Below are 144,179 nucleotides of genomic sequence, written 5' to 3'. Positions count from 1 at the left end.
TACCTACTAGATAACCAGGGAAAAAATGGACTGAGACAGAGAATGGTGGTGCTCAGACGGCAAAAGTCAGCAGGTACTGTCTCCACACTGGCACACCGGGAGACTCAGTCAGTCGTACTTATAGGTTATAGTCCACCTTATCGTCTGATACGTCCCCATACAGACAGGAGACATGCGTCAGTCAAGACTCCAATACTCCCAAGGTATTCTGAGCCATGTGTGACAGATGAGACAAGAGGCATATTATGGCTTACTAAAACACCACTAGTTTATAGCAAACTTCAGAAACTTCAATTCTGAAGTTTAACCTTTTTTTTTTTTTTTAAATCTAAAGTATCTTTTTTACCATCACGAAAACTGTCCTTGAGCAAAACAGTGAATGCCTCGGGAAAAAAGTTTTATCAGTTTTAGAAACAGGTAACACAAAATCCTCACTGGTCCATGACATTCAACTCTCTGTTACACATTAAGGTAAATTCATATTATTTTGGATTTACAATAAAATATACAAATACAACTTTTCAAAACAAGTTATCCAACAATCAGGTCTCTTTATTTCTTCAGGTCTCTTGACACTATTCTTCTACACAAAAAATGCACAAGACATTGCCTTGATTATACACTGAATGTGTCCTCACTTTTCTTTTATGAATGATTTATTGCTTCACACCATTCTTTACAGTCCCTTATGTGCATCCCTTCTTGACTGTGTCCACTGTATGAACATGTCTGATTTTAGACACAGTCTCAATTGCGATACCTTTTACACAAAGAAATAAAGATCTGAAAATTAAGACCAGCTTTACTAAACTTGAAAAACCGTGTTACTCATCCTGCTTAAGCTGAGATGAACTCCATCTTCCGTAGGTGTTTCATTGCATAAACAGTAAATTTTGTTTCTTGTCACTTTCACTGGAGTTGCATTAAAAGAGGTCATAGCTACACAACACACTACATTCAGTACACCAGTGGCGTGCGATCAGGAGAGGCACGGCCTCACCTGCCATCATGAAAGAAAAAATGGAAATGGAAGAAATAAATTAAATGGTTGTATTTATCCAGTGATGTGTATTATAAAGTTATTTTCCATTTTTAAGTCACCAATTTTAGGATATTTTTACTCAAAATCGCTGAATTTTCACATTTACCGCTGAAATACTGAGCAGAAACCTGTGGTGAGGCACCAGCCAGCCGAGCCTCACCATGGATTGCGCAATGGCCCGACTAGCTGAGCTGGTATCTAAACAGGGAGACCGTAATGCTATCTCTCTATATGTCGCTATTAAAATGTTCAAACACGTTTGCTCTATGAACTAAATATCTATAATTTAGCTAAAGTATATAATGTACAGTGTCTTTTTGTCAACAACTGCAGGTGTGTAACGTCTTTCTTGAGTTGAGCGGTCCTGAAACGGTTGGGAAAAGGCACAAAGTGAGGCACGTACTTCTCCTGTCTCATGGTAGGGAGCGCTGGTGATCCCAGGGATTCAGCTGAGGATTCTTCTACCTCGCCCGCAGAAGAACAGCAAACTACAATCTATAGTCAGCGAGTCAAGTGCAGCCATTCATTTGTTTTCCGCTCGCCTTGCCTTACTATAAAAATGGAGGATTACATATCTCAACTCAAAAATTTTCCATTGCTTTTTTTAGATTTTGGGCGCGTGGAATTCATTTACAGGTAAACGTAACATATAAACAAACATGTAGGTAACAACATAACAAAATGTTTTTGATCAAACGCGCTTATTTGTGTCTTACAGTTTGTATGTGTAAATAATTCTGCTCTGCAACTGAAAAAAAAACCCACTCATGTTGCTTACTAAATGGTGCTACACTGTAGCTTATTCACCATGTTTGTAAATCTGATTATGATGAAGTCAATGCCTCACCAGCCATGAACCACACCGCATGCCACTGCAGTACACTCTGCATATTCTACTACCATTTCGGATGGCCTCAATAAAGAGAATTGGTTTGTTTTTGTTATTTCAAGAAAAGGAGTAAAAAGAGAATCTCTTTTTTTCACAAGTTTATAATAAGTTGACCATTTCCCTTGTGTCCACAAAGGACCTCAATCTTTGATGGTTTGAAGAGCATCATCAACACCATGGAGGCTCTTTTTGTTGAAAGGAAAGCTGGAAATCACACAACATAAACTATTTTTATATTCTTTATCTGCAGTTTTGTAATTCAGTTATACATGAGCTCAACTTTAGTTTAAGATCATTATTTTTCTATTATATATTGCTTTATGTGTATTTGCTGTTATCCCATCCCTCATTATTATCAATGCCCAAACTGTGTTTGAATTTGATTACCTCTAATCCAGCAGTGGATTATGGCCTGTTTAGGGGCCTAATTGTCTCTGGCACACAGAGTTGAGGCGAGGCCCACATTACCTTTTATGTAAACAGCAGGGCAGTGTTTAGTCCCACTGTTCTAATGGCCAGTCATTCCTCTGAGGCCATTCCAGTAACAGTGAGGTAATCCTACTGAGCCATATAAACATGGATGATCCTGATTGATTCTCCCGCCCGATTGATCCCAGCTTTTAGCAGCTTTTTAGTCTAAGCAAACACCAGACAGCAGGTTCTGCTGTGGCCCTAAACCGTCTGAACCTAGAGATGGTGATCAATCTGAGGGTTGAAGGTGCTGCTTGGAAGCATATGACCAGCCAAGGCCTCAATCATCAACACAATGGCAAAACTACGGTGTCCAGTTGCACAAAAGTCATTTGAGCTGTATATTTAATACTAGGTCACGTTCTTGAATAAAAAGGGTTATGCTACACTTGATAATTATTTTCAAGGGCAAATCTTTTTTTTGTGTGACATTTGATCAGGCAATGCGCAGTATACCCAACACAAGTTTGGATTACAAAAAAAAAGGATGGAGGGCTTTGCGTAGTTCCTATTGAGTTTCAGCAGTATCCTGAAGGATTTTTTTAGTCTTGCCTTCTGTCATCTTCTTTGATAATGATGGGTTAGAGAAAGGAAGCAAAGTTTGCTGTTTTAGAAATAGATTGAGGACAGTCAAAGGAAGTCCAAGGAAATGTGCAGACCCCTCAACACAGGGAAAGGAAGGAAGAATGTGGAAGGAATCTGGTGAGCAACAGTCCCTGAGGTTCTTCTCTCGCAAGGGACACCATAATATCTGTCTTACAAGACTGAGAACACCACCATTTCTGGTGGTGAAAGTGTGTCCCCTTTGTGGGACCCACAAAGGAAGTTTACCAGGACAAAAATGTTATTTGAAGAGCAACCATCGGATATTGTGATTCTGTTTAACAGTCAATTAACTACGAACGCAATGCCTCAGGTCACAACTTTAATAACACATGAGAGAGAAGATGGCAAACGGCGATTGAGTGGTGCCATTCAGCTCAAACTAAAATGAGAAGGCATCCGGCTTGACGTTGGTAGAGCCAGGGCAATGGAAAAGAGAAGAGATTAAGAACATCTGCTGCAAGACTTGTCATGATGGTCACATCTCCAGCAGTTCTGTGTTCCATATTCCTGTAACCTACACATGACAGGAACATGCCTTGATTTCTAATTCCAGAACAAGAAAAAAACATTTTTGGTTGCTTATTTCATATGTCTTCTCAGCCTGAGACAACTTCTTGGAAAATATTTTGCTGTTTTAAGGGGAACACAGAGAAAAGACTGCCCCTACTCCATTGGTTACCTGTCCAGCAAAACACGATGATTGATACTGGTTAGCCTATACCCAAAAATACTGGCTGTGGGTTTTGTTTCTTCAGCCAGGGATAGCTAAGAATAAGTGTAACGGAAGGGTATCTATTTATTATTTATCCATATTATGTCTTAGGAATAGGAACTCTTTATTTTAATCTTGTGGTGGGAGCAGCATCATTTTCTTAACCCAAAGAAAATTCAAAGATCAGTTGAAGTCAATGCTGTATTTCAAAGTGTGAGTCAACACTGGCTTTCAAGGAGACAGATTTTTAATCTCTATTCTGAAAGCTGCTATTTTATGGTCGGACTATATTCATTCGAAGTAAATCTTTGGTCACGCTATTGCTGAGGAACCTTTCAATGCAAAGACACAGTTGATGTATATTAATATAATAACGTCAATAATTAAGCTATAATTAAGTGGTTGCAACAGACATACACGTATACCTACCATTATAACAGGGGCCACCATTTTTGTCTTCTCTGCTGATAATCTGAATACACCAGATCTCTTCTCACTGTCCTCTGCTTTTTGGGGAAAAACTGCTCATACTTGATACTTGATGTGCCGTGTACCAGGTCATTCAAGAGCTGCTAGCTCACTAGATCATTATACCTTGTATGCTATGAAAACTATGGCTTGAAACATTTTGGAAATATGGCTTGAAACTTGGAAATAAGTAATTTATGTCCAGCCTAGGGGCAGCACGGTGGAGCAGTGGGTAGCGTTGTCCCCACAAAACATGGCGGGTCCGGGTTCGAGTCCCCCTCTGTGCGGAGTTTGTATGTTCTCCCCGTGTCTGCGTGGGTTCTCTCCAGGTTCTCCAGCTTCCTCCCACCTCCAAAAAAATGCACTTCAGGTTAATTGGCCTGTCCTAAATTTCCCGTAGGGGTGACTATGTGTGTGTGTGTGGTTGTCCGTCTTTGTGTGTGGCTCCGTGGTGCACTGGCGTCATGCCCGGAGTGTCCCCCGCCTCACACCCTATGCCAGCTAGAATAGGTTTCAGCTCCCCGTGACCCGCTGCGGTGGACTAAGTGGTAGAAAATGAATGAATGACCGAATGTCCATCCTAAAATGGACAAACAGATGAATTAACAAACAGATGAATTATAAATATTTTCACACCAATTATTTACCTGTCAAAACGTTCCGTATTGCTTTAATCCCCAGTATGTTGTAAGCAGACAGAGCAGAGATGCCTTGATAAAACCTGCATTTATGGTTCCCTATAAGCCACCTTTGATTGTGGCCGTGCAGGGTTTTCCAGTTTCATACTTGCACTCTTCAACAAAAGAAACAGTTTTAGCAGCTCCTTGTCTTTACTGTTCAGAATTAATGAGCTGTTCCTCAAATTGTTGGATACTATTTTGCTCTACAACCCTTTAACAGGACTTGACTTACTCAAAACTATTTTGTGTACATATTATTTGACCACCCAATATTTTAAGATGGTTTTTCATACCTCTCTGTGTTGCCTTGGCTGAGACTTTTTGCAAAGGTTACAGAGATCAGCCAATTTTCCTTCACATACTAGATTTCAGATCAACTCAGTGTATATATGATTTACACTCTTTATAATCATGTCTTGTATAACTATGAAGACATGCCCTACATTGTCGAGGGGTCATTTTAATCTATATACATAAACAATTTACTGACAGTTGTATTGATTTTCAGGAGCATAAGTCCAATGTGTCACTGAATCGTTCTCATCAGCGTTCTCCACAACGCAATCACCTCTGGAGCATCTCTGACACAAATTTTGAAATGTTCAACATTTGCCAAAGGCTAGTTTGACCTTTTTTAAGATTCCTGATTTTCTTTTAAAGTTCAAAAAAACAAATCAGCAAAATATGAGGAATAAAGTTTGAGAAAAAAGAGTGTTATATGGGAAATGAAAAATACATTTGCCAAGCTGGGACAGAATATTTTATCCCAGAATGAAGTGATCAACTCTCACAGCAATCAGCAGGATGGCGAGGCTGCGGCTTGTTTGCTGTTTTTTGTTGTTTTTTTCTTGTAGATTGTTGTCCCTTGGCAGGGCCACAAAGCAGCACTTGTTTACTTATTACAGACAGACCAGCTGTCAGCACCTGTGTGTGTGTGTGTGTGTGTGTGTGTGTGTGTGTGTGTGTGTGTGTGTGTGTGTGTGCGCGCGTGTGCGTGTGGCTCTGACCCTATTAGACATTGCTGTGATAAGTTCTTCTGACGCTATCGCAGGAACCGTATCTCTCTGTTTTGTATTGATAAAATATTTATCTGAATTTACATGATAATGTATCATAACTCCTGATTTTATACTTATGTTGCTCTCTTCATTGTTTTTTACCCTCGTTTAAATACCGTCAGCGATTTTTAGAACATCTAATGTTCTAGACTTAACATTCAAGTCTTTTATTCTGTGTCTTGAAGGTCTGCATCTGACTGTCTGATATTACTGTAAGTGCTCTGTCTGCTGAGTCCGGCTTTTTAGTCCAAATCTAGGATGATAGATATCAGCCAAAATATTTTTTGAATATTTTTTGATTACTCTACCTGTTTTCAAAACGGTATTCTGTGTGTTCACACAGCCACATAGTCGTCATTCTGGACAAGATTTTGGTTCCTGTGAAGCTCAGGTCTGATCCCTTAGGGCAAGGTGGAAAAGTAAGCGAGCAGGATTTCAGGTGTTGAAATGTTCCCTGTGAAGGCATTGATGGAGGTCCTCAGCTCCCGGTGAAAACAGCTGAGAGCAGCTCATGGAAATCCAAAGTCTGGAGTTCATCCAGCAGAAAGACTTGGAGCTGAAGCTTGTGCCCATTAGCATGTTTGTGTAGTTCTATTTGAATTTGTGACATTTGTGCTGGAAAATATTTGAAATACCCAAAATGTCATTCTTTGTAGCAGAAAATACATGAAGCAAACAAATAATGTCAAGTGTCCTAAAATTTAAAAAAAAAATGTAACAAATGTTTTTATCATCTACCTGGGCTGGATCTCACTATTCTGGGAGACCTGCATCTCTTTTAACGGAGGAATGAAAAATATACTAAACAATGTTGCTGTGATGGCACACTAGCAGCACAAACCTTTGGAACAACATAACACCTAATAATAATAATAATAATAATAATAATAATAATAATAATAATAATAATAATAATAATAATAATAATAATAATAATAATAATAATAATAATAATAATAATAATAATAATAATAATAATAACAGCAAGGCGGTTCCAGGTTCGCATCCTGCTCTGTGCAAAGTGTGCGTGGGTTCTCTCCAGGTTCTCCGGCTTCCTCCCACCTCCGAAAAGGTGGGAGGTTAATTGGCCGGTCCCAAATTGACTGTAGTAGTCTGAGTGTCTGTGTCTCTATGTGACTCCACTGGTGCCACGCCTGGAGTTTCCACCGTCTCACACCCAATGCCAGCTGGGATAGGCTCCAGCTCCCCGCGACCTGCGACAGCTGATGAATCGGTAACAGAAAATGGATGGATGGATAATAATAATAATAATAATAATAATAATAATAATAATAATAATAATAATAATAATAATAATAATAATAATAATAATAATAATAATAATAATAGTAATAATAATAGTAATAATAATATAATATTATCAAAAAGTCATTGACATACATGACAGAAGGTTGATGTAATAATCTATTCAAGATGGAATTAAATTATCAATAATGATGTCATCATAATAGGTTGAATCCTACTGATATACCTGAGAGAGAAAAAGCCACTGTGATCACCTCATTTATATATAGATCAAATGAAAGTGTGCCCTGCAATGAGCTGGCATCTTACCTGGGGTGTACCCCACTTCTGAAGACATGATGATTGGATGGATGGATGGATGGATGGATGGATGGATGGATGGATGGATGGATGGATGGATGGATGGGTGGATGGATGGATGGATGGACGGACGGATGGATGGACGGATGGATGGATGGATGGATGGGTCTGATCAAAGCGTACACCCAGACTCAGAAGTCTGTCACTTAAATGAATGACAATCACATAGAGGTGAAGTAAAAAGCTCAAATGGATATTATAGTTTTATTAACAAGGGTATTGATGGAGGTACTTTCCCTCTAAAAAGTTCCTACTTGTTGTAGTTTAGTCTCCCTGTTGGAGACAGATAAGGTTGCCTCTTGTTTTCTCTATTGTAAAAATTCAAATAACCTTGACATGTAAAAGCTTATAAACAAATCAAGATGTGATGATTTGCATATGAATTACAGTGATAAAAGTTAAAGCTCAATGTCGCTTATTTTTTACCCATGGTTTGAGAACTATCTAAAGAGCATTTAATGAGTTACTTGCTCTCAATTCTTTTGATGAAATCTCAGCAGACATTCATCTCTTCACAATGAGTAGTACATGTTAGTACTATTATGAGAATACCTCTTCGGACCAGGCTGATGGTGAATCGTACCTCCCTGGGAAACAAAAACACTTCTTTGTAAATGCCCTTCTTCCTCTTGTCATTAGCTTTTTTTGACAGGATTTAAAAAAAACTTCTACTTTTTCTTCTTCTGTTCTGGTCAATTGATGATAATGATGCATCTATTTTTTCTGCCAGAAAATCCCCTCTGAAGATATTCACAAATCGGACTTAGTTCTTTTTCCTTAAGTGGTCCCTGGGTGGCCGTGGGATGGAGGACACTAAGATAAATCTGGTCTGTTTTTGCTCACAGGAACCAGCCGGACTGAATAACACTGGGCTTCACTAATCCATTATCCACCTCTGTGTCTGGCCCACCCCCGGGACGCCATACGTCTTCATTTAGACTTTTCACTGGACCAGATCACACGCTTGGACTCCGAAGCATGTTTGTAAAACACACACACACACACACACACACACACACACACACACACACACACACACACACACACACACACACACACACACACACACACACACACACACACACACACACACACACAGCCTTTTCTTTACCTTTTATCTTCATTAATCTCAGGAGGAAAATAATATTCCAGTGCTTATAGTAACTATTCAAGAAGATCACATGTAAAAAACATTCAAAAAATGGTACAACAGACGTCTTCAGTAAATGACACATCCTCAGTACCTAGTGTGGTGTATTTTTTTATATGCTGTTCAGAGACTGACTTGCAGAGACACATGAGAATTATCTCTCCATAAAAGAACTAAAAACACAATCAAAACACCTAGAGGCACAGCTATCATGTTAATTACTTGTATGACGTTTGGAGAAGCTAGAATGTTGACATTGCTGATGTCCCTGATTTGATGGTCTTTTCTATGAAAATAGCAATGATTACAAATCCTTATTTCGGTTACTATTTATGTAAAGTTTGGTGAAGCTGGTCTGTCTTGTTTGTGACATGTGAGATTAAAAAGTGCCATAGTTGTACATACAAAATTTAAAAAAAATAGTTATAACTTTGATCATTTTTTTAATATTCTCAAAGAAACAATCAGCCATTAATGTTTTGAAAAAAAATGCAATTCGAAAAAGTCTAAAGGAACAGACTCACAATATGTTCTTTTTAGCATTAATGTGTTTAATTAATGTGTTTTTATGACCAATCTTCTTCTTCTTTTCTTTTCGGCTTTTCCATTCAGGGTCGCAAAAGCGAATCAGTTGCCTCAATCTAACCCTGTCTTCTGCATCCTGTTCTCTCAAACCAACTACCTTCATGTCCTCTTTCACTACATCCATAAACCTCCTCTTTGGTCTTCCTCTAGGCCTCCTGCATGGAAGTTCAAAACTCAGCATCCTTCTACCAATATATTATCTATCTCTCCTCTGGACATGTCCAAACCTGACTTTATCCCCAAAACCTTTAACATGTGCTGTCCCTCTGATGTACTCATTCCTGATCTTATCCAACCTGGTCACTCCCAAAGAGAACCTCAGCATCTTCATCTCTGCTACCTCCAGCTCTGTCTCCTGTCTTTTCCTCAGTGACACTGTCTCTAGACCAAACAACATCGCTGGTCTCACCACAGCTTTGTACACCTTTCCATTCATTTTAGCTGAAACTCTTCTATCACATCTGACACTTTTCTCCACCCGTACCATCCTGACTGTACACGCTTCTTCACCTCTTTTCCACACTCTCCATTGCTCTGGGCTGTTGACCCTAAGTACTTAAAATCTCCACCTTCTTGATCTCCTCTCCCTGTAACTTCATTCTTCCACTTGGGTCCCTCTCATTCACATACATGTACTCTGTCTTACCACGGCTAACCTTCATTCCTCCCCTCTCTTGGACAAACCTCCACCTCTCTAGCTTCTCCTCCACCTGTTCCCTGCTCTCACAGCAGATCACAATGTCATCTGCAAACATCAGAGTCCATGGAGATTCCTGTCTAACCTCATCTGTCAGCCTGTCCATCACCACAGCGAACAAGAAGGGACACAGAGCTGATCCCTGATGCAGTCCCACCTCCACCTTGTACTCCTCTGTCACACCTACAGCACACCTCACCATTGTCTTACAGTCCTCATACATGTCCTGTACTGCTCTAACATACTTCTCTGCCACCCCAGACTTTCTCATATCCTGCCATAAGCTTTCTCGAGATCTACAAAAACACAACGCAGTTCCCTCTGGTCTTCTCTGTACTTCTCTATCAACATCCTCAAAGCAAATGCTGCATATTTAGTACTCTTTTTTAGCATGAAACCATACTGCTGCTCACAAATGCTCACTTCTGCTCTTAGTCTAGCTTCCACTACTCTTTCCCATAACTTCATTTATGGCTCATCAGCTTTATTCCTCTGTAGTTACCACAACTCTGCACATCTCCCTTGTTCTTAAAAATGGGCACCAGCACACTTCTCCTCCATTCCTCGGGCATCTTCTCACTGTCTAAGATCCTGTTGAACAACCCAGTCAGAAACTCTACTGCCACCTCTCCTAGACACTTCCAAACCTCTACAGGTATATCATCAGGACCGACTGCCTTTCCACTCTTCATCCTCTTCAATGCCCCCCTCACTTCATCCTGACTGATCTTTGCTACTTCCTGGTCCATAACAGTCACCTTTTCTAGTCTTTGTTCTGTCTCATTTTCCTCGTTCACCAACTCTTCAAAGCACTCTTTCCATCTTCCCATCACACAACTGGCACCTGTCAATACACTTCCATCCCTATCCTTAACCGGCTGTAAGTCCTTCCCATCTCTGTCTCTCCGTCTTGCCAGCCTGTATAGATCAGTCTCTCCCTCCTTACTGTCCAACCTAGCATACAAGTCATCATAAGCCCCTTGTTTGAGCTAACCTCTTTCTCTGTATACACTCCTGTACCTCCTCATTCCACCACCAAGTCTCCTTATCTACTTTCCTTCCAGATGACACACCAAGTACTCTCCTACCTGTCTCCCTGATCAAATTATCTGTAATTGTCCAGTCATCTGGAAGCACCTCCTGACCACCCAGAGCCTGTCTTAACTCCTTCCTAAAAGTCATGCAACACTTTTCCCTTTTCAGCTTCCACCATTTTGTCCTCCGCTCTGTCTTTGTCCTCTTCATTGTCCTCACCAACGCAGTCATTCTACACACCACCATCCTATGCTGTTTGGCTACACTATCACCTACCACTACTTTACAGTCACTGATCTCCTTCAGATTACACCGTCTACACACAATGTAGTCTACCTGTGTGCTCCTACCACCACTCTTATAGGTCACCCTATGTTCCTGCCTCTTCTGGAAGAAAGTATTCACTACAGCAATTTCCATCCTTTTTGCAAAGTCAACTACCATCTGTCCTTCTGCATTCCTCTCCTGGATACCAAACCTGCCCATCACCTCCTCATCACCTCTGTTTCCTGCACCAACATGTCCGTTGAAGTCTGCACCAATGATAACTCTCTCACTTCTAGGTATGCTCTTCATAACTTCATCAAAAGTCCATCCAGAATTTCTCCTTCTCCTCCAGCTCACATCCTACCTGTGGAGCATACCTACTAACAACATTGAACATCACACCTTCTATTTCTAGCTTCAGACTCATCACTCTATCTGACACTCTTTTTACCTCCAGGACATTCCTAACAAACTCCTCCTTCAAGATAACTCCTACTCCATTACTCTTCCTATCTACACCATGATAGAACAACTTGAACCCTGCTGCTAAACTTCTAGCCTTGCTACCTTTCCACCTGGTCTGCTGGACACACAGTATGTCTATCTTCCTCCTCTGCATCATGTTAACCAACTCTCTACCTTTTCCTGTCATATATCCAACATCCAAAGTCCCTATTCTCAGTCCTATACTCTTGGCGTCCCTCTTCTCTCTCTTCTTACGGGCACACTTTCCTCCTCTCCTTCTTCGACCAACAATTGTCCAATTTCCACCAGCGCCCTGTAGATCAACTGCGCCGACGGCGGTAGTTGCCTTGACCGATCAGGTATGGAAGTCATAAGTTTGATTCACATGTTTGATTTGGCAAAAGTTTTACACCGGATGCCGTTCCTTACGCAACCCTGTGTATTTATCCGGGTTTGGGGCCGGCACATTAAGACACTGACTTGTGTCTTCTTGCGGCTACATTTTCATGACCAATACAGTATATGTATATTTAATAGAAGATTTCTTGGGAAAATCTCTTCCATGTACGTCGTTCATTATCTCACTTGATAAGAAGTTCCTGTAAGACGTAGCTTTACTAGGAGCTCTGAAGGAGGGCTGCTTTCACGTGTCTTTGGTAAAAGTTAACCGTATTTCTGGGGTTATTTACATCACTTTATGTTAGAGTTCTTGTATTTGAATGAGTAATAGACAGCATTACACTTCATTAACAAATGTTTCAGCTCCAGATAATATTTGTGGCATTTTTCCAGGATTTTCCATCAACATTATTCACCAATGCCTGAAAAACACATATTGTTAACTAATAAATCTCACACGCATGCCTAAACATAAGTATGGTGCTTAATGCGCACAAAATATTTGCTTCAACCCTGATTATGAGAACTAGCATCAGGGTCCATAATTTTATAGCTAAACTCGACTTTACTCAAGTGTTCCTCTTTAAGTGACATCATGTGACTGTGGTATATAAAATCCACTTCATCATGAATAAATTAATGGAGTTTTCAAACTCCAACCATCCGGTCATCCATCCATCCGTGCATCCATCCATCCATAAATCCATCTATCCATCCATCCATTCATCCATCCATCCATTTTCGTGAATACAAGATGACCATAATCACCTTATCTACAGCCACTTACTGTATATAACCTGTGGTTAATAGGTGTACTGGAGTCTATCCCAGATGGCTACAGGCAAGAGATGGGGTGTACCCCAGATGCACTGCCAGTGCATCTACGGGCCACACAAAAGACAAAAAACCACTCACACACACACTCACCCACGGAAAAGTTCAGTTGATCAATTCACCTAAGCTTCATGCTTTTGGGAGGAAATTAGAGAACCCACACAGACACAGGAGAACAAAGTCCACACAGAAGAGAATTGATCGGGGACATTCCTCTTGTGAGGCGTCAGCGCTACCCACCACACCACAGTGCTGCCCAAAACGTGAAATATGATTTCTTATTTGCATTGAGTTGTTCTGCCTTATGCCAGGCTTATCTGCAAATAAATTACATACCCACAGACATACAGCTCCTCTATAAGATTTTAAATGAATCATTTTGCTGCTTTATACCTGACTCAGGCAGCAGGAGGATTTTGTATTAATATCATCATGATTACATCCCACAAAGCAGTGATGTATTGTAATTATCAGTATTTGCGTGTTCGTCCGTCCGTCCGTCCACCAAATATATTCACAACCGTTGCAGATAGAAAGATGAAAGAAAAAGCACATTACTGACCTTGAGAAAACTAGGTCAAGGTTAAGTTTCAACTTTTGTAAATTTTTTCGCATATACAGTATCTTAGTAACCGGATAAGAGAGAAAGACGAAACAAAAGGCGTTATATTCAGGGAGGCAAGGGGATGGAAATTTGATAACAAAGACTTTGAGAAAACTAGGTCATGGTCAAATTTCAACATTTTTTACACATATATCATGGACCGGATAAGCTAGAAAGACAAAACAAAAGCCTTTATATTCACGGAGGCAGTGGGATGAAAATTACATTTCACTTTTATACCTATTTAGGTACACATCTCGGAAACCCGATGAGATATAATCACAAAGCAAAAAGCAACATTTTCAGGAAGCCAGAGGCAAAAAAATGTGATGATGCCTTGTTGTCAGTGTTCGTATGTTCGTCCATCCGTCCGTCCGTCCACCAAATATCTTCGCAATCTTGCTGATAGAAAGATGAAAGAAAAAGCACATTACTCGGGTGGCAAAGGGGATGAAAATGAGATGATGACCTTGACCTTGAGAAAACTAGGTCAAGGTAAAATTTCAACTTTTGTACATTTTTTTGCACATATCTCAGGAACCAGATAAGATGGAAAGATGAAACAAAATGGCTTATATTCAGGGAGGCAAGGGGATGAAAATTAGATCACAACCTTGATCTTGAAAAACTAGGTCAAGGTCAAATTTTCACTTTTATAGTTTTTTAGGTGCACATCTCTGAAACCTGATGAGATATAATCACTTTATAAATTATATGTATTTATAAAAAAATATAAAAATACTTTATATATTTACACTTTTATATAGGATAGTACAGTATAGAATAATTGCTGCGACCATTAAGAAAATAGGCCAGGGTAAAATTTTGAATTCAGGGGTGTCGTGGGATGTTGCAGTCTCTGACTGCCTTGTCACTTTTTGAAACAAGCAACTGTAGCTCAAAGTTACAGGTGATTCTGCTGCTGAGCACAAGTGAATATTTTAATGTGGAGTAGTATGCTGCTGCTGAAAGACAGTGACTCTCACCTTAACTACCATTATTGGATAAATCTTAAGCTGGTCAAACTTTGGTTAATATGGTCAAAATGGGGGGTTTTAAAGATTGCAGTTGACTGTTAGAAGGAGGCGTAGTGGTAGGCGAAAGCCTCAGGTTCACCACCTCCAGCTAATGATGACAATGAAGAGAAAACAAAAAAGAGGGTTCATTTAACCTTAATGCTTAATCTTCTATCTTCTATCTGTCTTATTATTATTACCTCATCCAAAGTCATGATTTAAGTTATTTTTTGTAACACATCCGTTCCCATGTGATTTGTACGTTTCCCCATGTGATCAAATGAGAGACATCCCATGATTAGGTGCATCACTCTCACTGTCATCATCATCATCATCATCATCATCATCATCATCATCATCATCATCATCATCATCTCATTACTGATGTTATTGTATGAAGCAACATCGTATTTCATGTTTGCATGTTTGTGACAAAAGGGAAAAAAATATGTGTGTTCTAGCCCAAATCCTGTAGTCTGAACTTTTCTTCAGCCTCTACAGAATAAGTGTGAAAGGCTCAAGTATGATGTCTATTGATGTACTGAACTAAACACAAGCTGCTTTATGGACAAGAGTTCTATTCATTATCATTCACCTGCAATAGGTCCAAATTATTAAATACGTTCTAAATGGGTGCAAAGCTAAATTTGATTTGAAAAGACGTCCTGTGTAGTTTTAGTAGACATTTCCGCAGGGGTCCGAGGTGTGTGTTTGTGTGTGTGTGTATGTGTGTGTGTGTGTGTGTGTGTGTGTGTGTGTGTGTGTGTGTGTGTGTGTGTGTGTGTGTGTGTGTGTGTGTGTGTGTGTGTGTGTGTGTGTGTGTGTGTGTGTGTGTGTGCGTGTGCGTCAGCTGGATGGCTGTTGGTTGTAACTAAGTAAGGTGTCCTCTGAAGTTCTGGCTGTCAGCCTGGAGTGGGGCACAAGGCGGGCCGGTTCTCAGTCTGAGGTCATTATTGCCGCTGATAAAGTTGGGATGACTTTCATGACAGCAGGAAGGGAGGAGGGGGTGAGGGGGGCAGCATGGCTGTTATGGAGAAGTACTTCAAGAGCAGCGGTGGAATGTGTAACACGACCATATTCAGCAGCTCCTGCAGCACAGAGCAGATCACAACATCATGGATGCCAAATGGCAACACACACACACACACACACACACACACACACACACACACACGCATATACATGCACGAGTACATGCACACACAAAAACATACGCAGCTTGGTTTTTTTGTTTTGTTCTGTGCCATATATTATCTTGCAACTTGCTATTTTCTTTATTGTTGCCTTTGTCTGGAGCAAACATTTTACCTTATTTTATCTGTAACCCGTGAATCAACTAACTAGCTAAATAACTAGCTAAATAACTAGCTAAATAACTAGCTAACTAACAGGTAACTAACTAACTAAGAACCTACTATTTTAAAAATCTTGAATTACGCAATCAGAAAATGTAATTAAAGAAATGTGACATGATAAGTATTTACTGAAACCTTCACAGACATCCTGTTTGAACTGTGGTTATTTTTTGAGACTGCAATCTGTTGTGCTGTTGGATTGTACTGTGATGTGCTGACAGGTGTAATTTATATTTAGTCTCTGCTTGTTGACATCAGTTTGGTCAATAAAAGCTGACCATTGAACATAATAGCAAGTCTTAATAGTTGAATGGATGTGTGTGATTGCTACAGGATTCCAGGACAGTAATGTGATTTTCATCATTAGTGTATTTACTGAATGTGAACACAGTCGTCCTTTCAGTGAAGTGCATTGAATCTGTAGAACGTCCATTACTCTTCTGTACGTGGCAGTAAAATAGCTGAGGCTGGCAAACAGGTGTAACCTAAATATCTAACCTCCGGAGTTATCACCATCTCCACCATGTGAAGAATCCAGGACTTAGACATACTCCACAGACAGGTAGAGCACCAGATGGAGAGACACTCGGTCACTGGCATGTGGAGGCACAGTGATCATCTCAGAGTGGACATGATGTGTAAATTTGTCCCTGTCAGCGGACCTGTGGATGGAGTGCTTTGTGGTTCAGAAATAGCGTCAGTGCTTAGAAGACGATGCTGTTTGTATAAATTTAGAGCGATATCCTAATCAGAGCAAAGCAGGGACAGTCAGCCACATACAACCTCTAGAGTTCAAAACAACTGATGATCTGTGTGAGCAGGATTTAAGAACATTCACAGGTTGGCTGATCAACAGTCTGCAACCATCAAAACTGATTAACAGTTTGAGTCGTTTTTCAAATAAAAATGTCAAACATCTCCTGGTTCTAGCTGCTTAGAGTTATTAGTTTTTGCTTTTCTTTGTCGTGTATAATTGAAAATTAGGGGTATTTTGTTCATTGGCTTGAACAATGGAAGCATTTTGGGGACACTTTTGTACTCTTTCCACCAGGTTTCTCTTCCTGCTTGCTCACCTTCATGCTGGCTTAATTCAAATGACAATATCAGTTGTTCTATCATGGTGTAGATAGGAAAAGTAATGGAGTAGGAGTTGTCTTGAAGGAGGAGTTTGTTAGGAATGTCCTGGAGGTAAAACGAGTTTCAGATAGAGTGATGAGTCTGAAGCTAGAAATTGAAGGTGTGATGTTTACTGTTGTTAGCGGGTATGCTCCACAGGTAGGATGTGAGCTGGAGGAGAAGGAGAAATTCTGGTTGGACTTTGATGAAGTGATGCAGAGCATGCCTAGAAGGGAGAGAGTTGTCATTGGAGCAGACTTCAATGGAAATGTTGGTGCAGGAAACAGAGGTGATGAGGAGGTGATGGGCAGGTTTGGTATCCAGGAGAGGAATGCAGAAGGACAGATGGTGGTTGACTTTGCAAAAAGGATTGAAATGGCTATGGTGAACAGGAACATAGAGTGACCTATAAAAGTAGAGGTAGGAGCACATAGATAGAATACTTCATGTGGAGAATGTGTAATCTGAAGGAGATCAGTGACTGCAAAGTAGTGGTAGGCGAAAGTGTAGCTAAACAGCATAGGATGGTGGTGTGTAGGATGACTCCAGTGGTGAGGAAGGTGAGGAGACTGGACAACTACAGCTAATGTGATCAGGGAGACAGGTAGGAGAGTACTTGGTGTGTCATCTGGAAGGAAAGTAGATAAGGAGACTTGGAATGATGAGGTGCAGGAGTAGGTTAGCTACGAATAAGTGAGACTGAGAGGACTGAGGAGAGTAGACAGGAGTACAGGGAGGTGCAATGTAAGTTGAAAGTAGAGGTAGCAAAGGCCAAACAAGGGGCATATGATGACTTGTATGCTAGGTTGGACAGTAAGGAGGGAGGGACTGATCTATACAGGTTGGCAAGACAGAGAGATAGAGATGGGAGGAACGTGCAGCAAGTTAGGGTGATTAAGGATAGGGATGGAAGTCTATTGACAGGTGCGGTGGGAAGTGTGGTGGGAAGATTGAAAGTGTACTTTGAAGAGTTGATGAATGAAGAAAATGAGAGAGAACAAAGACTAGAAGAGGTGGCCGTTGTGGACCAGGAAGTAGCAAAGATTATTCAGGATGAAGTGAGGAGGGCATTGAAGAGGAAGAGTGTAAAGGCACTCGGTCCTGATGATAAACCTGTTGAGGTAAGGAAGTGTCTAGGAGAGGTGGCAGTAGAGTTTCTGCCTGGGTTGTTTAGCAGGATCTTAGATAGTGAGAAGATGCCTGAAGAATGGAGGAGAAGTGTGCTGGTGCCCATTTTTAAGAACAAAGGAGATGTGCAGAGCTGCGGCAACTTCAGAGGAATAAAGCTGATGAGCCATACAATGAAGTTATGGGAAAGAGTAATGGAAGCTAGACTAAAGGCAGAAGTGAGCATTTGTGAGAAGCAGTATGGTTTCAGCGCAAAAAAAGAGTACTACAGATTCAGTATTTGCTTTGAGGATGTTGATAGAGAAGTACAGAGAAGGCCAGAGGGAGCTGCACTGTGTTTTTGTAGATCTGGAGAAGTGTATGACAGGGTGCCCAGAGAGGAACTGTGGTATTGTATGAGAAAGTCTGGACTGGCAGAGAAGTATGTTAGAGCGGTGCAGGACATGTATGAGGACTGTAAGACGGTGGTGAGGTGTGCTGTAGGTGTGACAGAGGCGTTCAAGGTGGAGGTGGGACTGCATCAGGGATCAGCTCTGAGCCCCTTCTTGTTCGCTATGGTGATGGACAGGCTGACAGACGAGGTTAGACAGGAATCTCCATGCACCATGATATTTGCAGATGACATTATGATCTGTAGTGAGAGCAGGGAACAGGTGGAGTAGACGCTAGAGAGGTAGTGGTTTGTCCTGGAAAGGAGAAGAATGGAGGTTAGCCGCAGTAAGACAGAGTGCATGTGTGTGAATGAGAGGGACCCAAGTGGAAGAGTGAGGTTACAGGGAGAAGAGATCAAGAAGGTGGAGGATTTTAAGCACTTAGGGTCAACAGTCCAGAGCAATGGAGAGTGTGGAAAAGAGGTGAAGAAGCGTGTACAGGCAGGATGGAATGGGCGGAGAAAAGTGTCAGGTGTGATGTGTGATAGAAGAGTTTCAGCTAAAATGAAAGGAAAGGTGTACGAAACTGTGGTGAGACCAGCGATGTTGTTTGGTCTAGAGACAGTGTCACTGAAGAAAAGACAGGAGACAGAGCTGGAGGTAGCAGAGATGAAGATGCTGAGGTTCTCTCTGGGAGTGACCAGGAAGGATAGGATCAGGAATGAGTACATCAGAGGGACAGCACATGTTAGAGGTTTTGGAGATAAAGTCAGAGAGGCCAGACTGAGATGGTTTGGACATGTCCAGAGGAGAGATAGGGAACATGTTGATAGAAAGATGCTGATAGAAAGTTTTAAACTGCCAGGCAGGAGGCCTAGAGGAAGACCAAAGAGGAGGTTTATGGGTGTAGAGAAAGAGGACATGAAGGCAGTTTTCTGTGAGAGGAGGATGCAGAAGACAGGGTTAGATGGATGCCGCTGATTCGCTGCGGCTACCTCTAAAAAGCCGAAAGGGAAAGAAGAAGATATTACCTTGCCTAAATGTAAAAGTTAAAATGGAAATAGAAACATTTTGAAACTCATTTTTTAAGTGTAAAACAGAGTATAACTGAATTAGGAATTTATATATAAATGAATGCATTCAAAATAAGGAAAAATATCTTTTACAACTAATCATTTAAACTTCAGTGCAGTTGAGTTCAATTTCATTTAATGTTCATAGTCATCATATTTTTATGTAGTGAAAGAGGACATGAAGGTAGTTGGTGTGAGAGACGATGATGCAGGAGACAGGGTTAGATGGAGGAAACTGATTTGCTGTGGTGACCCCTGAAGGGAAAAGCCGAAAGGGGAAGAAGAAGTCATCATATTTTTAATGACAAAAGACTTAATTACACACGTGTTACTTTCACTTATGCAATGTTCAGCTCTTGTTCCCACCTGTCGGCACACCGGAAACAAGCGTTGATGTATTTGTAGTTTTCATGTTGACCACTAGATGACGCTGTCGAACTACTTTATGCATTTTCATCTTCGGTTTCAGGACGGAGCTGTTGAGTCATGGTATCGATTAGCTATCAGTCGTGCGATTACGTTATCAGAACAAAATGGTGATTGATTCACTGAAAATTTGCCAGTCCTGATAGTTGATCTATACAAAACTACACTTTAAAATATTTATTCATCATTTTTCATGATTTCATCCAACATTTTGCGCAAATTCTGACAGAGGACATGTCGAGCCATGCATTTTTTCTTTATCACAGACACATGAGGCACCTCACCGGACCTCTCCACAGGTTAGTGGAATCTGTAGAGCAATTTTTAAAATTGCAAACACAAAACTGTATTAAAAGAACTGATTTAGACGAACTCGATTGGCTTTCACATGAGCGCGTACTGCATGTCTTTTAAATGATCAGAACCGATAATCCGGTGTCATAAAAAAAAAAAGAATATTTAATATAATGAATCCCCAATTCAGATGTCCGGTGGGGCTGTGATTTTTTTCATCTGTAAATTAAATTCTACAGTCTCCGTGATTTCAGGTTTACACCCGAAAACATTGACAGTAAATATTAATTATAGGCCGTTGTAATGTGCTTTAAACATAAAACTACGGTTCAAATTAAATCTAATAAACTGGCAGCTTTGTATGAATTTTTTCAGAATTCCGTTTTACGCGAGCCTGTCGGTTCATTTGGAATTTAACCGAGTTGATGTCGGTCAATAACGTCGATAGGAATAAGGGTGATATTCGATGTTAGACTTTTCATTCTCAATAGGAAATTAAAATAGGTAGAAACATTAACTGTACTAACAAATGTACATCATAATATTGTGTACTCTTCAGCGTATTTACTTTAAGTATAGAGACACTGTCGTTCTCATATTTTTATTATGAATGAGAGGTTGATAGTAAGCGAAATAAAATTGGATTACATTTTTTAAAGAAAGCGAATAGAGTACACATGTGAAGTTTAGACTGAAAAAACCCATAATGTGTAATTAATAATATTATAATGCTGATCTTGTGTAAATCTGGAGGAATCATATTTCAGATCCAAAGAAGAAGAAAAAAGAAACCCAGAAAAGGCCACAGGTGAAAATAAAGCTATTTTATTGTCAATGCATTCAACATGATTAGATAAACTATGAAGTTGTAAATTTCCGCAAGAGGAAGAAACACTGAAACTATTCCCCACTGACACAAAATATTACACTTTGTATTTGGAGTAAAACAAATTATTTACATTGTAATGTATAGACTGCATCTTAAATCAATATTATTTAACATTACATGCACTCTGAAATATAGTCTGACATAATATCCCCACTTTGTGTCCATATCCATCGACATGAAAAAAATTGCTGCGTTGTAAACCATGACTTGTGACTACATTGGTATTTTCTCTCTATATTTGCATTTATATGATATAAAATACAACTTACTGTACAATTACACATATTTAAATCTTCCCTTTTTCTCAAATGTTTAAGTGCTTCATAAATAGATTTATTTTGAAGTCGAAATGCATTTGCATACACCCAAAACATGACATTTTATACAGGGGAACAAAAGTAAACAAACCAAAGGAATCAAAAGACCATTGTCCAAAGTGAAAACAAGTGCAAGGAGTGTTTATATATTTTTAATTGTCTGTCTCTGGGTGGACCACCTAAATCCAGACAGGGGCCATAGTCCCATTTTGTTAAAAAAAAGTTCCTTCCTTCTTAGTCTGTGAAAGTCAGTTGTGGGAGGTCATGTGACGTGACAGGTGATGCCGCTCACGGAAGGACTCATTGCAAATTGGGCACTTGAGTTTCTCCTCGCGCCGCCGTTTGACCAGAGGCTCCATAGCGTACTCCTTTTTGTGGTGGGATCTCATGTGGTAAACCAAGTCCGAGGTCATGCGAAAGGAGGCATTACACTTGGCGCACCAGTTCTGAGCTGGCAGGCAAAGGGAGGTGAAGGAGGGCGGCAGGAGGGTGAGCGCCGAGGGCATCTGAAGCTGAATCGGCCCGGAGTTCTTGGGCCAGAAGGCAGTGGCGTAGACAAAGGGATTCTGTTTGGACATTCCACCTGGCACAGGACAGTTGGCACCCAATTCTGCACCCTGTAATTTGGCAGCAAGGTGGTCAGCCTGGTAGAGTCTAGATGAGGAGATGGTGTCGCCCACCGCTGGGTGGCAATCCAGCAGTTTGGGTGGCATCACCAGCGGTGAGATCTGGGAGAAAGAGGAGCGAGATGGTTGGCTAAAAGCGCTCTTTCTCTCTCCACTGTTGCCATCACCTTGTTGACCAACCGAAGTGAAAGCACTACCCATGGGTGAGGTTTGGGGTGGCTGGGTCTCTGATAACACCTGCCTGATGTTGAGATGCTTCTCTGTTGAATTGCTACTGGGGCGTCCACCATCTTTGTTTTCAGAGTTGGAGCTCTGGAGGTTTTTGTTGCCGCTGTGGTGTTTGAGGTTCTGCGATGACTTCTTGACCTCAGTGAAGGCGCTTCGCTTACCCTCGCCAAGATGTGTGGAGCCCAGTGGAGAGAAGGACTTGTGGTTCTCCTCCAGGCCATATGCTCCTCTGTAGTTCTGTGCAGACGTTACAAGCTCATCTTTAGACTTGGACTGTGGATGACCTCGACCTCGACACTCCCTGTCCTCCACTTCTGAGAACTTCCTTTTTCCTGAACTCTCGCTGCAGATTTCAGCTTCTTTGTCGCTTGGTGGACTGGTGCGGTTATTCTCCAGGTCCCTGGCCAGGTTGTGAAAATCTGTAGAGGGTTTGCTGCTGTCCTGAGGACTGCTGAAGCCATCGGAGCGGCTCAGCTTTGGGCTGGTCCTCGTTGGGGTCGTGTTTGGTCTCTCGGTGCTGCTCTCTTTGCTGGGCTCCTCATCAGCTCCCGTGATGCTTTCCAGCTTTTTGGTACAACGGAACCGCAGATGTGCCAAGAATGGATACTCATACTGGAACCGCTGGCTGCAGTCTGGACATAGGTGGTGGGAAGAACCTGTGAAGGAGACACAGAAATTAGTTCTGGCAAAATGAAACAATCCTTAAACTTGAGACAGGCAGTCAACAAGGACGACAACAGCTCACTGCCTGGAACGCGTATGATTCCAGTTCGCTCACCTTTACTTTTGGAGGGAGCTCTGCTGGAACTGAGCAGCAGGAGGTCAGTGAGGTCTTTGCCGTACCAGACCAGCAACTCCTCGTCCTTCTCAATCCGGCGTAAGGAGCGGTAGAAGAGCTGACCGTTCTTCACGTAGGCCTCTAAGTTCTGTTCCTCTTTGTCCCGGGAAGACTGGACGAGTCGCAGCCACATCAAACCCTCCGAAGTGCTGTTGGCTGCTGATGTGTCCACCTGAACAACATTTATAATTAGAAAAGAAAAGTACAGCCCTAAATATGCAAAACGTAAGGTCACAATCTTATATTTTAGTAAGATACATAAAAATACAGAGAACAAGGAAGGGTAATACCATCTAACCCCTGTAGATTGGAAATTGTTCCATATAAAATTTTATATGTTGAGAGAAGGCAGTGCTCATTTTACAAGATTTTTACTCAACAACATATCATAAGCACATTCAGATTATCTAATTCAAGAAATAATTTTCAATATTCAATAAAGAATTAAATGGCTTTCTTAGCTGGAATTTAATGTCAGTCTTGAATTTCTAGATAATATGTAATTATACAGCTCTGTAGATAGGTCCACATATATAGACATTATATGTTGTAGATTTGTAAAATTAAATTATACTGAAATTATCTTCTAACAGAACACATTTTTTGTGTTGCAAATTCCAGTCTGTTAATTGTAAAATAGAGCAAAGGCTTAAATATAAAAAATATATTTGTCCAATAAAAGGCATAATAGAACTTTGCAGGCTTATAGGATCCCAAGTAATAAATGTGACTGAAAATTAAATATATGATAAATTTCCTCTTGAGCTTATTTGGAATAAAAACCTAGAACTTGAATCAACATAAAAATTGTGAAATAAAAATGAAAAAAGGACCACTTACCCTAAATATATAAGGTGCTGTGCGTTTGTCGGTGGATTTCAAAGCGATGAACGCGATGCTATCGTAGAGCGACGTGTGGCTCAACACGCAGGGCCCGAAAATGGCGTTTTCTGGGATGTCACACGTCGTGTAGACGCTCGTAAAAATGTCGGTCAGACACTGTTGGACCGCTTTGGCGTCTCCATCCCACACCAACTTCTGTGAGCTGGACTCCTCCATGTCACACTGCAGAAACAGGCAAAGATTTGACGCGTCAGAAATGTGATGGAAAACAAATAGTTCACCAGCAGCAGCCGACACAAATTAAAATATATTAAAAGCATCTATTTTATTTCCTCTGAACCGGTTGTTATGAGGGTTCAGCCTTCACTGTCTCTGCAGGGAAGAAATAAATCTCTTCCGAGACAGATTGGCTAAAGCAGCTGTCAAGAGTGTCATTTGGGGCCCATTTCCTTTCTCCTCTCCCCGTTTTATCCAGGATTTTTTTAATTCATTCAAACCGCTTATAATAAGTTCATGACGCCATGATGATGTGCGTTTTGAAAGCTGTCAATCATACAAAAATAACAAAAAATTCGAAATAACAGGCTAATAATATTAAAATAAAAAACACAATAATAATAATAATGATAACAATAATAATTATATTTTATTATTATTATTATTATTATTATCATTATTATTATTATCATCATTATCATCACCATTATTATTATTATTATTACTATTATTATTATCATCATCATCATTAACACTTTTAATTTATTTTAGTATTCACGTCGATTATTTCAGATGTAACAGATTGATTTATAATTTCTCCGTCGACGCTAATTATTATGTTAAGTATTAAAATCAATATTAAACCAAATTAGCATGAGGAGGCCTCTACGGAATACATTGCTCTCCTTTAATTAGAAGTAATTATTAGGCTATTAGTGAAATTCAGAACGGGGGGGAAAAAAACCCACTAGATTATTCCTAAAGTGGCCTAAAAAATCTTGACGGTCCTCATGAGTCGCTTACCAAAGCCCTCTTCTGCTTCAGGATATGTTTTATTTTTATATATTCTAGAAGTGTAGGATTCCTCTCTAATAATAGCTACTGCATGTCTTCATGTAGGTTTCCTCTGAATGCCTAAAAAAGATTTTGCAGCATCTCTTCAGACTATTTATCTCCATGAACAAAGAGGAACTCCGTGGTGAGGTCCCTGCGTGTCCAATGGGTTTCAAGTGGACTGTCAGAGTCAGTGATTTCACGTCAGCCAACCTCTCTCTCCTTTCTACAAGCGGCAGCGTATGCCTCCTCATTAGCATAATCCACCACGTTCCCCTCTGAGACTGTAATTAAAGCAGCAGGACCAGTTAATTATTTCTTTTCTCCCTTTTCTAACCCCTGAATGTGTGTGTTTAGACGGCTGCGCCTTTCCCTCCCTCCTCTCCTCCTCCTGCCTTTAACGGCAGCAGAAACAACGCGTGGAAAGCCGCACCTGATACACACTCCTCCAGCCATAAATTAATCACACCACCATCTAATAATGAATTTAAAGAAAAGTCTTAGGTACAGTCAGAATAAATATTTTCTATTGCATAGGTAAAAAAGAAATAAAGGCCTGCTTTTAAAAAGCTAATTCCCAGTGGAATAATCACATCCTAGACTAAATTACAGTTGCGCCATCTATTTATGCCTCTTAACATTACAAAATATAATTCACAAGTCTTTAAATGCGTTTGATTAATGGTGCGATTATTTTAGCCACTGCTTGATTTATTTAAATGTTTTATTTTTCTTGGTATTACCATGAATCCATTCGTACACTGCCTGCGTTACACCAAGTTAGCCGACGTAAAAATACAGGAAAGAAATTCCCAGTGGGGCAAACAGTTGTTTTCTGTCGTGCGTCACAGTGGGGCAACCCGCGTTTACGCATCTTTGAGAGAGACTTTTTAATAACGAAATGCAAAGTGTCGAGCTCTAATCTGGTTTTTCATTCAACAGATGATTAATGGAAGGTTAAATATTGAGTTTTCAACGTATGTATTATTTTATTGTTGTTGATTCAAAGCATTTATAACTTTTCTGTAGGATCAATGGCACAATAAAGGATCGTTGTCTAGGATTTTACGCACGGAGAAATGAGGGAGCTCTTAGTTTTTAGGGCTTTGGACCGAAACTATAAACTATTTACACAAATCCTCTTCAGGTTGAGAGAAACCGATGAGGCCCTGGACAACAAGCACGGAAGGATGAATGTAAAATTTGTGGTGTGTAATATCTAACCCTGACCACTCTCAGGTAAGAGAGTGGGTGAGAGAGAGAGAGAGAAAGAGAGAGAGAGAGAGAGAGAGAGAGAGAGAGAGAGAGAGAGAGAGAGAGAGAGAGAGAGAGAGAGAGAGAGAGAGAGAGAGAGAGAGAACTGGATATTTGCATATTTGCACATCCATAAACTGGAGGAAATCCGCCACCCTCCCATTCAAACCCAGTGCGGGTGGGGTGAGGGGAGCAGTGCTGAGGGGGTGTTGAACCCATCTGCTAAAGCCGATGCCAGGCTGAGAACTGTCCTGGTTGAATTGTGGGTTTTGTTCGCGGCACATCTGCGTTGTTGTTTTTTTTCCCTTCTCTTGCGGCTCTTTCAGCGCCTGCAGGATGTGTCGCTGCGTGCGTCGCGCAAAACAAACCCGTAGAACTATCAGAACCGCATGCGCTTCACAAACCTACCTTTCCGATGCTGAAGAGGAGGAGGAACAATAATCCACAAACGAATCAAAAAGCCGTTTGCACCCCAGAGAAGAAGAAAAAAAAAAAAAAACAAGCAGGGGGGTGAAGTGAGGGTGATGGAGGTGATGGAGATGGTGATGCGCTCCCGAACCGGTCCGTTGTGTCAGTACATTTCCTCCGGTGCGCTGAAAGTGACGGTGCTGCTGCTGCAGATAGTCGCGGATACTGGAAGTGAGCGGGCGCTGGACGGATAAAGGGATGGAGAGAGAGAGAGAGTGAGAGAGAAGGAGAGAGAAGGAGAGAGAGAGGCGTGCAGATGGGGCCCGCTGCTCTGGCTGACTGGCACACCGACACACACTTTTTGTTTGCGGCAAATAATCTACCCAATGAGGCGTGTCACTCTCCGTCTCCTCCCTTTAACTCTTCACTGGCCGACTGTCATTTGACACGATTTATGGTGGAGCGCTGAGCTGAGGAACCCCTCCCATTATGATTGTAATTCTAATCACAATAGTTGGTGCTTCTGTGAGAATAAAGTGTCACCAAAACATTTAACATAAAATTCTGGAAGGTTTTTTTCCCCCATCTGGGATAAAGTCAAAATACACTTTATTATCATTATTATCATTATTATCATCATTATTATTATTATTATTATTATTATTATTATTATTATTATTATTATTATTATTATTATTATTATTATTATTATTATTATTATTATTATTATTGTTGTTGTTGTTGACTGCATATATCCAAAACAAAAAACAAACAAACATCAAACAACCTGGTGAAGTCTCTGTCTCTCCGCCGCCTCCCCTCCATCCACCCGGACGCAGCGCCTCCACGTCCACGTTCAGTGCCACCGTGGGCCGCCGCTGCTGCTCCGTGTACTTTGTTCACACTCATTTAGGGGGCGCCAGTGTATAATTTGCATTTTAAGAGTGGTTTTCATTTTGAGGAAAATGAGAGAAAATCTTCAGGTCAGGTGATGCGTTGTTTTTGCAGTTTTTTGTTGTTAAAAAAGACCGAGGATGTCGCTCTGCACAATAAAATGCAGTTAAAATCATGCTATAGTCCATTTAATATAAATCTTCAATCCATGGTTAAATAAGCAAAAGCTGAAAGTTTATAACTTCATGTGTTTACTTTGTAGATTTATACAAAAATGCCAAAGTATTGGCAAGAAAGATGATTAATATAAAACATGAATGAGAAGATTTTTAAAACCCATTTTCTTCAATATTACAATTCTTAAAATCCTGTCTTTATTATAATGCTGATCTATTGTTTCATGGGACCTTTTCTAAGATATAAAATTTATGAATTGATAACTTAATTAACTTGTATTATCAATAACATGTACCTAATCACAAATTGATTTAGATTTATATAATTCATGTTGTATTCACCCTCTGTTATAGCAACCTGAGATCTGTATTCGCTAAAAAGTGTGAAATTATTTTTTGAAAAAAATAACTAACAAAAATGATTTCCAGTCAAGATTGTATTTATTATATGTTTAACTTGTCAACATAACTGCTTGTCTGAATGAACAGCATGCTGAGTGTGTAAGAATCTTCATCATCATTCATTCATCATTGAACTACTATTTCTGCCAAATTTAAAAGAAGATTTATTAGAGGCACAAAAACATATGTTGTATTTTCAGAAGAAATGGTAGCCAAAGGAACAAGACAAAATTGGATTTATCTTCTTGGAATCTGGTTTAAATATTTTTATTTGACATAAAGCTTAAATATGAAGGGTCAAAGGCCACAGCTAGACAGTCCAAAAGCAGCGATAGAGAAGTGTTGAGGGTTAAATTACTTCCCTTCAGATTACACTTCAGTTATTTGAGATGCTTAGTGAGACTGAAGCTGAATTAATTAGAAGTCATAAAATGATGCAGTAGCAGGAAACATGAAGTGAAAGGGGTTGTTCTCAGACCTTTGAACAAATCAGTTTCTGATTAAAGTAATTCCTCAGCTGAACAGAATGCAAAGGAATGATCACATCTCAACAGACAAAAGTTCAGAGGAGACAAAGTCTGGATACCATTTTTGGGCTCAGGTCTTAAGTTGTCCTTCAGCTGCTTCTTCTCTGTCGTGTTTTTGAAAGTCCTCAGAAAGAGGAACCCATCTAATTACAAAAAACCAGCTAAATAAATTAATTGCAGGCAAGTGTAGGTAAGAGTAAATCACACGTGAATGTGAAGTGATCGGCTGAAACATTCTCTAATGGACTGAATGATCAAAACGCACACAAAAATTGGAATAAACACAATACATTCTGAAAGACATGCTCATGATGACAATGCCAGCTCACAAATGATAGCATTCACACTTTTTGGCTTTGCACTATTGTGTTAGTGAAATGTTTCATCATTTTAATCTAGTTTGGAGAAATAACATTTTTTGTTATATAAATTTTGTGCATATGTTTATGCAAAAATCAAAAGAGAGATGTGAAGATTAAAAATACACATTGTCTCCCAGAATCTTTCTTCTTTGCTTATTATCAGAATTCTATTTTTGCCATAAAGAATTATTCATGTAATGAGAAAGATCAGACTGTGTAACATAAAATTGTACAGTGCTGTATTTTCTAATCAGAGCAAAAAGTAAAATCAGCATTTTATTTGAGCACTGCTCTATTCTGTTATTTGTAACAGTTATTGAAGCTGCTCGGTCTAAAGCTTATATATATATATATATATATATATATATATATATATATATATATATATTAGATTTTGTATTTAGACCGAGCAGCTTCAATTAACACATTATTTTTCACACAAGAAATCAGAAAGCAAATAAAATGAAATGAGACGACAGATGTGCAGCATAGCGCATTTTAGAAGAATTCCAAGACACTGCATGTGTCGTGTGTGTGTGTGTGTGCACACGTGTGTGTGTGTGTGTGTGTCCACATTTTAGGAACAGATCTTCACAGTTTAGGGAGCATGTATATGTGAGTCATCTGGATGATATAACATCTTCCTGCACCATTCTCTTCTGTCTACATTCATGTTTTTGGTCACTTCAAGGCAAAGATTATGAAGTCAGCATTTTTATTTGTCATCATTGAAGAGGTGAGAAATATGAGCATCAGCATTAGACAAGGACTGAGATCTATTCAGAGAAAATCCGAAACATGACATCTCAAATAATGATCACCGGGATCATTTGCATTAATGAATTTGGAGTATAAAAAAGAGATATCCACAGATAAATAGCATCACCAGTATGCTATTTATCAATAGCAAAAACAAACCTAATGTTAATGCATAAATTAACAGAGTTCCAGAATTATTAATTGCAATTGAAATCAGACGATCAAATGGCAACTTCAGACTCAGAGTGTTGCATTAACCACAGCTGTAGCATTAGATGCTAATGGTAGCATGCTATTACCTTTTGATTTTTAACATTACAATACAGTATTTGTTTTTGTCTGTAGTGAAAGAGGACATGAAGGTAGTTGGTGTGAGAGAAGAGGATGCAGAAGACAGGGTTAGATGGAGGCAACTGATTCGCTGTGGCGACCCCTGAAGGGGAAAGCCGAAAGGAAAAGAAGAAGAATACAGTATTTGGTTTGTGTTACACTCCTTGCTGGGTAAATGATTAGTCCCACTTACCATTTTAGCAGGATTACATTCAAAAACCTAATATGGTATGCTAATATTTTGCATACTAACATTAAAATTTCAGTTGAGGATGTGCATATTCACCCCCAACATCTACTGGTTTGCAGCCTGGTTCCAGCTCACATCTCTAGTTTTTCCTGAAGCCAACAAAGCCAGTACAACATTTAAAGGCAGAACTATGAATCAGTCCTGTGCTAATGGCAAAAAAAACATAAAAATCAGAAAACTCAGTCTTGATCTGCAGCAACATCGTTCCCACATTGGATTACAGACCCTGCAGGTGGGGGCCAATGGTTCTGCTGTGGCAGAGGAGACTGATAAAATGATCAAGTTGGTGAATTTTTAGACTATATGATAATGATGTGAGAGGGGCATAATAGATTTAAAGGGGGGGGGGTTGTCACACATAATAAAAAAGACAGCTTGCTAGGTGATCAGCAAATAATAAAGGTGTTTTGCTATTGAGCAGACATGATCAGCTGATTTCCCCATTGACAGCCTCAGCCACCATCAATATTCATCAAAGGTCATTTCAAACTAATGGGGCCTGTAGAATCAATGCTAACTGCTTCTATCTTTCCTATTTACTGTAACCATCATTGAGTGTTGTTTTTGTTCAACCTGTGGGACCAGACAAACAAGCAGACAAAAGAAAAAGTATTTCTGAGGAGATTTACAGTGAAAGATATAGAAAAAAGAGATACCAGACAATCTCAAAGAGAAGGATGAGTGAGGCAGACGAAGGTCATCACCAGTTGGGACAAATTATGTTATTGGAGAGCTGGAATATTTTTCAATCAACAGTCATTCCATGGAATCATGGGAAGACAAAACAAAATTGTGAATATTAATTAAATGAAAAGTACAGTGATCCTCGTTACTCGTGGTTAACCTTGCAATTGTACTGACCTTGCAATTTCGTTGTATAATGACAAAAATAAAGACCTTTCCCTTTCCCTTTCCCTTTGATCCATTCCACGGCCACTGCAAATAATGAAATTCCGCAATATTGCAACAAACTATATTATTATTTACAGGAATTAAAACATTTATGAACCCTCCAAAAGTGATATTAAACCACCTTCAATCTGTATTACCTTTTCCCACACTCGTATAGACTGTTTAAAGCGCTTTTAAGTGTTTCTTTAATACACTGAAGTGTTTTGCGTTCCATGAGTCTCCAAATAAAGCGCACTTCCGGATGCTAATTGCCAATTGAATGTGCGTACGGTATCACGTGACTACCTACTAAAAATCCATGATGAGGTGAAGCCGGGCATCTTGAATGCGAGAGGGATTGCTGTATTTTAAAATAATCACTTTTTAAAAAACGTTTTTCCATCAGATTTGATAAAAAGGCGTACATAGAATACATCTCCATCAGAAACGACATAAGACTGCCCCACCACCACATTTCAGTGTACAAAGAGCTATTATAAAATAGGACAAAGTTGTTATTTCTTGACACTGGTCACTTGAGAGGCTGCAGAGTTCATGCAGTAACTTGACAAACTGACCTATCTCATCATTTGACATAACATTTTCAACTGCTGAAATGGAACTGAAAGTGTGCAGAGCCAGGAGATCAGCAAGCAGATTTCTAAAATGAAGACTGGCATCTTCAACAGGTGGTGACCTTTTTCTGCTGTAACAAACCGAAGTTCCAATCAGGTCAAATTACCTGTTGAGCAAAATACTGTATGAGGGATGCAGACCAATGCTCTCACTGTGATTAAATCACTTCTGTATTTGATGCCATGAATTATGGATAGACTTTCTGACAGGATCATATTTTTATCATGGGTCAACAGACATTCTTGAATATTTCGTGAGCAACTTCTTAACTACCCGTCATTTTTAATTCTCCATCTGATGTAAAATTCTACGGCCTTGATAAGTTAATTCCCTTCCCCTTCATCCAACATATCAAGGGACGACAATAAAAGGTTTTCCAAATGGACTTCAGCAGACTCACAGAGTTGCATGTGGGATATACTGTCACCGCATTTCATCAAATACAATGCATGTTTTATTCTTTGTAATAAAAAAGAAAAGCAGCTCTGGAGACAAATGCATTGATCTTAAATGGGTAAACACTTTATAGGAAAAACATTTATTCACCCAGATGTCAAAGTCCTCAGGTGTGGGCATGTTGACAGCTACTGTTTTCAAAAAAACTCTTTAATAAATCTTCTTTCATTCGATACATGAAGTGTGGTGTGTTGTTTATAATAGTGAAACACACACCGACAAACATAAATAATATAGAAGGAGTTAGTTACTTTCTTCTAAAATAGAGTACAAAGACTTCCACATTGTCTCTCTGGGTCCCTACCTGATGCTCGATAGATTATTTATGAAATCTTTATAGTTTTGTTGAATTCTTTTTGCACTACGGTCATATGATCATTCCTATTTACATATATTTATTTAGTTTATTTAGTTATTTGTGTAGTCCATACTGGTAAAGATCACTCTTTATGATGTTTTTATAAAGAAGATGTATCAATTGTTTTGTGTATGGTCTTTAACACTTTGAAACCATGTCATAATAAATAATAAGATCATGTTAATAAAGATAATAAACCATTGAGTTTAAAAGAGTTTACACAACATGAAGAGAAGTGGCTGCATTAAGAACACCCACCTTAAAATAATGGACGAGAACCTTCAGAGGAAGCAAAATAATTTACATCGTAATGCAAAAAAAATGTAAATTTACTTCAGATTCTGTTTTAGTTTTCATCTTGTAAAATATTACGTAAACAGCAAAGAAGGAAAAATCACTGTGGGTGTCCACTCCCAGCTCTCCATCACCTATGATTGGGAACAACTGATCACAGGACTGATCCTGAACCAGGTCTCTATATATTCTATCTGTTAATGGCATAATCATTGATAGAGGAATGAAAGGAAGCAGACCCTAGGTCTGAGACCAGTTTGTGAAAATACACTTTAGTTATGGGACTGTGATTGTGGTAGTTAGTATAGACCTTCCAGTCTCTTTCCAATGGAGGGCAGAAGAGGAGAGGGAAGACATGTGCAGCGACTCGGAGGCGAAGCAAAGAGGAAGAGTGGGATGTTTGTGTGTGACTGTCAAAGAAAGAAAGAGTGACTTTGAAGAGAAGTTTCCTGCGATAGTGGAGACGAATGTGAGAGTTGTTCGTGTGTGACGGGATGAAATACCAGCAACACTAAAAAACGGTTTAGTCTCATTTAATCACAATTTCATATAGATGTAAGTCCTGCTGTTCAGTCTCAGTATTTTAGCCACTGTTCAGTTCAGAATATCTCTTACAAAAGATATTTAGATTCTCCTCTTTTGTTTGTTTTTAGGCACTTGGGAAATGTTAGAGTGTTAATAAAAATGAAAATAAAAGAATAACACAAAAATACAATCAAAAATATAGCATGTCAAAGAAATATTTCAATCTCTGAGGTTGGTGCTGCTCCGTATTGGCTCAACCTGCAAGGTAAATTGCACCGAGAATAACAAGCAGCAGCAAATTTGTGTGATTTTATCCTCCTAATATAAGATTTGGGTTTGTTGTTGCAATAAAACAATTTAGTTCTGAAGCAAAGCATTTAAATCTAATTTAGTAGCTCTGAGTACAAACAATAGTAATGCATGTACTGTAGATGGACTTCCACGTTGGATGTAATCCTCACAGCTAGCTTTGAATCAACAAAATGCTTTAATCCCCACACCGCACGTTAAATTAACATGTCACTGCTGTCCTCGCAGACATCAAGTATATCGGGAAAAAATGAAGGAAAATGAAACAAGAGAAAAAAAACAGAGGGAAAATGAAAAGAAAAAAACTGGGAAGGAATGAATTAATAATGAGCCACTTTTAGACCGGATCCAGTGATTATACAAATGGGGGAAACAGCCAAAAAATATTCTGTATGGCATATGGCACTTCAGCTGCCATATGTGCCAGTTTTCACAAAAATTGGCAATGACGTTCATGATGGTCAGTAGTAACTGCCAAAAACACAGCAAGGCCTGAACAGAGGGAGAGGGAGCGAGGGATGGAGAGAGAGGGTGATGGGAGGAGCGGAGAGGAGGGGGGAGAAATGCTTCAATTGCTTTGTTGGCTCACATGGATTCTCATCTCCACAGCTTCTGGTGCTCTAACTACAAAGACACAGAGAGAAATAGAGAAATAAAGACAGAAGTTTGCGTTGCACCAGTTCTACCTTTTGTTCTGTCCCACTTGTGGGATGATTGTTTGGTCTCCCCAATGTACAAGTCCAGTGCAGTGAGGAATGCAGTAACATACTTTGGGGAGACTGAGCAACTGCTCCACAAGTGTATGGCTGGACTCTACCAGTCAGTACTGAAGAAGTCTCTTGGATGAGAGGTGAAATGTCTCCACAAACCTTAAACATATCCAGTTGACTCTTTTTTTCCTCTTTTTTTGTACTATTGAAATAATATAGTCTATTAAGAAATTTAAGGAGGAATACCTTTGTGTCAACATAACTGGAAGTTAAAGACAGCTCGATGTGGAATAACATTATTATTATTTTTTTTTAATTTTTAATTTCGAATAACAAAAAAAACCCCAATAACAAACAATAATAAATACACCAGAATGGTGTGAACACTATCCAAAAAGGAATAGGAAGAAGTGTAAACTTGTTAAACTCCTATCCCCTTATACTCCAAAAGAAAAAAGAAAAATACTCATTACAAAATACTAGCTGATAATATTTACAGAAGTAAATCATTCATTTAAACTGCATAGTAATACAAAGATTAAAATAAAAAATAACAAAGTAAGTAAAACAGAAGGAGAAAAAACAAACAAACAAATACAACAGTATAGTGATCAATTGAGGAACATAATCATTAAGACAAAGAGTAGACCTTCAAATGAAAATGTCTTTTAACTGTTAAGTGGGCTGTAACAACAGGCCTTCCTCTTTTAAATACCTCCCAAATATAATCTTTTTGCATGACCTCTTAAACTGGTTGATGTTTGGACTGAGTTGAACCTCCACACTCAGTCTGTCCCACAGTTTCACTCCATGTACAGAGATACACATGCTTTTCAGTGTTGTTTTAACTGGTCGTACTTTTAAGTTGAGCTCTGTTCTTAAGTTGTAATGCCCTTCTCTATCACTGAACATTTTTTGGATGTTAAGTGGCAATGAATTGTTTCTTGCTCTGAACATTATTATTGCAGTTTTATATTCAACAAGGTCCATAAACTTCATGGCAAATGATTTTATAAACAGTCTGTTGGTGTGCTCCAGATAGCCTACCTTGTTAACTATTCTAATAGCTCTTTTTTGTAAAGTGCACAATGGTTTCAAGTTGCTTTTTTAGGTGTTACCCCAAATCTCTGCACAATAATTTAGATAGGGTAGTACAAGTGAACACTATAAGATGTAAAGTGATTTTTGGTTCAAAATGTGCTTTGTTTTACCCAGAACTGCAATACTACGTGCAAGCTTTGTTCTTATGTGACTTATATGGGGTTTCCAGCAGATTTTGGGGTTCAGTAGTACGCCCAGAAATTTGTTTTCATAAACTCTTTCGATTTTAACATCACCTACCATGATTTCTACTTGTTCATCTATTGTGCGGTTTCCAAATAGCATGATCTTGGTTTTACTCAGATTCAAAGACAATTTATTTACGTCAAACCAGTGTTTTAATTTACTAATTTCTGCGGTGGTGACCTCTAAAAGCTGCTGAAGTTTTTCCCCTGAACAAAATGCATTTGTGTCATCGGCATATAAAATAAATTTCAACATACTTGACACATTGCAAATATAATTGATATACAGAATGAATAGTATTGTGCCTAACACTGACCCCTGTGGGACTCCGCAGGTAATGTCGGCCCAGGTTGATTTGTAGTCACCTATTTGTACAAATTGCTGTCTGTGTTGCATGTAACTCTTCAGCCAACTTAATGCCACCCCCCTTATACCATACCTGTCAAGTTTTTTAAATATATGTCGTGATTAATGGTGTCAAAAGCCTTCTTCAGATCAATAAATATTCCCAGTGCATATTTCTGGCTATCAATACAGTCAGTGATCTCCTCTGTCAATTCCTTTAATGCCATCGTAGTTGACCTGTTTAACCTGAACCCGTACTGACTGTCTGTCAAAATGTTATTATTTTCAATGAAATTATCTAACCTCGCAATAAATAATTTTTCTAATATTTTAGAGAACTGACAGAGTAATGACATTGGCCTATAATTAGTGAAATGATGTTTCTCTCCGGCTTTATAAACTGGGATAACTTTGGCAACTTTCATTTTCTGTGGAAATGTACCAGTTGTCAGTGACAAACTGTAGATGTAGGTCAGTGGATCTATAATACAATCAATCACTTTCTTGATTATCGTCATGTCAATTCCATTCCAATCAGGTAGATGATTTTATTCATGCACTTATTGACAATATCTATGATTTCTCTTTTTCCTACAGCCTTTAAATTGAAGGAGTTGAGATTTCTTGTGATGCTCCCTTCGGCATCCCTATCACTACAAGTGACATTTATTTTTTTGGCCAAGTTTTGACCTATATTCACAAAGAAATTGTTGAAACCATTAACCACATCATTCATGTTATGTAAGGACCTATCATTATCCATAAAATATTCAGGGTATTTCCTATCATTTGAGCCATTTCTAATAATATTGTTTAGTATGTTCCATACACCTTTAATGTTGTTTTTAGTATCCTCTAATAGTTTAGTATGACATTCCTTCTTACATTTCCTCATTTTATTAGTTAATTTGTTTTATATTTCTTGTATTTAAGTTCGGCATCGACAGTTCTTTTTTCCAGAAATTGTTTATAGAGAGTGTTCTTTTTCAATCCTTTCAACCCATTATTCAATCCTTTCGTTATCCATGATCTGTTGACGGTTTGGTTTTCCCTGTCATTGATTTATTTAATTGGACAATTTTTGTTGTATAACAACTTAAAAGTTTCAAGAGACTTTTCATAAACTTTGTCAATATCCTTTTCTTCATAGAGGTTATTCCAATTTTGAATCTGTAAATCATTTCTGAATGCATTAATGTTTTGTTCTGTTCTCATTCTCCTGTACTTAAATGTATGTTTCTCTTTATCTTTGACATAGTCACAGTCATGGATAACAAAAATGGGAAGATGGTCACTGATGTCATTCATGAACAGCCCACACACTAGGATGTTCTCCATGTAATTTGTAAATATGTTATCTATAACCGTTGCACTCTTTATTGTTATTCTACTTGGTTTGGTGATCAGTGGATATAAACTCAAGCTGTACATAGTGTTAATCAATTCTTCAGTCAGTCCATGTTTATTGGGGTTTAATAGGTCGGTTTTGTAGTCCCCACAGATATATATAACCTTCTGACTGTCAGTTGAAAACAACTCCTCCATGTTATCCTTACATTTTTCAATGCTTGAATCTGGTGTTCTATACACACAACTACAAATGACATTTTTTTTGTCTTTCCAAACGTATCTCAACTGTGATACATTCCATCAGGTTGTCAATAGATGTTGTCATATTTTTCATTACTTTGTATTTTAGGCTATTTTCAATGTATAGAGCCACACCTCCTCCTCCTTTCCCCCTTCTATTCATATAATTGAGCTCACATCCACTCAGCTCAAGGTCAAATCCCTTCTCAGGACAGAGCCAGGTTTCAGACAATGCAATGATATTGAATGGCTTTTTAAATTTACTTAAGTAATCTTTGATGCTATTGTAATTGGCATACACACTTCTACAATTAAAGTAAATTATTGACATTCCATGGTCTTGTTTAACATTCAGGTCATTGTATTGTTCATCTGTGTAGTAGCTACATGTATTGTTCAGGTGGTCAAAGAAGTTACTGTCTGGATCAATGTCTTGTTCAATTGCTTTCATGTTGAGTTCGGTGATTTGTCAGTGTATAAGTTACCATTGTCTATGGGTTATAGTTACCTTAGTGAGGTCCCTTGTATTTCTCCAGCTCATCCAGGTCTCTGATGACCAAAACCTTGGCCTCCTCTGGTGATCCATTCAACTTAATATACACCTTACAGTTTCCAGTCCATATTGAGTGAATATTCCCCTGCTTTCTCAGAAAGCGAGCTTTCCTGGCAATATCTGCATTTTTCTTAGTTAAGAGCTCGTTCACATAGACATCTGACCGCTTTAGCTTCCTTCCTTGTTATCTCTCCCCTTGTGAGACTTGTTAGCAAGTCAGCTCGAAAGAAAGACATGAATCAGTTTTTCTGTTGTTGTTTTTTATTAATGGTTGTTCTCTAGTTATAATTAATTTCTCATTGTTAATAACAGGCTTAAAACGAGTTGTAACATCATATTTAATCCAGGGAATTAAATTTCACGGTAGTGATAGCTATGTCCATGTTTAAGACATTCTCACACATTTATGTATTAATGAACAAATGATTGGCGGTAATGGAATCTATAGCTTATTTTATCTGATTTGATTAAAGACGCACAGTTGTGTGCCATTTATACAACAATAGAAATACATTAAGTGCTCTCTTCTGATGTCACCATGTTTCCAAAGCCTGTTTTGAGCATTGGCTATTTACTCAGGTGAGGTTCTTGATGTCTTGATATTGCTTCCATAAACAGATCAGAGCTTCTAAGCTCTATGATCATATCTTAACATTTTTTAAGATGAGGCTGTTTGTACAGCTGTCACATGATGCAACTGTTAAGCAGACTAGGTGTGTACTGTGCACATTTTGATAGATTTTTCTTCGTAACTCTTTTTCCAAACTAAGAAAATAAGTTTTCTTGTAGAGTCATTGTACAGCATGGCTCTACAAGGAGACATGTCTTGTCTCCTTGTAGAGCAGGAATGCCATCGGTCAGGTTCTACACCAATGTCTTCACACTGATCATCTCACCTTGAGGAACAAGAGACACCTCAAGCTTCCTAATGCATCTAAAGCCTGGTTTACCTTCAGAGAATTCAAATGTATTAAGTCCACAAATGCAACAAATTTAATTCTTCCAAGAAATAAAGTGTAGGTGTGATGGCTCTCCAAGGGCGTTTTCACACCCGGTCTGACTGAACCTGAGACTACTCGCCCTGAGAATTTGGTACCATTGTTTACGTGTGAAAGCTGCTGTCCCACCTGGGCGGGTTCCAGAAGAATGTTTTTGGGTCTGTCACTACTCTCGCACTTGGTCCACATATTTCAATCCCTGCACAGGATCTTCAGTGGTTTGAGATGGGATATAATTGCTATACTTTCTGTTGGTAAAACAATCAGAATTCAGACGGTTCTCTTTGGAAATGCTCTCTGATATTTGGGCATAGTCATTTTCAGATTACCACCGCTGTATCCGCCGCAGCGGGTCACAGGGAGCCGGAGCCTATCTCGGCGGCATAGGACGTGAGGCGGGGGACACGACGCCAGTGCACCGTGGAGCCACACACCAAGACATTCAACCATGCACACACACACTCATTCCTACGGGGAATTTGGAACAGCCAAATCAACCTGAAGCACATGCTTTTGGAGGTGGGAGGAAGCCGGAGAACCCGGAGAGAACCCATGCAGACAACATGCGAACTCTGCACAGAGCGGGACTCGAACCCGGGTCCGCCGTGTTGTGAGGGGACAGCGCTAACCGTGCCGCCCTTGATATTTGGTGAAATCCCAAAATTTAATCCTTCATTTGCGCTGTAACATTTGTCAAATGGACATTAGAAGTATGACGTGGGCCCTTCCTGGCTCCATGAAGACTGTGGGAGTCCAACAGGGCTCACTCGACAAACCTCAAATAATCATTTTGGGGGAGCCACAGCATTTTTTTTTTTGGCTACGTGTAAGTTGATAAGAGCTCTTACATTTCACTCCAATTGATCCAACCATGTAACATGGAAAAATGAGGTAACAAAATCAACTTTTATACAAGAAGGGGTGGGAACTTCCAAACCAAAACTGAACAAAAAACCTATTGTACCTGTCCTGAAAATGAAGTAAACCTTTCAAATTTGTTGATAAAAGGTTGACAGAAAATAATAATTGAACAAAGCCTTCGATAAACTTTGGCCAATATAGAGATCATTCTCCTCACCTCTGCCAAATAAAAAAACAAACTAACAACAGATTTCTCATACAGTTCCAGTTTTCACTAAAACCTGGAGATTGCCAACTGTAACCTCATAGTTTTTGCTGACTTTCTGTCATATAAATCCTGTTCATCTACTGTTTTTCAGTTCAGTTTCCAGAGGCCAGAATCAATCTGGATTTAATCGATTCAAAGAGTGATTAGTTTTGAGGTGTTTTCAAAGGGATTGTGATATTTTTCCAGTCTTCATCATAAAAACTATTCAGCCACAGAACATACATTTTTATTGCATCCCTCTCTAAAAATATTTCTCGTTGCTCTCTGGGTGAACATGTTCAAACAGCGGCCACTTAAGCTAGCTTTACCTTCTGTAGCATCTTGATTCCAAAGAGTAAAGTTGCACAAACATTTCTATGATCTCGAGCACAAATCCTTTTTGTCTGAGGGACCTTTTCCAAACCTGTGCCACCCCTGCTGCCATCTCTCCCCTAGACAGGTTGCCAGAGCAGCTCAAGGCTCAAGGTTATGCTGAGCCACGATGGCTCAGGTTCCTCTGCCCTCGGGGAATCGTCCCAAAAATGATCTAACAACACCCACTTCGGGTTGAGGCTTCTGCCTCTGTCTGGATGGGGCAGTGGCCCCACAAGTCTTCAATTGCTCCGATTTGCTATATTCTACTTGTCTCACAGACCTAGCATGATGTGACCAGACTGTATTCAAAAATTAAAAAGTTTGTTAAAATTCAATCATCACATTGATTTCAGCATCTTGATTTGAATCACAAACATTTGACATGGTCCCCCTGCTCTTTTTCCTACATGTGTCCATCGATAAGAAAATATACACCAGTGGTTTTTTACCTTGTTGGAGGTGCCAAACCCTGCCGGTTTCATATGCTCACTCACTGAACCCTTCTTTAGTTTTGTTTTTGTTTTTTTCAAATTTAAGACATACAGTAAGTACACTATAAGGGGCACCTTCAATGAATGGCCTTTTTTAAAAAAAAATTCATACATAAGGCTCACTGGATTATAAAGTGCACTGGATTATAAAACACATCTGAGACTCATCTTCAATGAATGGTCTATTTTAAAACTTTTTTCATTTATAATGCACATTGGATTATAAAAAAATTGAGAAAATTAAAGGCTTTTGGGTGAGAAAAATACTGTATATGTTTTACTGGTGTATTTAATGAAGGGTGTATTGCGGTCACCTTTTTTAAAGAACAAAACCAAGACAGTGCATGAACTCACATGAAACGACCTACCTGCAAATCAGTGTGACTTCTGTTGTTATTGAGAGACCAGTTCAGATATGCGTGGCTTCACCTTGGCAAGTGCTACTCTGATGTCATTTTAACAGCAAAGTCTGTTTCTGTTGTTTTCCACGCAGTTTAAGGAAGTGTTCCTTTATTTTAGCCAGGGTGAGACTAGAGTTGCTCAACTTGACATTGCAAATCATGCAGAACGCTGACTCCCATCACGTTCCGTTATACAGTACATGTAAATTCACACTGCACATATTCGTCCGACCACTTTCTTTTGTTGCTCAACAGTTACTATGAATTAAAATATTAAGAAAGCAATCCGATGACGTACCATCATGACAGGCATAAATCGACTACTGAGTGCGCAAAATCCCCTGTAGCACAAGTAGGCTAATCAATGTAGCGTCACGTGATCACCTGCAGCCAGTGATGGCTAAGGGGGCGTGTCACCACATGTTTTGTCTTCACCTCCGTCTCCGCCGAACCCCTGAGACCGACTCACCGAACCCCTAGGGTTCGATCGAAACCAGGTTAAGAGCCACTGATATAGACTCATATGATCCAACATGGACAAAGCTCATTGTCACCAATTTTAATTACAACTTCTGAAAATTTGGGGGCAGAAAGCACATAAAAAAAACATCTGAGATGAATATGACAAATGATGTGGAATGCCTTGAGGAGGTTCTGTCAGCACCACCATCATCAACCCCCCAACACACCCTCATCACTACCCCCCCAAACCTGCGGTGGCCTGGGACAACTGCAGGACAGCGACACAAAACAGCAAATCAAAGCTAGCAGCGGCAAACACACAGCCGGGCCCCGACGGGCATCGACAGGCGGATGTTGGCACAAAGTAGAGCTGGGGCTGTGCGTGTGTGTGTCTGTGTGAGTGTATGTGTCTGTGGAGGGGAGGGCTTCCTTTAAAGCAAACAGTGGGACACAGCTGCTGAGTAGAGGGCATTTTAGGTGTGTGTAGATTTTTCTGTTTGTTGCCCCTTTCGGACTCCCTGCACAGGGAGAGCTCTTCGTTCCATAAGTGCATCAAAGTTTTGTCTCAAAGACACAAAAGCACAAAGCAAAGCGATTGAACATTCAGGAGGGTAGAGGGCTATCTGACAGACTAAAAAGTTGAATAACAAGATAAATATTCAGACCCTGAAGACAGTCGATCAGGGTGGAGGTTTTTACAGAACCTTTCCAGTGAGAAATATTTAAATGTTGGTTTGGAAATATGCAGAGAAAGTGATCAAAAACAACTTCTGCTATGTGTTTGACAGTGACACAGGAAGGTTAAACACACAAGTGAAGATATCTCATATCCTATCCACACTGAGTTAAATCTACTGCTGTTTCAGGACCCCAAAGGTCACCTGGAGAACATTTAAGAACTACTATCAATACTATATAAAAATTGTACCTTCCAATTTACTCTATAACGTGAAAATGGCTTAGTGTTCTGTGCATAATGTGTGTACTTGAATTTTACATTGGGATGACCTGATGAAAAATACAAATGATAAAAGTCAATCAATAATCCATTCATTCATGGAGTGAAATTAATTAATTTATTGTCACTTGTAAAAAAAAAAAAGTATCACATGGACATAAAGCAGCGCACCTCAGATGTAAATGTGTTTCCCCACATTGCTGCTGTCCTCACCGGAACTGACAAAGGAAGTCATATTGTTGAAAAAAAAAAACAAGGTTGAAAAAGTAAATTTGTTGAATTTTATTTCAAGGTTAGAGAAAAACATTTATAATACATTACATATTTTTTGGGACTATTATAATTTTCCTTTACATGTAAATGTAATTTCAGGACTGGACTGTTTTCAGAATCATTGGACAGTGTCCAGAGAACTATTCCTGCTCGCTCCATCCTGCATATTGTTTTAGAACCATACGACTTGCAGGATGTTGGCGGTGATGTTTATTAAAAAGAAAATAAATCCCTCTGGACTTCCAGCGATGCCTCTCATGGAGTTGATGGGGGAGACGGGGGCACCATCCTGGGACATGCCAGCAGTCACCAGGGACCTTTTAACTTCTGACCCTGCTTGACATGGATAACCATGTCTGACCATAATCACTTTGAAGCTGCCCCCTCCTTCAAGATATTTAAGCTGAGGGAAGGAGCTCGTCCTTAATGAGTGACCCATGGTTTTAACGAAGCACAACATTGCCCCCGGCTCCTTATTCTCTGGACTTACTGAGGGGTCATGCACCCATGGTACATCGACCTCATTCTTGTCACATCAGTACTAAGCAGGCGGTGTTGTCCACTTCTTATGGGGGAGATTTCACAGCAGATTTACCTCACGACTACCATCATCCCCCCCTCTGCTCTCTGGGGAATCCCCTAATTCCCATCATGATCTCCTTTGTTGTTGCACGTCTGAGCCTGACACGCATGCTGAGCCACCAGTCCACGTTCGTCTTATGTGGTTTTGGGACACGGGGCGGGGAACACCAGGCTTAATGGAGGAGCAAATGCAAAACATGCTCAGAGGATGCATGCCAGGAGAGAAGACGGACCCTGTTCTGATCCATAATTGGTCTCATATTCTTGGCCTCAAGTGTGAAGGAGTGGGTGAGAAAGAAAAAGACATTGTGGAATGGGATGTAACACAATTCCTTTCAAATCAGATTGCTTTTATGAGGCATCAGAAAGAGTTTTCAATCAGCAGATTACAAGAAAAAAACAACAACAAACAATGCTGGCAAATGTTAGAATCATAAGATAAGTCAGTCACTCACTACGAGTAAATTAAATCCCTGCAGGTGATTTATACAGGCAGCAAAGGTTTCCTACTTTCACTGGTAAATTATTCAATCCGCTGTAATAACAGCAGGGACGAGTGAATCCCTAATTTAATTCCAGTATTAAGAAAACCTTAACATAACTCAAGCATATCCACTCAAACTGCCAAAGAAAATAGAAGGAAAGGCATTCACACACACACACACACACACACACACACACACACACACACACACACACACACACACACACACACACACACACACACACACACACACACACACACACACACACACACACACACACAAGTACACACACCTCTCTATCCACTTGCACCAGAGTGGCGTTTGGTCTTAAACTAACATGACTTAGGGCTCAATGTCCGGCTAAATATTGCTGAGATTGGCCTGAATTTAGTGGTATTGTAACTGTGCCCATTCAATCCTGCAGCCTCGGACAACACATCCGCAGCACTCATTACTGTCACAGCCATTTAATATTAGATTAGTGACCCTTTGGGAATCAGACGATGACCAGAGAAGTAGGCTGAAGTGATTGCCAGGAGGGATACGCAGGCTTATTTGCCCACCATCCATTTAAACTTCTTATGTTCACTTTGGGAAAACGGACGCCGTGGAATGGACTCAGATCATCCTATGTGGCTGGTAATCGCATTAAAAGTTCACACAGTGGTCCGAGATGAGAACACAGCGCTGTGCTGTGGCTGTCCTCAAAAGGATCCCGTGTGCGGGGAGAAGATTCAGCTTCACTGGTGAACTGGTGAACATTCCAGGGACATGACTTCAGGCTGAGATGGAACTTGTTAGCTGATGGTCCTCTGGATACTGACAGAGAGATGTGAAGACATTGAGAGGACTAGAATGGAAGATTTGGTTGCCAGCTGAACAGAATATTTATGTGACAACATCAAACTTGATACAAAGGTAAATATTTTTTTACAAATGGGCTTTGAGCTCAGTTTGTACAACGCTGACAAATGAAATTAAAGGAATGTATAAACGTGGTCAACACAAGGTACCACTGTTGCTAAGCAATGAGCATGGGTCTTTTTGTTGGTTTGATCATCACAGGGAACTTTAATAAGATGTGACAGATTATAAGGAAACCTGTTTGCGTTAGTTGTAAACAGACAACAGGTAATTGTTGATTATTCAACCACTTATTTTGTATGTTTGAATTTACACTGTTTTCAGTTTTCCCAGCAGATGTCGAGACAATTAAGCTTTCCAATAAACCAGTTGAAAAAAAGCCTCTTGTGTCTGCCTCTACTTGATGGGAACTACACTGAATGGCATCCATCTATCCATCCATCCATCCGTAAGTTCGTCCATCCATCCATCCATCCATCCATCCACCCGTAAGTTCGTCCATCCATTGTGGAGAACATGAAAACTTCAGGCTGAACCCGAGAAGGTTCTGGGTTTGAACCCAAACCTACTATTTGGGTTCAAACCCAGAACCTTCCTGATGTGATACGATAGCTCTAGCTGCCACGTTACAGATCAAAGAGATGAATTCCACAGAAAAATAACAATTCTACAACTCTGTGGCTAAAATGAAACAACACCTTCCAGGAGAACAATGGTGGTCATTCTCCTCCAAACTAAAAGCTGCTTTTGAGGGAACGAACAATTTGTTATTGTGTTTTCTGTTTGTTGTGCTGCTGTCTAGGTAACACGAGTTGATATTGAAGGTTGTTTTTTTTAATCACTTCTCCAATAAAATGTTTCCTAAAAAACAGCTGAATTCACTTCACTAGCCTTCCCGAGCGCGATTATTCATGAATGCTCTACTCTACTTATGCAACACCAAACATGTGTTTTCTCTCCCTCAGGCATGTGCTAAGGTTATTGATTAAACTTCTGAGAACTGCAAAGATACTCCTGGGTCTCATCCAAAGCATATGAGCTCATATGAGGAGTGATTCACCTGATCAACGATGTCAGTTTGTCAGAGCAGGACAATTTTGTTCAATTTTTCACAATATTACAGTTAAATCTTGGCTAAGTCTTTTACTTTTAAGCCTACAAAATCAAACAAAAGGCAAAAATAATAACTCTCTTTCCAGTTAAATGTTTCAAGGACATTTATCAAGACATCTGCTGCATTGATTCGCAACCCATGGAAACACTTTAAATCATGAAAATTATACAAATTCAAAAATGTCAATATTTAAATACTACAGTGAAAAAGCAAACGTACAGATAATTATCTCCATCAGATAACTCTGGTTTTGGTCTTACTTGTTTGTTTTTTTGTTAGTTGTTGGCCTTACAAAATATGAATCAGAAAGAAATAAAACCTGTTTCAATTGTCTGAACATGTGTTTAAAGAATTCTTTGTCTTTGAATTGAATAAGAGGAGACATGCCTTCAAGTCCACCTCAGCGTAACGTCATCGTAATTGCACACATATACAGTATAACTTCATACATGTCATACTAAAACATTTCATTTTCTTCTGTGATAATATGAGATCCGGATTGTCAATTACATTTTGATTCTGTAGCTTTTTGATCTCTGTGCCAGTGGTCATATCAGTCTCTTGTCAGCACATCCTCTTCTTCATCTCAGCCTCATTTCGAGCTCTGCACCAAGTTCAGGATGTTTTTAATTTCAGTTTTCTGTCTTCTCTAGCTGTCTCTCGGGTCTGGGCAGAGGCCTGCTGGCCCTCAAGCCCATGTTGCTAATATCTGGTGACACTGTGGCAACTCCCTCCGCTGTCTTCAGTCTGCGCTCTGGAAACCTGAGCAGGAAAAGGCGGTGAGAAAAGCTAAGTTGATGGGGACTTGGCAGTCGGCGGGCTATGAGGGTGAAGCACGGTAGTGAAAATGGCAGCTGTCAAGAGATGTGACGCTAAGGGGAAGCAGGCGAGGTCTGACCCCCCCTTCTCCGACTGCCGTCCCGGTCTGTCTGAAGACTTTGTCACATGCGTTTGATACTCCTGGTCGTCAGAGTAGATGCGGACCGGCAAGCTTGTCAAGTTGAGTGAGGAGGTATGTCCATGCATGAACTCAAGTGTTACTGCTTAGGTAAATCCATTAAAATGCAGAAAGCAGGGAGTAATCTGCATTCTTTCAGCAATAGCCAGGGGAGCAGATGAGAAAAGATCTCCTCACATTTAACGTCACATCCTACCTTAGATAAAGAAGAATAGAAACAATAACGTCATGGCAAAATTAAACCTGAAACTTGAGATAATTTCTGTCTGAAAGTTTTTCTGTGTGTCATAAAAAAAAACTGTAAAATAATCTTACAACAGCAACAGAGAATGATAGAAACTATAAATTGTTGATAAATTGTACATTGTTAACAACAAACTACAGCAAAATTTTATTGGAAAAATAAATGTGATTAAGTCCATAAAGAAACAAAGGTTCTTTAGCCACTTCATCTTCTTCAAATGAAATATTCTGAGAGTAAAACATATCTGGACAACTTTAATGTCAAACTTCAAAATCCTGAAATGAAAATTCTTGAAAAAACTTTTGGGGTTTACACCAAAATCATCCCATCTTTTCTTTGTTGACAAAACTCCCATCAAAACTAATTTTATAAATATTCTGGTTATATCACAGAAATTCTACCAAACCATGAAGATGAAGTCAAGAAATTTTCAGAATTTAGTCACATATGTTAAGTTGGTTTTTTTAAAAAAGGAAAAAAGAAAAGACAAAAAAAAACAAATTTTCCACTCAAAAATATAAAAGCTAAATGGAAGAGAAAAAAAATTACCAATAATTATAGAAATGAAAAGAAATAAATGCTGGGAAATGTCTAAATAATAAATATTGTGATAGAAAGAAATGGCATAGATGTAGCACTTTGCAGGAAGTATTGTTGTTTATTAGAATAAATTTGAGTAAACTCCTGGAAGAGCACCAAAACAATGTCCCTGGCAAATAGTCTTACATTCAGTCAAATTCAACAAAAGTCTGTTATTCGCAATCTCCTGCTGCCAAACAAACAAACAGGACTGAAAATATAATCTCTTTGCAAAGACCGAAAATGGATGATAATGTTTGATTTATAATTTAGTAACAATGCAACAGGATCACGGTCATCAGATACAATATGAAATAAGTAATAGAGCCTGACTGGTAAAGAGTTCTCTTCCCATTGAGGTTAATGCACAAGAGGACAGTCACAGAAAGGTTATGAATGATCAAAAAAGACCTCCTATATTCATACTCAAGTCATGCATGTGATCTGTACTGCACATGTGTACATTTTAAAGTTTAATGACAATCGTTCAAACATGTTAGGCTATATTATACATTCATCGAGCCCACTGCGCCCTGGAGAGGTCATGTGGGGTCAAACGGCCATCTCGAGCCGTGAGAGAACAACAATGTGCAGACAAGTTTTCTTCCACTGGAAAAGTGCAAAGACTCCCGTGACAGGCTGGAAAAAACATCGGCAAGATGAACTGTGAAGACAACAATTGTGCTTCCCTGTCTTGCTTTGAGCGCCCAGGGCGGTTTGATCCAGGGCTGGTGGAACATGGGGGGGTGGGGTGGGGGTGGATTTGCATGGGAGGTGATGAGGTTGGACGGATTATTTGCTGCCAAGTTAAACGACAGCAAGGCTCATGCACTTCCCTCTTCTTTAAAAAAGTGTTTTTCCCCCCCAGGGGACAGGATGCTGTGGAACAATCATTGCGTTGTAAAGGGATGGCCCTCACCAATCAGGGCCCTTCAGTGTTCAGAGGTGCTGCAGCCTGACATGTGAAGCAACAGCTAATCGAATGCTTCGTCCACACTGGCCTCACATCAGCGCCTGTGTTCTTGCTGTTTGTACTCTTTGTCTTTCTTTGTTCCACTCACTGTTTCTCTGTACTCATTCAGTCAAAGACACGGGTACAACTAACCCTAATTCCCTATTGAATGCTTTTTAAAACTCTCACACTCACAGTTTTAACCCTAAGCAAAGTATTTCTGACATACACCTTCAGTTGGATCTTAGTTTTGACTTTGATTCCAAAACTGAAGGGGCAGCAACAAGATCTTTGCTGCCTTTAGCAATAAACTAAACCTGACAGCCGCACAGGAACTACTTTGCACTCCACAAGGGTCAATTTCAGCCTTCAAAGTATTGATTTTCCTATCGTTTCTCTACTTTGAAGGAAAACAAAACTATTCAAAATTCCTACAGTTTGAAATTGAATCTTTCAGTCGGATGCTGTTTTTACCCACCCATCATTGTTTATCACTTTAGCTCAATGTACTAACTTGTTTATTTATTTATTTTTTATATGACGATGAACGAATGAATTTCCAGAAGCAAAGCCTGAGAAACGTCAGCATCTACAAAGTGCGTGGCATTAGTTTGATCCTAGAAGTAGACAACCTTTAAAGTTCCCACGAAGTTGTGAAACTCCAATTGTGCTCATACTTTGTAGTTGCTCGAAAACCACATCCCATAGACTGACAATAAAGCCACGAAGGCAGAAGTACTACTGTTGTCGTCATTGTGTTCGTCAGTTCTTGTTTTATGGGTTTTTACAGGAGTCATATTTTGGGAGGGGATTTCTCTGGATGATCTGATTCTGTACACTGATAAATCATCGCATCTGGACATTGGGGCATTTGTGCAATATCTATATGTTAATCGATTCTATCTATTTGTCTTTCTCCCTCTATTTTCCAATATGTATTTCATGTACCTGTATCTAAAAACCTTCCTTGTCCTCATGTTTGATTGGTCAGGAATGTGAAGGACAGCAAACTGTTCATGCCCCGCATACTAATTCAGTCGCAAACACCTCACCAGCATAAGTAAGGGGTAAAATTCCTAACCTTATATTGAGATTTTTATTGAAATCACACTGAGAGGCTAACATGGAAAAATATACATTTATGTAAAAAACAAAACAAAAAAACACAAGAGTAGCTGAAAATGGAGGTATTTTGTCCTTATTAGACCCATCCGTGAGTACACTGCTTCCCTCCTTGCAGTGCCATTTAAATGTCACGACTCCACATATTACCTATGTCCTTATGGCTCCAGGTACTTGTGTTTTGCATGACCTATAAGTTGAATGGGAGATGCTTTTGGGCCATTAGTGTTAAAAGGAACTGTGTCAATCAACAGTCATACATTATGAAATGTCCTTGAGCAAAATTCTTGCACAGTCATGTAAGGAGTCATAACCAAACATCTTCCAAAAATGATGAAATGTATTGATATTGTGAAATTCTGCATCTTTCATAGAGACCGATGTTTCTCAGGACGCTACGTTGTACTGACGTGTACACACCCAGCAAGTTAGGAAGGCATTTCATCAGAGGTGGTGAAAGGAAAAACACTGCTGGCACTCGTCTGTAACGTTCTGGACAGGAAGGTGAGCCAACAATCAGCAGGAGCAGGTGTTATTTGATGGACAAAGCTGCCAGCATAAACTCTGTATGTCAGGCAGCTACATAAAATGTAGTTGGACATAAATGGATGGTTGTTATTTTAGCGAATAATAGAGGTGGGAACTCCATTTCTGAGAAAGCAGTTTTCAAACTGAAGCGTTGGGGTTAATACCGTCTTTTAAAATTAAAAAATACAACCATAAATTCAATTTGTAGCTAGAATTAAGTGCAGTATTTTTTTTTTTTCAATCTTGTGTGTGAATCTTTACATAATCTGTAAATGCAAATATATGTGGTTGGATAGTTGGGTTCTTTTTTGCCTCTTCGATTTTTTTTGTTTCATAAACAAAGGTCTCCAAAATATTGTTTCCATTGCATTTTATTATGACCCCAAAAAAAGACCAGCAGCTGAAAGGCATCTGTCTATTACTACACTTGTTCCTGATACTGTACATTTTGCTGGAGTTTTCATCTTGTCAAGTTTCACATGCAAATACTTACAGACTTTCTTAAATCGATACTTTCGTATTAATCAATCTCCCTGAATCTGTAAATTTTCCTGTAAAGTAAGCCAATCTCACTGATAACCTCGTGAACCTTTGAAACTGAAAGATTTGTGGCTTTTGTTACTTTTTACATCCTGCTTGATGTACTGCGATTGTCAGTGTTCGTGTGTTCGTCTGTCCGTCTGTCCGTCCGTCCGTTCGTCCGTTCGTTCGTTCGTTCGTTCGTTCGTTCGTTTGTTTGTCCACCAAATATCTTCGCAACCGTTGCAGATAGAAAGATGAAACAAAAAGCAGATCACTCGGGCGGCAAAGGGGATGAATATGAGATGATGACCTTGACCTTTGGTAAAAGAGGTCAAGGTCAAATTTCAACTTATGTATGCTCAAGAACCGGATAAGATAGAAATACGAGGGAGAAGGCCAGTGTGAGACCATAGATCATAGCTAATGCTTTGATCTACCTATACACTAGCTTTGATATATGGTCTATTCACACTGGCCTTCTCCATATGCACTAGTTGGATCATGGGTCTTTTATTAAATGACCCTGACCTATGAAAAGAGGTCAGGGTAAAATTTTGAACTGTTGCGGCTTGTTGCAGTCTGTGAGTATTTCCTACTTTTGTCTACAGTTCAAACCTCCAAACGACAACAGAGATAATGCCGTTTGCAGTTGGTCAACAGAAGAGTGACTATTCTATTAGTGTTAGAATAATGACGCAGCACTTTGGACTAATAGAACTTCACACTGCCCCATCTCCTTTGCAAAACATCAGGAAGCCAGTGAATGCTTCTGCTGTGACATTAATCTCTTTAGGCCAATGTTTCCATAAATTAATCCACAAGCCCTCACACTGGCTTTCATACCCCGATACACCACACCAAAGAAATCCTTGATGTCTCAACAGTGCAGCCAGAGAAGCTGAAATGGTAATTCCGAAATGACTTCATCACCTGTTTTTCCCTCATCAGGCCCTCCCGTACACCCAGTCTGAGAGTGTATTCATCCTGATTTCCTTCAAATCCAATTAAACATGGAAGCAGAGGCACTGTCACTGCCAAACACATTTCTGCTGGAGCCAAGTGAAAAGAAGCCTCGAGACAGGATAAGGCAAAGAACATCCTTAATTTGAATTCTGCTGTCACTGATAGATCACGTCTCTATACATGGAGGCTGATATGAATGGGGATTGAAGCGTGAAACACAAAGGAAGAGTAAAGAACAATTACATGGAGACAAGGAGCGGATCAAACATGGATTAATGTCATTATCTGGACGACTCCTTGCTCCTCACTCCACCTCAGAGGCGGAGTGAGGAGCTTTGATTGAGGGCCAGCATGAAGGAGTGTGATGGGTGAACCCACAAACATACTGTGCATGGATATGACATGAATCTGCACTTCTCTAAACTGTCCTAAAGTGTGCTGAAGTCCAGAGTTAGTGAGGTCACTTTAATACTTTAAAATCCTCTCATTATTCATAATAGAAGAACTATAACAAAACTGATTTGGAGCTTTTCAGAAAAAGAAGTTAAACTGACGTCATAAAAGAAACTGTCAATTCAAATATTGTGTTTTACATATAATACAAAATCACACCAAATTACTAAGGTTAAATTTTATGAGTCCATTTCCTCACAGGTCATATATAAACTGAAAATGTGTCAACACTTATAACCAACTGCAGTGCATGCCAGTTTTGGCTTACAATGTCCATCAGTCAAACGACTGCTAAAGTTATCTGATCACAATCAATAAATAATAATCTTTGTGATTGCCATGTAATTTGTATATCTATGTGTGTATTCTCCGTAAAGTGTAACTATTTGAATCCCTGTGAAAATAGGAATACTCCTCATGAAACAACAGGTTCAGTTTCATGTAGTTCGCTACTTTGAAAATAGTAGTAACTGTGTCTCTATTTACCTCTGGGTAAGCTGCTCTTCTTTCATGTTTTAATCCTAATATACCTAACAGCCCCACAGAGCCACAAAGTTGGGGACACACGCACTCCATGCAAGACTTGACACTTGAATTAGATTTGACAATAATTGAATCACAGCTGCTCCGTGAAAGCATAGACATTACTGTGAACTTATAGCCAATGATGATCATATATAGTGAACACATTCTGAAGTTTGGACAAAACTAGGTTTAGTTTGTCAGATCAAGTGTTTGTCCTGATGGAGTGGTGTAGGTAATTGACTAGAATGGCTGATTACAAGTGTCGTGTCCTCATAAAAAAATTCGACCTACACAAGAAATGCAACTACAGCAACATGCAACAGGCAGAAAGTATCCCTCCGTTACTTCCTAAATTTATTAAAATAGCTGCTACTAACTCAGACTATGCACTTAGTCATCATTTCTGGTATGAACTAATGACAAAGGGATGAGGACAGGAGGGGTACTTAGGGTACCCATGAACATGAAGCAATGCCATCATTTAGGATCTTAAAACATGGCTATGAGTCTCATCAGTAACACATTTTAAATGATAAAGAGCAGCTGATGAGTCAGCATGCTGTTATTAAATTAATAAAGAACAGGAAGAAATTGTATTGTGTGAGTAATACCACTCACACTTATCAGCCAGGTGTGGTTGTGTGAGTGCCATACACACTACTCTCATTACAGACACCTGCAAAGTTGTGGCTCTTGTGTGTTGTGACATTTAGCCTCAAATCATGATTGATAGATGCTGTTTACTTGTGGGCAAAGCACTCAATTTCTACTTAAGAGGCCATCAGTGAAAAGCAATGCTTTCTCAAAGGAGGAAAAACCAGGCAAGCGTCAGTTATTAAGGTAATTTAGAGTTATAGATGCTATTAGGGATATAGCGACTAATATTTATTTGGCACTTTCTTATTCATTTATTTTATTTGCAAGCCTCTGCAATTATTGATAGTGGTTTGTTTTTTTTTTGGTCTCTTGACTTAGCAGGCAGCAGTTCTGAATTTGAAGTTAATTTTTAAAAAAATAAAATAAAAATTATTTATTCGTTTGTTTCTTTGTTTTGATCTTGGATCAAACCCTTCATATTTACATGGGAGTGAAATACTATTATAATCACTACGTTTTGTGTCACAGGAAGCTCTCGCAAGCAGTCAGGAAGTCTACAGTCTATAGCTGGGCTGGGCAATTAATTTTACAAGGGCCCACATTAGAAACCTGAACTGTCAGAAGGCCACATCAACAATAACTTGAACTTCATCCTGCTCAACTTCCTTCAATTGCAAAATGCACTAAATTAAATATTTTGACTAGCTGGTACTGGTAATCAGAAGAATAAGAGAAGAATAACACCCTGTTAAAACTTGTATTAGGCTATTTGAAATTGTGGTGTTTAATTTATGTACTTTGTGTAATTTGTGTGTATGTAATTTATGATTGGCCTCACGCGGGCCGGACAGGGCTGTATTAAGGGCCGGATGTGGCTCGCGTGCAACAGTTTGCCCAGGTCTGGTCTATAGTGTTGAATTAATACTATCCTACCATTCACACCAGTCTTTACATCTTGTGGTTCTCAGAAGCTGGTCATGGAGACATCAGCTGCTCTCATAGCTGCTCACAGCTGTCTATTTAAAAACACAGGAACACACATTCATGATGAAACAATCCCATCGCTGCTGTTTATTGAAATCACGACTCTCTCTGTACCTTAGTGTCATTCATATTGCTGTTAAAGGCTCTCCACCTCCACATCACCTGCATGTGTTTTTTTTCCTATTGGCCTTGTGATAAACTGGTGACCTGTCCAGGGTCTACCCCACCTCTCATGCACCACCAGTCTGGGTAGACTCAAGCCTTTTTAGACCCTGCAATAATAAGCAGTCGAAGACGATAGATTATGAATATCATCATTGAGCACATATTGTATTTTCCATGGTGACAGGAGTTACTTTGTAATAAGCAGTAGTTGATGGTGGTGCAGAGAGGTGGGCTCCTTTTGACCTTGACAATGTGATTTAGGGCATTGGTTAAGTCTGCTTTTCATTATTGGAATTTTTAGATCCAGGAAGTTTATGAGCCATTTGCTTTTATCTCCTATGTAGAATTTAAATGAGTCATTCCTTCTGTCTTTGATTACAAGGCTGGACAAAGTCAATTTAACATTATGTAAATGAGAAAATAATCATTTTAAAGTTACAGGTCAAACATTTATAAATTGATTCATAGTGTTCTGTGTGAGTCATTAGTTTGGAGGATCAATTGATAGAAATGTTACGGTACTTTTTCTTACCGATTTGAAATATTTATTTTTTCTTACACTTTTGCATTTTGTCATGGGTTTCTCTCTTGATTAGCTTCAACACTTCACTGCTTCCATAAATTAGTGTCATTATTTTAACTGTCAATTTATTTTTTCGCCTACAGTTTAGAAGTCCTGTGACAAATTTGTGCACAAAACTATTTCCTCGAGCCAATGGATTCTCATAAACATGTACATTTGCCAAATAATATGATTTAGATATTTGTTTTTGTTTTTCTCCTTATTATATTTTGTGAGGCCTGCTCATGATGCACCCAGTTGAGCAGCATATACTGAAACTGAATGGCATGCAATGGAATTAACATTCTCATTAAAATCCAATTAGATTTTGGTTTTCCAGATAATTATATTTGTGTGTTGCTCTTCTCTGGACTATTCAAATTTGATGAGGGGTGTTAGTGGAAATTAGCTCTTTGATATGGAGTTTTGTGACACTGAAATAAAACTAAAAATAAATACCATAGTTCATTATTTATTCATGGTAATCATTATTTTAGTGGAAGTAATGACTTAATAAAGTGAGAGATCTTCAGGAAGGAAGAGAAAAATTAGAAGTGAAGGCCATGGGTGTTACTTAAAATGACATTTGTGTGAAAGACGTAGGCATCTCTGTTTGTGATGAGAGTTCTCCATATGTCTATAATATTACACTCAGGTAATAACAATGTAATTGTAATAACAATGGAGAAGTCACTAACAGTAAAATGTCAGAAGCCACTATACACTAAATCTCTCCAAAAAATGTCTACAATTCTAATGTCTATCAAGACAAGAAAAGCTTAGTTTTAAAATGAAAGACTTGAATACGATAACTTTTTTTTTTTTTTAGCAGATAAATTAAATTTGATAATGAAGACATGCCAGCCAATAGTGTAGTTGCTAAAATTCTGTAAATATAAAAATATGTTTAAACTAATGTTTTCATCCTGCTGTGGTAAAATAACCAACACTCCGTCTGAACTGTATCTTAGACTTGCTTGTGACTTGTAAAATTAGAAATATTTATGGCACTATTAAATGCAAAACTGTTGATGAAACGTGATGTGTTACAGCTGGGTAGGAATAGACACACATTTCCTTGGCATGTAAATTAAACTTTTCCAAATGCATGTAGACTGTAAATGCTGAATAACTTAATTGTGCCACCTGTTATAACCACCTTAATCTTATGCAAGCTTGTACAGCGAACTAAAATGTTGGTGTTCACAAATTACAGAAAATGTAATGCATACTGTATATAAAACACTTCAACTCTACGTTTCTTGAGATCATGTTTTACGACATGTTTTTCACTCAGAGTTTGTAAAGAATTCCATGGCCTTAGGACACATCCTTCACCAGCGACACACACCTTGTTCCAACAAGTGATCGGGTAGACCATACCTGGAATTCCTTGTGCATCAATGACTTGGAAAATACAGTTTGAAGAAAGGTATGATTAGTGTGTTTGTGTGTTACCAGAGGGGTTGTTGATACACTGAAGTTATGAAACACAATTAATCATGTACTATACAGTCTGGTTGTAAAACTGAGAACATTTGCATCACCTGTTTGGTATTCCCTGAGAGACCTCTGGTTTCACAATGGCCACATATTCATACTGCATTTGGTTGAAAAAAAATTTCTGTGGAGCCCTGAAAGAAGGCTCTAGCGCATCCAGCTCAGGGGAATCGTCAGGTTCGAGGTTCAGCTCATTTTTTGGATAAATTAGTAGAGAAATGCTCTGAGTCTGCCAGGTTTGGGGATTTAAACCACACAATGACACATCCAGCCCAAAGATGCAAATTTAATTGAATGTTATTCCCAGTGCTCATGTGTGATATATCTATATATTAAATGCTTCCAAGCAGTTATCTTGTGTTTTTATGTGTTTACTGTGACAAAAAAAAAAAAAAGCTTTCTGTTTGGAAAGCAGCAAAACATCAAGCAAAACAGATTCACATTGTTACTATGGGTGATCCAATCAAAAACATTTTTACTTAATATTTAATCAGTACTTAAGTGTTAATCAGCATTACTTTAATATGAAGTCTATTTCTGTTGTGTGTTATGGACACACAACAGTTAAGTTATTGTTATAGAGTATACCGAAGAAGATTTGTAGTGTGTAGATGTGGAACTGTCACTGTCTTTCCATAGAGATGAGGTATAAAAACAGGAAAATAACAAACTAGAAACTGGACTAAATGTGGACATTACACTCACCCCAAAATTTAATGGATTGATTTAATTCTATCCATTTGCTTGAAGACATGACGCCTGTAATTGTCTCGTGTTCAACCACCTAAATTTGAGGAGCATTATTTTGTGAACATCTGACTTCACAGATAGCTCACCTGCAGCCTCTTCTCATTTTCATTTTCCAGACAGACTTTTGACTTTGCTTCAGAGTGACTGGATGTTTCTCTGTTTTGGCAGACTGTTTTGTTGGCCACGTGTGTCCACACTGTCTCAAATGAAGTGTGTCAAGCCAAGCTGAAATCAGTGGTACAATAAGACATTCCCAACATGCGCGCCAAAGGAGACTCAGTTGTGGAACCTTTTTAAATTACGGGAAGAGGAAACACCAGGCTGTCGTTTTTTTTGGTGATGTGTATGCAGCTGTTTGGGTTCCTACAAAATGCAATCACTCATAACAGCCTGAAAAATGTGAAATGGAAAATCGAATCAAATGATCATTTCTGTGTATATTTGACACCAAAACAATGTTTTTTGGTGAAAAGACAAAAATTGACACGGAAAGAAAAGTGGGAATCAAACCCCTAACATCTGCTTTTGCTTGTGAACTTAACAGATCGCTTTTAAAACTGCAGTCTGAAAAAAATCTCTAAGGCTCATCGTAACTGACCTCACTGCTAACCTGCGTCAACTGAGTCAACTTAATCCTGGTTGGTTTAGAAAAACACACCATACATGTACATGCAGTCACTCGACAACACCTGGTGAGTGCCTGCGCTACAACTTCCAGCACATTCCAAGTCCTTCAAGTGTTCACTTGCCGTTTCGCCTTTGGTATGCCTTGGACTAGAAACTGACAAGGCTTCTTCTCCGTAGCCTGGTCAATTCATTTGGTAAACATTGTGTCACGACTTTTTTGAGATGCTAAATCTGAGCTGTATGACGAATTGGAAGACACTAATTTTGTCATGTTTTTTGATTAATTTAACCCTTTGTGTGTCACTTTCGTGTTGGCTGATTTGTAAGATAAGTTAGGCGTAGGACGCTTTTTTTTTTTAATTTTATTTTTTTACCTTTTAACTTTGCCATTTTGCACAACTGGCCATTTATCTTATTTTGTGTAAAATATGATGACTGGTTATTGTTGCTTATATATACAGCAAGCGATAAACGTCGGACGCGTGACAGCGTGAGGTTTTCAAGTGAGCTTATTTAAATATAAAGGTGGGGATAATGGGGTGGCACGGTGGCGCAGTGGGTAGTGCTGTCGCTGCAGAGCAAGGCGGTTCTGGGTTGGAGTCCTGCTCTGTGTGGAGTTTGCATGTTCTCCCCGTGTCTGCGTGGGTTCTCTCCGGGTTCTCCGGGTTTAATCCCACCTCCAAAAACATGCGCTTCAGGTTAATCAGCCGTTCCCAGTTGACGCTATCATGTTTGTCTGTCTCTTTGTGACCCTGTGGTGCACTGGTGTCACGCCTGGAGTTTCCCCTGCCTCACGACCTCAGTCAGCCGGGACAGGCTCCAGCCCACCGCGACCCGCCAAAGCGGATGAATCGGTTGACGATGAATGAAAGAATGAATAATGATTGAATTTTTCATAAAAACCATTCTCCTTATTTTATTGTCCAATGCTACATAATTCAGCTACTTTATTACATAGTAACAGTGCGCTTGTAAATCAAAACACACACGTGTTAACAGAATGTTTTACAGTGTATCTTTTGTCACGTTATGTCTGTTAGCGTTCAGAAGTCCGAGCTTTAGGAAGGCCCTGAAGGCAGCATAGCTCTTCGTGGGAGTGTTGACTGAAGTGCCTGTGAAGTTTGCTGTTAGCGGTTTTGTAACTTCTGGACGGGACAAACGTGAGTCCAGGAGTTTTATTGAGGATGTGAACGAGTTAACAGTGAGTCAGAAAGATGGGGAAACGGATAATGACGTCGGCACGGTGATTTCCTTTATTTCGCAGGTCAATCGGTTAACTTTGCTGTTTTGGAGGTAACTTGACATGTAGCTGCTCACAGTCAGCGATGCGCACAGTGTGAACAGCAACTCCTGCACTCCGTGGACCAACCTAGAGTTATTTATCATTTAGAGACTTCACTCAGGTGTTTCTGTGGCAAAATGTTAGAAAAGTTATCACGGTATTCCACCGCAGAGGACAGACGTTTTCAAAGAAGGAGATGGTGGACTTCCGCAACGGTAGCTGTGATCTTCGTGGGCTTGTTCGCCTCGGCTTGCTGGGCAGAGGAGCCGTCCTGTCACGGAGCCTACGACCTCTACTTTGTCCTGGACAAGTAAGTCCGTCAAACAAGAGTTTCAGGCCGACCCTTGACACAAACATGGACATGATAACGTCTGCAAATCTTCCAATGCAGTAGGGAGGGAGTCAGGGAGGATAGGAGCCCACCACGAGGCAGGGGCGGCGGGGGGAGACATCCTATTCTGTGACCCCGTTTGGGACATTTTTGACAAGACAATAAATGTACCCAGATCCGTTATATTTGGGGTGATAACTCATGATATGGGGATTGGCACGTGGTTGTAAAGGCTAAGAGAAGGTTTCCATGGTGATGGAGTTAGGTGGTATGTCAAGAGATGCGTGATAATTCATGTCGGATAGAAAATCTTTGGTGTCAGGAAGCCTTTGGTGGATTGACCCCCACAGAGTTGAGAGTGTGTCTATCCTGGGCAGCAGCATTCACACACTGGTGGTGGTGGTGGTGGTGGTGGTGGGTGGTGGTGGTGGTGGGTGGTGGTGGTGGTGGGTGGTGGTGGTGGTGGTGGTGGGTGGTGGTGGTGGGTGGTGGTGGTGGTGGGTGGTGGTGGTGGTGGTGGTGGTGGGTGGTGGTGGTGGTGGGTGGTGGTGGTGGTGGGTGGTGGTGGGTGGTGGTGGTGGGTGGTGGTGGTGGTGGGTGGTGGTGGTGGTGGTGGTGGTGGGTGGTGGTGGTGGTGGTGGTGGTGGGTGGTGGGTGGTGGTGGGTGGTGGTGGTGGTGGGTGGTGGTGGTGGTGGGTGGTGGTGGTGGTGGTGGTGGTGGGTGGTGGGTGGTGGTGGGTGGTGGTGGTGGTGGGTGGTGGTGGTGGTGGTGGTGGTGGTGGTGGTGGTGGGTGGTGGTGGTGGTGGTGGTGGTGGTGGTGATGGTGGTGGTGGTGGTGGTTGGTGGTGGTGGTGGTGGTGGTGGTGGTGGTGGTGGTGGTGGTGGCTGATGATCCTGGAGAAACCAGTGAATTATAAAGATGATAAATATTAAAACTGAGTAAAACTAGTAAAATATAGTAAAATAAAACTGGGTGATGATGAGGAGATGAAGGGGGTGCAATTAAATGATAAGAGGATGTAATCCTTCAAATAGACAGTAGCAAGATGATAGACTGTCAATGAAGGATTGTGGCTACACTATTGGATAAATAAAAAACCCCATCAAAAAACATCACAAGAAATGTTAAATGCTAATAAAAAATGGTGCGATACTTAACTGACCCCATTGCCATACATATCAACACGTTTGTGATGAACTGGGATGAACTGTGTTGGACCTCGCTGATGCCTTCAAGGCCGAATAGGAATAAAACTTTCTTGCCAGGTTATGCAATATAGAGGAACGTTTGGAAGCGCAAGAGCAAAGTGATTTACAGTGGCCGAGTGCCCATCAACATGCTGAGGTTTTCCAAGTTTTCATGAGGTTTTCATTTATTAATACAACTAAAAAACAAACAAACTTTTGTTACATATTACACCTTTGTGTCCCAAAAATGACAAACCGTCACCAACATTTGTATTTGTATTATTTAAAGTATGGACACATCAAAGGTGTGCTGTATCAGTCTCTTATGGATGAACTTAGTGGATCTGGTGCATTTGTAGTTTGAATAATAGCTTCTGATAGAGGACTGAGGTCTGTCTCTGATTGGCTGGACTCCTGTAAATCCCAGTGTTTGTGTTGGAGAAAGAACCTTCTCTGTCAAACCTCCAGGAGCTAAAGAAGTTTAGTCATGAAACTTTTTACCCTTTTTCTAACACCTTACTTCTTTCTTCATCTACGGACTTTTAACCAAACCTTAAACACGCCATGTATTGTTTTCTTTTTTAATCACATGCAGTCATGTGCTTTGAGCCTGTATTGTTATCCTGGAATGACACATACAGTATTCTGCGTGTCTCAGGGTTTTGAGTATGACAAAGGAAGAAAGGCATTTTGTCACATATTCCTCCTTCACAACAAAAAAGTGCTTAAGACTTTAAAATTCTACATTTTGCGATGTTGGCACCAATAAATTACATCAACGCCAAAGCAAAGTTCTTAATCATCTTTGAAAAATCCTGTTGGGGAAAGAAAGGGGGAAGAATCTCACACTGTGGGTGTCTTTTTTTGTAGAACTGCCACTGACATAAACTTAGAGATATTTCTCAGCTGTTTTCTGCTCAGCAGAAAGGTTTACAGCTTTGATGGAAGCTGTTTTCAATCCTTACCGCCCCTGTCTTGGAAACGTGCCTTTACTCAGGGCTGTTGGTTGAAACACTGCTCCCCTGACCTATTTCGAAAGCTTTATCTGAATTATAATATTACAAGATGATGACTGAGAGTATTGACACAATGTTGACCAAGAATATAGATAAAATATTTGAGATATGACAGGTAGAGTGTTCTGCTCTTTAAAATTTTAAGTTGGGTTCTGCTTGTCGTGTTTTTGATTCACAAACGTGATATCCATCGTTTTAAATGCAAATAAATTAGTATGAAGGTATAGCTACTTCTGAAGTCTTATTATGGAAAGAAAGTTCTCTGATCAGTTATCTCTGATCGTGCTCGTTCACATCTGAAGCTGACCTGTGCAACTCGACTCCATCCACAGCTGGCATTTGGCAGCAACAATCCCAAATACTACTATTTCTACCACTACTACTACCACTACTACTACTGTTACTACTGTTTCATTGTCTGTGTGTGGTGTTATCATACCATCAAGGAAAACAATGTGATTTTGTGGTTATGATGCTCAAATTAAGACATTTAAGAAAAAAAAAACTTAATCAAAAAGTAAGAATAATAAGCTCACAATTTAGAGTTGTTAATGTAATGCACATTTCTGACTCTATTATTAAAATTCTGATTTGAGTCTATAGGGTTGATCACATCAGACGTCATTTTCCTTTGCCCAAAAACTGAATCGTGACCTGTTAACCCTTTCTAACGCTGATGCTCCATTACTGTCAGAGCGGTGGAAGCTACCTTTAGCCATGCAGCGGCATCTCCCGTCTGCTGTGTGACCTTGTCTGTTGGCAGCAGGGAAGAGAGAGGCGGTATGAAAGATGAGCTTCCTAATGGTCAACGTCTTCTATTTTATGTTCTCCACACATACATTGAATAGTAATTATTGGTTTAATTACCTCTTTGTCGTTACTGCAAGGGCACATTTTACACACTTGTGTTCACTGTGGTCAGGTCAGCTTACTGAGGAGTGACAGAAAAAACGGCTGCAGGCTGACACCCACCCAACATAGTTTTGTCCTTGGTTCCAGTAAGAAATGTATGCATTGTTTTTAATGTTAAAACTCAGCTAGTGCATAAAGGAATTAATTATGTCACTACAAGTACTGTAGTTTATTACCTCCACCTCCACCTGACGATTCCCGGTCATCACAGCAGGGTCATTACTGAGATGTTTCTACTCATATTTTGTGAAATTCCATCATACCAGCAAACTAGGTTTAAATAATGAAGTTCACTTTAATGTTAAACGGTTGTAACAGCCGCTCCTGCTACATAATACAGAGGTGTTATCAGTACAATCATCCAACCGGCTGCTGTTAATGTCTGACTGTGGTTGTGGTACAAAGCTCAAATACTATGCAGTATCTATCTTGCCAGTGCTGAGCCTGCTACCACTGATGAGCTGTAACGTGATTTGTTTTCTTGTTTCAGGTCTGGAAGTGTCTCCACTGACTGGTTTGAGATTTACTCTTTTGTGAAGAACCTCACTGACAGATTTGTGAGGTGAGTGCAAAGTTCCTCAAGTCACGATCAAACATTTTTTGGAACCCAGTCTCAGGATTTCTCCCATCTTTCTAAATCAGAGGAACACAAATTGATATTAATCGCCCCAAATTCAGACCTGTACATATTTGGTTAAAAAACATATGACATGTGACATACAGTAACTACAGTAGTCATTTTAAGATGAATTGTCTCCTATGTGAGATATTTAGCATGTCTTCTAAGTCAGGGGTCCCCAACCCCCAGACCTCAGACCGGTACAGGTCCGTGGGTCAGTTGATATCAGGCCGCACTGAAAGAAAAAATTATTTACATTATTTCAGTTTTTTTTTTTTATTTTGGAGTCTGAAAAATGTTTTATTTTGAAAAATTACCCCATTCTCTTTTTTTTTTTGTCTTGTCTGCATGTATTCTCATAGTTTGACCTTTTATGAGATCAATGCTTATTTTTGTCTTGCAGTAAAATCTTTTATATATTTTGATGTGTGCTTGTGACCGTCACCAGTCCTCTCTGGGAACTAAATTGTCAGTCTTTATTAGAATTTCCTATTGTGAGCCAGACAGGTAAGTGCTGCACCTCTCAGAGTTAAGGGGGAAAGCAAAAGGAGACAGGGACGGTAAACACAAATAAGTTAGTGAATAGACGGGCAGTGCTGTTGGAGTGAAAAAGGTTTAGGCTGTTTTATCATATCTGAGAACTGATACCTTAATACCAATGTTATAAAACACCAGATTAGTGGAGGTCCTGACAGTATAGAATAGACCACCAGAGGAAACCAGTGTAGGAGGACGATACAGGGCATAAGACTGATGTCTGAAGAGAGACTCATCACATTCTGACGGGACCCAATGGTTCTCAATAATTGGACTTGACAGTAGCTGGGGAGCCCAGAGCCAACATGCATGTGTGATGGAAACCAATTGTCTGTTACATCCGCCTATGTTAGTGGTCCCCAGCCACTAGGTCGTGACCCGGGACATTAGGTACCGGGCGGCACAGAAAGTTTGACTTTCTTCTTTTTATTGATTACCAGTCTAAAGGTGTTTTATTTTGAAAAGTGACATCTGTGCAAAATGACACGCAGACGAATGCGTGCATCTGTCCCGCTTGACAGGTCTCGGTCACGTGACAGGTTATCAGCCATCACCCCTAAATTAAGTGCCCAAATCTGCCTCAGGGTTCTGGATTAAAGTCATGGCAGATTATCCTGAGATCGCCCCAAAAAGTATCGAAAACCTTGCTTCCATTTCCAGCCTCCTGTCTTTGTGAAGCGGGATTTTCTGCAGTGACCATAAAGAAAACCAAACTGCGGAGTCGACTAGGTGTCCGGAACACACATCAGGTGTCATTGTCTCCCGTTACCCCTAGATCAGCGGTCCCCAACCACTAATTCTCATTATTGTAATTATTATTATTTGATTGACTTGTTCACCCTGTGATTGGAAATGATCAGTATTTCTCCTACGCTGAATGCACTGATTGTAAATCGCTATATTTAAAAAACAACAACTCATCAGTGCAGTCACTTGAGTTTTTAATATAATTATTTCTTAAATTCATTTTGTTTACAGAGATTTTGATTATTAATTTATGAAAAAAGGTTGTTTATTGTCTGTTGATGTTTGTATTTTACATAAAACCAATGTGGATGATTTATTATTACACAGCTGTACTGGCATCATCAATGATTATCGAGCAAATGAAGGCCGGTCCTTGAAAATATTGGCTTAGATGAAACCGGTCCGTGGCACAAAAAAGATTGGGGACCGCTGTTCTAAGTGATATCTACAGTGCACATTTCACATTTATTTAACTTTACAATGCTTCTTTTAGGAGACAGACATCTATAATTAAAGCTCACACTATGTTAACTGCAGCTTGTGGCAAACATTTCAAGCACTTCCCACCTCTGAAACAATCTCTTCAAATTGCCAAATCAATGGCATCCTTTTTACACATAATTCATTAAAAAGATGAAAGCAGAGGAACAGGATTGAAACGCTCAGCTTGCATAATGTTTGAGTCAAACTGTGCCTGCCAGCACAGTACAGACGGTAGCGACCCAGCCAGAATGAAGTGGTTGGTTGAAGAAAATAGCAAAGGCACCAGGTGGGAGTGGGTGGCAGAGAGGAGCAGTCTTCTGGGCTGTGAGAATGGCCATTTGCACCGGGGGGTCCGGCTCCACACTTATCCCCTGCTTCCACCACAGAACGGCTGACAGGCAGACAATGTACAGTAAAGCAAAAGAACACTGGAAGGCTACGAGCACAATCTGCTAAACAATGCTCACTCACCAAGAGCTCTTCTGTTACGCCATGTGGAGCAAACTGGACTACTTCATCAACTCCCCACCCAATGTCTCTAAAGAAAAAAAAATCCCACCGACACTTTCTGAAATGTCCTTGGCATCAGCGCCGCTTTGTCCGTAGTCTTTCTTAGAAACAGAGAGGTAACACATGCAGGCAAATCTCCACTGAGATCCTTAAGTTCGATGTGAAGTCACCTCCCACGGTTTATCCTCTGTGACTTAACCATGGTTAGTGTGGGTCCACATATGACTGAAACTTGTAGACAGGATGCGGATGTATACGACTGCTACTGCTCCCTGCCAAATTCGTCCGTGTGGCTTAAAGATTGTGCTATGTTTGCGGGGGAGGATCGCGACTGGGGCATGTGTCATGTGGGTGAGAAGTATCAGCACCTCTCCTTATGCTCCAAAGGCTTCAGATCTGTGACGCAAACAGTTGTGTGCTTAATTTTCTGAAGTTTAATTCTCCGTCTGTGGGATGGCGTCCATGTGCTTGGTGATTGTAGCAGAGCTGGGAGGTGACGGAGTACATTCACTTCAGCAGCACTTCAGTGCTGTACTTGGTTGAATAGTTCAGTATTTCTTGAATGTCGGTGTTGCTGGGTGCCCAAAGAGGAGCTCAGATAGTCCGACGTTCCAGTGTTGTTTGTTGATTTTCAATCTAAAATCCATAAAGTTAACATGTGCAGGAATGATTGGAATTATCTTGGAGAGCCTGAGCGAACACATCGCTCTTCAGCTGCAGGAGTTGAATACACATTTAATGTTTAGACTTGTAGAGATGTGATTACGTTGTTGTAACAGAATCATCAAATTCCAGGTTATCCTTTTTATAGGATACATTGAGTAAGAAATTATTATTATTAGAAGTTTTTACTATGAATTGAGACATCACTGAATCTGTTTCATTATGGCACCATCTGAGAAATATAATCATGTGAGAGAAGCTGATAGGATAATGTTACGAGTTTTTTTCCGCATACCTTAATAAACGACCCTGTTTCATCTTCAAATTGACTTATCTTCAGGAAATGTTGATTTGTAGAGGAAAACATCTAAATGTATGTAGATGTATTGAAAAGATGTTTGACGAAGAAATTATTATTTTTTTTTCCGAGTAGTGCATGGCTGCAGTGTTCATTTTATTTTATCAAAATAGTTAAATAGCACTTAAAACATTGGTCACATTACACTCAAATTATCTTGTCTTGTATAAAAAGAGTCTTTCAGTGTGTTTTCATGTCTTACATTTCTACATTGACTTTTATTCGTATTGGTGTATTTTTCCTTTGGGGCATTTTATTCGTTTTTGCTCATTTTGGTATAAAATTATAAAACACACAAAAGAATGTTTTTAGTCATACATTCAACTTTATTTCTGTCCTTGATTTTGCTCAGTTTTATTAGTACAGTTCCCTTTATATTTATCTGTACTATTATTCTTCTAATGTTTACATTTATTTCCTGTTACTGTTTTTTTGATTTTGAATATCTCTTTTTAGATCTTTGGGATATATTTGTAAATGTTATTATTTACGATCACATTTTCGGGTCCAACTTTAAGTTCTTCACTTCTGTGTTGATTTACCCCCCAACAATTAATTTCCACATGAAGCAGCTGTTAGCATTTAGCATCTCTAGCTGTTGATGAAGCAGCGAGTCTGCTGTAGTGTGACAGCAGGTCAATGAATGTAAACAGTACAGGCTGTACAGAGGAGACGGTCTGATGCCACATTCAGTGGTCAGAGACACATCACAGTGTTCAGTGTCATTTCACACTTCACACCCCTCTGAAGTCACAGGTACAAAGTATATATTTGTTTAGCAGGATGTGTGTGTGTGTGTGTGTGTGTGTGTGTGTCTGTGTGTGTGTGTGTGTGTGTGTGTGTGTGTGTGTGTGTGTGTGTGTGTGTGTGTGTGTGTGTGTGTGTGTGTGTGTGCTTGTGTGTGAGTCATCACCATAACATGCTTCCTGTCTGAGAATTGATTAATCACTTCCTTCAGCCCCACATAAGCTGTTTCAAGTCGTATACTAATATTAGTAGACAATAATAGAGTCTGTTTGGTTAATTATTTATGCTTTGTGAAAAGTAACATTTATAGCCACCTCAGTATTTTACGTGTCATGTTGTGTGTGGGTGTTTGACAAAGGGGATCGGGTGGAAGGGAGCAGAAAACCGGAATTAAATTGGAGTTTGATACTCAGAAATTTAATAATGATAATATTTGCTTATTTATTCATTTATTGTGTTTGTGTTTTGTTTCATCTTCAGCCCCAGCATGAGAGTCTCATTCATTGTGTTCTCAGGCAGAGCAACAGTCCTTCTGCCTCTGACAGGAGACAGGTATTGAACTCCGACATTAACTTCACCTAATATTTGTGAACTTTATGATTTATATGTCAGACCACCTAAAATTATGAGATGATATACATTTATAACAGTTTAAAGTATTGTAACTTCTTATTTTAGCATGTCACTGTCTGTTTGATCTGTGTAAGAACTGCACCATGGATTTTTATGATTTTTGCATTATTTGGATGATGTATCTCAGTTTCTCAGTGAGATTATTAGGTTAACCACAAACAGACATTTGTGCTTTAAAAATCTTTAATATCTTTCAGTTGATTTTCAAGAAAACATTTAAAGTATTTTCCACACTATAAGACACACCTAAAACCCTTTAATTTTCTCAAAAACCGAGAGTGCGCCTTATAATCCAGTGTGCCTTAATTGTGAAAAATTTTTTGTAAATAGGCCATTCGTTGAAGGTGCGCCTTATAGTCCAGTGCACCTTATAGTGCTGAAAGTACTGTATATTATAATGTAAATGCTTTTAGTGAGCATTATATAATGAGATTCCAAGATGAAAAAAAATGTATTGTGAAACGTATTTTTTCCTGTGTTGAGCTGGCGTCTCAACCGGGGTATAATCTGCATCTGGCTCATGGCCAGCTGAGTTAGGCTCCAGCAGACCTGTGAACCGCAAGGCAGATAAGCGGCTATAGAGGAGATGACTGCATTTGTCTTGTCAACAAAAAATATGTATGAATGGTTGGATGAAACTAATTTTTTCTTTTCATTCTGTTTTGGAAAATAAACCCCTTGAATGAATAAGGAATTATTTATTAACATTTGTACACAGGAATAAAGCTGATGAACCATACAATGAAGTTATGGGAAAGAGTAGTTGAAGCTAGACTAAAGGCAGAAGTGAACATTTGTGAGCAGCAGTATGGTTTCATGCCAAAAAAGAGTACTACAGATGCAGTATTTGCTTTGAGGATGTTGATAGAGAAGTACAGAGAAGGCCAGAGGGAGCTGCATTGTGTTTTTGTGGATCTGGAAAAAGCTTATGACAGGGTGCCCAGAGAGGAACTGTGGTATTGTATGAGGAAGTCTGGAGTGGCAGAGAAGTATGTTAGAGTGGTGCTGGATGTGTATGAGGACTGTAAGACAGTGGTGAGGTGTGCTGTAGATGTGACAGAGGAGTTCAAGGTGGAGGTGGGACTGCATCAGGGATCAGCTCTGTGCCCCTTCATACTTAGAGAAAGTATGAAAATATATTCAGCATTAGAAAAGAAAATTTTTGTCATTATTTTGTTCAGGCCACCGTTGATAAAAAGTTTACAAACAATAGCGGCTCAATTCCTGCTGGATCTCTAAACCCAAAATAATACTAAAGCATTAATTTGTGGGTTCTTGTTCCTTACAGTCGGTTAGGGCATGACTGCAGAATTTTTCATATAGACATGTACGAATCTTTACCATGCAGAGAAAATCTCAACCCTTAATTTTGTGTGTTTTTAGATATGAGATAGAAGAAGGTCTGCGGCGGCTGCATGATGTGAAACCAGCAGGAGAAACATACATGCATGAGGGAATTAAAGAGGTCAGTTTACCTGCTATTATGAATCCATTTACAGAGCAGAGGGTTTTAAAAAATATTCACTTTGTCTTTAAATGTGATGAAATATTTCTCATTCATCTTTCAACTCAAGGCCTCGGCTCAGATTCGTGCACAAACGACCAAGTCCTCCAGCATCATCCTGGCTCTGACAGACGGGAAGCTTGAGGTTTACATTCATGAGCTCACAGTGAAACAGGTCAGAGTCATGTTGTCAACGGATTTTCACAATGTGGAATATTTATTAATTTACACAATTTGACATCCTGCGTGAACTCAGGTCCTTCTGTTCACTCAGCATGTTGTGCATCATCTACACTCTTGTTTGATCTGCAGGCTGATGAGGCGAGGAAATATGGTGCTCGTGTTTACTGTGTGGGTATTAAGGACTTTGATGAGCAGCAGGTAAGAGCTTCACTTCACTGAATACTGAATATGTGCTGAACGATTACATTTTATACAAAGCGGTTCCGTGTTGGAATCCTGTCAAGGACGTTAAACACATGTAATGAGATTTTACCTGTATGGATAATCCACATGTTTAAGGGGTATTATAATTAAGCACGTTCAATTCTCACGACGTCACAGATAATCTGTCTGTACGATGAAATCAGCAGCTTTGATCACAACAATAACCTTATGTTAGGATACTTTCTTATTTCTTGGTTTCTTCTTTGCTGTAGTGAGAGTTGCTTTTTTAGGACAAGAATTGTGATATTTTGAGCTTTACTGGAAATTAAATAGTGTTTTAACTGTTTGGCTGTTGGACGTTTGATGATTAGTGGTAGCTAATCTTGCATGCTGTAGAAGATGTACTTCACAATCACCTCATGACACACTTATAAATATTTAATAAATGAAACTAAATCTGAAATCTGGAGTGCTGGACTATTTTCATATCAAAGAATGGCTGTTACATTCACGTGCTTGCCAAATGAGTTCATGCTGATGAAGCCTCACTGCAAGATAAATCTGTATTTCACAATACACCAGAATATCAAGTGTGGTGTGTGGTGGCTTTCTGTACTCATACACTTGTAGTGGTGAATTTTACATGGAGGCGAACTGAAGGGGAAATTGAAGTTCTACACTGTAGGTTAATTAAAACGTGATACAGGTACTCCTCAACATACGAACACAGTTGGTTCTGACAGGTTGTTTGTAAGTTGAATTGTTTGTAAGTCGTAATTTATTAAAATTTAAATATGTAATCAACATTTGAGTTAATTTAAATGCTATTACTGATTAAGATTTTGCTCCTTATAATTTAATTGTTGAGGAAAAGAAGAAGAAAATTCTTTAAGAAACTCTTGATTAATTTTTTTAAGTACATTCAACAACAGCCAGAGTCAGATATTGATGTTGACGAGCCACTGTATGATACTGTAGAATCAAGGAAGAGGGGGATTTATTGTTGGTGAGAGGCATTTATTGTTGGGAGGCAGAGTTGTGGTCAGAGAGATGGTCACCACTACTTCACTAGCCACCGCTAGCCTTTGCTTTATCATCCCTGATAAACAGTAAAGTGTCCAAGGTAGGACGCGTGACGCTCTGCGATGCTCAGAGACAACTGTGGCTGTGGTGTTGTCTTGCGCTGTAGAACAGGACAGTGTGCATTGTGAAGTTTTAGTCAGATGAAACATATGCTTTTATATTGAAGAGAAAAAACTGCACTTCTGCTGTGAGTGACAAAGACAAAGCTACTCATGGGGTAAACGTGGAGAAGATGTGCACAGGATAAAATGAAGTCTCCCTTCCGAAACCAGAAGGTGTCCTGTTTTTTAAGAAAACCCCAGAAACTCCATAACACAGCATCAGTACGGCTACATGACAACACATGAGAACAAGAGGAGGAGATGAATGTTTGAGATGCATGAACGCAGCGGTGCTGCTCAGCAGGATTTGTGGCATAAAGGGGTACTGCAGTACGTCAGTCGGATATGGCAGCACGCGTTTACTCGTATCTCCGAATGTTCGTAAGTTGAGGATTACCTGTGTTTCATTGGCTTGACACCACTACCAAGGTGGTGTTTTTGTTGTTATTGATGGGGAATCAATAGTGGGACAGATATTAACAATAAATATAGTAATAGGTCTGTCTGATGTGGTTTTCTTTTGAGGTTATATCGGTTATTTATTGTCCTTTAGAGAGAAAAACATAATCCTCATTATCAGTTTACTTCATTATACAGTTTCTGATACACATTATACACTTCTGACTTCATGTTAGTGTGGGTCAATTGTGTGAAATGTATTGATGTGTTGTGTTTTTTGGAAGCTCAGTAAATAATGGCTTGTTTAAAAAGATGTTTCTGGGCCTATTAGTCTGTCCTGAGAACACAAATGAGTTTTGTTACTTAAAGTGTAAAATATCGTCAATCAGCCAATTCCCCACACATTTCCTGATAAAAATCACAATATAGCAAATTCTCCAGCAGACACACACACACACACACACGGAGTGTAGCTTCAGTGTTGGATATTCTTCACACTTGGATTAACCAGTAGGGTCGTGTAACCAGAAATCTGTGCAACACTGATGTGCAGGGTTTTTTGACTTTAAATCTGGCATGCATGCTGTTGTACAGTAAGTAGAAGCTGCAGATTTGCATCATTAAATTACTGATGGATTTACTTTCGGTAATGTGCTGTTGGCACAATTTATCAATAAATCAAATTTACCATAGAAAAGTCCATCAATATTTCATAAACTGATGTAAGACGCTCTGAAATGCACCAAAATCACAATCTCTCCATCTAATGTCAGCGATGTCTGGAGCTTTCTTTGTCAAACATAGTGGCCTGTTCCTGTTAACTATTGTTATCACCACCCTGTAATAATTAAGTCAAAATCCAAAGGCATTATTGAGTCCCAGTTTGTGCTGCAATGAAAGTGTTTGCCACAGTCATGCCATCTGCTACGTCTCCTCCTGCCCGTGATATGAAGGGAAAGACAGTGTTCAGTCATAAAGAGGAAAACAGAAAAGAAGAATGCAGCATTAAAGCAGTACTTCTTGTTTGCTAAACTCCTTTGTGTTACCCACAGCTTGCTGATATTGCGGACAACAAGGACCAAGTTTTTCCTGTCAAAGATGGCTTCCATGCACTCAAAGGCATCGTCAATTCTGTAAGTTTTACCAGTTTGTATTGGTGTGAGCTTGTTTGTTTTTGGAGTTTGATTTGCCTCATCTTTATGGTTGATGTGGATGATAATCAGGCATAATTTTCTTTAATTCACAAAAATAAGGTGGGGTCACAACTGGAAACCGCTTGTATTTCATTTGAGATAAATGAAGATGGTGACAAGTTCCAAGTTAATGATACATGTGGTTGGATAAAAATGTTTTGTGCATTGTCTTTATCACAAATTAAAGCTTCTCACCTCAGAGAACTTCCTGTTAAATTGTATCAAAACTGTCTGTGGGAAAAACCGCTTGCTGTATCCTCAGTTGTTGATGGAGAAGGAAATGCCTGAAGCACTCTGTAATAAATTAGACATGGGAGCAGTTTGGCAGTTCGTCCCTGTCCATCTGACATCCTCTTCACAATGTTTTATTGTGTTGAGAGACTGAACTATGTGCCGCAGCAGCACTTCAATGCAATTAATGCTTTAAATTTTTTTTTTTTTTTTTTTAATTTTCAAGAAAGCCAACCGGAGCATCAAACGAACCTTGTCAGTGCTGCAATCAGTCAATACCTGTCAGAGAAAAAGCCCCTTCAACAGTGTTTACATGAAGTTTCTCATGCCGTCTCCTCATCCTCTGCCAGCCAATTAGTGATACTTTCCATTTGCTGCAGCTTCCAGCCGAAGTGCTGTCAGCCAAGGTGGAGGTTTGTGTGGCAGCAGTTTTATATGAATCTGAGCGTGGAGCACCGCGGGGCTCGCTGACCCGAGCCGGACTTACATCTGAGTTTGATTCAGCAAGGCCAACAGTGTTTAGGGGATTTTTCAGATGTGCATCTGGAAAGACGTAAAAGCCAAAGGGTGTGTCTTGTTTCTGTTGCGTACGACAACTATGGATGATTACGTTTCCTTTCACGTGGCTGTAAAGTAAAGGGGGGGGGGCTCCAACAGTTGTGATCAGTCACGACAGTTATGATCAGAGTATCTTGTATTCCATTTTTAAAATCCACCTCATGTTTATTTGAAATAATCTACACAGACTATAATTGATGTCCTGAAATGTATGCATAATATACTGTATATTTAAATTTAAATTGGGCATGTGGGGGCTCTAAAAGGAGTCTGGATGATGCACCTTGTATAGCATAAGCAAAAAAATTATTTAAAAAAATAAATGAAATAATGCAAAATTCATGTAATGGTTGGTGGATCATTATAAAATATTTGCAACCAAGGCTGCAGCCCAAAAAAGGAACATGCTCTTTTTTCAACACTGATTGGAAACACATTGTAAATATGTTTGTACTTAACAAAGACCTTTTATCCAGAGAGTAGCATCCATGAGCTCCTTCTCTCCATAAGAGTCATTTATATATTTTTATGACAACAACTGTTTTACAGCCAACTTAACACTGTCCAGCACTGCAAGAGGAAAGTTCGTGGTAGGGCTGAGCACCGTGAAGCTCCAGGCATGTAAATGAATTATAGAGCATTCTTCTCTGATTAGTAATAGTACTGGATTCTGAAGTCGCTGGCCTCCTCACTGCTCTGCTGGATTTAGAAAATTTGAGATCATCTGTCTTTGCAGCCTTTTTGTTTGCTGCCTCTGTGACTGGTATGACAAAACTCACAGAGAGAGACTCAGGAAGTTGTGCTTTCACACCCTCTGACACAATTTTCTCCCTTAAAAAACAAAACAGCAAATACACTGGGCCTTTGTTGTCTGACCTGTGGGAAATTGAATTCCATTGCTACTACCGTACCTACAGAACTGAACCGTACATAGTAAGGCAGACTCCAGGATTCTCCATTTGTTGTCTCAGGAGGCATTTCTGTTGTCAGACAGAAATGTTCTCACTTAATTTAATTATTTCCCCCAAAATGACCAAACCACCCTCATCTTTTCAGAAACCCCACCCCTTACAACACTAGCTGAGATATTTGGATGAGTATGGATAGTTGGATGACTGCCTCCTTTTCCCTCTGCAGCCTGTAAATGTTTGTCACAAGATCCCAGAGAAATGAAAAGCTGCTTCAGTGTTCAGCTCTCAAAGGTTATATTATATTTCCAAATCAGTGAGGACCTCGCCTGCTGATTTTTTTTAACCTTGTGACCCAACAAGGTTAAATTAAATTACTCAATTTGCCATTGGTCCTCTGCAGGGTAATATATTTTGATTCATTTTAAGAGTAAGGGATACTTTTTTGAATGGCACATCGGAGTGGTCACATTTTAGTGATCACATTCATCAGGTCGTTCCGTCATCTGAAGCTATCAATTTTGTTTTATTTTCATTTTTACCCCCTTTTTTTCTTAAGCACTGCCAAGGAAATAATTAAATGGGGAAAATTGTGGCACAGAGGAACAGCAGCAGACCCTTTTTCTGGCCAGCTGTCATTTACAACCCTCTCCCCCTTCAATGACTCCATATCAAACCATCACATTTAATAAGACTGCTGTAAACACTTCTCTCTTCCTCTCCTCAGATGGAAGTTTCACCCAACATCAAATGAAGGGTTCAAGTGTCCTATGTTGCCATTAATATGCTCCTTTTTACTGACTATGTTCTGGGATTTGCATAGTTTGTCCTTTGTTGATTTATTGAATCATGGGCGTTTGTGGAGCTCCATGACAGTGATCTCACATAGGCCTCTTTATATGATAATGCAGGATCCCAGTGGTTTTTAATAGAACTGAGAAATGTAATAGTCTCGCATAATTTTCCCATAAAAGCTAACACAGCTGCCGTTTCTCCTCGCCTCGGATATTCTTCGCTCTCCTTTAGCTGCCAGGCCCCGATCAGGAATGAGACGCTTCTCAGGTGTTACACACTAATCTGTTTTCTAAAGTTGACAAAGCCGATAAAGGCCGAGAGTTGATGTATTTATTCTTGGCCTTCAAGTGATAATGTACCCATTAAATGTTTTTCTCGTCCTCCAGATATTAAAGCGGTCGTGCACAGAGATCCTGAGTGTGGAGCCATCCAGTGTCTGCGTGAACGGTGAGTGATCCACCCCGCAGTCGCCCGGAGCGCTGCACAGATTCTATCACTATTTTCGCTGCTTGTTTACCGAACTAATGACATCAGTCAAGAGATATTGTAAAGATGTCTCAGCTTCCATTCAGTGGTGATGTAGCTTGTTTCCTTAGAGACGAGAAATAGATCAATATTGGCTTTTGAAATCCACCGCTTAAACTGTCCACCTCTTTTATGGTTGATTTGTAAACCTTTTAGCTTGTGTGCCCCCACCCTTCATCCCTGGTTAAGGCATGGGTGTGATCCCCAGTTGTGTAAAAAATGTCCGTCCGTCTGTCCGTCCGATCATCCGTCCATCCATCTATCCATCCATCCATCCATCCAGTTGATTACAGCCGTAATTGACTAGTTTGACTAGTTTCTTACTCTCCCTTTTTGTATGTATCACAATCGTATATTTCCGTTTAAGATATACTTAGTACTCAATTATTAAACTTGTTATTTCAGGATCTTTGTGTTGCAGAAGCCTTGCAGGCCTGAGAAAAACAGGCAAAAACCCCATAACTCCATGTATGTTCTCTTCCATTCTTATCTCCCATGTGTTTACATTCCACAGAGTCCTTTGACATTGTCCTCAGAGGAAACGGCTTCACAGGCGGCCGCAGCAATGAGGGCGTCGTCTGCAGCTTCATAGTGGATCAGCAGACCATCAGTAAGTGGTGGATATTTAAACTAGTGGTAAATAAAGGACACCATGCATTCAGTTGGTTACATTTACAGAACTACAAGGCCTGACTAACATCAGGCTCTTTTCGCTGGAACTGCAGCTAAATATGTTCATGCAACACAGCTCTGGTGTTTAACTGATTAATTGATATCCTCAATGAAAAAGGAAGCGTCCAAAGAGCTTCCATTTCCAAGCATGTCCAACTTGGAAAAAACTCTGGGAAAGGCGTAGAATATTTGGTAAAAATTGTACATCCCATCTAGCCTGGGAATACTTTAGGATCCTCAGTTAGAAGCAATGAAAAGACTGGACACAGTAAACAGAGGTCAAATAAATGCTAATATATCACAAATCAGACTAATGGGACTGAATCTGAAAATCTAAAGTCTAAAAAATCAGTACTAGTCTAATAACGACACAATGAGTGAGTATTGATAACATTCAGAGATATAGCCATCATTAACTGAGGGTTTACTGACTTCATCTGCGTGGGATTTGGATCTAAAACTTGTCACTATTATAAATTAATTGTGTATTGTAATATAATATATAACATATCATAATATAATATAATATATAATATAATATATTTAAATACTGTATATTAAAAAATAAGATCAAAACATTGCTGAACAAACTGCCGCCTGCTGCTGTCTGTTATCTTAGAGCAGCTCTATCTATGTGACTGAAGCTCGGCAGAAGAGAGGAGGGTATGTAGGTTGCTGTGCGTCTTATTTTGAGCTTGCAGTCTGTTCTGCTGAGAAATCCTTTTTCAGGAAGCAAACGCGATTTGGCACCAAAAGCCAATCATTTCAAGCTCTCATTTGGCCAAGGGATCTTTCGATGACTGCCAATGAAAACACTTCCCTCTATGACAAGTTATTTCTGATTTTCAACATTTCAACTTGACTAAAACGCAAGCATATTTTTTTTTATTTAAAAAAGAACTTCATGAGAACCAGGAAGTGGCCATTAGCAGATGTCTTCCTGTTAGTCCTTTCTCAGTTTAGGCTGTCTCACATTCGCCCACTTGGGGCTATTTATTCCCTGATTGGCTTTTGCATGTGTTCTGTCCAGACCTTTATAACAGTAGGGCACCTTATAATTATGGACAGGCATCAAGGCAGCTATGAAACACACACCCCATATGTGGAACAGATGCTACAGTCTTCTCAATCATCAACCATTAGGAGCCCTGAGCAGATGAGCAAAAAACAAAGATCAATAATCCATGCCTGGAGATGGTTCAGGCCTCTGTCAAACTCTATCTCTGTCACACACACACACACACACACACACACACACACACACACACACACACACACACACACACACACACACACACACACACACACACACACACTGTTATTATAATAATATTATTTATATATTATTATAATATTATTTATATATTTATACTATAATATATTGTTTCATGGTCTCATTTAACTCATTAGCTGTCCAGTGCTGATAGACTAATAGCACATAAGAAGATCTGTTTTACTGACAATGTCATGTGTGATAATTATTAATGAATCATCCAAGAAGCTTATTTAACACAGTTTCGTCTTAATTCTGTTTCTTACAGATAATAAGCCGAGTGTTGTGCGAAATGATTATTTGCTGTGTCCTGCACCAAAGCTCTATGAAGTCGGACAGTAAGTATGCTGAGGGGTTTCTGATGATGGGGGGTTGCTGGTGAGGCATGCTGGTGCTGAGTGTGGTGCAGACTTCATTCTATCTTAAAACACCATCAGCCAGCAGGTAGGGTCAGTTATGGAGTGTACTGCTGATGTTGGCAGTACCCTTTGACTATCACCAAATGTCTACATATATGCATAGCAACTTATTGCAGAGTTTGATCACACAGAATTTAAATTGCTTATTTTTCTTAGTTTTGATGTGGACATAATTGCTGCTAATGAAAGACAATTTCAGCATATTTATACAAGAATGATCAACTGACCCATTAAAGCTGTTAACATGTAGTTTCATGAATTATAATTTCTGCTTTGTGGTGGCCTAAGCTTTCTTATCATCACCAGATAAAGCAATAGTGTAAGTATGACTGTTTTTTTGTATGATTTAATCACACACTCAGAAATAAAGTGTCAAGACAAAAAATCAAGTAAAAGTAAATGCAAATTATACTTTAAAATTTATTTATTTTTTACTCTATAATCAAGAGTTACATTCATGAAAAGCAAGTTTGTCACGTTAACAATGTGCTGCACAGTAAATAAAAATACAAATAAATAAACTAGTTATCTCAAACTTTTCTAGAAACAACTGAGATATGTTTAAGTTTTGATCTGCATGTGGACAGAAGGAAATGTGTGAAGCGTTAATGAAAGGTGTTTCTCTCTGTGAACTCTCCTATCAATGTCGTCTATAAATGGGAGCATCTAAATAGATCAAATATTTTCTCTTGTGAAACCAATTGTTTCCAAAGTGACAAAAAGAAAAATAGAAATAGACTAATAGGAGTTAGTCATACCCTGTTGCTTAAGCAACACACACACACACACACACACACACACACACACACACACACACACACACACACACACACACACACACACACACACACACACACACACACACACTTCCTCTTTGCGTTTTCAACATCAGCAGTCTTTATTTTACGCTGCCCTCCTTTCTGTTGTTTCTTAGTGTACTCACCATGTTTCAGCCCTCTTTGTATCACTTGTTCTAACATGCATATTCTTCATTTCCGTTCCTTTTTATTTTGCTTGGATTTTGTGCATATAAACAACTCTTTAATCTTAAAATCAGCTGTATGTTAAAACAGTCGATGAAGGGATGAAGAGTTTATCGTAGCATAAAGACACAGTAAACATTGTAGACGGAGTCTGTCAGAAAAACACCCCATACATACAACCCAAAGATTTAAGTGAAAACAGTGTAAATATGGATTTATTCCCGGCTGTGTAGCTATTGTTTGATTTTAACGTCATCTCTCATAATCCCAAACCATAACAGATGATCGCTAAGGCATTCTAGATGCAACAACAGATTTTAATGTCCTCCATGAATGCAATCCAATCAAAAATGTATGATTACGAGTGCCGCTGGCTCCTGAAGGTCTTTTAGCTTTAAAACAGATTATGTATCTTATAATGATGGTGATTCCGTAACTATTCCAAATCTACTTGAACCTCACCTCAGATAATCCCCTCATGTTAACGCCCATACTGCTCAGGACGGCTTGTTTTTCTGTCAGATACTGGTAATGCTGACAAAGGAATGTGGGTTTCTGAGGACAAATAAAATATGAAGTTAGAGATGCACTGATGTTTTAAAATTCTAATTTCCTGGTGTTAATGCATAAATGATTTAATGGCTTGGACAAAGATGTATAGATCAATTATTTAATACATATTGCACACTCTTACACCAAAAAATGTTTGCATATGTAGGTATATGTATATGTATATGTATGCACAGCTTGTGCACAGCTGAAAGTAGTCCAGTTTTCCAGTTTTTTGCATACTCTAATGTTAGGTGAAAACATCTGATGTATGAATGGGAACGTAGGCCAACGAAAGCAAGAGCAGTTATTTTTATAGTTGTGTTTTTTACAAATTTGTCCCTGAGAGTAAATACTTTGTTTTGTGTATCATCAATCATATCATAGATCTCACACCAGAAATCACCCTAATGAAGACAAGACAGCCCAAAAGCTCAGTGAATATAACATAATATAAATTAGCTACTTCATCAAGTCTGTCCAAATACAACACAATTTATTCATTCATTTTATATGTATCTCAGTCCATGCTACAAATCATGACACATGAAAAAAATAATAATTAATCAGATTTCTTTTCAAGCAGGCTTCCATTCTGTATCTTCATTTTGTAGTACAGAAATATTCACACACCGAGTGAAGATTTTAATTGATTTTTGTGAAGTTGAGACACGACTGGTCTTACAGTAACAGTTGCTGTAGAAATTCACCTTTTTTCCAGATAGGAATCAAATTGGAATAGGAATCAATCAAGAAGCCGATGCCTTTCAACAGAGTCACCAAGGATGTAATAAAAAGATTACCTTGAGTGAGTACATCTGTAAAACACAGGCCTACGTCTCCTGCTATGACCTGATAGGTTCGGCGCTGATGCTGATACTACGCGCTCGCCATTTGCAAAAGGCCTGCTTAATTAACTCTTGGCTTTCGATAGTGACCCATTAAGCAGTTAGCTGGTACGGGCGGTGAGTAAACACATCTGCTGGAGGGGCTTTAAAAGGATGTGTGACAGATGCAGCCATTCCCTTTTCCACGCTCTCTATTTAAATAATTCACCATGCACTGACAATCCCTGCACCCAGGACCACCTGCATGGAACAACGGAGCCCAGAAACTTCCGTCTCCGTCCATCTGTCTACTTCTGCTCCATCACAACTCCCGAAGCACAAGGTGGTCCCTTAACATGACTCTGAGCTGGAGAAGAATTTTCTTTTCTCCCTTTTTCCCCTTTTCAACCATGTTTTGTTACACTTGAGGCCTCCTCCTTGGCAAGAGCAGCTTTGATTGCCAGGGAAAATATTCCAGATCCAGCACTCATCCAAGTTGAGGTGCTCAGCTGCAGCTTCCTGTCCCACTGGGAACTGCGAGCATGCAGCTCTACATCTCGCTTAGATGTCCAGGAATCACAGTGTCCTCAGTTGGTCATCAAACTGTGTGGGAACACTCACATTGAAGGCATCATCTGCGATGACAGCTGTGACATCAGGCTTGAAATACTGGCATCTGTGAAGCTCTTCGTTCCCCTCTGCCCACCCCCTTTCCCCGTTGTGTATCCCCGTTTGGAGACCCAGCAAACCCTCCGCTGGGCCAGCGATCGTGGGTTAAGTGGCTCCACTCTTGCAGCAACATGTCCTCACCTGGTGTTTTCACAATAACGGCGGAGGACAAAAAATAACTGAGAGGAGAGTCGACACCTGCGTTACAAAGCAGGTACAGTAGCTGGTCAATAATTCAAGCAGGCCGTCCCAGGGCTCTTGCTTGCAGCAACATTACTCCATCTGCTCCAGTGGGGTCATGAATATGTTTATGATAGACCAGTCTTGCTGTTTGACTGTTCTCTGTTCAGACATGTCAGATAATGCTGTGACTTCCTGTCACATGATTAAGCTGGAATTGGCTGGCTGCGTGATTGAAGTATGCAGTACTTTTTCTTCCCCTTTTTGCGCTGGAAAACAACAAGCGCTGAACTGAAAAATATAAAATTCACAAAACTCTCCTTGCATTCACTTGATTGTGACAGACATCCTTTAAATCCAACACGATCAGTGTAAAAACTGAAGAGTTGTTTGGTTCTGGATAAAAATGTATTTGGCTTTATAAGCATCCTGATATAATACTGTGAGACATTTATCACATATTCATTTTTTAACCTGAAAGTTATAATTGTTTCAGCGATTTCCATAATTTTCAGCTTCGCCACTTGAAATAATTTCACTCCTGCTTGATGCTACTCCTTCAATATATATTTAATATGACCAGTTTATTCTCAAATTTTTAATGGAAATCTGTCTAATTTGGAATTCTAAAGCTCGGTGTAACTTTAATGTAATTTTATCATTACAACATCATGTCTTTATTTATCAAACTCAGTGCAACGTAGGAACATCTTTTTATCTGGTACTCAGGCTTCATGATGTGAAGCCGGGGGACTTCATCTCTCCAGTTTCCTGCCCTTGGTCAGAACTCCTGCCACACAAAGTCACACAGAGTGATAACTCCACGATGCCAAGTGACAGGCGGTGCATATGTTCTGCTTTTAATTATTCAGCCTTCTCAATTTTCACATGTTTAAGAAAAGTTTGAAAGCCATTAGCGTCATCATTGTCAGCCACTCCAGCTGTATCACATCACCAAAGCTTAGCGTCAGAGCGAGATTACTTTAGGACAGATTACAGCGAGCCAGGGGACAAAGTTTTTCTGCTGTGGAGCCTGAGATCTGCATCACAAAGAAGCTTTCTGCTGTCTGTGTCACTTACTACCAACATTTGCTTCATTCCTCTGCCTCGTGACAATCGCCCCTCTCATCATTTATTCAATTAGACATAAGCATTGGCCCACCAAGCAGCTGAACTGCTCTCCTCACTCGTTGGCTTTGACAGTGGAAAAGTTAATGGTGGCATCATCGTCTTACCTTTTTTTTCTTTGTTTTTGCTGTTTTTCTCTTGTTTTCTTCCTCTTTTGGATGTGAGTTTCTGTTCAACACTCATAGATCACCATGTGAGATGTGATTTAGAACATGCAGTCCTTTTGTTAATATTCCTGAAAACACAGGATGAAAAAAGACAAGAGCTTTAATGTCTTATGCTTCTGTACCAGAGCAGGTTCTTCCTACTCAACAGTAACCCATTAAATTGGCATCAGTGTCTCAGGGCCTCGTTGACTATGGTTGGATTGTGGTGTATTAAGGATGTCCAGTGATGTCAGGGGAGTGTATGTGTGTGTGTGGGGGAGGCATTCATCTAACTCGCTTGGGAGCTTTCCTCCTTCACACACTGGAGTCCACACCTCCAGCTTGATTAACAACCTGTGCAACATTATCACGGATTGAGGGTGTCAGCTAAATTAGCCTCTCCCTTCACCCATTCAGCACAAGCACTTAGTTAACATGCAAGCACCTGGCGTGGCTGAAGCGTTGAGACACGCAGTGTTTCACTCATCCGCATCTGACACAGAGAAGTGTTTTCTGATTGAAGCAAACTGGCCAACACTCGAAATCTGTAGAATGAATTTTATTAATAAAATGTTTTGTCAAGGATCTTTCATCGCTCATTCAAACCCCTAAACATTAGTCAATCCTACATTTTTAAAAAAAAATTCACACTCATATGGAGTCACTGGAGGTTTGTAATGCTTACATAATATTTTATTGAATATTTTTATCATGTGAGTGTTGGTTGCCTGAATTTGGGGTCTCCTTTTGCAGACCGTTTTTTTTTCCTTTTTTTTTGTTCTTTTTTTTGTTTAATTTGGTCCTTTGGGATGTTCTCTAGCAGTGACGACAGATGGGTTTTTGCTATGAAAGGAGTGATAGGTGGCTGCTGGTGATTACTCTGTAGTCCAAATATTATATAAAGATAACATAAGTTTAAAATCTGTTCTGAATACTACCCTCCCTGTCTATTTTGTGAATTTAGGGCCTTGTGCTAAACCACCCTTCATAGTTAAAGATGAAATGATATTAATATAACAGACCTTTCTTAAACATGGTGGATCCACATTTTATATTGAATAAGACAAAATTGAATAACAAAAACACATAAAAAGAGACGAGTGCAGGCATTAATAAGTTGAGTGGCAAACTGCGTCTGCTTCTAAAGTTCCACGAATTGCCTTTTTTAAATATTTAGCATTGGTAAATTAGGAAAGGTGCAAAGGAGTCAGTTTAGAATATTTAGAATACACTGCATAGTAATGGACACATGGTCTGGTTGCTCATCTGTTCTGAACCACAGGAGAATTGGCGGCCCAAGGCTCTGCCTGAGGCGAGATCCAAAGCACAGCAAAGAGCGCTCTTGTTATTATTCTGCAGCCTAAGTTTTCATGCAGACCCCCTCTGTATGCTACCACACACTCACAGCTGGCCCTCTTCTTTTTCTCGCACTCCTTTTTCTTTTTTTTTTGTTTTGGACAGAGGATTTCAAGCGTTACGCTCGTTCCATATTCCGAGTTCTCGTTAAACCTGTGGTAATTGGATTGGTCGTATTAGACATATGGAAATTGCAGTGCCGTTCATCATTATGGTTTTAATTGTGTCCACTTTGGATTTGCATTTTTCTTCATCTTTTCTTCAAACTAAGTCAGAGCTGTTCACAAGTCTTGCTATTTAGATGCTTAATGCACACGTATTGGATGTGGTAATTAAAAAAAATCAACCACCCCATGGTGGCCATTTTCAGTTTGTACCCATTGTTAGTGTTACTGACTTCTGGACCTTTTACTCATTTTCATCAAGATTCACATGTGAAAAAATTAAACATCGAGTGCATCTTGAAATGGCATTTGGTTTACATCTCTACATATTCAATATCAATTTTTAATTCAATTCGAAATTTATATTGATATGTAGAGAGGTAAGCCAAATGCCATTTTTGATACGCAAGATACTCAATGAAAGACAAAGCCTGGGATTTCTATGTTCTGTACCACTTATAAATGTTAACTACCACAGTCTTAATCTGTAAAAACATTTAAAAAAACATCAGTTGGACTGTACCAACAATGTTGTCTCACGAAAACCTCCTGAAACTACAAAATAAATACAGGTAAATAATGTTGAAAACATTTCAACTGAGGAATAATATTTACATTGGATCAGTAACCTGTACTATCAGACAGGAGTCACACCAAAAATATGAGAGTCCTGTATATAAAATTGCACTGAGCTCCATTGGAGCAGGGGTATTAAACACCAGTCTAGTAGTGAAGTCTCTGTTTGGTTATGTTGAATCCAGAAGTTGTGAAAGACCAACCATGTGATCAAAATCCATGAAAGTAAAGCTTAACCTAAATACTCACCCTGGCCAGCAGACCTGTCAACATAATTATCATTACTGATAATAGAGTTGCAAATCATGTCCAATAGATAGTTAAGTGAATAAAACTAAATCACTTTTTCGGAATAACACTTTGTAAATCTTGGTGTTAAAGTTGTTCAGTTTGTATGGATAATACTGTTACCATGCTGAACATATTACTGACACCTGATCGATGTCTTCTTGACAGGACGATGGACGTTCACATTAGTCTAAACAACGGCAAGTCCTTCATCTCCAGTGCCTTCACAGTCACCGCCTCCACATGTGTGAGTATAAATAACCCAAATGAAAGGAGCTGGACCGACGCTCACACCTGATCATCCGTCTCATTTGTTTTTATTTCTACATGTTATGTAACACATTTCCGATTTGAGCTGTATCTCTTCAACTTCCTGTCACACCTGTGTTTCATAACTTTTGCCTGATTTCCTCACAGATGTTTCAGATACCGTTTCATGTTGTGGTTTGAATTTATAGTGGTCGCAATTTTAAGTGAAATACCTTTGTTCTCTTTTCTGTGTACATACTGTGATGACATCAATATTTCTTTCCAGTAGTACGAGTAACGCTACATTTACTAAATACACTTAATAATTATTACTATTGATAATCCATCTTGATCTTTAATTCGAAATAATCTACAGATAATGTTATTGTGGGTTATTACTCCTATTCTAAACTACAATTGATAACTGCAAGTAGGAAACGTGTATCTAGTATTAGTCCAGATCGATATAGTAAATAGCTGTTTGGTCAAAATACTTTTTTTTTAACTCTGAGGTGACCATTTCATTTACATTAATCGTAGTCTGCTATTAAAACTTTTCTGCACAATTGGATTTGTATGATGATAATGATAAAGGGTGATCTCCTCATCGGCCTATTTTTCCACCTGCATCGAAACAGTCATCTTTTTTACCATATAGAGCAATTATTATGAATTATTTCATTATTATGTCTCTCTATTCAGAATTGTACTTAAAATGTATTGGAATGTATTGATAAACTGTTATTTTCTTCTCTATAGTCTGATGGTTTGGTGGTGGCCATTGTCTTCTTGGTGCTGCTGGTCCTTTTAGCCTTGGCCCTTATGTGGTGGTTCTGGCCACTCTGCTGCACAGTGGTGAGTCTTATTGGACTGCTCATAACCAACTAAACATTTTTAAGTTTGTGCATTTAGAGCTGTAATTCTTTTATTCTGGATTTGAATGGAAAATAGCAGCAGGGATTATGATATAAAATATTGCCAGATATTTGTTACTTTGCCTGCAGTTAAAAAGAAATTATGTTAAATGGATATGGTGACATGAACAGGAATTGAAATGTGAATTAAAAACTAAAAATTCAGAATGCAAAATTCATCAATGCACACTCAACGTTTTGTGGATGACAGCTCATAACATTGATACAAATGCAGCAAATCACATTTCTTTTGGGTAAGAGGTGTAAAATGGGATGTTTAAGCCCAAAGCTGTGACCTAACAGCACAGCAAGAAAAACATCAAACAGGAAGTAAAGAGCCCATATCCTGTCGATTACTGTCCCAGGACTGCGGGTGACAATACACACATGCTGAGAGGGGATGAAGTCACCTCCTTCTGTGAGAAAACTATGTTCAAAACAAAGCAAGAGATTAGCAGCGAGGAATAGAATTGACAGATTGTGGTAAAGTTAATAAAATCTCTGCTGGAGACAAATGTTAGGCTTACCTCTAGAATACCGTTGTTATTAATAATCACAGAGATTGTATCGTTTAATCACAGCTGAGTCGGTCCATCCTGCAAAATACTGATATTGTTTTGAACACAGAAATTCTTTTACTAATCCTATCAGTCAGTGCTTCATTTCAGGTTGTTGTTATTATAGAGATCCAATTTTAGACAGACCCATTCTTTATTGATCAGAACTCATATATCAATCTGTTCCAGAGTAATTAAAGCTGCTATTGGTTACAGATCCCTGTTCTTAGATACAGTTGACGTTTAACAATATATTCACCTTCTTTTCCTTATGCTTTGCCATCTACTGATGATGCGTTCATTAGAGTTAAGAGCCTTTGTAATGGTACTGTGTTGTGGGCTAACTGCACTGATGTGCTAAGTTACATATTTTAATCAAGGACTAGGAATGCTGTTAAGTAAATATACCATGAAATACTCACCTCCACAAATTACCACATTACTGCTCCCATTTGTCAAAATGGAAGCTGTTTGGTCAACATCTTTGAATAACCTAACTATATTTTAAGGCATTTTTTCCCTTTAATGCATTATTTATACTTTGTATTTTAACCTGGATTTCAGCAAAGCAAATATTGTAACCTCCACCTGCCATTACCCCCCCCCCCCTTTGTAAAAATTCACTCATAATAAACCACTTACAAAATCCACAACAGATTATTGTTTGGGGCTATGAGAAAGGGGCTACAGATGGAAAGTCCTGGTCTCCTTTTCCGTTTCTCTGCTGTTTCCTTCTGAGTTCTGATAAATGCAAATTTACCCTCCGCAACTGTCAACCCATTTCCCCGCCACACCTCTGTTCCCTCTCATCCACACCGCCCGTTAAATGATAGACGTCACCTGGCTTTGTGGACCTGAAGGGAGCCCATCCAGGATGAGATGGAAGCATATTTTGGAAAACCAACAAAGGCATTAAAATGTAAACCCCCTGCAGCATGTCTGGCCATGGATGTGTTTGTCTTGGTGGAGGGAGCTGCTGTTGCCTTCCATCGAGGGATGCGGCAGAAGAGAAGGGCCATGTGTGGCTTGTTAATATTTAAACCCCCAGTCTGCCAGGTTTCAGAAATCGGGGATGAGGCCACACACACACACACACACACACACACACACACACACACACACACACACACACACACACACACACACACACACACACACACACACGCACACACAGGCACACGCACACACACAATCCCTCTCTCTGTCTCTCTCCCACGTGGATTGATGCCAGGAGATAGGTCATACAAGCTGTGGAGTGGTAATTCTTTGTTTATGATTTGTTTGGAAATTAAACTCAGAATGGAATGGTCTTAAGTTCAAATGAGTCAGGATTGAAGATGCGACTTCAAATGTCGTTTTATGAAGTTTGTAAATACGTTGCTGCTGAGATGCAGGTAAGAATAGTCTCGGATCACGTAGTTGAAGACTTTCTTCTTGTTGCTCTGCAAGTTTCTTCTCCTTGTTGCTTTAAATTCACCGATATTTAAACATTTTCTAAAATGCTACCTGTCATTGATCCATCACGATCACCTCCTGCAACAGCTTGACACACACAGTTCAAGTTTGAGTTTGGGAACTGACAGATTATGACGTGTAGTTGGATAGTCAGAGACACGGCCAGATGGTAACGATGCCATCGACGCCTCTGATTGGTCCGATATCCCAGTTTAGTATCATGTGGTTTGGTTTTTAATTACATCGCCATTCAGTCCTCTTCACATCTGCCCATCAGGTAGCTGGGAAAGGCCGGCAAAGCCCTGTCATTTTTATAATGTTGTATTTATCCCACAATATGTCCAGGAAATCTGCTGCATAATTACTTAATAAAAAGAGATAATCCTGCCACCGTAAGGTGTGGCTGAAATGAAGTCATTCAGCGTATGGAGAGGCTACCAATGCTGCTTTTCTGGATTTGCCTACAGCCAGTTGTGTGTCAAAGATCAATGAATTAACCCTAATTGATTATTTTTCATTATTCTAATGACAACAGTTTGTGGAGAGTGTGGTGGTATGCCTGTACTTAACAGTGAATAAAACAGCTGTTGGGATCTATGATATGCTATAATTACATTGCTCTTTTTTTCCTCGCAGAGCCAATTTAGCAAATGCATAAGCAGTGATGACAGTGAAGTATCTGTCTGTGATGACTTATGGACCAAGGTCTGCCTTCCACTTTGCTGCACACCTCGAGTAGAGATATGTCTTCACTGTAATTATATTTACAGTATTTATAGACCCTTGCTGTGTTCTTTGTGTGGTGCACATGTCCTTTTACTGTGTAAGAGGTGGACTTTGAAACAAGCCCTTCATTCACACTCACACTGGAGAAACACTGGAAGCACCAGCTGTGTTCTCTGTCATCACTGTTTACCACAAATAGCCCGACAAACTCTAAAACCTGAGAACACAGCAGAGTGGCTGCCTTTCCAGGATGATGCCTCTTGCAGACAGAGTGATTGGCGGTGGTGTCCTTCAGTGATCCTGCAGTAAAAAAGTTGCACGTCAGTTGTGAAGTGTGTGACTGACACCTGGCAAATGTCACTGTCAGACTGCTCTTTGCTTTGCAACGTACATCTGAAAAAGCCAGTAGAGGCATCTTGTCCTTGAGTGGAATCACATTGTGGACAACCTGCACCTGAGGTGCCGTGTCTCTCTGTGTTGTCATGAGCGACGCCACTGTCACTGCTGTGGGAGAGGTGTGTTCCCGTTATGTGGTTTGTATTTTTTCTTTATGTGTGTCTAAACCGCCACTCATCTTCCAGGCAGACGGGGCTTGGAGCTGAGCCCGGGCCTCCTCCTCTGTATCTCATTGGAGCTAATTAACTCCTTAGGACTTTATGATTGGGGGGATTGGTTGGGAGCACTGAACCCCATCCAATTAATTAAGAGCTAAATGGGCAGCGGATCTCGCCCCAAAGACTCCCCTGTCAACAAGTTGATTTTCTGCTTTTCTTTATTTTGCACGGGGGGCCCCCCGATGTTGGTTTACAAGCAGAATTCTTGTAATCAGTAGTCAGTGGGCCGATGGCGTGCCAGTTGCAGTTACAAAGCATCCTGGCAGCGGCGGTGTCTCTGCTGTGTGACGAGCTGAGGGACGTCTCTGTTTGACTCAGTCACCTGTCACGAATCACCTCCGTCAGCCTTGTTTGGACTTGTCTTGACAAGGTTTGAGGGTGTGTGTGTGTGTGTGTGTGTGTGTGTGTGTTTACCTCTATGTGTCTCCTGATGGACTTTGTGCTGACGCTCTTTTGCTTTTTTTGTTTATGCAGGTCATCAAAGATCCTCCGCCACCTCCGCCACCTTCCCGTCCTCCACCACCTGTGAGTACATCACCACTATGCTGTTACTATACTTACATTTGGGCTAAAGTTATATCTGAAATGTATTTTTTATTAGAGGATTGTTGCTGAAAATGACAGCAAACGTTGCACTTCATCACGAATAATGAAAAAAACTTGAGAAACACCTTTAAGACTTTAATGATCAGATTGATCCTATAAAATTAAATGATAACCTAACCTAACATAAGCACTGCTAAAGTTTACTTACATGTGTGTGTTCTGTGTTGTTTTTTCAAATTTATTTGTTTTTAAGTCTTTATTTTTTATTTATTGTCTGTTTTCTATTTTCTAAGCTCTCAGTCTAATCTAGGATGACTACCTTCTGGCCTGAGCTCTTTACTGTTCCATCTATATCATACTATTTATAGAAAATGATGTCATCATTTCATGGGACCCTGACTCATCTCTCCCATCACAATATGCACAAACAGATTTTGGTCTTAAGCACTTATTAGGTTTTAATTCCTCCCTCTGCTAGAGTTGATTCATCTGCAGATAATTAAAAATTGTAAAGGAAATAATCAGATGATTTTTCAACTGTTAAAAGTGTTAAATTTCATTTAACCATGTTGAAAGAAGTGATGACTATAAAGTAAGGAAATAAATGTCTCTTCCTTCCTCTCGCATAATCTTTTCCTGTAGACAGGAAATGAAGTCAACATTTGACAAATGAAACTGACCATTAATAGAACAATGGAGAACAGTCTGGGCTACATTTTTTGTAGATGTGGGATGTACTTGTCCTCAAGAATTAAGTTGAAAATGGCTACAGATATAAAGAGACATTTTTAATACAATGTGAGTATCCTAAAGTCTTTGTGTTTTAAAGGAGCCAGAAACACTACCCAAGAAGAAATGGCCGACTGTGGATGCTTCCTACTATGGAGGAAGAGGAGCTGGAGGAATCAAGCGCATGGAGGTCAGGGCTTAACTATCATTCACCAGCATCTTGTGTTCATAAAACACGTGTTGCATTCACAAAGCCACGCCACATCATGTTTGACACATGAATCTTCTTGAAGTTGTTTCTGTGAAAAGATTTTGAGAAGCACATTTTCAGAAGATAAGACAGTCCTTGTAATCTAAGCATCACAAAAAAAAATCTCCAAAGCTATAAAGTCTTAGATGGCAGGAAATGGAGCGTTCCTGACATCTGTTGTCCTGGAAACCAACATCAGGCTAAGAGAAAACTGCTGACATTCAGTTTTTATTTCTGATGCTGTAAGTATGAGAAGTCACACAGGCTGCAGGAGGATGGACTGAGTGAGCGACTGACTGACTGACTGACTGACTGATTGACTGACTGACTGACTGACTGTTCGGGCTGCTGTCCTCGTCAGTCCGCTGATGCCTCTGACATGACAGGTCCTGCCATCTCGTCCTTGGCCGTCCGGGCCTGATTGGATCAAGTCGTTGTTCGGATGAAGGATTGAGTGCTTCTGTCAAGTTGACATATCCACCTCATCCACCTCTCATCTACACCCCCCCCCCCACATCCTGATCCAAACCTTGGCAGTCCCTTTGTTGTCCGTCTTCTCCAAAGGGAATTCAGGTTTAAAGGCGACCCCCCCCCCTCCTCCTCCTCCTCCCTCCCGCATCTCTGTTGTGCCCCCTAGTGATCCTCAGCCCCGAGGAAGTTCGTGGCATTGAAGGGATTTCCTGGTGTCCTCTGGGAGCTCCTACCTCTTCACTGTTTCCCCACGAGTGTTGGCGAGCGGCGAGCGTGGCTTCCGTTGCTGTCTTCTTTTCATGGCAGGTTGATTCTCACCGACACGCCCGTCTCTACTTCTAAAGCTTTGCCCCCCCACGGAAAAGAAGTCGAGGTTCTTGTTAAGATCAACTCGCGCTCTCTTGTGCGTCAACATTTAAGACACCCTGCTGAGAAAAGTACCTCCACCGCTTTGCCGCTGCCAATATTTCAAACGCATATTGAGTCGGCTGAGGTGAGAATGTATCTTTTATTCATCGCAGCCCGCTCTTTTCTTGATGTGCCAGGCCAGGGATGTATCCCAGAGATGATTCTGAAAAGCTGTTCTATATTGTCACGGCTTAACCTACAGCTTGAAAACTGTGTCGCTAATTAATCACCTCTCCCCATCATGTAACGGTGGATTTTTTATCTCCTCCTTGCAACAGATGTGATGAATTCAATTAAAAGCAGGACAGCTTAACGAACACACAGGCATACACCAACACACACACACACACACACACACACACACACACACACACACACAGACGCATGCGATACTATACTCCATGTACACACAGTTATTGATTGAAGCAAAGTTTTTACCTTTATTTCATGTTCTTCTGGGTATTTTGTGATAACACCTTTCCAGCTCTTGTTACCATCATGTTTCTCCTTCCTGTGCTGGTAGATTCCTCCATGTCTGGAGGTGTTCATTCTCCCCTGCCTACATACTGTTTTCTCCAGAAGGCATTAAATAGCTTCTTCACTAAATAGGTTAGTTGACACTCATTACAAATGAGTGTCAACTAATTTCTGGAATGCTTGAAAGTTAAAACTTTGATCCTGAAATCCAAAGAATTGGCAAAGCAGTGAGGGTCTGATGAATATGTGCAAGGATACTGCATTATGGGAAGTGTAGGATCCTTTGTGGAACCGACAGCACTAAAGGTTATACTTGAAATCAGTGTTAAGCTCATTGATGTTTTTTTGAACGGTTGTAGAAAATGATTGACTGACCAATTAGCTTAAAAGGGTTTAGGCATGGAGGAGCTGTTATCACCTCTGACACTTGTTGGTCTTTGTTTTACTTGTCCAGGTACGCTGGGGGGAGAAGGGATCAACAGAGGAGGGGGCTAGGCTGGAGAAAGCCAAGAATGCCATAGTGACCATACCAGAGGAGGACCCCGAGGAGCCGATGGTCAAACGGCCCGGTCCGAAGCCCGCCCCGACCCGTCATCAGAATGAGAACAAGTGGTACACTCCCATCAAGGTGAGCCCTGCTGTCCTGTTCATACACACACCCACACACAAGGGTCCTGAAGGCATGCAGTACATACTGTACAAATGGGAGGCAGGGTGGTGTGCAGCTTCTTCTTGATGCGCCCCAAACGAGCTGCTTGTGGGGGTTGGGAGCAGTGCCTTGCTTAGGGGCACCTCGGCAGTGCTCAGGAGGTAAGCTGACACCCCCCACTGCCAGCTCACGCTCCAAATGTTTTGGACCACCGGGGTCTTGAACCGGAGACTTCTGGTACACAGTCCAAGACTTGGTGGACTGAGCTACTGACACCCCAGCTACATTTCCCCTCAGTACAGGTACCTCTTCATAAACTCATTAAGGACGCTGTTCACTCAAAACCCACTTTTCTTTGTCAGGGTCGTCTTGATGCTATGTGGGCTCTGCTGAGGCGGCAGTACGACAGAGTTTCCCTCATGCGACCGACATCTGCAGACAAGGTAAGTTTGTGAGCAGAACCATAATAGTTTCCAGCTCTTCTCAAAATACATTCACTAAGTGGCCTAAAACAACGCTGATCGTGAATATTTATGTCAAGTGTTTATTGGATATACTTCAGAATTTAGTGTTGGTTTGGTCTTTTAGGTGAGCAGACCTGCATTTTTAGGGGGTTCAGTATTTCTACGTTGTATTCAGAGTATTTCTGTGTGTGGTCGTCTTTGTTGACTGTGGTAAAAACCCTAAGAGTCCATCAGAAACGTTTTAGCGGAGGAGACTGCTGGCCTGACTTCAGCGTTGCGTTATGTTTATTTCACTGTGTTGATGTGAGCTGCAGCTGTAACGGCCCGCTGAAGGGAACATGACAACCACATCCTGATATGGTCACACTCATTTTTCTCAACCTCTCTCACAGAAGAGGAAAACATCAACTCCACAAACCGAACACCTCCCAAACTACCACAGGCGGTTAGAACAGCACAAACTACCAACAAGTCAACCTAAACCACATGTTATGTTTACGCTCTTAGCTTTCTAATACCAACGCCTAATCCAGACAGATATTTCTCTGCTGTAAGTAAAAGTTCAGTGGAGACGTTCTGATCCTCATCCACCTCACAGACCTCTCAGAACAAAACCAATATCTTTTCAAAAGATTGGTCTGACAGGATTTTAGAAATGAAAATACACCTTTTTGTGGAACCGACTGGACTGATTGAACAACTAAAATTACTGCTGCACGTTTTAAGAGTTGTAACTGAAGTTTTGTCCCTCTCAAGCAGTATCTCTGCTGGCCCGTCATTACCGCCCGTCTGAAGTCCTTTCCAGAATTCATGCTAATGAACTAATAAATCTTTAGAAAATACTCTCTAAGGCCACACACGACTCAAGAAAGGTCTGTGTTGGTTTAACTGGATGACTTAGAAACTAAATGTTGACAATCTGGTAAATGTGCTGCTGCTTGTGTCACAATGTTTAAGGATGAATCAAGGGCACATTTTTCTGCATTACGTTTGTGGGAAAGTTGCTGTTTTCTTTTGAGAATGACAACACTCCCCTCGCCCAGAACCCATTACAGTGTCTTGAATCTGGCAGAATGTGGAAACATAATTTCTGCAACGCCCAATGTGTTGAAGACGATCATTACCACAGAAGAGGGCAGAGCAGCTGTTTAGAAGCATAGGGAAGACACGCTGGTTTTTGGAGTATTTTTAGGTTAATTTGAACAAACACGTCCGCAAGTTTGTCCAGCAGGGAAGCTTAGGCATGACATCACACTCCTCTGTGTCCAAGAAAGCAGTTTGTCGCTTTGTGTTTATGTAGCCGCTTGTTGGTTGTCATTGAAATATATGTATTTTTCACCAGCATTCATATGTGTAGTTTCTGTGTTGTTGTTTTATTTTATCAAGCTGTTAAAGGTTTAAGACCTGATTTTGCTTTTTAGGGATCAAAACAGGCCAGATGCCAAATGTAAAACGTGTAACATATTTACTATTCCTTACGAATGACTTCAGATATTCCCGTCATGGGATTTCTGCCACTGACACAGTTTTTCATACCATCATTTATAAACTATACTTTATCATTTTTCGCCAACTAAAACTTGAGAATAAAACTAATGATTTATCTCCACTGACTTGATTGTGACAAAGTGCTGCCTCTTACTGGTTCAACTTTTTTAATGTTCTGATTCCTGGTGTCCATTTCATAAAATGTTATCTCTCTGATTTCTATCGGCGATTCCCTGACTATAAATAAAGTTCATTTAGTTTCCTCTTACATTCAGTTTTTGTTCCTTGTCCTGCTGGAGGGCTGATGTTGAAACAATAACCGTTGTCTCCAAAGCCTGGCTCTCACATGCATTTGATATTAAGCTTGCCAACTAACTTGATTTGATCAAAGTGAGAGGAGTGTCAACTGTCTGGTAGGAGGTTGGGTGAATATGGCAGAGTGGGTAACGGTGGTGTGGAGAAGGGAGAGGAGAGTAGCGGGAGAGAGGAGAAGCAGCGAGGGAGAGAACGTGAGAAGCCGAGGGAGGGCAGCGGTCTTTGATGGTGGACAGGAAACCTCCAGGGTCATGAATGTTTCAGCAGACTGCATCCGTGGGGTTACAAGGACTCGTACAGGTGTAAGGAAGCAGGTTGTCACAGACATCTGTTCAGCACAGGGACCCTGGTGTCCATGCCACCCCCTGCCTCGCTCAGCAGTTACCTTCCCCACCCTCCCTCTCTCCCTCAGTGCTGCTGCCCAGAGCCAGACTGCTGGATTGTCAGCAGATGCAGAAGAGAGACAGAAAATGAGAATGAAACAGTTTTTTTTTTTTTTTTTGTGGTCTCACATTTGGTGCCGGCGGGCCTTCAACACCAAAGGTAGAGTGGGGGTGGACACAGCTGCGGTGCCGAACTTGCCCCAGGCACAAATAAAGAGATCTAATGTGGTTTGACTGTGTTGTCGGTGAGACGGGGGAGCCGGGGAGGCACTTCAGAGCCAACTTAGCACAGCAACATCTGCCGCCAAGTTTTGCCGGAGATCGACTGGGGACAGCAGGTAGATGGCGGTGGCAAAGAGAGGGAGGTTGGCCTTATTCTGCTCACTCAGGCTCTTTTTTGAAGAGGCATGTGCATTTCTTTGTTTTAAAAATATTTCTACCCACCTCCCCCTCCAACCTTTCACACTTTTTTGTATAGTTTTCTGAAAGCAGCTGTCCACAAAATCAACGAACGAAGTGTGCAGTGAATGATGCGCCGCCATGCGTTGAGGAAGAGGTCTGTGACCTCCTGCAAAAAAAAAAGACACATGCATGGAGAAGCTCAGAGTTTTTGTGAGTCTGTGCAGATTTCCAGTTGGATATTTGTTCATCTCTCCTGATCTCACCAGGGGATGTGTGGGCTGGGTGAGCTGGTAGAGGCTAATAGTTTTATCTGATGGACGTTGTCGTCTTAGGAGTAACTAGTGAAGCAAACTACATGTAGGAGTAAGACAGGAGGGTTTTCCCAACAATCCTGGTCAGTTAAAAGAACACACAATTCATAGAGGCAGCCTCTACCTTTCTTTTCCCTCCCTTCTCTAAGCTGATTTATCTTCTCTTCACCCAACCACAGCTCGCTGCCCCGGCTGCGACAGCGTCTTAATTCAACAGCCGTCGGCCACATTGTCAATAGTGCTGTGGGAGCGTTTAATTAAGTGAGTGTGAGCAGAGGGAGTCCACGAACCTGCTCTGGAAGAGTTCCATCAGACGGAGGGAGGAGAGAGAAGAGACGTAAAATGGAGGTGTTAGGAAAATAAGGACAAGGCTGACATAAGCTGAGAACCGTGAGGGCAGAGGTGACAGTCTGCTTACTTGGCACAGGCTGGTAAAGACTGTATGGCGTGGCAGAGCTGTCCTTGGAGGTCACTGAAGTACATGCTTGGGTTCATTTTGCGCTTCCTCAGCAGCTTAATGGAGAACCTGCGGGTTTGTCAGGGCTCAGTTAGGACGGTGTGAACTGAACGTTTGCATAGAAATACAGAATAGTGAGGCATTAGACTGGAAACTGGACAAAGGCATTTACATTTGTTATTTGAGACATGAGTATAACTCTTGTAAGCCATCAAGACCACAGATGAGAATCTATGGTATCTCTCTGGTAGCTCTATGGCCTCTAAACTGTATTTTTACAGCGTGAAACGATCAGGCTACTTTTTCTTGTCTTCAGCTTGCAGGCTACAGAAAAATGAACTAAAGCAGCATTTATCTAACTACCATACCTGTAACTACAACTGAGGACAATTATGGGAAATAGAATCTTCTTCTAAACTGAATTTTATTTTTCTTTTAGGATTGAATAAAGAATGTCACTAGGTCACTAGGGCAATTCTAAAAAAATTGGATTCATCAGCATCTGTTTAGTAGACGAGGCCAAACAAATTAAAACTGTAAACAAAACAAGTCTTTAACACACTTTAACTCAAGTCAGTTTAGGTTAGTTTAACAAGTCTGACTAATCAAAAGTAACCAGTCACTCAACTGTTGACAAGGAAGTATTCTGGATGAATAATATATAAGTAATAAACTTAAATTGTTGAACCACTCAATCAGATATAAATATATGTTTAATGCTGGACTGTGGTCGCAGCGCTGGATGATCATTAAACTGGATCCCATACTGGTTATACTGGTGTCTCAGTATGCTTTAAGCACGTGGGTCACATGGAAACGATCAATAAAGGGAATAAATGCTTCGTGAGACATCAGGCTGCTAAGTAAAATTAATTCAAGAGACTTTTATTTATTTATGCAGCCGTTTGCGTAGTGGATGTTTAGCAGCTGCTTTCTTTTCTCTCCTCTGCCTGTATGTAAAGTAGAGACAAATATGATCTTGCTAGTGTTCTAGAAAAGGTAAACAAACGGACACATGCTCATCTTTTCACACTTCCTTTTGTTGCTTTCATCTTGCTGGATTGCAATGCTTAGACTGGATATGTGAGATATATGTGAGAACAGCTTTACTGTGACTAACAAAGGATGTCAAGCTACATTTTTTCCTTTTAAAATGAATGACTGAGAGGTGACACCAGCGCACCGCGGCAAAAGGAATAACTTGGGACCTTAATGTCTGATAACACAAACGCCGCTCTGATATTAATGTCTGAAGAAAGAGTGGACAGTCAAAATAATAGAGCAGGGTAATGCATTTCACATGATGTCATTGTTCATGAAGTTTAAAATCATACACATTAAACCTCACTGAAACAAACGGAACACTTAATTTCACAATAAAAGGCTTTAATCACAGGTAAACAACCTGGCAAATGTCATTAAGTTGAAACAAACCTCTAGATCAGAGAGCATGAGATTTTCTAATTAACAGTGGTAATTGGAATTAAACCAGAGCGTCACAAATAATGAAGCGTTGGAAGAAGAGACGAGGCTTTGCTAGGAAATTAAGTTGAAAAACCAAAGCTCAATGTGATCAGATCAGACGTTACTCATGCTTGACGTTTAGCCTCCAACACCACATTTAGCTCTTTGTGCTGAAGGATGGAGACGCTTTGTAATGCTCTTAAGCTTCTTTGTTCCACTGTGCAACAATTGTGTGAATTATGTGGAAGAGGAAGAGGGTGGTAGCTGTGTGCCAATGCGATTACCTCTAGACAACAATTCTTAGAATTCTTGCAGAGGCCAATTATTCTTAAAACTCACAAAAAGTCAATTGACTTTTTGTGGTCAATGAAATGACCAGTCTGTGGTCATTTCTGATAATTCTGTTCTGAAATGTTAATAATAGTAGAAATATTAGCGTATCATAAATAGCAGCGCTCAGGTCCTTTACTATTTCTGAGCCATTACCATACTGTACATCCTTTCACATTGGTCAGACAGTCTCAGTCTGATTTCATGTCATGGTCTTCAGGACAGCAAAATAGAAAAATTTATGTGATCTTTAGTGTCGTCTTTGTCGACAATTTTCTTAGTGTTTTTCTTTTTCTTTTCTTTTTTAATTAAAGTAATGTAATTAATCTTTCTCATTTTAATCTGCAGTAGTTTTGATATAAAATCATTATGTTTATTGAATGAAAGCATGCTGGTAGCATGACGCTTTCATTCCCTCTGCCACCAAAAATAGAAAACTCAATCAGTGGTCATTTTGCTGGTATTGTTGTAGTGCAGTGAATCATTTTTATGTTGCTTTCAAAAAACAGTTGTGGAACCAATGCAGAGAACAAGCTGAGATATTTGATTTTCTTTTCTTTTTTTTTTACACAAGATTAAAATAATTAAGGTGGAAGTTGCAGCTTCGTCCTTTTTTTTGTGTCCATCTTTTTCTTGCATTTTTCCTCTCTTCATGTAATGTGCAGCTCATGCAGGAGTGGTGATGGTGGGTTGAGTGGGGTAGTGGCGAGCCTTGGGCCTCATTAGTCCTATCAGTGGACGGCCTTGTTAGCCATAACAAGTAGCCAGCTGACAACTCCATTCAGTCGCCGCTCCCCCACAAGAGAAGTGACAGCTTTAACTATGGCGGAGAGCGCCGCCGATTTATGAGCCGTGCCCGTGCTCTCTTAAACCAGATTAGTTCTTTTTACATTAACTGAGGAAAAGTAGGGCAGATGTCTGTATGACTGGTTGTAAATTTGATAATGACACCCCCCCCCCTCTATTCCCTCCCCTTCCCATCCATGCCCCAGCACGGCGAATCCAGGCTAGGATCTGGCTGGTAACAGGATTACCAATGCCGGGACCCTCATGTGTGTTTCTTGGAGCAGGAAGAAGGAAGCTAATTGTTGTTGGTGGCGGCTGGTCGGAGGAGTTAAGTGAAAACTAACCTAATGTGGGAAAAAGAAATACTGAGAAATTGAACGGGCAGTCATCAGGATCTAATCCCAACACCTTCCCAAATTTCTCGTAATCTAAGTTTTGGCTTCAAATAATTCTTTGATGATTTAAAAAAAAATTTGGTTGATAATGTTTTTGAAATTTTAATTCAAGAGGGCATTCAAATATGTGCAGAGAAAATATTTAGACCTTTACTGTCTAGAGTTTAATTAAAGGCTCCCTGAGTTTGTATTTATTGAAGTATATACTGTATTTTTCGAATACTTGAAAATACTTGAAGAGAGAGAAATATAATAACATTTTTTTTTAGTTTGTATATGTACTTCAACACCCCTGCCCCCTCAAAAAAAGTGGCAAACGTCACCTATTTCATTTGTCCTTCCAGATTTAATGTTGTTTGTCTGTATGTAAAGTTTGTGACTTTTTATCTCATCGCCTACAGTTTTGGATTAATTTTTAAACGTCACATTACCTCACTTAGAAAACAGATTTTAAACACTCCGCTTCATAGTTAAGTTCTGGTTCCATAAAGCTTTCTCTTGTGTTGTTGGGACTGTCCTGACCCCCCCCCCCATTTCCCCACCACCACTTCTGGAGGTGTCCTCCGTTCTTGTCCATTAGCTGATCAGTGTTGTTGTATTTGGATGGCCGGGGCTGGTACCTGCACCGACCCTTCCTCCTTTTGCCCCCCCTGTTTCTGATAGGATATGATCTGATGTCACGCCGGTGCCTTTTCCCCCAGAACCCCTCAGAATGGTCGAAGCAGCGGCAGTGCCGAGCCTTTTCTTCATCACCTATTAAAATCAAAGCCCTGTCGTTTGGCGAAGACCGCTGGGATCTTGGCTTTAATTAAATTACATTATTGTTAACGTCAGCTTTGCAGAGACCGGCTCTGTCGTGTGCATTTTGCCCTCCTCCTCCTCTTCCTCTTCCTCCTGCTCCTCCGTGGCTCACCTCCTGACAGACATATAGAGGAGGGGGGCAGAGGGAGGACGGGGGAAGGATCACACATACTTGCGGTAATATATTCTAATGCTCCCCTTCCTCTTCTCATTGATTTGAATTTTTAAAAAGATGGAAGCGGGGAGTAATGTTATGTGGGGAATATGTTCACAGTGAATATTCAATTAGCCAGCTCATATTTTGTATACATAAATGTAACGGTGTGTCATGTCGGCTAATATGTAGTGAAAGGCCCTCGCATGAAGCTATGTTATATGATATAAATTGTTTGCTTTTGATGACAGACGTACGGTATGAATAAACATGTAAACATGTGCCACTGAACATCAGATGCTAATGTTCATTCTCTGTACGCAGCAGGGGCAGCTTTCAATTGTTTGATTTGAAATTATCTTTTTTCCTCTTAGACTGAAATCAAACACGTCACTTGGGTCTGTAAACATATTATTATTCAAAGTTAGGATCTATTTTTGTAAAAATAAACTGTTTTCCTGCAAACCCCCCCCCCCCTTGAAAAAAAAAAACACTCCTCACTGAGCTACTTCTCTATTGTGAGAAGAGCAGTCAAGTTTCACTAATGTGGCTCTATTCATTGCAGGCTTGAGTCTGCATGACCATCCTACCACACGCACCTCCTCCTCCTCCAACTCCTCCTCCTCCAACTCCTTTCTCCTCTGTCTCTTTCACTATGATGTTTTCCTGTTGCTCCACTAAGGTAAATGATCAAACTCCTCCAGGTCAGTGGCTCTCACTCTGTGGAGAACCTAAACATCAGATTACAGACCTGGTACGTCACAGTCTGGGGAGGATTGTTTCAGCTGCAGTATGTTGCTAACACTTTCAATGCCACATTCAGTAAAATACAGTTACTAAAGTAATGCAGCCAGCAGTACAAGCTTTAACTGTCTTACTTTGTGTCATACAAAATGCTAAATATAATTCTATAACTAGTAGTGGTAGTGTGTACTGTCAATGCACAGCTGGGTAGTGTTTGCACATTGCAGCAGTAGATCTAGTAGTGCTGTTTGGTCTATCCACTTCACATACAGTTACGTTTCACACACTTTTGAAAGATATACGTGTATCTCATACAACTCTCCTTACAACTTGTATTTGCATCAAATGTTTTTGTTGAAGTGCTGCAGCAAAGGTAAAACATTAATAATCTGATTTACCAAAAAACACTTTGACTGTTCAGTGTGTCTCCCTCACTATAGAAGGAAAACATTGCACATTGATAAAAGCTTTTTTTGTCAGCTTTCGTTATAATGTGGACGTTTGGCCCATTCGCCTGAAGAAAGGTAGATATTGTTTCAGCATTTATAAATAATGCATTGCTGTAAAAGACGGTCAAACATCTCTGAAGAGATCGATATCTCAGTCAACCCAGGAAATTGCTGTTAACAGCACGGCACCCCAAGATGCTAATTGTCTCCATTTGGCTCGGCCTCCAGTGACCATTTAAGTGAATTAGCTGCATCCCCATCATGGGCTGTGAAGGGGTCACTCCTCGTCCAATTACTGGCTCCACCTCGTTAACTCCTTCAACGCCAGTCTTTTGCCATTTTTTAAACATGAGCTTAATTATGCTAATGAGCTTCAACATGCAAATGGCTTGACCTCTTTAATCCTTTACTGTTGGCTTAACACTTATTTGAAGATGTTTTAATTTGTATTTGACACTTAATTAATTTTTTCCCGCATGTGTTAAATGACCTCAGCTGACTGGGGGGGGGGGGGCATCTGAGAGATTTCTTTGCGCCCCAAACTGTGTTTTATCTCAACACAAGTATAACTGTCCCCTGCCTGGATTTGCATATCTTATACTTTAGGAAATGAATTAAATGCCTTTTGGGCTTCGATCTGGAAAAACTTGAAATACAACTTTTCAGACATTTGTGCAGCTGTTATTTTATTTACTGGAAACAATCTTTTTGCAGGTCTTGACTACTTGTCCTGTGATTTAAACAGATGTCTTCTTTAGGTTTGCTTAAAGCTTTCTTTCTTTTCTTTTTTTTCACTGTCAGTCCAGGATTAAATTCCTTAAACACTCTCACAACTGGCTCTCAAGCATCTTATGAATAAATTATAATGTTCTCTAATTGATTTAGAGAAAAAAATGTAGATGTGACAGTAGTTGGCAAAACAGCACAGAGTCTAATTGAAACAGTTCTTGAAGGGGTTCCAGATGTATTTGTTGATTTTTTTTTCTTCTTCATTGATGTGTGGAATTAACAACTCCATTTGTTGAGTGGCTAAATCTCATTTGTCTCACCTCGTCCACGCTACTGTACGCCATCATGGAAGAAGGTGCCGGTTTCACCACCTATTTCATCAATATGTCATTTATTATTATAATAAATGGATCTGATGGTAATGGCAATAGTTTATAAAACAGCTTATTAACCTTAATGACAGTGTGGTCTTTTACAATGGATAGGTTGTCTCATCTTCAATTATATTGAGTGATGATGATAGAGATTTAATTGATGCTCAAGTGCTTTTAATTCACGGCCCTAAAACAACTCACCAATGCAGGTTCGATGGCGTTTTCCTGTTTGGTCATATTACAGCTGCCGATATTCAATCAGGGGTCTTCTGTTTCAATCAAAATAGAGTTGTAATGCAGGTTTAATGCAAAACTAGTGAAACCAAAAATGATTAAAAAAAATGTAAAAACTAATCAGATAAATTAAGCAGAACAAACTGTGTTCATCCGCTTGGTAAAATCCTACGTCATTGTAAAGCTAATAAACAAGAAGAGTGTGTGTGTTCCTGAGTTGTCGCTTTGTGGTCTGTCTTTCGGCGGCTGAGGGAACGCCTTCATCGCGGTGTTCAATCTCACTGTTTGGGAGCACAGATGTACATTCAGTCCTGTGTTCTCCGCAGTCTTAATAGTGTTAACCCGTCAGCTGTCCCCAAACTGAGGACACAAGAGTCTCCAGTGTTTTTGCTGCTAAGCCGGATTTTCACTTTCTCTCTGAGCAAGCAGCCAACACAAGTTCCTCTGAAAACCACACTCGTCCTTTTCTCTCGACAAGCTCTCCTGCTGACTGCTTTTTCCTCTCTTGTGCCTTATTTAAAAAAAAATAAAAAAATAAATGAAGAAGAAAAGCAGTACACTTGACGAGCTGATTAGATGAGCATAATGGTTTTAAACACCCACCGTTTTGCTGGCAAATGGTTTCATCACCAGTTTTTGTTGTTGGTTTTTTTTTTTTTTTTATAAATTAAAGAGGTTCCTGTGCTGAATGAACACCTGGCCCACTTATTTTTTTTTTGTGTGTGTTTTTGGGGATGGATTTTTGATGTTTTATTTTTGGTTCATTTGCTGCTCACATGAATATCTTTTATCCTGGTGTTTCTGCATGAAAGAGAGTTGACTCCTCTTTTCAATCACAGTCGTTTGAGCCACAGCATACCTTCTTTTCGTGCTTCACATTAAAAAATTTTCACCTACTTGTTACTTCTGATCGTCTTGTCTCTTTTATTGGACACTTTCACAATTCCTATCCTCGCCCCCCCCCCCCTTTAGGCTCCCCCTTCTATGCCTGCCCCTCTCAGTGTTACATCTTTTCTTTCTCTTGTACCGCCTTTGTCTGCTGCCTACGTGTCTGACTTTGTCCTCCTTTGTGTCTTTCACACTACCTCTCCGTCTCCATCTCTCTCTGTCCGCTCACATTGGGACAAGGGGCACTGGGCACCTCTGACAGTGCTCCTAATTAAGACGTAAAACTGTGGGCAGCAGGTTTCTGAAGGTTACACTGTCTATACTGCAGAAAGTGATAAAGAATGGAGTCACTGATGACATGTGACGTTTTTACTGGGATGATGCAAACTGCTGCTAATGAAGCCAGGGCTATGGAGGAGGGAGGCCTGTGTGTGTGTGTGTGTGTGTGTATGTGTCTGTGTCTGTGTGTGTGTGTGTGTGTGTGTGTGTGTGTGTCTGTGTGTGTGTGTGTGTGTGTGTGTGTGTGTGTGTGTGTGTGTGTGTGTGTGTGTGTGTGTGTGTGTGTGTTTTACTCCAGAGGCCTTTGGGATATCGGGGCAGGATATTTGAGTCAATTAGACAGATCGAGTACGTGAGAGTTGCTGCCCTGCACTTAGACTGATTGGCCCGTTTCCTCATACAGTACATCTGACGGTGCTGCTGTCTGCTGCCCATATGTATGATCATTAATAAGGCAGGGTGGTCATTCATTATTTTCATTTACTGACTTAAGCTCACTATGAATTTTTTCCGATGTTATACAGTCTGAGATCCATGATTCTTATAATAAATATGTAAAACTATTTTTTAAAATGTATTAGTGTGCATATGAGTGCAGTCTGAACCAGTAAATTGCATGAAATAAGCACACATAAAGTATATGCATATTAACACTGGTGTTAATATGCTCAGTTGTGAGTTGATCCAGTGTTTATTCAGATGTTGACAGATGCCTGTAAGTGTTTGGTCATAAGCTTAAGCTTGTTTACCTTTTCTTTGAAATGAATTTTCCCAATCTCATGAAGCTTTTCTTACTATTGAGTAGATTCAACAACGATATGAATTTGGAATTTCAATCTGACAAGAGAGACTGGGATAGAAACTCTAGTCCATTTGATTAGAGATGTTTACATTTTGTCTTTACTTTCAAGCTAATGTACTGTACTGCAGTAAATATGTGTGATGTTAAATGATGCAAATTTAAAAACATGACAGTTTGCATTCCTAAAACTAACAAAATTACAAAGTATTTTGATACTGATCACAAGTCTAGAATTAGAATCAGTATTTTAATAGATACAATAAAAGACAGACAAAAGCTGCATTTAATATAAGTCATTTTTTGGAATCTTGCAAGCTTACACAGTCAGTAAAGTTACTGATCAGGTCTTTCTTAGAACAGAATATTGCTAACAATACTATTACTAAAAATTTTGTATGTAGCTCATGTCTGCTTGCAGACAAGCTAAGGATTTCAGATGCACCTGTTATTCTATTTTAGTTATATGTTAAAGCATTTTGAGTCATTAATTTATCTGGAAACTTATTCAGACTTTACCAGTAAGGAAAAAACTGTTTTACCATAGTTGTTTCCATTAGATGAAGATAAAATTAAACTGTATCCCAGCACTCTCCTATGCAGACACCACAATGGTGTCATATTCCATCATTATGTATTGTGTCTAGTCTGCTGGCATGCAATCAAGGCCTGAGCATCTGAGAAACATGTACGCTAACATATAAAAGCTGAAGGACAAGTCACGCTGCATTTTCAGCAGTAACTTAAAAGTGAAATTTAACTGAAAATCAAATGCATAAAACATGGCAGCTGGCTTTTTCCTTCAGCTAAAATAATGTTGACATGCTGTGTTGAAAAGCGCATATAATAATAGACTAAAGAATGAGGCGTTGCTGATTAGCATGCATGTTACCTAACAGTACAGCTTGAATCTCCAAAAACGTGGTAACTTACAACAAAATGCTCTCAGCCAGTTAGTGTAACATCATATGTGGCTCCTCCTTGTGAATCTCCTCTGAGACTTGCTGTATGCACATTGTGGTGATTTGTACCAACCTACTTGTTAGTGAAAAAAAAAACCCAAACAGTTATATTAACATTTTTAATGTTGGGAGTGGAACTAATTTGCTGGTGAATAATTACACATAATACTGAGGAAATGAGATAAGCTTTTAGACAACTGTGTGCGTGTACAGTTTCCAATATATACAACTAAACTGATATAATGTGCATAGCAGCAGCAGGAATGGAAGGTATTGGCTGTCTGCAAAACTTAAAAACTACAGCTAAATTAAATTGTTGCATGCAATTTTAAGTGCATTCAAAGTAAGAAAGTGGCTCTGTTGATTTGTTTTGCGTAGTTACTAACATTGTTTACAGTGTCAACTGTAGGCCGGTCCCAAGCAGGAATAAATGCAGAGGGCATCCGGCGTAAAAAACTTTGCCAAACAAATATGAGCATTCATCTAAAATGGATAAACGCTACTATGCTGTGGCGACCCCTAACTTGACAATGCAAAAGAAATTGACTTTACACCTCTGCTACATTTTATTTTGGGTCAGTTTGGTCAGTTTCTATGTCAGCAGGTTAGAGTACAGTAACTTAAATAGAGTTTACAGGACATTGAATCACAGTTTAGATGCACACTATTTTTCTATTGCGTTAACATTGTAATATAGGGAATTTGGCTTCGGTGGAAAAAGTGTTACATATTTAAACAAGGTCAACTGTACAGACGCGATGTCTTCATATTATAATCTGCATTTTAACGGACATTTAAGCATCTGGGATAGCCAACTTCTGTCGTCTCACAAACAGTCAGGCCACCAGACTACTATAATCTATGAAGTTCCTTTAATACCTGTGTACTATTTGTGAATTTCTTTCTATGCTGTAATTACAAGAAATTCCAATCAGAAAATGTGGGCATCTTGTAGTGATCCTCCTCGAATACTTATTTTTTGCAACCAATAAACGTGCACTATCTGCAGTATTGAGAATGAAAGGATGTAGTTGAAAATAAATATATCCAGTTGAACTTTTGGCTATTATCATCCACAAAGAGCAGTTATCTAGCCATCCTTTCTGAGCTGGTAAATCTCACCCTCAAACACTACTGCAGTGTTGCTCGACAATTCTCACAAGTTCATTGGTGTGAGCATCTGAGGCCAACGGGAACTGTATCCCAAATGTGACACACTGGCTCTAGCCATATGCAAGCTTTTCACCCTTCCTCCCTCTCCTCATACTGGTGTTGTGAGTACAAGAGTCATGATTGTTGGCTGTGGCAACACTGACTCACATAACCCCTCACAAAAGATCGGGCCAAGCTCTTTCAGCCCAGGCCAAGCCAGGCCATCTCTGCCTAAGACTCTAATTGATTTGATGGACTTGTGCAGTGTTCACACCCATTCCCCAAACAAACAGTCTGCTCAAGATTTGTCTCCATTGAGACAAAGAGGCATTGCCTGCATTCGTCTCGCAAAAGCAACACTCAGTGCCCGCCTGAGAGGGTAACACCGACCTGCCAAATTAGTTAATTTCACTGCTGTGCCTCAGGGAAGGTTTGTGAGTGCTTTGCAATGATTCATCATACTGCGTATCAAGAATCCCACCCCCATTTTTCTACCAAGTCCCAGGCCAACTAGCATTAATGCCAGTTTACAGTCATTTTTTTCACGATTAAAGCCAAGAACTTTAAGGACCACCACCTTGAGAACTGCAGTTCTGCTTATTAGTCCATGAAAAAGCAGATGTACCACAGAGTTGCACATCTGTTGTCTTTAGCTCAATTGATTGCATTGTTGTGAACCCAAAGACTGCAGTGCACCCTGAAGAGTTCTTGAGGTTACATTCCATTTTACCTGGCATTACAGAGTACTGGGGGTAGGTGGGTGTTTAACAAACAATTTCAGCAACTAGACACCATCCATCTTTAAATGGAGAGAGCAATCGTGGTTATGGTAAAAGTAACATGCATTGATAGAAACTAAGAATGCAGCTCAAGTTGCTGAGATCCTACAAACTTTCTGGAAAGGTCTCTACAGTCAAAAGTATTCCAAGTATGGAAAATGTTTTGGAATGAGAAGCATTTTTTTTTCTTTGCAAACAAAATGTATTACATCAAAATTGTGTCAGTGTCTACACATACAGGGTGTGATGATATTGAAACTCAGCACTTGTTTGCTATAATATTTGAGGTGTTCTTAAGAGAAGCTTTTAAAAAGCTCACAAGGACAGACAGTTCTTCTCAAGGACTATTTGCTTGCTGTGTTCAATTTGTTGGTTTGTTTTAATCAAAATTGAAGAGCTCCAGTCTGTTCATTTGTTTTCTGTTCTTGCCATTCAGTGATTCTGTGTGTTATTTCCTCTTTAGTGAGACTTTAGGAAAGCTGAGAGGGAGGCAGCACTGGAACCCATCAGAGCAGGAAAAGTTGTTGCTATGATGATGTCAGTGGAGACTGTCGTTAAAGAATCTCAGGCTCAATTTACTTCCCATGATAATGCCTGAAATCAACTTGTGGTAGGGGAATCTCAACATTAATTAACATTAATTAGCAGCTAAACCACTGTTGCCTCGTTTTTTTTATTACTGCACCTGCATAGACTGCATAGGTGGAGGTGGGACTGCATCAGAGATTAGCTCTAAGCCCTTTCTTGTTGGCTATGGTGATGGACAGGCTGACAGACGTGGTTAGACAGGAATCCCCATGGACTATGATGTTTGCAAATGATATTGTGATCTGTAGTGAGAGCAGGGAACAGGTGGAGGAGAAGCTAGAGAGGTGGAGGTTTGTCCTGGAAGGAAAGGAATAAAGGTTAGCTGCAGAAACACAGAGTACATGTGTGGCAATGAGAGGAACCCAAGTGGAAGAGTGAGGTTACAGGGAGAAGAGATCAAGAAGGTGGAGGATTTTAACTACTTAGGGTCAACAGTCCAGAGCAATGGAGAGGCTAGAAAGGAGGTGAAGAAGGATAGAACAGGTGGAGGAAAGTGTCAGGTGTGATGTGTGATAGAAGAGTTTCAGCTAAAATGAAAGGAACGGTGTACAAAACTGTGGTGAGACCAGCGATGTTGTTTGGTCTAGAGACAGTGTCACTGAGGAAAAGACAGGAGACAGAGCTGGAGGTAGCAGAGATGAAGATGCTGAGGTTCTCTTTGGGAGTGACCAGGAAGGATAGGATCAGGAATGAGTACATTAGAGGGACAGCACATGTTAGAGGTTTTGGAGATAAAGTCAGAGAGGCCAGACTGAGATGGTTTGGACATGTCCAGAGGAGAGATAGTGAATATATTGGTAGAAGGATGCTGAGTTTTGAACTGCCAGGCAGGAGGCCTAGAGGAAGACCAAAGAGGAGGTTTATGGATGTAATGAGGGAGGACATGAAGGTAGTTGATGTGAGAGAAGGGGATGCAGAAGACAGGGTTAGATGGAGGCAACTGATTCAATGTGTCCACCTCTGAAGGGAAAAGCCGAAAGGAGAAGAAGAATAAGACCTGCATATAGACTGTGTGATAGAGTTAGTCAAATTCTCCCTAACCAAAAATCAAACAACAAATAACAAAAAAACAAGTGACGAAGTTAAAGAGTTTCTTCAAGTGTCCGATGAAAATATTTAAAATCAAAACTGAGAATTCACACACAGATTTGATATGACTTATGGATAATTCCACATACATGGTGCAAAATTCTCAAGATTATCTGATTATAAAATTATTTGACACAAATTTCAAAACATATATACCACAGTCAGTCAGTCAGTCATCATCAGATTACCACCGCTGTATCCACCACAGCGGGTCACGGGGAGCCGAAGCCTATCTCGGCAGCATAGGGCGTGAGGCGGAGGACACTCAGGGCACGACGCCAGTGCACCGCGGTATATACCACAAGATATTGCTTAAATCACACCTGTCCAATATATATAATTTAAAAATGTATGTGTTTAAAATATTTAAAAAATATTTTACCTGAGAGATCGGAATTAATTTCAATATTTTTTTAGCTGAAAAAGTAAAATCAGTAACAATAAACCGCTATTGTCTCATTATTGCTGAGTCTGAACACACAAGTGTCCCCCGAGGGAGCATTAAATATTACAATAATAAAAAATTGAAATTGGGAACTATTTTTGAGAATTTTTTCATGTGTTTCTAATCATTATTGCTTTATTGCAACCTGATAGTGGAATCCAGTCAAACTTCCAACATACTATTTTTTTTACAGTCTGTATTGTATATTGATTAATGACATTATTAGGATATTTAATGAAGTATTCTGCCTTGACACGATTGAGTTTTTGGGGATTATTTTTTTTTGTTTTTTAGTTCTGTAAAATGCCTGCTGACGGTCCACCCAGTGTGTGTTGCCGCTAATGTCTCCACTGCTCAGGTCACATTAACCCAGTTCTCACACTTTGTAGCCCATGTTAAAAACAACCACACACACAACACCTCCCTGTCGTCAGTGTGGTTTCAGGCTCCTTCACGCTGTTATATTTCCAGCATCGCTGGCTGATGATCACATTATTTACTGCTTGTATTAACATGCGGCATGATAAGCATATTTTCCTCAGTTGAGCTAACAAGATGCTTTATCACTGTGCCTTTTCACCCGGCATAGCAGACCGCCACCACTTGCTTGATTTTTCATGCAGTTAGTTTACAACCTCGTAAATAACAACTTTTCTCCATCTGAAATTTAAAGCTAGAGTTTTTTGCTGTAAAATCTGATTTAACTTTGATCGTGCAGACAGATTTTGGTTATGAATTATGAAGCCAGAACATTTAGTGTAAATCAACTATGAGCTCTGCTAAATAAGCAAAACAACTTTGGAATATATGGTACAGCACAACAACACAACAAGCGTGTTTTACTTTGAATTTGCCTGTTCTAGACATGATGCTCTAATTCAAGAATCAAAACACTACAATAAAGGAATATTAATTTCATTTTTCCAATGAAAAATGATATTTTTAATGGTGTTCACACTGATTCCAAAAAGGTATTAAATTGTATAAATAAATGATACAATCTTTAATTAATTGAAAAATCAATTAAACATTTTTAAAAAAACATATATACTAAGAGCAGCATAAAAAATCATTTTTTTTATTGAAGGAGAAACTAATAAAGAAAGAAATTTAAATAATGACATTTTTCAGAGGGAACTTTTCGACCAAACCGAAACTATGATGAGACAGCTACAAATGTTTATGTGCTTGGAAACATACAATAAATCAGAATTTTCAGAGAAAATACCAATAAATTATTTAGTCAACACAGAATGTAATTATCTCTTTTGTGACATTGATGAGATACAATTATCTTCTAATTACTTTCTTTTACCTATTTTGTAATTATTGTTAATCATGTCAACTACAGGCAAGTATTCAGCTTTGTGTCGCCACATTATTATTAGCTGCAAATCTGCATTTTCAATTTGTTGATGAACTCTCTCTCTATTTCCACGTGAAGGCTCAGTGATTCATTTATGGAGCCGATATGAGTTGTTGGAATTTACATGTGAATAAAGGAAATTTGTTTTTTTAGGATCCCTTGTAAACACTCTGACTTTTTATTGAAAGTCAAATGCAGAGAAATATTTAAAAACATAACAATTATGACTTCCACGTCCACACATGTAAGACAAATTACAATCACGTTGTGTTCATCTTGTGCGTTATTTCCTCATACTTTCTCTGGATTAATTTGAAGACATGGTTGACCCAGACCAGCCTTCCTTTTCACCTCTTGACTAGGCACAATGCCAGAGCCATTTCCGCCTGCATTAGTCTCATCAGGGACTTTAATGTGTGCCACCCTGTAGGAGGGGACCCTCCCTGGCACATACACAACACACACACAATAACACCGCCTCAACTTGACAGCTTATTCCAATTACTGGCCCTCCCTGTCGCATGGCCTGCATCTCTGCTAAGAGCAGATCACATGTGACCCTGTCCAGCATGCCGCTGGTGGAGGGGGAAGAGGGGGACCCATGTAGGGAACAGGAGTAGTAGCACTCACACATTTACACACATTGTAATGACACTTTACACAATTTGCATCTTCATCTTTAAAATGTGTAAATGTCTTCTCAAAAAAGAAGATACAAATACATCAGAATGTGTTGATTGTTTTTCATTCATTCGTCTTCTATAGCGGCTTCTTCTGTCGTCGCAGGTCGCGGGGTGGTGGAGCCTATCCAGGCCAGCTGTGGGCATGAGGCAGTGTTGAGCCGCATTTTGTAATAACGGTGCATTTTGTAATAAATAGTCCAAAATGTAATAACTTTTTCATTTCAATTTGTAATAAAGTCGCATTTTGTAATAAAGTACCGCATTTTGTAATAAACTGGCCCAACGCATTTTGTAATAAATGGTGCCGCATTATGTAATAACTTATGACATTTTTGACGTTTATTACAAAATGCACCGTTATTACAAAATGCGGCTCAACAGGCAGGGTACACTCTGGGTGCGATGCCAGTGCACTGCGACGCCACATGTAGACACACAGACACACACTCACACCTACGGACGATTTGGAAAGCTCAGTCCACCTGAAGCACATATTTTTGGAGGTGGTTTGGAGGAAGCTCCAAAAACATGCAAAGTCGGCACAGAGTGGGACTCGAACCGGGAACTGCCTTGCTGTGCCGTCTTGCTGCCCTGATAAGTCATCTTAAAACCTTTTCATTACAGTTAGGTTGTTGAAAACTTAATTTGTAATTTTCAACATCATATAGACAATTTTAATCTTCAAGAAATTCTTGACATCGGTGATTGCACTACAGATAGGGATGTTGACATTTAACTAATACATGTTACTGGTGCCGATTGTTAATATTGACCTAATTATGCCTGTGCATAGCTTCTCTAAACAGATCAAGAAATATTTGGACTCATTTTCATTCAATTTGTCCATCACCACACTTTAAAATCTCTTGCCCTGTCTTGTATAATGGCGGGAGGAGAGATTGATATTTGTCATTGACACACATGCTTTGGTTACATGAGTTACAAGAGTTTCGGGCTGGAGCTAGTTTGTTACTGTTTTTTAAGTAGCCTTCCCTAATTCAATCTTACATTTTACATCAAGAAGAAAGGAAGGTAGATATCTTATATATAAACTACATGAGGTGCTTCTTCACCTATTCCCATCACCTTCTTCAGTTATATCTGCAGTTATTGCTATTTTTCCATCCTATTGTTTTCCTGTTTTAATACATTATTGCTGCTTTAACGTCTTCTATCTATAATACATATTTTGATCACTTTATTTTACTACTTTGAGGTACAGGAGCAGTTTTATTATCATCATCATCATTATTGTTATTAATATTATTATTATTGTAATAATAATTATTAATAGTAGTAGCAGTAGTAATAATAGTACTAGTAGTAGTAATAGTAGTAGTAGCAGTAGTATTATTGTGGTGGTGGTTATTGTTGTAACTCTGCTGTTGGTTTATGGGCAGGTCACGTACAATTGTGAACTGAGTGTGTTTAAACCCCCTGAGGTTTAAGCAAAAGCTATATCACTCTACAGTATTTAGTGAAAGAGACCGATTTGATAGTGAAATATTAACAGGCAAACGTTACACAGATTGTAGCCAAACACACAAACTGTTTGTGGATGTGGTCGTGGCCCGCAGACATGATGTGAGCTTATGTTTTGAGTGCAGTTCTGAATGTTTGTGGTTTCTCTCCTGGCCTCTCTGAGAGGATGTCTGTGGTGATGACGCATAATTTAAGAGTACAGATGAGCCCACCGGCTCTTTGAGGATGCTGATACACTGTGGCACACGAACGTAAAAATTAACAAATGGCCCACTCTTCACTTTGGGTTTGTGTTTGGAATCCTTGCTCAAGAGGTTTGCACATCCACAGCTCTGGGACAGTGAACAGCTGCATTACAACTGCAGAGCTGGCTTCTTTTTTGTTTGATGGATGCATATTTTCATAGGAAGTGCATTATGGTTTAACATCTTGCTTGTGTCCTTTTTTTTATGGTTTGAAGACTTTAGATTTTACAAACTAGTGTTTGAATAACTTTTACTTTTTTGTTGTTTTTCAGAATATAAAAATGTCACACCACAAAATTTCCCATCTGCCCACCTATCTGCTTTTCCTCTCAGCTCTAAAGGCTTCTTGCATTTTTAGAAAGCGCACAGTTGGCAGAAAAAGGCTCAAACTTAAGGTATTTAACCTTTCAGAAATATTTAAACTTTTTTTCAGAAGAACACAGACCTCCAAACAGGTTTTCAGTGGCCTTTTAGCATCTCTTAAAAGCTGTGACTAGTTCTTCCTACAAGCATCTGCTTAAAAAAGGGACTGCTGCGTATAGAAATGTTCTTTTATTTTTTCAATACTTAACACCACAAATGTTAAGATCTGCAGCATGTGGGCATCACATGGGAAATAGAGGGAATGATTTGTTGAAAGAAAAATCCTAATGTAATATTTCCTCACAGGCTATCAGTTGGCTCACACATTTTATAAAAGTACCATTGTACCAGGAGAAGGTGCATGTTCCTTGACAGTGAGTCCATTAGCTGTAAACCCAGTTGTCTGGGTAGAGTGGGTTGACTCAGACAACTCTCTTCAGCAGATATCAGCCCAAGAACAATCTCTCCTCTGTCTGATCCTTCTGGCACCACTCCACACTGATCCTCCCACAATCTCCTTTTCTTATGATTATTTTATCATTTTTAATTCTTTATGCTGCATTGCAGTGGCATCATACCCACTAGAGCAGAGCAGCACATTGGCCATACAGTACATTCACACTACAGTTATTTGGACGGCGCTCCGGTGTGGCTCTGTCCCGGTCCCTCAGTTGGATTCTGCTCGTCCATTAGTGCCATCTGTGCCTTCCTGCGCCTTCTGTGAAGGCCCTGTCGTCGCCAAAACGATTGGCATTTCTCTGGAACAACCAGAGGGACGGTGCCCAGAGCTTTTAGCTGCCAATGATGTGCACTTACTCTGACAAAACCAGAGAGGTTGGGGGGTGGGGGTGGGCGGAAGTAAGCAGGAGGCCCTGGCAAGAAACAGCTGCACCAACAACAATGTAGTCTCCTCGTTCAAGCTTCAAGAGAGAGCACTTTTCCCGGCAACAATAGACAGCTGATAAAGTCAAAAGCTGTTCCATTTCAGAAATTTATCTGGCAGTATTGTTAACAGGGACTAGGTACATCACTGAACAGGTGCAGGTTATCAGGAAGTAGAATAGAACTTTTGCAAATTCCATGATGAAGCAATGTGATTTTGTCTTCACTTGCATAATGTGAGATCATAAAACATTCTTGGCAAGCATATCCAATGTCTGAAGCGCCATCCAGCAAAGGCCCTAAAACATCTGATTTCTCTTATGTCAATTGTGTTTCAGGAGAAACTGATCATTAAAATTACAGAACCTACAAATGTATTTTTTTAATCTCTGAATGATGCATTTGTACTTCCAGTCTATGTTGTCACCTTTAATGTCACCAGTGGTATGCTTCTAATTGGACACATGGCTAATCCTCTATTCGGTATATCCTTGGGTACTGGACAGTCATTTCAACATCACTATGTAATTTTAGGCTTAGGTTTGATTATTTAAACTGATTCTCTACAGTTATAGGAAATGTAATGTCAGTAGAACCAATCATCCAAATATAATAGATAGGGTGAAGATATCTTTGGACCAAAGAACTTCATCTTTTACTTCTTCATATAGTTCTCCACTTATAAATTGTTCAACTGTTTTCATAAAGCAGAAGCCAATTGCTCTGATAGCATAAGTATGTAACATAACATCATGCTACGTCTAACTAGCCACTTGTGGATAAAGACAATCGAAACAGGATAGAACTATTTTTTCTGGTGAATGGTAATGCATCAACAGTGTCCATAAATTGATTTGGAATTAGAAAAACTTTAAAATGCATTAATGATACGCCATAGTTTTTTTTTTCCATTTTGCCTCCAAAGTTCGTGTTAGCCTCTTGTCCATTTCAATATGACGCTGCCCAGACTCTTAGCAAAAGGTTTCCCAGGTTTGTGTGGAAGAACCTCACTGGTCTGCAAACAGGCCTGACTTCATCCCAGTCCAAAATCATTGGATGAACTGGATCAGTGATTATGAGCCAGATGGACTTTAACGTCCAGCATCAGTGTTGGACCCGACTGATGCTCTTCTGTCTGAATGGGAGCAATTCGCTGCTGCCAGGTTTTACAGTCTGCTGGAAAGTATGAAACTAGAAGAGTGGAGGCTGCTGCAGCAGCTGATAAGTACCCATTCTTTCGGAAGTAACTACCACAAATGGGTGAAATGCTGTCGATTGGTTTTCCATGTACTTTTAGACATGTTGTTGATAGGTTTGTGTCAACATTACAAATGCTGAGGTTGCTCCCAGAGGTGCTAACACCAGCAATTATAGTGTACATACATGTATAAAGGCATGTGGGCTGAATAGCAAGGATAGTGGGAAGTTTTTGCTCTTTTAAAAAAAATTAAAAATTAATTGTTTCCAGCTTCCTGGATATACGCTAAAGTTCACAGTAACACAAAAGTAAATATTAAACGCTGTCCTCCCATTTACTTAATGTGCTTCTATCATCTTTATTCATCTCTTTACAATGAAAAGAAATGCCAGAGTTGTCAGCGAGCATTATGTATTTGGCCGAGTCTCAGGTGGCTCTGATTTCCCAGCAGGCCAGATGGCAGCGCTGTGTGGGCAGTGTGTGTGTTTGTGTATTTGTGTGTGTGTGTGTGTGTGTGTGTGTGTGTGTTTGTGTGTGTGTGTGTGTGTGTGTGTGTGTGTGTGTGTGTGTGTGTGTGTGTGTGTGTGTGTGTGTGTGTGTATGGACGAGGGGCTGTGAGAAGAGGGCCAGCATCCTCGTGGAGGGACGATTGCTCACACACTGACTCCCTCCTCTGTCCTCATGCAGCTGTGCTTCTCCCGTCAACTTGAACTTTTAATTTGTTCAATATGTGGCGAAGGATACAGAGTAAAACAGAACACATGTCTCAGTGCTGAGGATGTGGGACAGCTCACTCTTATTTTTTATTTTTATTTCTTGTATTTAGGGTGGATATTGCCTGCAGGTATAATTAAATTATTATTTTGCTGGACATTGTTTAATTTAAATAAGAGTTCAGTGCAATTATGATGTCATTCAGGATGAATGAGTTCAAGATGAAAATGATCACTGACAAAAACCAAGAATAAATCTAGATAAAAATAAATAATTGAATCAGAAGGTTTTTGGACCTGGACACATTATTTATTATTCTCCGAAAATGTACATTTCACTCCATTTGGGGCGGCAGTGGCTCAGTGGTAGAGCGGGCGGTAGAGCGGGTCGTCCAATGTTCTAAGATCGGTTCGATTCCCGCTCCTGCTCAAGAACAACCGGAGTGTGAGCCGAGAGTGGGAGGTGTCAGCTCACCTCCAAACCACAGCCGAGGCACCCTTGAGCAAGGCGCCGTCCCCCTTACAAGTTGCTCATGTGAGCGCACCACGAAGGAGCTGCCCGCCACTCTACCACCCCCTGCATGTATACAGGTCCTCTGTGTGTGTGTTTGTTTGTTCAGGGCCTGTACACACTAATATAAAGTGCGCCCTTGCGCGATCACGCATCAGTGATTGCGACTCCACCTCATCGCAGATTTCTGGTCGGCAGTCACGTGATACCGTACGCTCATTCTATTGGCTGACGGCATCCGGAAGTGCGCTTGTTCCATCAGTCTCGGAATCTCGTAAGACACAAAAGTACTTGAAACAGTCTATAATAGTGTGGGAAAAGGTAATACAGATAGAAGGTGGTTTAATATCAGTATGGGGAGGGTTCATAAATTTTAAATTACCGTAAATAATAAGATAAATAGGTTGTGATCTCGATCACGGTTTCCTCAATTGCGTGTGGTTCCTGGAACGCATTGACCGCAAAGACCAAAGGCACACTTGTATATATCTATGTATGTGACTAACTGGAGTGTGCCACTAATTTCCCTTTGGGGAACAATTCAGTACATAAGATTAAAATAAAAGAAAAATAGATTGAAGTAAAAATAAAAAAAGTCACAGTTTAAAGTGTAACCTGTTTAAACAGACATCAGAATTCAAACTGACATTCAAGGTTTTTAGTGAAACCTGTGATCCTGATGTCATTTCCTGATGATACATGCTCTTAACATCTACAACTTTATAAGTTCCCTTATTAACAGTTTTTGATGAATGTTACAACTACTTTTTACATCAATACCAATATAGGAGATGCAGTGAAACGTAAGTACCAAGAGTTATAAGATCGTTTTCCAGTACCAGTTTGGTGTTTAGCTCATTAACAGTGTTGGAATAATGTGATGAGTGTTGCTTTTGCCTTTTTGCTGTTGGATAAAGTAAACCCTAGATTAACTAAGATACTGTAATAGCAAATCTCTAATGTGGAGAAAGTCGTTCTTCTGGTAATAAAATCTTTCAAAGCCTGTAGCTTATCACTGCAAAATTAGCATCTTGCAACTGGATTACAACTCTCATGCTTGCAAGGGTTTTCATACTTCAGTCCAGATGGGAGATTCATTCAATAACCTAGATGGATGCCTTGTTTTGTGCATCTCTTTTGTCTTTGATATTGAGAAATGGAATGCAATATACAATCAATTAATATGACAATCCAATACAAACATTTGAAAGGGATCAGCTGTGTTTATTTCCTGATATTTGTCTCCCAAAATTGTTGTGTGGATTTGTTTCAAACTTGTTCTGAGCAGACTTCATGAAGACAAACACATGGCAATTAAATTTTTTATTTGTACTTTTGTTTACCTTATAGACTGTAGAAGATGTCAACACTAGTGTTTGTAATAGGACAGGACAAGATGAAAAAGGGAAAGGAAAGGACTATTTTTATCTACACAATGCAGCTGTAATTGAACATACTTGACTCAAATCCTCAAATCCAACAGAAGTATTCATCAGTACCATTGCCTTCCCCTGCTCCCTGACATCATTAACAGTATTTACCAATGTGTGTCTTGTACTATATCATAGTAGGACAAACTGTTTGAGCTCAGAAACACATAAAGTGGCACATCATTTGGCCTGAGCTGTAAATTGTTGTCGGTTTCCTCAATCCCAAGATCCCGTGCAGCAGAGCTCCTCAGAGAGACACTTCTCTGGGGGACTCAGGCTGTCCAGGATGAAACACTGTGAGGGATGAGAGTCAGAATCAAACCCATGTTGTCACACACTCCATTTCACTTCTGCAGCCCTAGAGTTAGAACCCTACAGTCCGAGACATGATCATGTTGACTGAAGATATGTAATGCTGAAGAAGGGTTCAGTGTAGGTGGCTTACGATCTGGTTAGAGAGCTAAGTATTCAACATACATAACAGACAGCAGGGACTGGAAGGATTATGTTCAGCAAGAAATTTCATTTTGGATACATTTTTGCAGCATTTCATTGCAGTTTTGCTGGACTACTAGAGTAATCCCGTGCTTATTCGCGCTTCAAAATGCATGGCTTCACTACATCGCAGATTTTTTTTAGAGATTAAATCACTTTATTTGTCCACACATGGGAAATTATACATGCATATATACTGTATATGCTGTACAGTATATGTGTTAGTTAGAGCACACACAAACACAGGCCCCTGTACAAACACAACACACTAGGGGCCTGTAGGCATGTAATTAATAACAGTCAGTACTGGGGGAGGAGGAGCGACGGTTTGCGCCTTCGCAGTGCGCCCCAATGAGCGGCTTGTGTGTGTGTGTGTGGGGGGGGGGGGCGCCTTGCTCAAGTGCACCTCGGCAGTGGCTGAGAGGTGAGCTGACATCTCCCACTATCAGCTCACACTCCGAAGATGTCTGGCGGGAGCTGGAATTGAACCGCCGATGGCTGGGCGATGTCTGATCTTAAGACGTCTGCAAAGCAGTAGCTTTGACCTAGGGTTTTACTCACACTGACCTTCTCCCTACTCTTTCCATGTTATCCAGTTCCTGAGTGTACAAAAGTTGAAATTTGACCTTGGCCTACTTTCTCAAGGTCATTATCTCACTGTCATCCCCTTTGCCGCCCGAGTAATATGCTTTTTGTTTCATCGTTCTGTCTTCAACAGTTGCAAAGATATATGCATTCACTAACGGACGGACGGAAGAACAAACAAACGAACAAACAAACAAACTGACGAACACACAAACATTGACAATCACAATACATCACAGCTTTGAAGCGGGATGTAAAATAAAAAAGCAGTCCCTCAACCCCACATTTACCCTGATAAAAGGACCAAGTAGGGTGATAGGTCTTCTCAGATTCCCTGGAATCTGTGAAGTGGTATGATAAAGGGAAGGGAAATGTATTTTTCTCTCTCTCTTCTCTCTCTCTTTTTTCTCTTTTCTCTCTCATCCATCTCAAAGTAAATCTCTGTAACGTCTTCTTTTTCTAAAACATTCATGTTGGGTGTTTTCAGTTGTCAAGCTAATAACACCTGTTGACTTTTTGGTGGAGGTCACATGGTTTGTGATATAGTAAAACACAAGGAATAATACATGTTGTCAACCTAATCTGGATATGTTTCAGAGGAGGAGGTGCAGTGGAAACAAATCACATAGGTAGATTACCAGGAAGAATTTATCTCACGTGAATAAATTCCTATATAATAAAAGTTCCTGGAAATGTTGATGGAAAAAGGGGCTACTCATTGAGTTATAATGGCTTTTATTTTAAATTCTGACATTTTACTGACTAAAAATGAAAGTCATTGGATTGATATATAATAGACCTTATCTTAAATCCAAGCAGTGGTTCACATGTCTTTCATGCAAACAATATAGTTCTACGCGTTGAACATCTCAACTATATCCAAGGTGGGTGTTATAATCAGTTCAGTTTGAGAGCACCATTCGATCTGTTATCATTAATGTGAATAGAAAGCCAATGGAGTGTTTGGATGAACCTTATTAATCACAGACTTCACATGGAAGTCCGTCTCTCTGACCCGTCCACCTCAACTCCTCTTCTTGTCTCTTCCCCTCTCCTTCTCTCCACCTGACTCATCCACCCATCTATCTGCAGTCACGCTCTCATCCGTCTGATGAGATTTCACTGACATTTCATGCTGACATATTCAGACTATTGTTCTGCTCCTCCGGGTGGCACAGGTGGGCCTCCATCTCTCCAACATGGCCCAGTTACAAGGCGACTCTTCCTGCCAAGTCAGGCCCCGCTCATCCGGGAACAGGGGACCTGGAATGGGTTTGACCGTATTGCGCTGCACCTGCTTCGCCCTCTCACCAGATCCCCATTCTTCGTATTCCATTCTGCTGCCGCAGAGAGCACTTCTTCCCTCACCGAGCCCCCGCGCTGTAAAACCCGTAAAATCCACTGAACTTAGCCGCTCTGATGGCCACGGCCAAAACAGCATCTGATGTGCCTTATTTGTTGACTGTGTGAGATTAGTTGCAGAGGGTACACGTCGAGGGGCTTACTATGCAAAGATGGAGCGAAGCCCCCACCCCTCCACCAAACACCCACCAGCCCTGCCAAATAATGAGGAATGGAATATTCTCCAGTTTCGTTGGTCCTCATCACAGTTGGTTGCTGCACACTTGAGCTCCAGAGCCAGACTGTAGTGCCGATATTGTAAGAGCTCAAACACCACAGGAAGAATCCACCTGGACTGTGGGAGGCCTGTGTGTCTAAGAACGGGCTTTGGTTGTCTCAAACAGAAAGAAATAGATGTCTGCAGTTTTAATGGTTATCAGTTCAACACAAGAGTTCAATTCTTTTAAAAAAATTCTGAAAATTCTAGTCACTTCAAATTCTTGTCATTTTTCTGAAAATAAAAACCCAAATGATCCAAAAACTCAGATTGGACTGCAGTTTGTTAGTCCATAGGGACCAGGCTTGGTTCATCTCCTGTGGTTTATGGTATGAAGCAGAGTTTACATAGAAAAGGGGGATTATCAACTGTCCAAGTCAGCCCTGATTTTCCCAGCAGCAGGAAATTATAAGTAAGCATGTGTGAGAGGTGTGAATAACAGGAAAAGCTCATATAAACAATGGCTTTAGTGTTCACAGAAATTATATTCCCGACTGAACTCATTACATTTTTGAATGTTGAAGGGTCAGCCCATCAGCAGGTCGGAGAAACATCCCCTTACTTAGGATGTCTTCAGTGAGGTGAAGTTTTCATGATGTTTTTTTGTCTAGTTTTCGCAAAAATTTTTGTTGCTACTTCGATGAGCATTAATGTCGGCCACCTTCATGGAGAGATATGACTAGAAGCTAAAGGGTCACCTGCTTCCGCCTATTTTCTAACGCATCATTAAAGAATATTCCAGTTTTTGAACACCAAACTCTTATAGACCTATTTAAAACTAGTGAAATGACACAGAAGACATTTCCCAAAAAGGGTTATAAGTAAAGTGAAGCTTCCTACCTTCACAGTGCAGGAATCAGGCTAAAGGAAGCGAATCTAAAAGCAGTGCCAGACAGGAGGGTACAGAGGAGCATTTGGAGGCCTGCTGGCTGATGGGATTCGCTGTGCGAGAGCTCCCTCTTGGTGCCAGTCGGCCTATTGTTAGAGAACAGCCTGCTGCTGCAACTCAGACAGCTGCCGACACACACACACACACACACACACACACACACACACATACACACACACACACACACATAGACAAATTCACATTTTGTGTGAGACCATGAAAAATAATAATACAGTTTGATTATAGTTCCACTTATGTGAGGGTGAGTTTTTTGTGTGTGCTTTCAGTTAGAGGATGAAGAAACAGGAACCATTATTGTGTTTAAAACATTTCTTCTGATTGGAGTATTGATTAACTTTATTTTGCACTAATTTATCTGTGAGAATTTGTATTCATACATCTTTATTTGTTTTAATATTATTTCTGTAGGATTTGTCATTATTATATGGTGATTAATTGAATATTACCTTTGGTTTATTTTTACATGGCATATGACATATTCATTAATTATTTTTTAGCATATTCCATATTATTTTTACTTTGTGTTTGTTTTGGTTTTGGCTTAAATCTAATTGATATCTGTTATCAGAGTCAACTATTGCATCATGGTGACAACATTTTAAATTGAATTCAATGATTGGAAAAAACATGACTACAGATCAAAAATCGTAGTGCTTGAAAAACTGCATCATGTTATGGTTGTTAATTGTGAGCTGTAACATTCTTTCTCTGTCTGTTTTTCAGGGTCGGTGCATGAATTTTAACCGTGTGCAGCATCAGTAGGACGACTGCGTGAAAACCATCCAATTGCTGTGCAAGACTGAAGAATTGCAGATTTTTTTTTTCTTTTAAAAATCTGTTGTGCTGCAGCTGAAGCCACTGTTCACTCCACTCTGTGCACAAAGTTTTTTGACTGGTTCTCCTATTTTCTTATTCATTCGGTTATTTCCTTTACCAAATAATTTTTAGATTAGGAGAAAAAAAAAAAAGTCCAGCAGAAGCACAAATCGACCAGAAGTCAATTTTCAGAGCTGGTTAGTTTTTCATGCGCACCAAAGATTTAACATATTCTGACCTTATTGTGCCTTCTGTAGGAGACCTAATTTTATGGACACAGACGGACGCTATCTTTAAAAGAAAACAAAAAAAAGAGGAGAAAGAGGCTTCTTGCCTTTGGCATAGAAGTCGGAATAATCCCAGTGGGCCTCACAAGTGCAGAAGTCCGTTGCCTTTTGGCAATGTCTCATCACGAATCCTCTCCAACTTCTGCAGTGTGCATGCCTGGCGGCCGCCCTTTGACTGGCTTATCTTGTCATTTTAACACTGAGAATTGCACACGCATGACAAATTGTAGACAGCATGCCCCAAGGTATTGAACGGCACCAAGACTTTTCCTTTAGTTTTTTTTTTTTTTTTTTTAAAGACACCTTCCTTTCTTTATGCACTCGGCACAAGAAAATTAATAGAGCGTTATTCGACCGCAGGACAGCCTCCTGACCAGGATGATCTCCAGCTCGGTTTGAGGGATTGATGCCTTCAAGACCTTGACATGGCGCTTGGTGTTTTTTGCCCCGTTTTCAGTGCAGTCTGCTTCCTGCTCAGCAAAGCATGGCACATCTCAGCCTATAAACAGGCCTATCAGTAAGACTTTAAGATAAAGATGCCACTGCCTCAACAGTCCTCTGCCCACCGTCTCAATCCTCAGAGGACTCCTGGCTGCGTCACAAATCACTAGTTCGATCAGCACCGGAATATCAGAGTTTAATTAAAATAATTAAAGGCAACAGCAAGCAGCAGCCTGTGAAGACTTGGCTGTCTCTTTTTTATGCCTCTTGACATTGGATGACCTATTACTGTTATTCACGGGGAAAAAAAGAGGACAATGTGCCACGCTGATGGTGCTCTAAGTCCAAAACGTAAACCCAAAGCAACGGATGCGATGGACGGATAAGTATTGTTCATTTCCAGAAATTATGTCCCCTACACCACCCCCCAACTCCCTCACCCCAAAAAGCAAGGGATGTATATTTATATATTTGGTGGATTTCTCAAGCGCGCTGTCATGACACCAATCCCAAATGATGTTATTGTGAGTGGAAAGACTGTGGGGGAGGAAAGGGGGCAGCAGCTGAAGAAAAAGGCTCGAATGATCCAGTCACTTCGGATACCGTACTTCAGATGCAAAATGGATATTCGAGTCGAAACCTGACAAAATGCACCGGCTTTGACGGGAAGCGGTATAGACAATGACCAGTGGCTGGGTCAGTGGGATGTCTCTGTGGAAGCAGGGAAGCTTATCAAATGACACTAAAAATAAGTTCAACAACCATCAAGTTTGGGGGGAATGGGTGCGCGTCTTACATTTGGTAGACACGGGAGCGCGCAAGATGGGTGGTGCCAACTTGGCATTCTCATTATTGTTTTGTTTTCTCCTCTTCCTGATCGCAACGTCATAAATAATTCCAAATGAAATCCTCAGGGTGTACTGTTACTCATGTCTGACCTAAAAGCTTTTAGCCTCTTGCATAATTTTGCAAGCTGACATTTAGTAACTAATCAGCCTCTTCCTGGACGGACGGTGGACTAGGAAGTTATAGCGCCTAGATCAGGACTTTATGTCTCAACCAAGAGCACAGGAATGTCATTAACCCAAGCTAATGACATATTTACATAGCAGTCACAACACAAGTCGCCCCGCTAGGAACACATCACATGTCCCCCGCATCATCACACGCCACGGTGTTCATTTGTAACACCTATTGTCAGTGATAAGAAAACAAAGGAAATCATTGAGTATCTTTGTTTTCCTTTGAATAAAATGCTTTTGTTGAAAAAAGTACTTTTTATTGTTAATAGTTTTATTGTATTGTCTTGAGTGTTAACTTTTTAAAAACATTTATTCATTTTAAATGTTTCTCAGCTTCATCACTTTGAAATACGACAAATAATCAAGAGCATGACTTGTGACTCGTTTTTTCTTTGACATTCCTCTCAAAATTTGGATTTCTCTTTTTGTATGAACTAAATTGTGCTTGCTAGATTGTTATATATAATTTTATATAATTTTATATAATATTATATTATATAATTTATGATTTTATTTCTTTGAAATTGTACAGTTTTTGTTCCTTGAGATTTACATTCACAGTGCTCCTTTACGCCACACAAGCTGCACATGTGTGCGTTAAAAACAAAATACCAAAAAACGTCTTTTTAGCAGATCCTTGTTTTTTAAGAGTTTTACACTGATTCTATTTGTAGAATTTTCTGTCATTGTTTTACACTGCAGTTTATTGTGTCAAATAAACATTCATTGAAAAGCGCGCGTTGTTGTTTGTTCTCTCTTTTTAACACGTGTGTGTGCTGGTAGGGATGGACATGCTGAAGGCAATCTTTAATTGGGCCCTTGCAGATTTATAGGGCCCGACAGGGAACGTGATTATACAGTGTGTGTGGACAGAGGAGTGGACATGGTACAGCCTCTCCCCCTGTGAAGTCAGTCACCGGAGGCACACACACACACACACACAGACACATGTACACCCTCGTAGGCTCAAAATCCCTTCAAGTTCTTCAACGCCCCAAAAATGAGGTCTTGCATTTAGTAAAAATATGCGCCCGTACACTTTCTGCTTCATCCTCATTTGCATGATGTGACAAGATACCAGCTGAGGTGCGTGTGTATGTGTGTGTGTGTGTCTACATAGAGTAGCCGCTCTTTTATTTTAAGGTCTGAGTTTCAGAGGTAGTAGAGAGTCTGTCAGTTATATACCATTTTTTAAAAGTTGTTGCTGTGACAAATACGATGCCTGATCAATAACTGGTAGTTGTCTAAACACAGAGTGGAAAGTGTGACTTCTTTCTTGACAATGTTTAGACGAGCCTGGTTTGTCGTCTAACTTTTTCCAGAAGCAAAATTTTAAAAAAGCAAAGCGCTAACATTTCAGATGTTCAAAACCTTAAAGACAAAAAAAAAACGATGCCATGAAAGTGATTTTATGTAGAAATATTTTTTTCATCATCAGAACCAGAAAACATACATGCAGTTAACTTTAGTAACTAGAAGTAAAGTTCATGTTTTCATAATTATGATATTTAGTACTTTAAATTCAGGAAAGGACTCCAAAGATACATTCTTGCTTTTTATGGTGGTATATCGTAATTATTTTTATTGTTGTTCTTCCATTAAGATGTGTGTTACATGAATTTAACTATTTTACAGCTGAAGTGTCTTTAAAACTGCTTTAATAAAAATAAGAATTCTATCATTGTAAAAGGTTTTGGAAATAAAAGTAGGAAGTGGTACAAGAGAATACTTTTGATAAATAAAAATAAAATAAATCCTTGTATAGAATGCCTTCACTGGGACAGAGGTTATAAGAAGTGGAACAAATACATATGAAAGCAATTATTTTATATCTGTTTACAACTCTGAATAGACCAGATCAACCTTGTTCCAGTGTTTGTACAACTATAGACAAATACACTAATAATATATCAAAATATGAACTTCTGCAATAAACGCCAAGAGAAAAATGTTCCGAGTATCGTTTATTGAGTATTGTTTGAGTTGAGATAAACTTAATTTAAATTTTTATTTGAATTTGAAATGTTGAGACGAAATTTCTTATATTAGCACTTGTAGAAATTAGATTCATTCAGTGTTTGTGTTAATTTCCTGATATTATTGAGACTATAAAGTTTTAGCTGTATCCTTAAAACAATATGTTGACACTGATGATCGGTATTTACTGTTTGCTTAATTTACTTAATTGCAAGTATTTTTCTGAGCTGCATGAAACCTAGAAAAAAAAAAAAACTTAAACCAGAGAGTCACTAAATAAATGTACTAAAACAGCATTTGTCTATTGTTCTCATCTTGTATGAACACACACTATAAGAGTCATCAACATATGATTAGCTTTTCACTGTTTAGCTGATGACCACAGCAGCTCATGGTGACATTCAGGACAATGTGCAGTACTGTATTAAAAACCACTATGTAATACTTTTATGGTCATATACAACTATATAAATATGTTATTATGTCAAACAGCTGGCTGCTGGCGGGACATCTGGAAATCTGGGTATTCCTCCAGTGAAGACCGTGTTTTAATATTGCAGAATTAATCAGATAATATATAATTGTCCAGAACATGTTAAATCTTTTGCTAAAATTTCTGTAGCTTCATGAAAACATATTTAACATGTAATTCAAAGTATGGTAATTTGATGTGAAATAATGTAAACAGATTAAATCCCCCAGCACTATTTTTAATCAATATTTTTCTTAATCTTTTAAGGTGCATCAGATCTCACACTGACAAGGTCTTTGGCTAAGAGAAAAGCATCAGCTTTAGTCCAATTAAAAAATCGGTTTTGTCAAATTTGTCACTTTTGAATAATGATAGTAATTATTTTCATCTTAAAACACCCGGAGTGTAAGCTGACAGTGGGAGGCATCAGCTCATCTCCGAAGCACTGCCGAGGCGCCATTGAGCAAGGTGTCATTCCCCCTGACAAGTTGCTCATTAGGGCGCACCAAGCAGGAGCTGCCCGCCACTCTGTCTCCCCCTGCATTCGTACAGGCCCCTTGTGTGTGTTTGTGTGTTCATGGCCTGTACACATTAACTCACATATACAGTATGCATGTGACTAACTAGAGTGTGCCACTGATTTTCCTTTGGGGAATTTATTAACATTTATTTATATAACGTGTTTATTAATTATTAACATTTTATTTTTTCTTTTCAAACAAAGAAGTGACTATAAATGCGATGCAAGATACAATTTATAAATGAGTGAACAGCCATCAGCCATCAATTTGACAAAGGGATTTATGCCTTCTCACACCCCCAAAAAAATTCTTTGTCAAATTTACAACAATAAAAAGCTTTTTTTTCCTACAAACTTTCCTACAAACAATTTGTTGTGACCTGACGCACCATTTCTTTTCCTTCCGCAGCCTACATATAAATCATGCTGCCATTCAATCTTATGCATCATATGACATGTAAACGTTCTTACACACTGCCATACTTGGAACAAATACAATATTCTAGTGATGAAAAAAAACAAACATCTGAGAGCAGAATAAAGCCGCTAAACTACCTGGAATATGGTGTCTGTTTAAAGAAGCTTACATGCTGTAATTATTCTTTTTCGATGTGGGAATAAAATTCCCAAATATGATACAAAGGACATGCAGTAGATCCATGAATAGAAACAAATTCTGAAGATTATTTTCATGATAAAGTTGATTGCCGTAGCCTCAGTGTAACAATGTCTGGGTATTACCAAGAATTTCTGTGATTTCTGAGGCGACAGCTTATTTATTCGCTAATTCATTCAATGAGAATTCATTCATTCATTCATTCATTCATTCATTCATTTTCAATGACCGCTTCATCCGATGTGGCGGGTCGCGGGGAGCTGGAGCCTATCCCAGCTGTCTTGGGGCGTGAGGCGGGGGAAACTCCGGGCGCGACTCTAGTGTAACTAGTCTAACATGCTCTTTGGAATAAAAGTGGCACATGAGGACAACAGCATCCGAAGGCCTTTGCCTTTTTCTATTTTTATATTAACACTCAGCTAAGAAAACACTGAACAAACACCTAAATCCATCCTGAGCTGTGCCACAAGGTTCTGTTTTCGCAATTTGATTGAGGGGGCTTAGCTGTCATAAAGTCTCAACCTCCACCTCCCCTGATAAAGTTTCTCTGGCAGGCAGTGAACGGACTTAAGCAGCTGTTGCCCTCTTAAAGCCCGTCTGGCTTCCCAGGTTATCTTGATTTGCACAGTTGTCTCTGAAATTTGGGTAACTGTGGGATCAAATACTGCGAATATGTGTGGCTGCTAACCTTTCAAAGCCCGAGCCCAGACTCTGTTGGATTGAGAGGGCAGCCCATCCACCCTAAGAACAGCTTGTTAGAGTTGACACTTGATTTTATGCATTGTATTTCTGAGAGCATTACAACTAAATCCTCTTCTCAGGCAACACAGAGGGCTGCTGTTCAACAACGGCTGTGGAGAATGCAGGTGGGGGGATTAGGAGAGCTTGACGGTTTGGGATTTCAGAGCTTTATGTTGATGCTCTTTTCTGTGCACTCCCTGTGAATTTTAAAGCTCAATATACTATATATGCTGATAAAGATTTAGGAGTCCTGTAAGATGATTAGACTGGTGTATACGTATAAGAGAAGAGGAAGGAAGCATTAACACAAAAAATGCATGTAATATAAGTCCTAGTATACTACACAAGAGATGTTTAGTTATGTCAATTTGTGTGCACTGCGTGACAATGTGATCATAATGAGCCATGAAATAACAACCTTTCAGATGATTTAAACCAACTGAGAAAACAAGCCGGTGTAACTAAGTACATCTTTACAAGTAATTTATCTACAGACAGTTTAAGTTCTTGTACTTGCTAAGTGGATATTCCTATTTCACTTCTTTTTATCACAAATTCTGTACATTTAAGGGATGGAAAGATGTGAGGATGAATTTTCTATCGTCCACATATTGTACACCTAAGTTGTCAGAGAAGGACTTAAACCAAAGACAGCGCTGAATATTGGTACCCCATGGAACAACACTGGTGACCAAAAGTTTATCAAACAATACATGGTATACAAGATAACACTGTCATAGCTGCTGCACTGAATGATGGGACCTCAGTATTTCAAAGCAGACAAAACCTGATCGATAAAGCATGTTTATTTCCAGCAAGAATGTTAAAGCACATAAACACATGGACGTTACTAACATCATCAAAAAGAAATGAAAATCAATCAGGAGAAACAGACAATGTTAACAATGGAAGACAATGGTAATAGTGGAAGATTGGGGATGAAGTTTTTTCTCAGCTGTAGCTGTCAAATAACAACTTCAGCAGCTTCTGACTGACCACAGGGGAAAGCATAACATGACCTCAGAAGTCAATTCAGAAACATTTCATATGTGATAGGCAGGTTAGAGAATAAAGCTGGCAGATCTCTCAAAGTGAGAGATCTGGTTATCTCTTCCCAAAGCCAAGGATACAATGTCTAGTTTTAAGGTGAAAAAATAATTTCCCTTTAGTTCTGTCTGCAAAATATTGTGTGGCTGTGCTCTGAAATGAACAGATGGTCAGCGCAGGCAAAAGGCTGCAGATGCCATGTTGGCATTTTATTTCCTTCTCCCACCTATTGCTGCTCAGAAAAGATAACTCTCTACACAGCAACCTGCTTCTGCACCTAAATCTGGGCTACGCTCAGAGAGGCTCCTGCTAGGTATGAAATAATGATGGCACAATATGTGTGTTGAAGCTCGGCGGGGGCATATGTTGAGTCAGACGGCCATTGGAGATCACCTGTCCGGCCGGAGGGGTCGCAGAGCCGTCTGGAGCCTGCTAATGATAAACCTCCAACATACTGACTGTCAGCTCATGGCAGCTCTTCTCTGAGCAGCAGATCCAGGAAGGCATTTGCGGTCACTGCTGCTCCGCGTCTGAACCTGTGCTGACCCAGTCAGTGATGGAAGGCTTTCTGGGCCAATCAAACTGGAGCCCTGTGAGCTGGCCCGATGGGATGGGGGGGTAGAGCTGAGGCAAACCCGGGTGAAATCACCTTGCCAGCAGGCTCTTCATCGTGCTTTAATGAAGGCAGAGGGAAGGTTTGGCTGGGGGTGATTCTGTGTAATCATGTCACATTTCCAGAGAGGCCTGGGCAGAAGAGGCAGCAGATCGCTTCTGACTTCTCCAGCAGATGTTTGGAAATGGTGCTAATGTTGTGGATTATGTCTGCGGGTGAACAGGCAGACAGGCAATCTGATGCTAATGACAGCTAGGCTAACTTGGGCTTTTAACAGAAACACATATGTATGTATGTTTACAGTGTGTTTGCCTAAACAGTTTTACAGAAGACTTGCTGTTATGCCAGTAATGCATCTTAGTTCTCTTTAATCCAGTAACTCTGATTGGCTTAGGAAAAAATATCTATGCAGTACATGCAACATTTACATGTAAGGTGTGCATAAACACATCAATTTCTTTGGCATCATTTCAAGTTTGAAGGAGAAAGTGGACGATAAAAACTGACTTAATTTTTTTTTTTTGCCACTACTCTTAGTGTGCTAAGGAAGAGACTCTCAGTGAAGATTCAAGGTCAAAGACATTGATCTACAGGAGCCTTTGATTTATACATATATTCTATTTGCTTCAATGTATGCTCACATTATATACTTATGATCATCACATCGTCAGTCTTTGTCATCCAAATATCATGGTTTCTCACACTACATCTAAAATAAAACTTGTGTGCCAAAAAAGAGAAGCCTGTCGATATGGAATAGCAGGTGACGATGACGACTGCTGTTTATGGCTGATGGCTATGACAACACACTTCCTATCCAGTTCGGGAACAATATTTGCCATTTACAGAATTGACTCATGATTCTGATGCTTGCATGAGTGTTGAAAAATGGACTTCCTGAAACGTGGTCCTTTGTCTCAGATTCATGATGCCAGGCGGCTGTGAAGGTGGACCATGCTGTTCAAGCTCCAGCAGGCCACTGGTCAACGTTAAAGTCCTTCAACGTGATAAACCTCCCAAATTCCTGTCATTCCATGCCCCCTGAATGGGCAATGTGTTTCAAATGGGAGTCAGGCTGGATAACGATTATATAAATGCAACCGTTTACGATGCAGAGAGAAGCTAATGCAGTAAATGTCTGACTGAATATTTCGTTTTTTTCAAATTGAATTGTGCTGACTCCAGTTACCTGTAAATTGTTACTTTTAACTTTTAATTGTTATCCTTGTCCACCCCCCCCTCCACTAAGATCACCAACATCATTATCATCATCATCATCATCATCATCATCATCATCATCATCATCATCATCATCATCATATAAAGCTCTTCACTGTAAGGCTCCATCTGACATTGAGGAACCTCATTGAAGTGTATCACCCTCCAAAGGCCCGGAAATCCTGCCCCCACTTCAGCAACTACAGCACAATTTGGACTGGAAATTCTATCTGGCCTATCTGCCACACTCTCTCTCTGTCTGTCTCTCTTTTCCTTGCCCAGTCTCTATCCCCAGTATATTTCCTCTCCCACCCAAACGGTCATGGTGGATGACCGCCCTCCAGATTCTGGGTCCATTTCTTCCTCAAATGAGGACGTTTTTCCTCACCGCTGTCACTTATGCTTACTCTGTCAAAAGTCAAAGTCAAAGTCAGCTTTATTGACAAGCGTAGCATATATGCATGACATACCCCACAGATGAAATTGCAGTCCTCTCTGACCCACGGTAAACAGGCAGTACTACAGGCAGTACAACACAGACAGTACAACAGGCAGTACAACAGACAGTACAACAGGCAGTACAACACAAGCAGTACAACAGGCAGTAGAACACAGACAGTACATCAGACAGTACAGCACAAAGTATGAGGGTCCTGCTGGATTTTTCTGTCTGTTAAAGCACTTTGAAATGTCTGATGATGTGATTAAGCGCTTTAAAAAAAAAAGTTGATTGATTGATAGTCATCATCATCATCATCATCATCATCATCATCATCATCATCATCATCATCATCATCATCATCATTATTATTATTATTATTATTATTATTATTATTATTATTATTGCCTCAAATATGTAGCTGAAATGATGCAGATTTATTTTATGTAACAAATTAAGTCCAGATCAAAAAGATTCATCTTTATCGAAAATGAAGTGCTTTGATTCTAGTACTTGATTCTAGTGTCAAGCAATTTGGTGTTTTAAAATAAAATCTATTAAGATTTTACAATGAATATCTAACTCCTCAGTAGTTTGGTGGATTTAAACTCTTTCAGTCCTCCCTAGTTCAGTCTTAACACATGTCCTACGTTTGCTTTGCACAGCAGTTGTAGTGATCAAATTCTTCCTAAATGCATCACAGATCTCAAACTTTTCTGTCTTTGCATTAAAAAATTCACATTTGAGGTTCTTAGTCATGCCTGTTTTTCTCCCATTTCTCCATCTTCTCCCTCATGGAGCGACGACTCCCATCAACAGTCCCTAATCCAGTCCAGGCTGCAGGAGGGACGACAGATCTGAAACACTGTTTACAACGTCAGCTGCTGTGCTTGGTGGGCCGAACAAACACAGCCCTCCCACATGCCCGGTGCCCCTTCCCGCCATGGCTGGCATCGTTTAGCATAACGATATTTTCCTGGTGTTTGCTCACGGATGACGAGGCTCTCATTGCTATGGCTGTGCCAGATGAATCATAAACCTATACCATATGCCATCGCAATTTGCTGATGGGCCCAAGCTGTTTTGGGGGATATAAAATCCAGGGATTATGGAGGCTTGATCCTCAGTGAATGAAAGGAGAGAGAGACACAGTGAAGAGAGAGTCAAGAGGGAAAGTACTTTCTCAGCTTCTATTGGTCCACAGGTCAGTGACTGTGGAAAGGTACAAAGCAGGGCTTCTGATTGACACCTCCCAAAATGTCTAATCTGCCAAGGCTGTTTGGTATTAGTTCAACCTGCTGGTTTGTGAAAGCAAACAATTTCATGTGCACACAGTCAACAACATGTTTGTCACCTTGTCCCTCGGGTCATATGGTGGTAATTGAAGTTGCTGTCAAAAACAAAGGGACAAAAGCTTTCAGGGAATTGCTGTTGTTGTCATTCTCCTCTCTGAAATAGAGAGCATTATACAGTATGTGGGCCAGTCAGTATGCAGTTAGTGCTAAAGCTCCTACCTTACACAATGTTTCTTGACTAAAGGTGAAGAGTTCCTCAAAGCAAGAAGATTTGATTGTAAAGCAAACACAGGAATTGAAAGCTTAGTCTGCAATTGCAATTAGTTTTCAATTATTTTTTTCTCAAACTATCTGAACTTAATTGAGTTTAGCCCTGTCTACTGCCATATTTTCTGTTTATGTACGGGGTTCTTATATTGTAGAAAATATGTCCTGATTAAATTCCTGTGGTTAATAAGAAAATGGATGGAAAAAGACTTTTAAAATAAGTGTTTAACTCATTCACTTACAGTTTCCTTATTCAATATTACCAACTGAAGAAATTACATTATTTTGAGAATTAAGTAACAATAATGAACATGTTGATGTTATAGAGTAGTGGTCTTATATTTGTTTTATATGGTGCATATATTTGAGCATTATAAAAAATAATGAGAATAATTTACCTATCAAATGTATTTAAATTTATATTTGGAATGAAAAACTAAACCTTTTCTCAGCATTATAAAACATTATCCATCCCTATTTAATTGTAGTGTGGCAATGTCTGTAATCAGGCCTGTAGATCAATACCGACATTAAAACAAATAGCATATCTGAAGGTCAGGGGTGGTGCCTGTACTTTTGTTTGTTTGTTTGTTTATTAGTTCCACTCTGCAGTAGTTGAATCCTTGTCCAAAGATTGAGATGAAATGAAGCTAACATTAGTCATTAACAACATCCTTTGCAGGGTAGTCTTGTTTACCCATTAATTAAATACTGACATGGAAATGAATTACAGTTGAATGATTATATCCTTGTATTTATAAAGGGAATCTCAAACATTCAAGACTCAGTCGTGCAAAGAGAAAACATTCTGAGTGTTGAATACACAGAGTAGTTAGTCTGGTGTAAAACGTCCAAAACAAATAGATAAAGACTTTAAGAGGCTTAATTCATTTCCAGGTTTTGATTAATATCAATATTTGGCTTATGGACTAAGAATTTTTGTCACGCTACTGACAGTGGTGGGAGGCTTTAAGGATTATCTGTTGTGGGAACATCTGACCAGTTTCATAGAAATATCCTCACAGTCCAACTTTTCATATAACTTTACTGCACTTTTTAAAGGTCATCAGAAGTGAAACCTCTGATTTTTTTTAAAGGTTTATGTATAATTGCTTAAGTAATTACACCGTGGACTCAGGAGTACCAGTGAGGAGAGACTGTGTTAACCATCATAACTCAAACTAAAAGCATGTATAAGCGATTCCCTCCTATTTTTTAATTGAGTGGGTTCAGAAAAGCTTTAACTTCCAAGTTTTATGAGTCTGGGGTCTCTTAACGGTTCGGCCACAGTAATTTGATAATCATTTTCATTTGGTCGAATGCTGGCGATCAATCTGATAGATGACTTCATCAATCTCCGTACTGCAGCCATATACACCCCAGATTCTGTGGTGGAGTGGAAGTGGCCATGAATTGTACCTTTATGAATCACATTCCAACTAAAACTTGATTAGTGAGCTATTGCAGCAAAGAAATACAGTCATACTTGATATTCATTAAGATAAGGTGTTACTGCCAACGTTGCTCGGATTGTGACAATAAATTTCCCATTTGCATGAAAATGGGCTCAGAAATTTAAATGGCAAAAATACAGTCAAGCTCATTGTAGCACAGTTTGGCGTGGTGAGTGAAATGAATTATTCATGAGCCTGGCAGGATTCTGGTCGCTACCATCTGAAGTGTGTGGTGAACAGTGCTGATACTTAAATTTCACTGGGTTTGGCTGTATGTTTTTGTTATCTATAGATGAAGTGGTTTGATTCCACATGTCAACCACAATACTGAAATTTTTAAATCAAGGTCAAATTCTAGCTCAACAACATAAAATATGACCAATAGAATCTCAGAGCAAAAAATGCACCAAAAAAATCACACTTCTGATCCCAGATTGTTCGTACACACACACACACACACACACACACACACACACACACACACACACACACACACACACACGATAATTCCCTGGCTGGCTCCTCCTCTAACACCACTGGCCTGCTTTTGTTTTTCCTCAGTTCTGTTGTGTGTTCAAACAATCATATTTGTACCATCCTTTTATTAATTGGGATTATCCTGTTTTTTAGACAAACTCTCAAAACCATCAGATTATGAGGAAATAGTTACAGAGGACTTAGGCATGTTGATTAACATGATCACATATAAAATAGTACAAGTCTTTAACTGTCATCCAGAAAAAGAAATGTCAAAATGTATTTTTGTAATGTATTTACACTTTCCACATACAACATAAGCCTACATTCATAGGTGAATGTTAACCTAGGTGAAATGATATTACAGCATCCCAGAAATTCATTGTACTTTCAGCTCAAGTATCAGTTAGTTACATAAGTTTTACTCTATCTTTCTAATGTACAGTATTTGCACAAATGATATTTACATAATTACACAGAATAGGACAATTTAAAAAAAAAAAAGTTTAGCCTAAAAGTCTTTAACTGTGTTAAGCAAAGCTGCACTAAAGCTTGGATCGAATTTACTGTGACATCTGAGTACTGATCTGCTGTATTCATGCAGTATATGTGATTTGATATAGTATCTTTAGCCAGTGTTTTATTATATTTGGTGATTAATCATTTATGGTATCTGTTGGGAAAATTTAGCTAGTAATGGTATTGTTATCATTAGAGCAGCCACATTATGCTCTCTTAATTTCCCTTCGGGGATCAAACCAGTATATAAAATTAAAAAAATAAAAATAAAAAAAATAATAATTTAATTTACCATTTTCATGAGTTTTACATGAACATTCTTTAATTATCATCCAGTAAACATTCAATAAATCACTGACAACACTGAGGCCACTCAGGAGAACTGGAAATACTGTAGTTAGCCCTGATCTACAGACAGGGAATTAGTTAACCTGTCAACATGCATCTTTTTTTTTACTTATTTTGCCCACAAAGAGAAATATGATGAGGCCAATATTCATTTTAGAGCAAGGTAGTGTCAATAGTGTAGAAATTTCCAAAAAGAAGCACTCAACACTCAGCTCATCCTAAATCACATTAATATACTGTATACTGTATATATATTTTTGTATAGGACTTGTGCTTCCTACAGACCCATGTTTAAGAGAGCTATGTCACTCTTTGATGCTAAGTTAGTATCAGCATGCTGATATCCACCATAACACTTACAAAGTTAATTAGTCAAATTTTGAATGGATTGCGGAGTTTGCATGTTCTTCCTGTGTCTGCGTGGGTTCTCTCCGAGTTCTCCGGCTTCCTCCCACCTCCAAAAGCATATGCTTCAGGTTGATCGGCCGGTCCCAAATTGCCCGTAGGAGTGAATGTGTGTGTGCATGGTTGTCTGTCTTTGTCTGTGGCTCTGCGGCGCACTGGTGTTGTGTCCGGAGTGTCCCCGCCTCACGCCCTATGCCAGCTGGGATAGGCTCCAGCTCCCTGTGACCCACTACGGCGGATACAGTGGCAGAAAATGAAATGGATGTTGTTACACAAGTAGATTTAGGCCTTTTTTTAGATAAAAACAGATTTATATTTTTATATATGAAGTGAGATGTTACCTGCCACTAAAATTACCAAAACGATGATTTCTGTTCCTGTTTGTCCTTTTCTGGTGGCAACTAAATTGAATGTTACACCACCAGCCATCACAGGTTGGCAGTGCATAATTTACCTCACATGTATGTTACAATACTTTTCTCCTGCTCAATGACTTACTCTTTTATCAACTCCTTCTTGGATGATTGGCTGAGACAGCCTCCGTTATCTCATCTGCCTGAATGGATGAAAGAGAATGACAAGAAAAAGTGAGAGTGTCCCTCAGGGAACCGTAGAAATCCGTCTCAGCACCGGATTCCCTCGACATCTTCTCACCTAAGGAAGCCTCTTGACGTTGGTTGACCTCATCTGTAACCTTCCACTCGCTTCACTACCATCCTTTACCTTCAGATCTCCGCAGTCACTGATATGAAGCCCTCCAGGGTTAAGATCTGAAACCAGCAGGATCACTGTGTGTCTATTTACTGTGGAGACATTAGCGATGCTGACAGTGAAAAATGAAACAGACAGTACTTCTTACTGCTACCAGCTCCCATGTATGAAATTTCAAATCATAAGATTTTGATCCAATGACTAGATAAAGGTCAACACTTAAACTCTGCACATGCAACAACACATACTCATTATCTACGGGGATTATAGTCAATAGAATCAGTGGAAAATCTAGGATCTTGACCACTTTAAAAAGGCATCGCTCCCCTCAGACAGAATCCGTGCTCTATAAAGATCACATGCATGCTCTGTGTTATTATCTAGACTGAGAACACATATGTATTTTCATTTGTAGTGTATGTACTTGATAATCCTTAATTTGTCTGGAGATATAGTTGCAATCTCTAATAGCGTGACCACACGCACATGACCTGCAAATTTACACTGGAGGATCAATGTTGATCAGGTCACTGATGTTAGAGGAGCGGGATGAAAATCTGTCAGGGAATCAGCTGACTTATTACAAAGCTTAAATCATGTGTTTCTTAAGGCGGGATGCCAAGTCACGCGAGGAAGATTCAGCAGCTTATTGTGTTTCTAGAATATTCTTACTTATTTGCCCGGGAATATACAGCAAATATAATTTTTATTGTTGAAAATGACAAGAGATTAACATGTCAGAACATTAAGATGTCAGTTCTGTATGAGTTAAGAGAGGGGTAACCTGTCTTTTATTTGTACATGCTGATTTGTAAATGCATTTTTGTAGGTTTATCTGCTTATTATTTCTTCATTCACATGTTTATGTTCCATTAATTATATATATTTTACAGTGATGGCTGTAAATTCCAGTATAAGTTTTTGCTTTTCTAGCAAAGTTACAGAAGGTTAAAAAATGTCAGGAATCAGAAAGACAATCCATTGATTGTTTTGGTCGTTTCATAAGAATTGTTTATAATAATGTAAATGCAGAGAGGTATGTTATTTATTTAGGGCATGAATTGAAACTGCCTACTTTTTATGGGATGGTGCTGTTATAATAATGTGCATAAGTCATCCCATATTTACTCATTTACACTCATGCTGTTGGATGGAATGTGTACAAAAGTAATGGGAAGAACAAATGGTTTTATGTCAACTGTGCTTAATGTTTGTTTCTGCATTTAAACCCTTTATTTAAACAATACGTCTTATGTATTTATTTAATATAATTCATCTATGATTACAAATGATTTGATCTCATGATCATGTGATTTCTGATTGATATCACTTCCAGTTTTGTGGGCATGTGACTTCTAAGGGGCAGTTATGTAGCTAACAAAGATTTATTATTTTTTACTTGTATGTTGTTATAGTTTAATGCTCACATGAATTGTTTTACATGAAGTGTTTTGATGACAAGAGTCATTCATTACAAATCAAGACAAGAAGAACAAGCAGAGGCTCTGTAACAAAGCAGGTTCTGTAAAAAAGGTCCCACAGTGTCTAAAAGTAAATGGATCAACCATCAGGGACCAATTGGCTTGTCTCTGCAGCTTTTTCTGCATGAAGAGGTCACCCAATGAGCAGTATTTGGACTTCATCCAGATATATAAAAGCTACATGAAGGATACCTGACATGACCCTGATCATATCAGTTTTTTTCCCCATATAGAGATTTGTCTCGTAGATCAGTTCCACCTTCTTTATTATTTGTCAGTTTGTACTAATAAAGAATGTAAATTACTTTGATTAAAACAAAGAAAATTATAAAGATACACAACAAATCTTCCCAAATTGAGACTTTGTGTTGACAAGTTGTAGCAAAAAACACAAATTGTCAGCTCATCATCCGGTCATGTAATTACACAGGCCTTCTCAAATATGAGAGGTGTAAAAAATAATCTCAGTGCAGGTCCTGCCCATAAGCTTACTTTTGAAAACTGAAGGTACCTGAAAAGATAGTGGAGAAAATATCAAACCACAAAGTTTCTTGCTCACTGTTTGTACTGCTGCAGGTGGGAAGCCGGGACTGCCAAATAGAGAGGTACTGTAATTTGGCAGCTTGGTCTATCGCCTCCATCCCAACAGCTGGTCTTCAGTATTAAACACACCACATGAAAAAGGTATGATCAAAATTTAACTTGCCCTTACATCACTGTGCAATATTTATATCACTTCATTTATTTATGTCACTAGCATGTACCGGTATAAATAGAACAAGTCATAGGTAATTGTACCAGCTTCACACTTAATACTATTAAAAAAAACCAATAGTGATAGACACTTAGATCCCTAAGATCAAATTATAGTTGAAATTTGATTAAACAGCAAAAGGTTTTCACTGAGATGCTGAAGGAAAAAAAAACTATAATTATTGCTTTTCTGTAATAACTATTAAAATAATAAAGATGCCAATGTGTTTCTAGAGTGTACGGAACGTTTTGATGTTCAAGGAAACACATGATGAGTGTTGAACCTTCATGGGACTGTTGTTGTTACGTACAGTGGGAAAATGGAGCTTCCTTGATTTAAATTGATCATGCATTAGTTGCAACACATGAATATCACAATGATGGATTTTGTATTTACAAATACTTTAAATGTGATCATAAGCAAATGTTTATGATTAGACTATCACTAAAACAGTGTTGTAGTCAACGGCTACGTTATTACCTGAATTTTACCTCTTTACCCGTCTTTATTTTTGCTCTGATATCTTTGTCCTTACTACCTTCTCTTTCCTTGACAGCTGGTTAAATAACTGGAATATCAATAAATATGGGAATAATAGTGTTATGCCACTCATTTAAATAAATGTCATTTTGTAAAACATTATTTACCTCCTTGAAATGGTTAATCATTTCTGGAATCACCCTTCTGCTAAGTAATCTTCATCTGCTGCATGTAATTGGAGTGTGATCAGAGATGTATGTGAGGCCTTCTGACCCCGGAACCATCATGTAATAAGGAGCAGTCCTGGGAAAAAAAGGAAGAGCGATACCACTGCAAGAGACAGGATAGAGGATCATCAATATCCCACCATCCTGAAATTACTTCTGTTTCCTTCCCTGCACTTGTCATGTATATTTCATCATTAAGTCCCAGCGGCTCAAGCGAGGTCACCACTGAGCAGCGCTCCGCAGGGGCTGTGGCTAAACAGATGTTAGGAATGGCAGATGAACACAACTTAGACCTCACATATGCTGCACAATCCAGAGTCAGGAGTGATTTATTCATACCAGTGAATAATGTAAACACACTTTTTAGCGAGCAGGGTCTGGTTTTGGTGTGTGCGATTCACGACAAACTGATGTTCATGTCATGGGAAATTTCATTCATGCTCTAGGGAGGGGTTCACTGTGGATGATTGTGTAATCACAGTTAAAAAAGTTTAAGTTCTTTCAACTACATATTTTCAAACCATTTGAAACAACTCTATATTTCTAAATATATCTCTAATTTAGAGTCCCGTCAGGTTTGGGTTTAAATGTGTCCAAGTCAAGATGGGACTGAAGAAAAAATTATTCACATACAGTGTCCTCTATTGTGGAGGGAGTATGTGGTCACAGACTTGCACTACCAGCAACCATTCATCCATTCATCTTCTAAACCCACTTCATCTGCTGTTGCAGGTCGCGTGGTGCATATCCTAGCTGACTGAGGGTGTGAGGCAGGGAACACTCCCGGTGTGATGCCAGTTCAATGCATAGCCACACATATACACAAATAGGCACGCACACTCACACCTATGGTCAATTTGAAACTGGCCAATTAACTTAAAGTGCATGTTTTTGGAGGTGGGAGAAAGCCGGAGAATCTAAAGAGACACAGACACGGGGAGAAGATACAAACTCAACAGTGCTTCACACTCTGCCACCATGCTGCCCTACCAGCAAACATATTTTTCCTTTTCTAATATGGACAAAACTTAAGAATTATTTCTCGATATAATGCAGTCAAATGTAAATGAATAAATTCCTGATCAAAAAGTGTACTTGGCCTCATTTGTAGCAGCCCAGCACCCATTTTCTTTCCCAGTGCCTCTCAGTCACCCATTCCCACACACATCCTCACACAGTGATAGCTAAGAGCCTCCACGCTCGGGGCTGAGATTGACCATCAGATACAGTTGGCTGCTTCATGCCCAGGGACAGATGAACAGGTGAACGGAAGGATCTGGGATCAAACCCTCCTCTTCCTCATGAGCCACAGTCTCCCTGTTGTATTTTTACTGTGCTCATAACTACATGTATGTTCCAACCATCCATCTTCCACCGCTTATCCATAGTCGGGTCGCGGGGGCAGCAGCTTCAAAAGGAAGCCCCAAACTTCCCTTTCACCAGCCACATCCACCAGATCTGACTGGGGGATTCCAAAGCGTTCCCAGGCCAGTGTTGAGATACATAGTAATCCCTCCACCTGGTCCTTGGTCTGCCCTGAGGCCTCCTCCCAGCTGAACGTGCCAGAAACACCTCCCTAGGGAGGCGCCCCGGAGGCATCCGCACCAGATGCCCAAACCACCTCAGCTGACTCCTTTCCAAGCGAAGGAGCAGTGACTCTACTCTGAGCCCCTCGCGAACAGCAGTGTTTCTCACCCTATGTCTAAGGGAGACACCAGCTATTTGCCTGAAAAAGCCAATTTCCATCGCTTGTATCCGCGATCTTGTTCTTTCGGTCATGGCCCATCGCTCATGACCATAGGTGAGGGTAGGAACGAAGATTGAACGGTAGATAGAGAGCTGTGCCTCTCAGCTTAGCTCTCTCTTTGTGACAACAGTGCACTAAAGGGACTTTATTACTGTTCCTGCTTCCCAATTCTCCGTCCAATCTCAAGCTCCATTGTTCCCTCACTCGTTAACAGGACTCCAAGTTACTTAAACTCCTTCACTTGTGGAAGGACCTCGTTCCCCGACAGTTTCCTGCTAAGGACCATGGCCTCAGATTTGGAGGTGCTGATCCTCATCCCCGGCACTTCACACTCAGATCAGTGAGTGCCACAGGTCACAGGCCGATGATGCAAACAGGACCACACCATCTGCCAAAAGCAGCGGTGCAATCCTCACCCCACCAAACTGAAGCCCCCCCTCACCACAACTACACCTCGATAT

The 144,179-nt window shown here is 39.7% G+C and overlaps 2 protein-coding genes across 3 annotated transcripts; one reads left to right on the top strand and one right to left on the bottom strand.

The window, feature by feature from the left end:
- Positions 1-21,276: 21,276 nt before the first annotated feature.
- On the bottom strand, positions 21,277-24,330 carry prdm8b (PR domain containing 8b). The gene is made up of 3 exons (XM_068311590.1): positions 24,106-24,330; positions 23,206-23,437; positions 21,277-23,083 (listed from the first exon to the last, which is right to left on the bottom strand). Exons 1-3 carry the CDS (start codon positions 24,322-24,324, stop codon positions 21,822-21,824), a joined length of 1,713 nt encoding a protein of 570 aa, XP_068167691.1. The 5' UTR covers positions 24,325-24,330; the 3' UTR covers positions 21,277-21,821.
- Positions 24,331-59,569: 35,239 nt separating this feature from the next.
- Positions 59,570-142,792, top strand: antxr2a (ANTXR cell adhesion molecule 2a). 2 transcript variants are annotated; one of them, XM_068310370.1, is made up of 18 exons: positions 59,570-60,208; positions 63,837-63,908; positions 68,491-68,562; positions 70,027-70,108; positions 70,218-70,322; positions 70,460-70,528; positions 73,170-73,250; positions 76,189-76,249; positions 76,842-76,937; positions 78,541-78,610; positions 85,726-85,804; positions 86,566-86,661; positions 90,547-90,597; positions 91,448-91,537; positions 93,408-93,581; positions 93,965-94,045; positions 141,087-141,194; positions 142,704-142,792. In XM_068310370.1, the coding sequence occupies exons 1-17, from the start codon at positions 60,036-60,038 to the stop codon at positions 141,174-141,176; spliced, it is 1,542 nt and encodes a 513-aa protein (XP_068166471.1). In that variant the 5' UTR covers positions 59,570-60,035; the 3' UTR covers positions 141,177-141,194; positions 142,704-142,792. The 2 variants fall into 2 exon arrangements, with proteins under 2 accessions (XP_068166471.1, XP_068166472.1); XM_068310371.1 differs by lacking the exons at positions 141,087-141,194; positions 142,704-142,792 and adding an exon at positions 124,068-126,646 and having other exon boundaries at positions 59,571-60,208.
- The last annotated feature ends 1,387 nt before the right edge of the window (positions 142,793-144,179 follow it).

Source organism: Antennarius striatus, chromosome 3 (assembly GCF_040054535.1).
Source record: "Antennarius striatus isolate MH-2024 chromosome 3, ASM4005453v1, whole genome shotgun sequence".
Taxonomy (NCBI): domain Eukaryota; kingdom Metazoa; phylum Chordata; class Actinopteri; order Lophiiformes; family Antennariidae; genus Antennarius; species Antennarius striatus.
Note: the sequence above shows the minus strand (reverse complement) of the source record. Positions and strands in the feature narration are given on the sequence as shown.

Bases quoted from the DNA above. Each gene is read 5' to 3' on its own strand.
- prdm8b (XM_068311590.1), bottom strand. From the start codon at position 24,324: ATGGAGGAGTCCAGCTCACAGAAGTTGGTGTGGGATGGAGACGCCAAA. The intron at 23,438-24,105 runs GTAAGTGGTCCT...AATGTTGTTCAG, and splicing joins CAGCACCTTATATATTTAGG to GTGGACACATCAGCAGCCAA. The intron at 23,084-23,205 runs GTGAGCGAACTG...TCTCCTTCACAG, and splicing joins AGCTCCCTCCAAAAGTAAAG to GTTCTTCCCACCACCTATGT.
- antxr2a (XM_068310370.1), top strand. From the start codon at position 60,036: ATGTTAGAAAAGTTATCACGGTATTCCACCGCAGAGGACAGACGTTTT. The intron at 63,909-68,490 runs GTGAGTGCAAAG...TTTCATCTTCAG, and splicing joins CTCACTGACAGATTTGTGAG to CCCCAGCATGAGAGTCTCAT. The intron at 73,251-76,188 runs GTAAGTTTTACC...CTCGTCCTCCAG, and splicing joins TCAAAGGCATCGTCAATTCT to ATATTAAAGCGGTCGTGCAC.